This window comes from Quercus robur, chromosome 2, assembly GCF_932294415.1.
Source record: "Quercus robur chromosome 2, dhQueRobu3.1, whole genome shotgun sequence".
Taxonomy (NCBI): Eukaryota; Viridiplantae; Streptophyta; class Magnoliopsida; order Fagales; family Fagaceae; genus Quercus; species Quercus robur.
The window spans coordinates 64,077,802-64,191,088 of record NC_065535.1 but is presented as its reverse complement, the minus strand read 5'-3'; the positions used below and the strand labels follow the sequence as shown (position 1 = coordinate 64,191,088).

At 33.6% G+C, this 113,287-nt stretch overlaps 6 protein-coding genes and 1 long non-coding RNA gene across 9 annotated transcripts; 5 read left to right on the top strand and 2 right to left on the bottom strand.

Annotated features, from left to right (window-relative positions):
• The first annotated feature begins 10,450 nt into the window (after positions 1 to 10,450).
• LOC126706974 (heavy metal-associated isoprenylated plant protein 35-like) lies at positions 10,451 to 11,674 on the top strand. The gene is made up of 3 exons (XM_050406566.1): positions 10,451 to 10,570; positions 10,709 to 10,787; positions 10,882 to 11,674. The coding sequence occupies exons 1-3, from the start codon at positions 10,547 to 10,549 to the stop codon at positions 11,514 to 11,516; spliced, it is 738 nt and encodes a 245-aa protein (XP_050262523.1). The 5' UTR covers positions 10,451 to 10,546; the 3' UTR covers positions 11,517 to 11,674.
• A 3,346-nt stretch (positions 11,675 to 15,020) lies between these two features.
• On the bottom strand, positions 15,021 to 18,612 carry LOC126714456 (WD repeat-containing protein LWD1). 3 transcript variants are annotated; one of them, XR_007651607.1, is made up of 3 exons: positions 17,283 to 18,612; positions 15,765 to 16,459; positions 15,021 to 15,499 (listed from the first exon to the last, which is right to left on the bottom strand). XR_007651607.1 is itself a non-coding variant. In XM_050414611.1 (2 exons), exon 1 carries the CDS (start codon positions 18,334 to 18,336, stop codon positions 17,302 to 17,304), a length of 1,035 nt encoding a protein of 344 aa, XP_050270568.1. In that variant the 5' UTR covers positions 18,337 to 18,612; the 3' UTR covers positions 15,021 to 15,499; positions 17,283 to 17,301. The 3 variants fall into 3 exon arrangements, 2 of the variants coding, with proteins under 2 accessions (XP_050270568.1, XP_050270570.1); XM_050414611.1 differs by lacking the exon at positions 15,765 to 16,459; XM_050414613.1 differs by lacking the exon at positions 15,765 to 16,459 and having other exon boundaries at positions 15,021 to 15,495.
• A 1,254-nt stretch (positions 18,613 to 19,866) lies between these two features.
• Positions 19,867 to 22,269, top strand: LOC126714455 (pentatricopeptide repeat-containing protein At3g26630, chloroplastic). The gene is made up of 2 exons (XM_050414610.1): positions 19,867 to 20,199; positions 20,572 to 22,269. The coding sequence occupies exon 2, from the start codon at positions 20,619 to 20,621 to the stop codon at positions 22,041 to 22,043; it is 1,425 nt and encodes a 474-aa protein (XP_050270567.1). The 5' UTR covers positions 19,867 to 20,199; positions 20,572 to 20,618; the 3' UTR covers positions 22,044 to 22,269.
• A 2,433-nt stretch (positions 22,270 to 24,702) lies between these two features.
• Positions 24,703 to 25,293, top strand: LOC126701851 (uncharacterized). The gene has a single exon (XM_050400258.1). The coding sequence runs from the start codon at positions 24,703 to 24,705 to the stop codon at positions 25,291 to 25,293; it is 591 nt and encodes a 196-aa protein (XP_050256215.1).
• A 6,232-nt stretch (positions 25,294 to 31,525) lies between these two features.
• Positions 31,526 to 42,269, top strand: LOC126714454 (acetyl-coenzyme A synthetase, chloroplastic/glyoxysomal). Its single transcript, XM_050414609.1, has 18 exons — positions 31,526 to 32,688; positions 32,875 to 33,021; positions 33,144 to 33,299; positions 33,506 to 33,628; positions 33,750 to 33,918; positions 34,493 to 34,575; positions 34,940 to 35,041; positions 35,117 to 35,205; positions 35,347 to 35,437; positions 36,171 to 36,284; positions 38,043 to 38,119; positions 38,211 to 38,289; positions 38,470 to 38,538; positions 38,700 to 38,875; positions 39,073 to 39,129; positions 39,846 to 39,936; positions 40,125 to 40,223; positions 41,849 to 42,269. The coding sequence occupies exons 1-18, from the start codon at positions 32,296 to 32,298 to the stop codon at positions 42,032 to 42,034; spliced, it is 2,301 nt and encodes a 766-aa protein (XP_050270566.1). The 5' UTR covers positions 31,526 to 32,295; the 3' UTR covers positions 42,035 to 42,269.
• Positions 42,270 to 61,621: 19,352 nt separating this feature from the next.
• Positions 61,622 to 63,758, top strand: LOC126714453 (UDP-glycosyltransferase 83A1-like). The gene is made up of 2 exons (XM_050414608.1): positions 61,622 to 62,240; positions 62,554 to 63,758. Exons 1-2 carry the CDS (start codon positions 61,733 to 61,735, stop codon positions 63,435 to 63,437), a joined length of 1,392 nt encoding a protein of 463 aa, XP_050270565.1. The 5' UTR covers positions 61,622 to 61,732; the 3' UTR covers positions 63,438 to 63,758.
• Positions 63,759 to 92,950: 29,192 nt separating this feature from the next.
• Positions 92,951 to 94,417, bottom strand: LOC126706967 (uncharacterized). Its single transcript, XR_007648776.1, has 2 exons — positions 94,288 to 94,417; positions 92,951 to 93,173 (listed from the first exon to the last, which is right to left on the bottom strand). It is a non-coding gene; the product is annotated as an uncharacterized LOC126706967 (long non-coding RNA).
• Positions 94,418 to 113,287: the final 18,870 nt, after the last annotated feature.

Genomic DNA, 113,287 nt, shown 5'->3' with positions numbered 1-113,287 from the left:
AAAAAAAAAAAAAAAAAAAAAAGATGGTAATTTAGAAGAATAAATAGGAAGAACAAATGTTGAAGATTACTATCATGTTAGTAAACTTCATTCATAAATGGGTTCTCAATGCTATGAAAAATTCCTAAGGTGTGTTTTATTGGATTTATTGTAGCAATGAATATAGTAAAAAGAATATTAGGCAACAATAATTTTGATTCATTATCCTTTTCTTCATCAACATGTTCTAGCCGTTGTTAGTTTTTTTTTCCCCTTACCACCTGGATTTCAGAATTTGAAATAAAGAATAAAGATTTGCATAACATATACTTCACATTGGGGTGCGTCACACCAAAAAAATGACAAGGCAAATAATATGCTTATATTACAAATAATCTTTATTTTCATTATCCACATCATCTTTGTCTAAACATAATAACTATCAAAAAATTTTGTGACTCTAACGCATAATAATCATCAAATTCCTATCTAAAATGGTTCACCGAATATAGAAGTCATCAAACACTATAAGAATTACTCTTTGTTTGCCTAGGTAATACAAACATATGAATCTATGAGTATGTTCTCTATTTTTTTAATTACTTTAAATTACAATCAATTGTCTTCTACTCCATTATATTAGGAAAAAAAATTTAGGTTTTAATTTTTTTTTTATTACTTAGTATCAATAAATCACAATAATCATTCAAATAATAGTTACATTCTTACTCATCTAGATATATATGAACAAATCAACATACCATAATATGGAGTCCACAAGTATAGGAGTAATATTCAACTGCACAAAAATTTACACTAAAATTTGTCTTCTTTTCATTTTCTACATTTTTTTTTATGTCAATTTAAATTCTTTTTTTTTTTTTTTTTTTTTTTTTGTAAAACCATGTTTACTCTACACTATTTAATTATGAAGTTTCTAGGGCATGTCATATATATGATGGCTGATTTAAATGATTTTTTTTTTTTTTTATGAAGTTTATTAAATCAACCAAGGTCGGTTACAAGAGCATGGTGAAGTTGTGGTGGAACATCCTCCATCCACACTGTAAGAGCATCAATATGTCTAGTGTACTGAGCTAAATTATGAGCTAGAGAATTACCCGACCTACGAGTGTGTGAAAAAAAAATACAAGAAAAAGTTCCAAGACTCTGTTTAATAGAGGAAATCAAATGGCCAAAGGAAGTAAAGGACTCCTCCTCACTTTGTAAGGCTGAAATAATCAATTCTGAATCTCCCTCGACGATAACAGAGGGTAGATTTCTTGACAAATCTTTTTCGAATAATTTAATAAATTAACGTTATATATCTTTGGTTATTTTTTTTAGTAATGGTAGTTTATTAACTTATTTGGTAAGAATTTTCTTTTGGTGATTCACAAAATGATCTTTAACGAATTATTATTAAAAAAAAATTTACTTTAAAATAACTTTAACCATAAAATAATCATTAAAAATATTCTTACGCATTGCATTGATTTATGACTAGTACAAATAAAAGCAAAGGCACCTTCTTGATAGGCATTTCCCCAATATTGTGTTGTCCTCTTCGATACAAGATAAAGTACAATGTATGATATCATAAGTCGTGCTCCGACATCTCCCCGTGAATTTCTCATTAATTCGAAAATGTTCTTGATGGACTCTCCTTGCGAGTCCTACAATATCTAAATAATTAGACAATTAAAGAAAGAGAAGTACATCTGAAGCCATGCTTTTTTTATCAAAGTAAGATATTACTCATTAACATTTTAGTGTCTAGTTTTTAACAAGTTGAAGAATTTTGTAAAGGTAAAGACAACAATAACAAAATAATTCATACCATATACTGATATGCATCTCTACTATATGTAATAACAGAGACTACAATTAAATGTCCACGGATCATTTATTTATTTATTTTTTTCTATTAGATTTTCAATTTCTCTCTTTGTCTTCTCACATTTTTCATTCATTGAATCAATTGTTCATTTATTTTGTATACTTTAAATTGATAAAGTCTCTTGTCATATGTTCGTATATATATCCACAAAAAAAAAAAATTCTTATTCAACCATAAGAGATTTAACGCTTAAGTTAACTGAAACCCACGAAAGAAAGAATTTAATTAAACTAAATTTAGTCTAGTCAAACTTTATTATAAAAATATTAAGGTAAAGAAAATAAAAGGTAGACAAACCTTATCCGTAGGGAGACATTGAAACTAATTCCACAATTTATATCCTAAAAAAAAATTTCCTCAATTTATACGATTGATTGTTAAAATTTAAAGTTGAGGGTGACAATACTTTGAGTAACATCATGGTTTTACAAAGAAAAAAAGAAGGTATTTTTCCCAAAAAGGAATTTCAAAAACTTTAATTCCTATATACCATTACTCTTCATACTAATTCTCTTTTAGAGAAAATTTTATGATCTTACAAATATTTGAGCTAAATTTGATTGGAGATCACTGAAACATTGACTGTTTAAATTCAATGTTGTAGGTGATTCATCGAGTGAAAAAAATTAAGAACTCCAAGTTGAAATAAAATCATTAAGTTTGTCAAAAAAAAAAAAAAAAAACCATCGAGTTAGTAATGTGCCCAATAATAATATGAACAAATTTTAGCTTGGGAATTATTTATATTTTTTTATGAAAGTTACATATCATATTGGAAGGCTAAATATAGGTATAAATATAAAAAATATAAAATGCCGTTGTTTTCATAACCGGACCAACCGCGGTTCAACAGGAATTGAAGGTTAGGTGGGTTTCATGAAAACTTGTACTTGTTTGACGCTTTAATCATTTTTGTACTGTTTGGAGAATAAACAGTGACATTTAGCTTTTACTTATCTACTTTTTCAAATACACTTCTAACAGATTCTCTATCCCATTCTCTATCTTACTTAAATATTATTTATTCATTCATTGTTTATTCTTTTTTTAATCATCATTTATTCTTTTTTTAACAACTATATTTTTCAATGAGAAGTGTTATGTTCACAATATTTTACGCAATACTTTCCTAACAAAATTTATGTGGAAAGTTGTTACTAGTTCTAATTTGAACCCACCATTGAAATTATTTTTTTACTCGCCAATATTAATTAATAACAGTCTGTTACTTAAAATTTATTGTAAAAATATTGTTGTAATATTTTTCAATTAGGATTTTTTTTATATTATTTTTCTTCCAACCATTTCATTTTCATCCACATTTCCTTTCATTTTTTCTTTTTTCTTTTTCTTGTTTTTCTCCTCCACACAAGTGTCCAGCCCCCTTCTTTTTATTTTCTTTTTCACCTCATCAAGAACATTCCACCATCTCTTTGCTTCACATCAGAGAGAGAGAGAGAGAGAGAGAGAGAGAGAGAGAGAGAGAGAGAGAGAGAGAGAGAGAGAGAGAGAGAGAGAGAGAGAGAGAGAGAGAGAGAGAGAGAGAGAGAGAGAGAGGTTTGTCGTCCTCCAGCCGCTCTAGCATCTCCACCGTCGCTGGGTCAGATCGGCTTGTTCTTTCTTTTCTTTTCTTTTTTTCCTTTTTTTTTTTTTTTTTTTCATATTTGCTTGTTCTGATTCAAATTTATTTTAAGAATTGGATTTTATTTTGTGTTTGGATTAATTCTTTTGCTCATGAACAGGTCTCTCTCTTTTCTCTTTTTTTTTTTTTTTTTTTTTTTTTTTTTTTTTTTTTTTTTTTTTTCTGATTTCATTTGGTTTATAGAAAAAAAGAAGCAACGGCAACAGAGTGAATGAGAGAGAAAAAAAAAACAAGCAACGGAGAGAATGAGAGAGAAAAAGAAATCTGGAGGAGAGAGAGAATTAATATAAAAAGTAGTTGGTATAATATTTTATTCAAGAAATTCAATAGCTAATGAATAGTAGCCCATCAGACTTGATGGGCTACTGTTCATAAGTCAAAAAAATTTTGGGTATGAATAATCAACTGGAGTTGGTTTTTTTGCTCACATTCTCTATTATAGCTAATATTTTGGGTATGCATGCACTGCTGGAGATGCTCTAAGGCATGTGGGCTTGTTGAGTCTTAATGTCACAAACTATATATTATAACCATATATATAATTGAATTAAAATTTTTTATTTTATTTTATTTTATTTTATTTTATCATAGTTTGACCTCAGTTAAACCTCGGTCTAATCTCAAAAACCTTAAACTTCTCCATTTTTATAGTTCTTTAAATGGTCCGAGTTTCAAAACTATGTCGTACCTTTCTCTGCAAATGCCACATAGATAAAGAGGACGGCAACATAAAAGTAGCATAGGTAATTTTACCCATACTTCTCCTCACTTGTGCTAAACAGAACTACAAAAGTACAAAAAGGGGCATTTATAGCACAAGTTACTTTGTTTGGAGCCTAGATTATGCAAAGGCTGGCCAACCAGTGGATATTTCGAAGGGTTAATTCGATTTGAGTTTGGAAAATATATATTAAAAAAAAAACTTTATTAGCTTTTTTGAATTACTACATTGACATTAAACGACTCTAAAATGTTTCTTCTTAGATCACATTTCATTCTTTATTATAAGAAATTCAATTCTACGATTAAGCTAAACCTGGCCACAGAAAAACCATACAGGGGAAGCATAAAATGGAGACCTCCTTTGGGTGAATTGTACAAAACAAACTATGATGGGGCTGTGTTTAGTGAATTGAGGGAGGCAAGTATCGGGGTTGTAGTTTGGGATGCAAATGGGGAAGTAATTGCGGCCCTTGCTGAAAAAATCACATATCCGGGTCAGTGGAGATGGTGGAAGCCTTAGCTGCTAGAAGGGCTACAAAATTTGTTGTTGAATTGGGAATCTCCTTGTCTGAATTTGAGGGTGATTCAGAGGTGGTGTGCAGGGCGTTAAGGGCAGCAGATTGGGGCCACCCGTATATCGATCAGATTGTAAAAGACACTTGGTCTATTGTTGGTTCGCTTAGAACCTTTTCTTTCTCTCATACTAGGTGGCAGGGTAATCATGCCCATGCTTTGGCTAAGAGAGTAATAGTTTCATTTCCTTTATTTGTGTGGATGGAGCATGTTCCATATGACATCCTTAAGCTTGCTATTTCTGATTCTTCAACTACTTAATAAAAATGTTCGGTGTTGATTCAAAAAAAAAAAATGGCCAAAACAATATATCAAGGGAGAAAATTAAAACTGAAAATCCACACATAGAAAAGAAATTGGAATATAATAGGCATAAAGTAATGCTTAATTGAATGAAAAATGAATTATGTTTTAATTAAAAAAAAAGGCGTAAATGCACTTTTAGTCCCTATATTTTGACGTTTTTTCATTTTAGTCCCTACATTTTAATTTTTCCACTTTTAGTCCCTGATTCAAATTAACGAGTTCTATTTTGGTCCTTTCCGTTAAGCCACCAACGGAAATTGCCTAGGTGGCAAACTGATACTAACGTGGTCAATTAAAAAACAATAAAAAAATTTAATTAGCATTTAAAAAAGGCCATGTCAGCTTTTTAATATAACAAAATTTATTAATGAATTTTAACAAAATTATAAAACAAAAAACAAAATTAAAAACAATAAAATACATTTTAAACAAGAACACAATCACAAATTTAAACATCAACACAAGAACATGAAGAACAAACCCAGAACGAAACACAAAACACAAACATTACCAAAACACAAACATTAACGCAAGATCACAAACACAAAGAACACAATTAAAAAAAAAAAAAAAAAACATAAACTCCTAAGACCCATAAAACAAGATCACCACCTAAAACTCACCATCAACACCATCACAACGCCATCCAAAACCCACAATCCAAAATCAACCAAAGAACCACACCATAAACCCACGAAATCAACCCACAACCCAGAAACTCAGATCGGTGAGGAGCGAGACTAGTGGCGAGTTGGCGGCATGTAAGGTTGACAGCGGTGAGATCGGCAACTTGTAAGGCAGCAGTGGTGAATGTATTCAACCTCTGATTCATTTCCAAAACTCAACCCAAAATTAAAGTTGAGCAGCACCCAAAACTCCTTGAACAAAATCATCCACCACCACTGCGAACAAAACCCCAGCAACCGAAACTCAAACAAACCCCCAATAACAACCACTGAAACTTAAAGAAACCAACCCAGCAACCACTGAAACTTAAAGCAGCTGGCCGATTTAAACCCAAAACCACCGATTCAAACCTACCCAGCAATCACAAGCAAAACCCAGCCAATCCATTATCGTCGCTAACTCGCCTCCACCACTGCCTATTACCCACCACCACCACCAAACAGCCACAAACACAGCAAATCCAGATTAACAAACATGTCCCACATACAAATCGACGGACAATCTTGGTCCTCGTTGCTCTTCGGGCTTTGGTTTCAGAGAGAGAGAGAGAGAGGGGGGGCGAAGGATGATAGAGGAGATAGAGGTGAGATTTACTGATCGATTGATTGAATCTAGTGACTAGTGGGTTCGGCTCTAATGTGGTTTGCACAACTCTGAAGCCCAGGTATCGAAGTATTGATGAGAAAGTTGTCGCTGGGTGGTTTTGTTCAGATCTGTTGGTGGTGTGGGTGGTCAGTGGAGTGGTGGTGGGTTGGGTTTTGCCAATTTGTTGGTGGTTGCTTGGGTTTGCTGGGATGTGAGATTTGGAGGCTCAGATTTCATTTTACTGGGTTTGAATTTAATTTTTTTGGTTTTAAATTTGCTGGGTTTGTGTTCTTGTTCAAATATATAATGTGTTCATGTTTAATTTATCAATTTTATCTAGGTTTATTTTTTTCATGTGGATTTTATTATTTTTCTGGGTTTGTGGGTTTGATTTGTTGGAGGATTCGGTGGAGGAAAGGGATTTTGATTATTTTAATTTTTTGGGCAACCCCGAAGAACATGAAGAACATGTTACTTTGTTCTTCTGAAAATAATGAAAAGAAAAAAAAGAAAAAAATTTTAATTACTCTTTTTAATTGGTTTATGTTTGTTATTGTGTTTGTGTTTATGATCTTGTGTTAATGTTTAAATTTGTGTTTGTGTTTTTTGTGTTTGGTTCTGGATTTGTGTTGTTTAAATTTGTGATTGTGTTCTTGTGTGTTCTTATTCAAAATGAATTAGATATGAATTGATGGGTTTTATTATTTTTAATTTTGTTTTTTGTTTTTTAATTTTGTTAAAATTCATTAATAAATTTTGTTATATTAAAAAGCTGACATGGCATTTTCTAAATGCTAATTAAATTTTTTTATTATTTTTTTATTGACCACGTTAGTATCAGTTTGCCATCTAAGCAATTTCCGTTGGTGGCTTAACAAAAAAGACTAAAATAGAACGCGTTAATTTGAATCAGGGACTAAAAGTGGAAAAATTAAAATGTAGGGACTAAAATGGAAAAACGTCAAAATGTAGGGACTAAAAATGCATTTACGCCTAAAAAAAATTCAAAGTAATAAAAAAACCTAATAGTTCAATATGTTTGAAATACCTCATCCTCATTCCTCATGCATACAAATTCACAATGAGAGGTTTTGGGGTGGTAGGCATGAAAGTGCCACTTGTCAAGCCATGAAAGAGCCATTTGGCTGCACGAGATATTGGCTTTACTTACCACACCATATAAATTTTTTTTTTTTTTTTATCGGAAAAAATCACCATATTAATTTTATTATTTATTATTATTATTTTACAAATTTTCAAATAGTAAAAATTTGTATTCACTGAAAAGAAAAGACGTAGGATTTCGAACACACGTACCACAACATTCTCATGGTACGAAACTAATGCATTAAAGGCGAGGGTTCAAAACTTCGACCCTCCCTTTGGACTCAGAAAGATACAAGTCAAGCAGTGTTTGTGGCGAAGGGTGAGAGAGATTCTTTTGACAATTTCCTAAACTAAAAATAATCACCCATAGATGGTAGTAGAAAAGCTAAGTATCTTTTGAAACTTTTTAATTTAGAAGCAAATAGTTCTTCTTCTTTTGTAATCAGAAGTAAAAAAAGGCACATGTATGTGGAGGATCCGAACAAGGGCAAAGGAGAGGTGTTCAACCCCAGATGGACATATGGAAAGCATGTAATATCTATTCCATTTATATATATATATATATATATATATATATATATATATATTTTCTGGTCTTTTGTTCCAATTCTAGTGCATATTGTTGAACATAGTGGGCTTAGCTATTCCTACACGTAGCTGTATCGTTGCGGTTCAAAGCTATACCAATCTTAGTCATTGGAGCAGAGCCATGTTCATTGCTTAATAATATGGAATCAATATATGCTTTGCAATCATAATAGTTTATTCACTGTTGCGAGAGTGCAAGTTCAAGGAGGTTGGATCTGTTCTTTAATTTCTTTATTAGTATTATATTTATAACTTAACATTATACATCCATAAATCTAATGTACAATCATTCTCTCTCACAGTTTATAAAAAAATATCATTCTCTCTCACAAGTCACGAACATAGGACTACAGCATATTCCCTTCCTTCTTTTACAGGAAGGTGTTTGATTGATTGAGATGTACATTTTGGTGATTATAAAATAAATAAAGCTAAAGGAAGGAATGATTGTTGTTTCAATGCTAGCAAAAGAAGGGAGGAAAAAAAAAAGATTATGGAATCGTTGTTGTCATTACTTAGGCCACAATCAATTAGAATAAAGAAACAGAGCAAGCTGGTACAAGATTATATGAATATAGTTACCACTTTCATTCATTACGTACTAATATATATAAGACAAACTATTTCATTCTTATTCAGGTTTATGCAAGGAAGGAGCCAGGATTGGAAATTAGGGGGCAGAAGTACAAACAAACAAAAAAAATTTAAAACTTCAAATAAACATTCATTTGATAAACCATCAACAAAGAAAAATACACAAAATTAATGTTTTTTAAGATATTACAATGCAATTATTTATGAAATGAAACTTGCCGTTTTTTTAAAATCTTCGACAAGCACTATGCACACAAGCACTCAATAATTTTTTAAAAGACACTAATAGACAAAAACACTAACAGACAAAACTACAATAAAATGCACAGAACATCACATTGGCATGGGTGTTATGTTACTTAGGTGTTCTTTTTCCTTTTTATTATATGTGTGTCTTGCCGTAAATTGGGTGTTCTCCTACTCTAGGCTAGTTAGATCTCTAGTTAGAATCGGCTTTGATTTTTTTTTTTTTTTTTTTTTTGGCGTGTGTTTGTTTTGGGGGTGATGTTTAAGTTAATGAAGAGATTCAACTTCTTTTTTGGTTGGAGGATGAAAAACTAAGAGGATATAAAATATTGGTAGAATAGAAAATATTTGTGTTTTCTAGCATGCGTGTTTCACAGAGGGATAGAAAAGTAAAATAATAGTTAAGAAAATACTATTATGCCCTTATTATTAAAAGTAAAATAATGAAAAAGTGAGAGTAATTTTATACTTTTTCTTCACAATGTCGTTTTCTTTTTCTTCTTATTCTTCTTCCCCCAATTTAGAAGGAAAGGGAAATAGTGGACTTGGGTGGAAACTGGAAACAATATTTACCGCACTTTCTTTCCTCTCCATTTTCAGTCCAACTAAATAATAGAGAATTGCATTTTCTAAATTTTAATTTCTTCCTTCATTTTCCATCCTCTCCCTTTTCATCCCAACCAAACATAGCATTAACAAGTAAGTTGAAAGAAAAATAACAGAGATACAGGTTTATGGAGTTCCATTCTTCTTGATTATGTAGGGTATTTAAAATAAAGATTCTAATAGTGAAGGCCGGTGGATGCTTCACAATGCAGTCAAGATGGGATTCTAACATCAAGTCACCCTCTTAGGATGGTCGATGATGTGGCCTTAGGGCACCTTCTCTGCTACAGTAAGGGGTGGACTATTGTTGCATTACATTAAATATGAACAACGATATGTGAGCTATAATAAATGTTAATGTGAAGGGAGATGGTCATTTAAATACACTCCTTTTTAGGCTGATAAGGCCGGCAGTTAACATCTGTGTAGGGTTTTAAGGATTCGACCCGATGTAGATTGCCTTAATTTGGGGTTTGGTTGAATGCCTTCAAGTTGGCCAAGGGTTGTAGTTTTGACCATACCTGTCGGGCTGGTTCAACGAGGCTAGGTTTGCTCAAATCGAGTGCCCTGCGCTTGCTCGTGGGCCTTCCCATCCTGAGCCTGTGTGATCTTTTACCCCCTCATGGAAGTAATTACAATAGTTACGGGGAACAATGCACAAAGGGCCAAAGTAAATGGGAGCACTCGTGGACACCCAAAGGGTGAAATTGCATATTTCTTTTGCTTAAGGAAAAAGCTGTCCCTAAAAAAATGCTTTTGCGTTGGAACAACATAATCAGTATATTATAATACAGAAAAAAGCAAAGGCCATTAAACACTGCACTATTGTGACTGTTGACTCCAGTTCCTACGTTCTTTTTGTGCTTATAAATAGAGCTTGCAGATCCAACAGCTAATTGCAAAATCACCTTTTGTTTTCACATTCTTGTTTTCACTTTTCCTCCTTCGTTCTTCTATATATCCAAGACTTGCACCTCTGTCTCCTCCAGAAATCAGGGCAGCGAGGAAACATGGCTAAGGAAGTAGACTTAAAGGTGCTGAAGCATGTTCATGCTCGATATTTATTACAAGTTCTTTGAGTCTCTTTGTTCTTTATTTTTGTTCACTTCTTTTTCTATTCATAACTCTAAATCAGTAAGGTCTGAAACCAAATTACGTTGACTTTATTTCAGAAAGTTGAGTTGAAGGTTTCTGTCAACTGCTGTGATGGTTGCAAGAAGAAAGTAAAGAAGGCGTTACAAGGCATTGAGGGTAATAAGTTCAAGGCCTTTACATTTCTCTTGTTCTCTACACTACCTTGCTTTTCTCCTCCTGCTAATCATTAAAGAAAAACACATATTATCAGGTGTGTTAAAGACAGAAATCGACCCTTTGCAGTCGAAAGTGACAGTCCTAGGGAATGTGGATTCAAAAGTTTTAATCAAGAAGCTTCTGAAAGTTGGAAAACAAGCAGAAATGTGGAATTCCGGGAATCAGAATGCTGGAAAGGCAAAGAAAGAAGCAGAAGTGGCAGTGACAAAAACTGAGTGTCAAAAAGCCGAGTGCCTAGATTCACATGCCACAATAACTGATAAAACTAAGGAGAGTATAGATAGTGAGGATGGAAACAAGAACAAAACATTAAAGAATGATCAGAAGGAAATGGAGAGTGCTGCAAAAATTTCTAGTATTGATGTCATTAAGAATGAAATTCCTCCGAATCCTCAACCATACACGAATAGCACCGATCATCCAATCCTAATAAATGATGGTGGCAATGTCAAGACTCAGACTCAATGTTTTTACATGGTCGGGCCTTCTGCTGTCACCACCATGCCCTATTATGTAATACCTTCTAATATGGCTCCTTTCCCACCAACTTATAATGGTCAGGAATTCTACAACTCATACTCAATATCTCAACCACCATTCCAGACACCAGCAACGGAAGTTGGGGATTATTTCAGCGATGATAATACTGTGGGATGCTTCGTGATGTGACTTGTGAGACCTCCAGCACAATCAATCACTATGGCTCAAATGAGTTGGAAAGGAGATGGTTTTCCTTTTTTTGATTCAAGTATTCATTTTAAGTTGGAAGTTCGCTAGTCATTTTGTAGTCTATAACAATACATTATATGAGACATATGAGTAAGATAGAGGGTGGCAAGTCATTTTTGTGGTCTACTTCATGAGATTTTGCTCCTCCCTTTCATGGGTAATTAGAACCATATAATTATGCAGATTAGTCTATTGGTATACTGAATTCTTGACTGACTAATTCCTTCTTTTCACTGCATTTCTAATCTTAATAAATACAATTTTGGAAGAGGGACTGATTTGAAGAACTAAACTTCAAGTTCATGATAATACCAATTTATATGCCCCCTGAATCAGAGAGAGAGAGAGAGATGGTAGTGTGTGAAAGGGCCTACTAGGCCGGGACCAAAGTCAATGCCATTGGATGCAATTACAACTGTTATGCTACAAGTAATAAGGCAAACTGACCTAAAATATCTGTAGGATAAAGAAAGGGGAATCGCACGTAATTGTAACATGAGTAAAATAAAGTGGATTTCTTGATTCACTGGGTTCAAGTATGCAATACGAATACTTTAGAAGGCACAAGTAAACTGCCACTATCCCTTCAACCTGCATGTGCGTTGTAGATGCCAATACCATTGACAAGCTAATTGTATCAGAGCACTATGACGCATAAGCATACAGTTCAGTGCATGTTTGGTTAGCTAATATTTTGTTAGCCTAAACATTCAGCATCCACTTCATAATAATTACTTTTATCATCAAACTAAGACACAAATTAAGGTTTTTTTTTTTTTTTTTTTTTTTTTTTTTTTTTTTTTTATGAGGTTTGAACTTCAAATCTCTTATTCAACGATAAAGATCTTTACCAATTAAGCTTAGCTTATTTGTTTAAGGGAGTTAACAGATGCCCTAAGAGTATTGGTTTAGAAAATATTTTTAGAAATTTTCTATGAAACAAAAAAAAGGTAATTAATTTTTTAACAACTTTTTATATTTCTCATAAAAATGATGTCTAAATTTTCTTAAAATAATTTATTAACAACTTTAAGAGCACCCGTTAACAAGACTCATTAGTCTTATCAAAAACATACGTATTAAATTAATTTCACTCTTCAGCACCAATTTTTATCGAGATGGTGTCTGGTTCCGGGCCTTATTTAAGATATTCAATGGCACTGAGCATCTTCTTTTAGTTCTGAATTATTATTTAATCACACAAAGCCTAAACTTTTTTTAGCTTGAACACAAAGCCAAAACTATTTTTTTTTAGATACACAAAGCCTAAACTTATCGTGGAAAAAGTTGCACCCGAATATTTCATCTTCGCATTATCTCCCAATTTGGCGCTTTATTAGCTTTTCAATGGGGTTGAACTCAAAATATTGACCGAGCCTTTCGATTCCCAACGGTAGAACTGCTTTTGACTATATATTAAATAAAGATTTTTGGATTGACATATTCTTAATAAGCACCATTGGAGTTATCAAAAAATAAGAACCATTGGATTATAGATAGGTATTGGTAAGCAAGGTTGCAAAAACACAGAACATTCGCAATGATAATGATTACCATTTGTCCTTTAATAAAGCAGTATAGGACTAGAAGAGGGCATATGGACCAAATGCATTTGGGAAGTCCATGTTTTTCCATAGCCTATTCTAGTTTAATTCAAAAGGTTAAAAATAATCCATAATATCACTCTATTCCCAGATATTTTGTGATTTTTTTAGTTTTAAGAAACAAATTCAAACTTTCTGATATAAAAAAGCACAAAGAATTTCAAAAGCACAAATATATGATGTGATTTGTTACCAATGTCTGAGTTAGGCGAGAACTGAGTCGAGCGAGCAGTGTATTCAAGTATAGATTAAAAGAGTGGGAATCACATAAAATCTGAGATATTGTATCAAAATTAGCAGCCAATATAATGATTGCCCTCTACCAATTGAGGTTTTGTTTTTAATAAATAAGAAGAGTATTGACAGAACATAATAATGATCATGCAAGAATAATGACAGAACATAAATATGTCACAAGAATCATATTAATCATTAAATACTCTCATCAGATACTGAAAGGTGATGAGGAGCATGATAAATAAACACAAGAAACTCAAAGACAGCTTGTTTTTTTAAGACAAGTGATAGTTGAATGTGATACAGACAAACATGGCAAACATGATTGTATGACATGAAGAGAGACGCTGCTGAGTTCAGAAAGAGGAAGGAACAAATCCCATCCCTTTTTCGTTTATATATTTAAGAGACCAGAAATCTAAAGAAATATTGCCATCAGCCCTCACAAGGAAGTACAGGTAAAAATATCATTACTCAAAAGCCTGAAGATCCTTGATTGTTTTCATTATCCCCATAGTGGTTTCATAATTGAGAATGCATGTAATTTTGAGAATGAAAATCCAGAGTGAGTGATATCCAACAAAAAATCTAACAGACTGCAGAGTCAGGTCCATTTTGGAGCATTTAGATCACAGGGTGAGCATTGATATTTACCAATGTTACCACTTATCAGGTTCACGTGAATTACAAACCACCCCTAGAAAAGCAGGAGAGTTGAAGGGCATTGTGATAGGTCCAGCCAACCAATATAGCTGAAAACAATGCCTTGGCTCAAAACTGTGATGAGCCCATCCAGACCTCCTTGCCATTTTGCTCTATTGGTTGCGATATTATATACATAAGCAAATTTATCAACATAAATCCTTTTTATCCATATGGGCCCTTCCGGCCTCCAACTTTTCCTAGACTGCCTTACAGGTTATTGCTCACTCATACTGCCACAGTAATTAATCTTCACTTCATATGACAAAACCATTTTGAATTTTCGATTGACTCTACATTTCAGCAATTCCTGTTATCTAATCAGTTACTTAAGACATTGTCCCTTCCTGAATTTCATTAGGTTATTTTCATCTTCCAAGTTTGTCTAGAATTTCCCTGAGCTTACCCTATCATAAACCTTCACTTCATACAATAAAACCATCATAATTGACTCTCATGTAGTCAGCTAATGACACTATCTCTAAGTTTTCTGAAATTTACTTCCCTTACTGCTCATCTATTCTAATACCACCTCAGCAGTGTCACAAAGTGCTAGAAAAAGATAACACTTTGGATTATAAGGGGTAAACACCCGAGGAAAAGAATTAAATAGATCCTAATTCCTAAAACATATAACATTGCAAAACCCTTCCACGTCCTTGTAAGTCCTAAAATTCCTCTAATCCTTGTATCTGAAATAATCCAAATGATAATCTTCGAAGAAACATTCAAACAAAAGTATAGCTATTTATGAGATATAGGAATGTAGAGATTCTTCCGTTGAAAGTTTTCAATTGATGTAAGCTCCTGATTATGTTTTGTTTGGATGCATGTCCAGTGACCAACAGGCAGAAACTTACATTTGGAAGCTTGAAAGACATCATCACAAAAAACATTGGAATAGACAAACTACAATTATTATTGATGTTGAATCTAAAAACGACAAACAGGGACAGTTTTCCAGACAACGCAGAGATGGTTTCATTGCAAACTCACCTCACAATATTATAAATATTATTAAAAAAAGAGTAGACAGACATCATACCCTAAGTATCTGAACTCTGAAGCTTGGTAGAGAAAGCAATGGCAACCCAATCGAGCTGAGACGACAACCACTAATGCTGCTTGATCTCAGCCCTGGCCATGTAAGCGAGAATGGGATCCAAGGCACCCTTCTCAGGCTGTCCCATAGAGGCCAAGTCCCGAATCAAAGCCTGTGAATCTTCCCCAGCTGTAAAGATATGGCAGGAACTATGCGGAGCCCAAGCAATCACATCAACAGAAGCTTGGTGTATGACAAGTAAAGTAGGAAAACGAATGTCAAGGACAACAACCTTGGCACTGTCCATGATGATAGTGGCCATGTACCTAGGATCCTGCCTGTTCCATCCGAGTCAAACCAAAGGTGTGTCCAGTTATGCGACTTATTTAAGATATGCAATGGCACTGAGCATCTTCTTGTAGTTCTTAATTATTATTTAATTACACAGCCTAAGCTTTTTTTGCTTGAACACAAAGCCTAAAGTTATTGTGGAAAATTTGCACCCGAATATTTCATCTTTGCATTACCTCCCAATTTGGTGCTTTATTACAGAATAATATGTAAATCTAATTAAAAGCACAAATATAAGATGTGATTTATTACCAATGTGTGAGTTAAGTGGGTGTAGAGGTGCAGCAGTATTGAACTGAGTCAAACGAGCAGTGTGTTGGAGTAATAGAGTGGGAATGCCATAGAATTTGAGATCTTGTGTCAACATTAGCAGTTGCCAATATAGTTATTGCCCTCTACGAATAGGGTAGTGACAGACATAATGATAAAACAAGTCATTATGCGAGAATCATATTAACCATTAAATACTCTCGTTAGACACTGAAACGTGATGAGGAGCATGATAAATAAAATCAATAAACTCTAAGACGGCTTGTTTTGTAAGACAAGTGATGGTTGAACCTGATACAGACAAACATGGCAAACATGACCGTTCAACATGAAGAGAGCCGCTGCCGAGTAAGGAACAAATTCCCTCCCTTCTTATTTTACATATAATTTTAAGAGACCAGAAATCTAAAGAAATAGTGTCTTCAGCACTCAGAAGGAAGTATGGTTACCCATTATAGTTTTTTAGGTAAAAATAACATTACTCAGAAAACTGAAGATCCTTGATTGTTTTCATGATATTATATATAAGCAAATTGATCAACATAGACCCATTTTATTCATCAGGCCCTTTTCAGCCTCCACCTTTTCCTTGCTCACTCATATCACCACATAAATCAATCTTCACTTCATATGACCAACATTTTGAATTTTCAATTGACTCCCCATTTCAGCAACTCCTGTTATCGAATCAGTTGCTTAAAACATTGTTTCTTCCTTTACTTCATTAGGTTATTTTAACTAACAAGTTGTTCTAGCATTGACCCAAGGTTTCCCAATCATAAATCTTCATATGAGAAAACCATTGTAAATGACTCTCATGTAGTCAGCTAATGACACTATCTCTAAGTTTTCTGAAATTTACATTCTTCTTCATATGCATACAACCAACCCAATACTAGATACTTCCCTTACTGCACATCTATCTAAAATCATCTCAGCAATGCCACAAAGTGCTAGAAAAGGCAAAAGCTTCAGATTCTGAGTAAATACCCAAGAGGAAAACATGCAAATTGATAATAATTCCTAAAACATAAAACATTCCAAAAACCCATCCATGTCTTAAAAAGTCCCAAAATTCCTCCAATCCTTGCCCTGAAATTTTTTTTTTTTTTTTTTGGATAACTCGGGGTGGGGGATTTGAACCCTAGAACCAGTTGAGCTACAATGAACTAGCTCCTTGCATCCGAAATAATCCCAATGATAATCTTCGAGGCAACATTTAAACAAAAGTGTAGCTATTTATGAGTTATGAAAATGTAGAGATTCTTGCTAAGTTTTGAATTGGTGTAAGCTCCTCATTGTGTTTTGTTTGGATAAATGCCCAGTAACCATCAGGCAGGAACTCACATTTGGAAACTTAAAAGACACCATCACAATAGGGGAAAAAAAAACTTTGGAATAGACAAACTACACTCATCATTAATGTTGAATCTAAAAAAGACGAACAGAGACAGTTTTTAAGACAAGGCCAGAGATAGTTTCATTCAAAACTCACCTCACCTCACAATTATCATAAACATCATACCCTAAGTATCTGAAGCTTGGTGGAGAAAGCAATGGCAACCCAATCAGGCTGAGAAGACGACCACTGAAGCTGCTCAATCTCGGCCCCGGCAGTGTAAGCAAGAATGGGATCCAATCCACCCTCGACAGGCTGACCCATAGAGGACAAGTCCCAAATCAAAGCCTGAGAATCATCCCCAGCCGTACAGATGTGGCAAGAACTATGTGGAGCCCAAGCAATCGCATTGACAGAAGCTTGGTGTCTCTGCAATTCCACAACAGGCAACGTAGGAAAGCGAATGTCAAGCACAACAACCTTAGCACTGTCCATGATAATAGTGGCCATGTACCTAGGATCCTGCTTGTTCCATCCTAGTCGAACCAAAGGCGTGTCGGGCTCAGAGCTTTCATAGATGATAGTCGAGTGTTCCTTGTCGCGAAGATCGAAAACACGAACAGACCCATCGGCTGAAACAGAAGCGAAAACCCCAACACCACCCCAAGCAATATCGTACACCTCTTTGTCGTGGGCGATGAGTTGGGTGTCCACAACTTCACGCTCGATGTCCCAGATGGTACACGTGGTGTCAATGCTCGAAGTCCCGATTCGCTTCGGCTCAGCCTCGTTCCAATCGAAGGAGGTCAAAGGCCCGCAGAAATCGCTGTTCTTGTTCCCGTTAAGGAGGCTCTTGAGCTCGACGCGGTCGTCGGAGATCCGCCAAACGCGGAGGAAGTCGCTGGAGGTGGCGAGGAGGTCGGGCTTGGTGCACTCCTTGTCGGGGATGAAGATGGTTTTGGTCGGCGGGTACGGGTGCTCGAAAGAGAGGTTCGGGTCGGATCGGATCTCGCCGTTGGAGTCGTCGAGCTGGACTATCTCGACCCGGTTGGGGAACTGCTCGAGGAGGCTCGCGATGGCTAGACGGTACTTCTTGTCGCGGCGGACGCTCCAGTTCATGGCGTAGACGTGCCACGGCGCCTCGTACGTGTATATCTCTGACCGCTTTTGTTGCTCGTCGGATCCGTCTTGGGTCGGATCGCTACTCGCACCCATTTTTTGTTTTGCGACAACTTGAGTGTTTTTTGGGTAGATGGATATAGGAGAGAGATGGATGGATGGATGGAGGGGTCAAAAGAATCGAAAATTCAAGAAGGTGGGAAAAGGTCAAATGTGGAGGAGGGGAGGAAAGAATGAAGTTGGGTGGTCTGAGCTGAGAATGACCAGTGGGGTTTCACAGTTCACACCTTTCTTCCTTCTTCCCCGAATTTGCGACTTTTCGATTCCAGTCTACTACTGTCCACTGGAATGTCCGCTTCAATCTGGGCCGTCCATTTTGATCCATCCTGATCCATAACTTACAAGTGGATCAATCAACATCCTCCCTCATCAATTAAAGTTATCCAAAAGATACGTACAAAATAAAATTAAATAAATTTCAAATATTTATTACCAAATAAATAAGATGGATAATTCATAAATGGACCATGTTAAATTTTTAGGATAATTGTTAATAAATTATTTTAAAAATATTTTAACATCACTTTTATAAGAAAGATAAAAAACTGATAAGAAAATCAATTATTTTATTATTTTTCCTTAAAAATGTTTTTAAAAATATTTCTTAATCAATTATACCTTTAAAACATTCGTTAAAATTTCCCTTCATAAATACTTTCTCAATCAATTTTTCCTAATTTAACAATAAAATTTTCACCATCACATACTCTTGGCATTATGGTCATCCACAATTACTAAGGGTATATTTGATAGACTGTAATAGGCGCATAGTTATTTCTATGATTTAATTATTCTTTAGTTTGTTTATGTTTTTATTACAAAGAATAGTCATTCATTATGAATATCTGTTCTTCAAAATGGAGAATAATTATTCATCTTTAAAATGTTGTATTAGCTATTCTTTGGTAAGTGCAATAATTTCAAAACTTAATATATTTCCAAATAAACAAACCTTACATATACATCTAACAATTATAAAAATAAAAAATTATAAAAAAAAATAACACATATCTCTCTTAAATTTAAAAATAACAATTTTTAAGGAAAAATAATTGTATAAGTAAAATATTTCCTAAAATAAATGTTATCTTTCATTCTAATGTTATAACTCACAATCAAACTAATGAATATGTTTAGTTATTACATTACAACACATTTTATTCCTAATAATAAAGATTACAATTCCTGTTGTAATCCTCATTCAATGTAGCAAACATACCCTAAGTTCTTATGGGTAGGAGGGCAAGAATTAACGTTCAAGTCTCCGAAAAATCTTTTCAAATACATATACACTTATAGTAGGTTTAATAGACGATAATAAGCACGTTAATGTAATCATATACACAATTTCTATCTAGTAAAAAAAAAAACAATAAAAGAAAACAATAAAATTCCCTATTATATATATATAAATATATATATATATATATATATATATTTTTTTTTTTTGTTGGGTCATGGACGGTTAGGATTAGGGCGTTTAAGTGTGTACTTGCTCTTTCTCAAAAAAAAAAAAAAAAAAGGTGTGTGCTTGCTTCTCAAGCCTGAACCCTTATCTACTTTCTCAAAAAAAAAAAAAGCCTGAACCCTTATCTTCGTTTTTAGCTTTATTTTCCCTTTTCTTTATTCCATTACCAAAGCAGAAGCAGAATTTGAAGAAGAAGCGGAGGAATTAGGCGGGGTTCATAAGCATAATCTCAAAACGGCAACACAAACAGAGAATTAAGCAGAGTTTGGAGGGCTAGCTCAGCTGCCCAATACTTTCATTATAGGGGCTTGAACTTTTCACTCAATCCCATCCCTGTACACCTTACTCTTCAATTCAAGTTATTCCTCTCTTATCTCTCACTCTCCTCAGTGGCTGTGGTATGCTGGTAGTATCAACAGACTAAGTCCGAGGTAAAACCCTTTTCTTTCTTTCTTTTTCCTTTTTTTTTTTTTTTTTTTAATTCGCAGCATCTATCTAAAAAAAGGTGTGGCAGTGACTGTATCTCATCATTTCCATAACAAGTTGTGTCATGTGCTAATGCTAGCAATAAAACAATTATGTGAAGGTTGCCAATTGCTCACAAAGATCTTTACTTTATATCTGAATGTGTTCCTTTCTAGATGCAAAGAGTGGAAAAGTGTTAAGATTAGTTCCATTTCTTCCTGTTTATTATTGTCGATAGGCCTTTTTCCGCTAAAATTAGCACAGTTCTTTAGGTGTTGTACCTTAGTATTTTCTTGTGTTATCACTTATTAACTTGGCATTGGCGATACTGTGGTTAGTTGTTGAAGAACACGCTCAACTTGGTGGAAGCCTGGTTATATATATAATGGTTGCATGCCTTTCATGCACGCCTGATGCATTTCCCAGAACAAACCCATTCCCGTTTTCTAAACCACAATTTGGTTCACAAGAAGCTCTTCTATCACTCCACAAGTGCACCAATTTCAAACATCTTAAGCGAGTCTATGCAAAGATAATTTGCCACGGTCTCTCTCATGATCAGTTACTTATTAGGAGACTTCTTAGTATTTGCTCTTCTTATGGGAAAATGGACTTTGCTACTCTTGTATTCCATCAAATTCAGGGCCCTCTTACCTTTACTTGGAACCTAATGATTAGATCTTATACCATCAATGATTGCTCAAAACAAGCCCTTCTTCTGTTTAACCTTATGATATCCCAAGGCTTTCCACCCGATAAGTTTACCTTTCCATTTGTTATCAAAGCTTGCAGTGCTGCTTCTGCAATTGAGATGGGAGAAGTGGTTCATGGGCTAGCTATCAAAACTGGTTTTGTAGGAGATTTGTTTGTGCTGAACACTTTAATGGATCTTTACTTCAAGTGTGGGAACGTAGATTTTGGGTGTAAGATATTTGAAAAAATGCGTGTCCGCAGTGTGGTTTCGTGGACTACCATGATTTCTGGACTTGTTAGTTGTGCTGAATTGGATGCTGCCCGAGGGGTTTTTGAGAAAATGCCAGGCAAAAATGTTGTTTCATGGACAGCATTGATTAATGGATATGCTAGAAATCAACCCGAAGAAGCTTTTGAATTATTCTGGAGAATGCAGCTTGATAATGTGAGGCCCAATGAATTTACTTTGGTTAGCTTGTTAAAAGCTTGCACTGAGATGGGGAGCCTCAAGTTGGGTAGATGGATTCATGACTTTGCTCACAAGAATGGGTTCAAACTTGGTATTTTTCTTGGGACAGCTCTTATTGACATGTATAGCAAATGTGGTAGTTTAGAGGATGCAAGAAAGGTGTTTGATAAGATGCAAGTAAAGAGTTTGGCTACTTGGAATTCTATGATCACTAGCTTGGGTGTGCATGGGTGCGGAGAGGAAGCTATTTCTGTTTTTACAGAGATGGAGAGGGGCAATGTACGGCCAGATGCTATCACTTTTGTAGGTCTTCTATGTGCTTGTGTACAGACAAATAACTTGGAAGAGGGTCAGAGGTACTTCAAATATATGGGTGAACATTATGGCATCACACCTATTCCAGAACATTTAATCTGCATGACTGAACTCTATAGCCGTGCTGGTATGTTAGATGAGGACTGCAAATTAGTAAATGCCATGCCATCAGAGCCAAATGACAATATACTGCCAGCATTGTTGCACTCAAGTAAAGTCTATGGTATTGTTAATATGGAGAAATTCTTATATGGGAAGTTAGATTTCTCAACAATAGATGCAAACTCTTTGCGGCAAAATTGGCTTCAGGTCTCCAAGTGGGATGCAGGTTGATTTTGTGCTAGGCAGATAAAAGGTATCTGCATGACCATACTTTAAGCCACTAAAAGGGCAAGCTTCATGCCAAGGTGGTTTCATTCTCACTCAAAGGGGTTATATATTTCAATATATGTATATTCAATTTATTACCTCTCAATGAGTTTATAATTTTTTTTAACTGGTACGTATGTGTATAGCTCTAGCTTCCTCTGGTATTAGATCATGGATAGGGTTGAAAGAATCAAGTTTTGGTTATTCAAATCTCTAACCAAGTGGGTCAAAAAAATGCTGGTAATAAACTGAAACAGAATATCCTACGCCATTGTACCCCATATCCATGTTAGTTTTAAATGCAGTAACTTTAAAATAATATAGGGTGAGACATTTTTTTTTATTGAAATGAAATGATCTAGTTCTTATATAAGTGTATTATTGTTATCCGCAAAGAACTCAAGCTCAGTTCTTCTTCAAACTCTGTTCATTGTTGTACCCAGTATGCTTTCACATTATTCATGTATAAGCAGTAACCATGGATCTCACTTTGCTTCTACCTTTTTAACTACTTTTAATCTCTTGTAAAAGATAGTTTCTATCGCTAAACAAATTGGAGCCTAATGAGGAGCTAGAATGGGAAAAAGAATGGAAGAGAACTTTTGGAGTAAATAGGAAATGGAAAATCTAACCGTTGGATTGCATTTTTCTTTATGTTCTTAACATGCATGTCAAATTCGATTAAAATTGGATGTTATTTACTATTTGATCAATAAACTTATTTTTTATACATAATTTTTTACCATTAAAACTTGAAATTTAAATAAGTCATTGGTGACATAACAATTAATATTTAATTTTTTTGAAATTCTGTAAGCATGGAGAATATAATAAGAACATGCAATTTAATAGTTAAATTTTCAAAATTCACATCCAATAAAAGGATATAGGAGAAGTTTAAAGAGTTTTTTTCTAAACTAATTTGAAGGGTAACATTTTCTAGAAAATGAAAGACTTTTTTGTTGATAAAGATGTAAATATATGTCAATAAAAGGGGTTTTTATTTGTCCTAACAATATTGCCTTTGTTTAATTTTCCCAGTTCAATTCAGTGGGATGTTTCATTCACATTTTTTCTTCTCTGTCTCCAACTATGCAAATAAGAAATTTAAGATGTAGAGTATAGGTTTTTGCTTAGCTGTAAGCTCTCTTGTTTGTGGATCATATGTTTAGCTATAGTATTTTGATATTTCTACATTGTATTTTTTATTTTAAGTCTCTTTTAACTATAGCTTATATTTAACTTAAACCATGATAATTTCATATAATTTTTTGTTAGCATAATATTCTATTATACAATTGTGGGGTAATTTCCCGCACAAGTTGTTTGTCCACTTTGGGGAGCCAAACCCGCACGGTTTTGTTCTGCAAGCGACATGGAAAGACTTTGAGTGCAGTCCCACATCGGCAAGAGAAGCGCCCCACTCATGCCTTATAAGTGCTTGGCGCTTCTCTTGCCGATATGGAACTGCACTCAGAGTCTTCCCATATCGCTTGCAAAACAAAACCGTGTGGGCTTGGCTCCCCAAAGCGGACAAACAGCTTGTGTGGGAAATTACCCCACAACAATTTTAAGGGGGGAGTTTTGATCCTAATTAACATGTATATACTTCGAAATTTTGGTCAATAACAAATATTTATCATTTTGTTGGGTACTAAATCAAAATTTATAAGTTGCCCACATATTGCTTCTATCATGCTACATGGTCCATAAACTGCCACATAATATCCGAAGTTCAACTTTAAGGTGGTATTTTTGTTGAATTGTAACAATTTGAAGCAGTTTACTTATATTTATTGACAATATAAAAAAAAAAGTTTCTCTGTAACTAAGAAAGTCCTCCAAACTTCTCTTAGGCAGTAGAATAGCCTACCTTCTACGAATGTTTTTTGTTCTCCATGTTCCAACAGTGTTAGTTCGATGGCTAGTTGGGTTTTCTTCAAGGGAATAGGGAAACACATTGTCTTTCTTTAACTTTCTTACTACTGCCTTGATAATTTTATTTTTGCCAATGGAAGAATTATCACAAAGTTGGATGAAACTATTGCTCTCAAAGAGAGAGGGGCGAGGTTGCTGTTTGGAAGATGAATTCAACTCAAAAAAACATATCATAGCAGCAAAGTTTCTTACGAAACGGGCTCTTAATATTGAGGCCATTGCAAAAAGGTTTACCCCATTATGGCATTCAAGGAGCGGATTTAAGATCAAAAACCTAAGTGATTATGTGATTCTCTTCATTTTTGAAAATGAAAATGAAGTAGAGAAGGTCCTTAGGTTATTTCCTTTTTTTTTTCTTTTTTTTTTTTTTTTTTTTTCACGCGTTTGTGAGACTTGCGGCTACTGTTCATGTACTGTTCAATGAGCAGTAACCGCAAAGTTTGACTTTTCTCACTTCTTTCAGCCAATCAGTGCACATCGTGTACTGTTCACGGACCCACAAATTTCACTTTTCAGCAACTTTTTCATTAAAAATGGGTCCCACGGTACTATTCACACATTTAAAAATTATTTTGCTACAGTGTTTTTCAATTTTCAGTTTTCAGCTGTATCCAAACGGACCCTTAATGCTGAACCATGATGCTTTGATAAGCACTTAGTGATCATGCAAAAATATGATAAAAGCATGGCAATGGAAGAACTGAAATTTGAGAAGACTCGATTTTGGGTTCAAGTTCATGGGCTCCCCTACAAATACATGAATGTTAAGGCAGCCGAAAAAATCTGTGAAGTTATTGGACAAATTGTACACCCTACCGATCCAGCTGAAGCGGAGGGGGGCAATTTTATGAGGATTCGAGTGGAGATGGATGTATCTTTACCCCTTTGCCGTGGTCGAGTTATGTCTATGGAGAAAGGAAAAAAATCTTGGGTCACGTTCAAATATGAGCGTCTACCTAATATTTGTTATTGGTGCGGCAAAATGGACCACTCAGATTGTGATTGTGAGATTTGGCTGGACAGTGAAGGAAGTTTAGTAGAAACACAAAAACAATTTGGGCCTTCATTATGTGCTCCACCATTTTTTCCGTCAAAGCGAAGTGTGGTGGCTGTCCTAGGTTTTTATAGTCAGAAACGCACAGTCCCAAAGTCGCATGCTACTGAAGCTAGACCTGAATATGGCAGTGAGAGCAATGATGAATCAAGAGCTATGGCGGTGCTCATGGTGGTGCATAACCTGGAATCATCAGACAGCTCATTAAAAGCTCATTTATAGGAGAAAACCGACACACCCAATGAGCCTAATTATTCAGGAAGCAGTTACACGAGTAATCAAGTCCAAGGCCCTAATATCTCTCCACATAATCTGGACAAATTTAATGCAAAAAATATAGGGATCAACATGCACGAAAAGTCTGGTGATAGTTGTTTATTATCTCCAACGGAACCAATTGGAATTAATCCAATTAATTTCTCGATTAAATCCTCCAAAAGCAATTAATTCCAAGAGGCAACCCAATTAAACCCTAATGCTAATACTTCCATCCTTAATTCTTTGTCACGTGAGGGGTATGAATTTACTAGGGCAACTAAAAGAATAGGTACGTGGACTAGGTTGGACAGAGGCAAGAACACGCAGCAAGTTGCTCAGGCAAACATCACAGGACCATGTAAACGAAGTTTTTCAACAATTGATGATCACCTCAAATTACCTTGCAGCAAGAAACAGGTTTTGACAAATGATGCTGAATTTTCTTCTCGAATGGTGGAGGTTGATGCTCAGCCCCGCCAGGTTTCATGAATCTCTTAGTATGGAACTGTCATAGGCTTGGGAACCAACGTATAGAGAAGGAGCTTGGAAACATTATCCGGGCAAAAGATCCATCTGTCGTGTTTTTAGCCGAAACATAAGCAGGTGAAGCTAGGCTAGATTGAGTCCTTCACAACATAAGTTTTGATAATAAGTAGGAGGTTTGTAGTGGGAGGAGAGGTGGAGGATTGGTACTGTTCTGGAAAAATGATGTTCATGTAACTATTAAGGATTCATATAGGTACTTTATTGATATAACCCTAGATAAAAATAGGGAAACAGAATGAAGATTTACTGGGTTCTATGGAGAGCCTGAAACTCATCAGAGAATGGAGGCTTGGAATAAATTGAGGGGTTTAAACAATAGGCCAGAAGTACCATGGCTTTATGCAGGGGATTTCAATGAAATCAGTAGACAAGATGAAAAATTGGGGAGAGCACTGTGAAGTCACACCCAAATGCAACAATTCAGAGACGTAATTGATGAATGTGGTTTCATTGATTTGGGATTTGAGGGATCCAAATTTACTTGGATCAAACACTTTACTGATGGTCACTCATTATGGGAACGGTTGGATAGAGGATTAGGGAATAGTGAGTTCCTCATAAGATTTCCAAGCTCAAGGGTGTCCCATCTCAGATGTATGTCATCAAATCATATTCCACTTCTTATCAATCTTTCAAGGTTGGAAGCTCCACCTAGGAAGAAAGTGTTTTGCTTTGAGGAGATGTGGTTATCTGATTCACGCTGTGGTGAAATTGTGGAGGCAATATGGAGGAATGGTGAGGAAGGTGATATCATGAAAAAAAAATTGAAAAATGTAGTAAGGATTTGGGATGGTGGGGAAAAAAAATGTTTTTAGGAATGTTAGGCGAGAATTGAAGGAGAAAAAAAAAGTTGTTAGCCAAGGTTAAGGCTGAGGCAATGAGGAGGGGAGATAATTCTCGGCTTAGAGAATTGAGCTGAAATTCATGTTCTCATGGACAAGGCAACCCGAATGTGGAGCCAAAGATCAAGAGTGTTATGGTTGAAAAATGGGGATAGCAATTCCAAATTTTTTCATAACAAAGCAACTCAAAGATTTAGGAAAACTTTCATTCTTGGAATTAAAGATAAAAGAGGTAATTGGCAAGAGCAATCAGAAGTGATTGGAGACATCATTGTGGAGTATTTTGAAGACTTGTTCACTACAAGGAATTCGGCCATTGAAGAAGGTTCACTTTCCTTTATCCCAAAGCTGGTCACAGATGAGACTAATGAACAGCTAATGGGGGAGTTCATGGAGTGGGAAATTCAGGAAGCACTTGATCAAATGGCACCCCTAAAAGCACCAGGTCTTGATAGGATACCACCCCTATTTTTCCAACACTTTTAGGGGATTATGAATAGAGGGGTGACTTCCACAGTACTGGCTTGGCTAAATTCAGGTAAACTACCTCACCCAATAAATCATACTTTTATCACTTTAATTCCAAAAGTAAAGAATCCTGTTTTAGTCTCTGAATATCGCCCTACTAGCCTATGTAACGTATTTACAAAATCTTCTCCAAAGTCCTTGCAAACAGATTAAAAAAAAATCATGCCAGAACTTATAACTGAGCATCAATTTGCTTTTGAAAAGAATAGGCTTATTTCAGATAATGTTTTAGTAGCTTTGGAGACCTTGCATTGTATGAAAAATCATAATTCTGGACAAACAGGTTTTATGACTCTAAAACTAGACATGAGCAAGGCATATGACATGGTGGAATGGAATTATCTTCAGAAACTGATGGAAAAAATGGGCTTTTGCTCAAGGTGGATTGGTTTGATCATGAAGTTTGTTCGCATTGTCTCATACTCAATTTTGGTGAATGATGATCTGAAGGGGTTAATTAATCCAACACGAGGCATAAGGTAAGGGGACCCACTCTCCCCTTTCCTATTCCTATTATGCACGGAAGGATTACATGGCTTAATCACAAAAACCGTAAAAGCAAAGGAAATCAACGGCTTCTCAATTTGCAAGAGAGGCCCCAAACTAACCCACTTATTTTTTGCAAATGATAACTTGCTTTTTTGTAAGGCAAATTCCCAAGAATGTGGAAATGTGCTCAAAATTTTGGCGGAATATGAAGAGGTGTCGGGCCAAAAAAATCAATAAAAAAAAGACATTTTTTCTTTAGCAAATCCACAAAAGCCGATGTTAAGGAGGAAATTAAAAATGTGTTGGTGTGAATGAAATAAGGTCTTATGAGAGATATTTGGGGCTACCCTCATTGGTGGGAAGGGGTAAAAAAGCAAGCTTTAGCTATATTAAGGAGAGGGTTTGGAGGAAACTACAAGGGTGGGAGGAGAACAATAAGTAGTGTTTCTATAAAAAAATTTAAAAAAAAAAAGGAAAAAAGAAAGAAAGAAAAAGCCATAAAAAGAAGAATGTGTGCCTAGGAATAAATAGGCTAAACAACTATATATATATATATATATATATATATAGAGAGAGAGAGAGAGAGAGAGAGAGAGAGAGAGAGAGAGAGAGAGAGAGAGAGAGAGAGAGAGAGAGAGAGAGAGAGAGAGAGAGAGAGAATTTTTAATTGTAAGAAAGTTAGATTTGTAATCAATTTAGGAATTATAAAAGAAGGAGAATTATTAGGAAAAAAAAAGGATAATTACAGTAAACCCACCTGTGGTTAGGCTCGTTTTTACTTTGTCTACCCGTGGTTCAAAACTTAACACTTTGCCCACCTGGGGTCCGCTCTGTTAGAACTTCGTTACCCACCTCTGTTAAAATCGAGGATAAATATGTATTTTTATTTTTCTTTTATTTCTCTCTCCTCCCAAAACAAAAAATTCATACAAAATTAAATGAAAACAAGATAAAAAAATGTCATTATGTAAAAAAGGTAAAAAGTTGCTTAAGAACTTCAAAAATGCAGAAACTTCAAGAACTGTTTAGGAAGAGGCAATGTAATCATAGGCACACCATAACAAACTCCCTCCAACATATGAAGGTTTTTCCAACAATCCAAACGAATGAATAGTTGGAAGCCTCAATAGCATGAGCAATCTCAATATTGGGTTTGCTTCTAAAGACCCAAAATTGGGATTGCCATGTCCAGATTTGTCTCTCTCTCTCCCGTCCACTAACAGTCACCACAACCACTTTTGAAACCCATAACCCATCGCAAACCACAACACACAACCACCGCCAAAATCAAATTAACCACCTCTACCACAACAAAATTAGATCAACCCACAACCCAAAAAACCACAAAAAAAAAGAGACCCATCAGGCAGAGCGATGTCATCGCGGTGGCTACTCCACCTTTGAAACCCATAACCAATCGTAAACCACAACACACAACCATTGCCAAAATCAAATCAACCACCTCTACCACAACAAAGATAGATCAACCCATAACCCAACCACAGATCAACACAGCTTCGGCAAAGGGCAAGCTTGGCGACACAAATCGACAACCATAAAGATCAGCGATGATTGGAGTCGGAGATCGAAGTCGGAGATCTGATTTGGGAGATCAACGGAGATCGGAGTTGGCAGATCAAAGATTAGTGGTGGATTTGCTTCAAATCTCTCTAGAATTTTTTGATGGTTTGAAAATGAAATTGATTTTTATTTGGTAGTTTTTAAAACTGGTTGGGTTTTTGGATTATCTTTTTTATTTTTTAAATAATGGATTATCTTTTTTAGAACTTTAGAACTATAGCATAGTTGATGTGTGTGCCTTCACTTTATTCTCATAGAAGTTCTTAAGCAATCAAAAATTCTAACTTTTTGATTTTTTTTTAAAATTTTTTATGTTTGTTTTTTTTCCTAAAAATATGTTTTTCTAACGGTAAAGGGAAATGTGGGTAACAGATCCTTAACAGAAGTTACCTCAAGTGGGCAAAGTGTTAAGTTTTGAACCACGGATAGGCAAAGTGAAAACAGGCCTAACCACAGATGGGTTTACTGTAATTATCCAAAAAAAGAAAAAAGAAAAAAGAAAAAAGAAAGAAAACAAACAAACAAGGAAAAAAAAAAACACACACAGAAAAAAAAAAATCTACATTGATTAAAAAACCATACATATACGTTAGTTTAGGATAGGATAGTAGCCAGGCACAGAGCTAGGGTTTGGTTTACCTCCAATACCTTTTTAATTAGAATTTTCTTTTATTTTAATGAGAAACTGTCATATCATCCACAAACAAAATAAAAGGTGGAGATTAAAACCTACTACCACTTGTCATTATATATTTAAAATAAAAAGACATGTGCAGTTAAAAAAGTACTAGAGGTAAGCCAAACCCACAGAGTTATCATTGGATTAGGGGGTAATGGCCCCCCAATATTTTTAAAAAAAATATTATTATATATATGTGTATTAATTTTAGCAATTTTGTTCTATAAAATTACACTTTATTTCATTTAAACAATATCATTGATTCTTTTAAGCATAATGCTATATTTACAAACCTTTTTATAATGTTTTTACAAATTATTTTGGTAGCAAATTCTTATTGGTTCGCATAATGGGCCTACTACTTACATCATTTTTTTACTTACTAGTAACAACTTATTATATCAGTAATTTATAATAATAAATAAAAAAGCTTGTAGCTCTAGCATTTTCCTCATTTTAATAACCATAAAAAGGTTGATAGATCTAAAATCTAAAACAAAATATACAACCCCAAAAAAAAGCTCAACAACAAAAATTACCAATAATAAAACTAAAAAAATTAATCTCAATTAACCAATTTTATCCAAATTAAACAACCCTGCCCTTTAAAAAATCTAAACAAAAACAATTTTGTTCTTACCAACAAAAAAAAGTAAAAAAAATAAAAAAAAATCTCAGCAGCTAAGTAGTAGCAAAGTCAGAGGTTGAAATCATCGCACACAGCCAACAGTAAAGCCGTCTTCCTAATTCAAAGTTTAGCTATTCCATAAAACTTTTATGTTTCATTATCCCACCAAAAAAAAAAATGATAAAGTCGTAGATGGGATATTTATAAGAAAAAAAATTGTTGTTTCTATCCTAAGAATTCTTAAATAATAGATAGATAAAATTATAAATATTTATAAAGGTTTATATAATGGATTTCATGGATTAAAAATTGTTTTTATGACTCATAAGAAAGACCTAAAAAAAAAACACACACAAACAAAGAAGAGTAATACACACGTGGATGGTAGGTTTGACCATGCATTCTATCATGGATTTAACAAAAGTCAAATTACCTTAAGTAATAACAAAAAATAAAATAAAACAAAAGGAGAGTTAGATTTATTATCAACATAGATATTATAAAAGAATGAGAATTATTGATAATGGAGGAGATAAAAAATTGACTAAAACTCCTTGAATTGACCAGAGACTGAAGAATACGAATTTACTTAAAACTCAATACTAATTAATGTTTTGGTCTAAGATGGCTGAAGAGGGCGGATCCTATCAATTTATAAAATAAAATAATAATAAATAAATAAATAAAAGGCAGAGGTTGCGTATTGCTTCTTCTTATAATTATAAAAATAATAAATAATAAATAAATAAATAAAAAGGCAGAGGATGAGTATTGCTTTTTATATTCTGCTAAAAATTGTGCAATTAAAAAACTGGAGGATGAATCGCAGGCAGTTAAAACCAAAATCAGAGAGAGAGAGAGAGAGAGAGCATGAAAACAAAAGCTGATGGATAATGTCGAGAAAATAGATCACCATAATTAACAACTTCAAAAACCATAGCATTCCCCAGACCCACCGCTACTGGGTCTCTCATTCTCATACCGGTACCTCTCTCTTTCTCTCCCTTGTTTCTTTTTGCTCTTTTCTGCTTTTGTTGAAATTTCAAACTCACGGGCGTTATAGTTAGTAGGGTTCTTTCTTGGCGACTCTGACCCTTTGGGTGAGTGGGTTGTTAGCCTGCTGCTTGCGAGGTAGGTAGCTACGTGTATCTTTTCATGGTCAATCAACAATAACAAATGCCGCCATGTTTTTTCATTCGTTCATAATTAAATTAAAAAACACAAAATAGTCCGAATCCTACACCACCTACTTTCACAATTTAAATGTCATTTTCAACATTTTTCAACGAAAACCAAGTCCCCACTGCCATCCTATATAATTCATTATTAAATAGTCACCCCGTTTTCTTAGGATCCTGAAAGGTTTACACGATGGATCAAACCCAGAACTATATTTATTGTAGCCGCCAGCGAAAGCCATCCGTATTCGGATAATGCCATTGACTGTGATGGTAGTATGATACAGTACAAAAGATAAAGTCCTCAAAATCCAAACCCCCAAAACTATCTCTGATCTTTATCTTGCTTACCAAAAAAAAAAAAGAAAACTTATCTCTAATTTTGTACCGTATATTAAACAGATTTCTATTTTTTTTTCTCTTACTAAAAATTTTTAATTTAGTGTATATATATATATATGTTAAAAAAAAAAATTATTAAAGTCAAATCAGAAGATGGGTCCACAAGCACAGTTCTGTTATAATAACGTTTTGAGTGTGGGAGCTTTTTCTCTTCCTCCTCCTACGGTAGCCAGCTCGTTCCACCAAAATTCAGTACCGTTCTCTTGTAAGTCCAATAGCTATTGTTGCGGCAAATATTGGCTGTCCAGATCTGATAGCAACAGCAGATCAAGCGGTGTGAGGAGAATGGCTTCTTCTTCGCCTATAAAGACCTCGCATCACCGTCTGCGGCATGTGGATTCAATGACGATTCTACCGTCGGGTGCTGGCAGGATATCGCATTTGAACGCCGCCATCTTGGGCGAATCCTTGGCTTCTGAAGAGAATGATCTCGTCCTTCCCAATGACCAATTCTCTTCTCAGGCTCTCGTCCCATCCCCCGAAAAGGTAAAGCCCGCCAACCAACCCTCCTACTTGTGATGTCCAGAGATTCGCTTGAATATTGATCGAGTGTGTGTTGCGTGGGATGTGTTAAGTCGAGCATAGCATATACTGGGTAGTAGTCGTTTTGAGGTATAGCGTAGATGTGACTAACGTGGTACGTGGTTGTGTTTGTATGTATTGATTTGTTAGTATGTGGAGATGTATAAGAGATCAATTGAGGACCCTGCTGGATTTTGGTCCGATATTGCGTGGTCAGAGTTTTACTGGAAAGAGAAATGGGGACAGCAAGTGTTTTCTGAGAATCTTGATGTCCGGAAAGGCAATATTAGTATTGAGGTACTTTTGTTTTGTTTTGTTTTATTGTACTTTTTCTTTCGAGTTCTTTTTTTTTTCTTTTAAAAGTTAATTTGGCTCTTTATTCTGAGTCTTTTTTTTTTGGTCTGTGTTTTATTTCTCAGTGGTTCAAAGGTGGTGTAACCAATATTTGCTACAATTGCTTGGATAGAAATGTTGAAGCAGGAAATGGGGACAAAATTGCCATTTACTGGGAAGGCAATGAGCTTGGTGTTGATGGCACTTTGACATACACTCAGCTTCTACAGAGTGTTTGCCAGGTCATTTACTAAGCTCTCTCTAATGCTATCCATGCACACAAACAAACGCACTCATGTATAATAAACTCAAACTCAAGAAATTGAAATTGAGATGTGGGTGTGAGCAAACAACAAAAATTATAAAAGAAGATATTGGGTTTTCAATCTGCAATTAGCAGAATGGCTAAATGAATGTGATTGATTTTATTTTATTTTTCCTTCTACAGCTTGCAAACTACTTAAAGGATGCTGGGGTTAAAAAAGGTGATGCAGTGGTGATTTATTTGCCAATGCTAATGGAACTTCCAATTGCAATGCTCGCATGTGCTCGCATTGGTGCCGTTCACTCGGTATGGCTTACCTTCATTATTTCCACCCACCCTTTTTTCCTCTTCCTTTTATTTTTGTTCCAAATTCCACATTTTTTCATTTGTTTACAAATAAATCTCTGATAGCTTTTGTTATCCTCAGGTTGTATTTGCTGGATTTTCTTCTGAATCTCTTGCCCAAAGAATTGTAGACTGCAAACCTAAAGTTGTGATTACTTGCAATGCTGTTAAAAGGGGTTCTAAGGTTATCCCCCTCAAAGGCATAGTTGACACTGGCCTAACTGAATCAGCCCGAAATGGAATATCTGTAGGTGGGGAAATAACTGCTTATGATTTAAGCACAAAATTGTATAGTCTTCGAAAATATGTCTCTGTAAAGGGTCATACACCTTTTTACTCAACATTTTCTTCTCATGATTGACACAATTTAATGGCAAAAATGAACTTGCATTGCACTTACCTGAAATAGAGCTGCTACTCCTTTAGGACAGTAGTCTGGGTTTCGACAGTCCATTTTTGTTTCCCTGAATTTCTAGTTGTTCTAAGTCTCTTCCATTGTTCTTTCATTTAGTGATACATTAAGTATGTTCGATCTATTGGAGTTGTGACCATGAAATTTCATGGATATTGAGTACCATGTCCAATGGGGACAACATATGCCAAAGGTTCATTGTGCTTTATCTGAGGTAAAACATCTACTGTTGAGGATTGGGATCTATATCAGGCCCCAACCAGCTTAGTTAATCTCAGCATTGGGTTCAGATTGTTCTAAAACCTACTTGACTTGCCAAAATTTTACCCTATGTTCAGTATTGTACAACAAAATATTGGGACAAAATCTTTTTTTCCCTCCACATTGACATATTTGTTTCCTTTTTCTTGCAGATGTGTGCTTAACCTATGAAAACCAATCAGCCATGACGAGGGAAAGTACTAATTGGCAAGAAGGAAGAGATATATGGTGGCAGGTTAGTTTTTGGAACCTCTTCTTATAAATGGATTCTCATGAAAGATATGGTGCTTGTACTTGTAATGTGCATGTTGTATTCCCCTTCCTTCTGGTATCAATTCCTTCGTGATATGCCTAGAAAGAAGAGAATGGCACTATTTTAATGTAGAAGTCTAATTCCTTGTGTATTTTAACTTATCAAAAAATTCCTTGTGTATTTTAAATGCATGCCTGGGCTCTATATCAAGAGCCTTAATGTACAATTTTGTACATGTTGCTGGACGGAATGGGATATTTATGGCATATACTTTATCAATTGATAGTGATTACAGATTTAGGATAGTTAATTTTTGGGTCATTGATGATTTGCAAATCTCTTTCAGGATGTTGTTCCTAAGTATCCAACTACTTGTGAGGTGGAATGGGTTGATGCGGAGGATCCACTTTTTCTGCTCTATACTAGTGGGAGCACCGGAAAGCCAAAGGTAGTTATATAACACGGTCTTATTAATATATGTTCTCCCTTTCCATTTGTTTTGTTCTCACATAAGTTTTTGAAGGGTGTTCTCCATACAACTGGAGGATATATGGTGTATTCCGCAACAACGTTCAAGTATGCATTTGACTACAAACCGTCTGATGTCTACTGGTATACTTGAAATTCATCCTTCATGTCATTACAAATTCCCTCACATAGAAGAAATTCTATACTACTAACATTAGTTTTTTTTTTTTTGATATATACTACTAACATTTGTTGTTTCTTAATTTGTCTTTCTCCCAATTTCAGGTGTACAGCTGACTGTGGTTGGATTACTGGGCACAGCTATGTTACTTACGGACCACTGCTAAATGGAGCGTCAGTTGTAGTCTACGAAGGGGTACTTGAAATGAGAACTTCTATTGTAGTTTCTTGTCATGGTCATGGAATAACATTCAAGATTAGAAAACAACTTACACATTCAAACATTAATTATATTGGTGCATAGAGATCAACCAATACATTCAATTTTGACCACAGGATTGGAAATTTAAGAAGGGCTAGCTTTGGAATACCAAATGGAGACTCCAGAACTTGGCATCTAAACTAAAATTATCTGTTTTTTTTTATCTCTTTTTAAGAACCATATATACATATGTGGGTTTAAATGTCATATATGAATATAATTTGGCTAATTACATCGTACTGTTTTATGAAACTTAATTGTCACTTATAAAAAAAAATATAGTTTGAATAATACAGTTTGATTTGAAACACCAATTGGCTGTATTGTTGTGTGGAAGATGCTCAAGAACCTCTTGAGCAATATATTAGATGGTCCAAGCCAACATTTTTGGATGGGCTGTGCGTTGAGTGCATTCATGATGTTTAGATGTTATTTTGGCCCTCATAACTCATTCTCAAGAAGAAAAGGCAGAAGATTGTATGGGAATTGGAACCATCGAATTTTTTTTATTTTAAATTTGATGTAAATGTTCTAAAGATTCATCTTGATATCATTTTTCTGAAATATTTAGCTTAAGAGGCCATACCTTATGAAATACAATGAGAGGCAATCATACTGTATTTTAAGTTTTCCCATTTATGGCTAAGTGGCTATGTATTACCTGCAGGCTCCAAATTATCCTGATTCTGGACGCTGTTGGGATATTGTTGACAAATACAAGGTGACTATATTCTATACCGCACCCACATTGGTGCGGTCCCTCATGCGTGATGGTGATCAAGTAAGCTATATGTCTGACCTGAGCTATGTCTCTGTGGATGAAATGATTTATATAAATATTTGTTAATCAAGAGTATCATACAACTCAGTTATGCCTTTTCCCAGTTATGTGGAATTGCTTCAACATTGTCATTTGTCATTTTAGTTAATCTAGGTTCATAGTTTCTGATGCAGAAGAGAAGCAGGATTTAAGAGTTTCTCATGTTATGCTTTCTTTAAGTTTATATGCTGCTAGTTTTACTTTCATTAATGATAAACTACCCTTGATCTCAAAAGCTTAAACTATTAGGAGATAGTGAATTTAATCGTTTTTAACTGTTGTTCTAACACTCCCCTCATGTGTGGACCCAAAATACCCTTAATAAATGGGGTGCAACACATGATAAATTACCACATGATACCAAAGGCTTATATTGTTAGGAAATAACGAATTTAATCAGCTAACTATTATTCTAATAAATAAGTTCTATAATTTTAGAAGTCAAAGAAATATGGTATAGTTTAAAGAAATTCTGGAATTGAGGTTGCATTAGCCCAAGACTAGATTTTTTTTTTTTTTTTTTTTGGTTACTACATATATATAAGCTTTTGCCAACTGGCACACGCTGCATGTCCACCCTGAATGATGGGGCACATCCGGGAGTCAAATCCCCTTAAACGTTTACCTAGAAATATATTTATTACTTGTTTGGTAGTCAAGCTTACTACAAATACATTCTTTTCACATTCAGAGACCTAAAAATTTATTGGAAGAAAGATTTGGGATACCTTAGTGTTTGGGATAATACATTCTTTAATTTTCAAATACATTCCTTTCACATCCAGAAGTCATATCTCTTGATAAAAATATTTGGGATACCTTAGTGTTTGATGTGGTGCATTTGGAGAGAGGAATTCTAGAAGCTTAAAGGGGTTTGAAAGACCTATTTTAGATCTAAAATTGTTTTTTCTGAGATTGTTTGAATGGATGATAGTGTCAAGATTATTATCATTTTGAAACTTATTAGATTTGATTGATCATTGTAATTATAGAGCTTAATTGTTGGTGTACCTATTGTATACTTATTGTGTATTTGGGCTATGCCCTTAATCTCTTATTAATAAAATTTTGTTACTTATTCAACCAAAAAAAAAAAAAAAAGGATTTGAACATTTAATACAAAATAAGGATTTTTCCTCCCGATAACCTCTTTAGAAGATTGTGAGGCTTTATATCACGTGTTTTTAGAGGATTTTATTGGATGTGATGACTAAAGAAATTAAATTACACTTCCTTTATTTCCATTTTAAATGTTTTGCCTTCCTTTTTGGGACATCTAAAAATGCATTTCCACTTTTTAAAAGTGGAAGTTCAATTTCCCATGTTATCCTTAAATTTTTTTTTTTTTTTTTTTTTTCCTCTAGAAAAGCAAAAAAGACTATTATTAAGTTGTGCCATCTCTAATATAAAGTAAAGAACATTTTAAGAAGATCTTTATATATTTAGCTTTCTATTCAAAATTGTATCATTTCAAACCATGACATTCAAATTGGGATGGAGGGAGTAATAATTTCAAATCTAAAATTAATTTTGTAAACTGCAAGTTATAATGTTGTTCCCAGCTCACCATTCAGGATTTTTGCTGGTTTATGGAGTTTTGTGTTTATTACATAACAAGGGAAAGAGAGAGAGGGGAGAGAGGGCTCCGAAACTCACATGCTCTGATGTGATTAATTTTCATAATGAATGTACTAATGAGAATTTTTTTCAATTTTGCAGTATGTTACCCGTTACTCGAGGAAATCCTTACGGGTCCTTGGAAGTGTTGGCGAGCCTATTAATCCAAGTGCATGGAGGTTTAGCTATCAGCGCTTGTTTATTGTAGTAATCCAAAATTCTTTTCTTTTTTAATAATAAGACAACTTAAGACATTCCAGTTTCTCTCAGGTGGTTTTACAATGTAGTTGGAGATTCAAGGTGCCCTATATCTGACACCTGGTGGCAGACTGAAACTGGTGGCTTCATGGTATCTTAATTCTTTTCTTTATGTCTTTCTTATTGTGATGCCAGCAGAAAACTCTTATTTCCTATCAAAATGTATATATATGAATGAACTTTGAGATTTTACTTTGACATGTTTATAATTGATATTGCCATCCTTTTCTGTTGAGACTATTATCAATGGTTCACAACTTTTACCTGGCAGATTACTCCATTACCAGGTGCTTGGCCTCAGAAGCCTGGTTCTGCTACTTTTCCTTTCTTTGGGATTCAGGTCTTTCATACTGAACTTTTATATGGATGCAATCATCTAGCATATTAGTTTAATCTTTTTTACTTATAAAAAAAACATATTAATTTAATCTTTCATCGATCTCTATTTTTTTTAAATTTAAATTACTTCTGCATCGAAATCTTATTGGGGTGAAATTGCAGCCTGTCATAGTGGATGAGAAGGGTGTTGAGATTGACGGTGAATGCAGTGGGTATCTATGTGTGAAGGGCTCATGGCCAGGGGCATTCCGTACACTTTATGGTGACCATGAAAGATATGAAACAACATACTTCAAGCCATTCCCTGGCTATTATTTCAGTGGTGATGGCTGCAGTAGGTAAGTTATTACTGTCAGTTGTCATGTTATCAGTCTGCATGATAATATTTTGTGCTAAGGATCTTGATATAGTGTCTTGGACTTGAACTCCAATTTGTATACTTAATGGTGTCTCCAACAAATGACTGTGTAGACCAAGACATAAGACATGCAAAGAGTGGGCTAATTGTGTTAAGCTATCTACATCTATGTTTCAGGGACAAGGATGGATACCACTGGCTTACTGGAAGGGTTGACGATGTTATCAATGTTAGGTATCTTTTAGATTTCATAATCTTTTCCTCTTTTAATCCCCCCACACAGATATATATAGCTTGAAAAAATAAAAAAGAATAGGTCATCAAAATGGTCATATATGGACAATTGCTCCCCATTGTTTAATGTGGTATCTTTGGAGGGAAAGAAATAGTAGGTGTTTTGAAAATAATAAGAGATCCATATCAGACCTCAAGTTATTTTTCTTTAGAACCTTAGTGGATTGGTTGTCTGCCCTGTGAAACCAATCATTCTCTTCTTTTCTTAATTTTCTTGATTTATGTAATTTTTGTACTTGATTTGTTGACCCCTGTACACTTCCTGTGTGCTAGGGCATCTATTTTTTTATATCAATAAATCTTGTTACTTATAAAAAATAAAAAAGAATAAAAAAAGGTGATTAGTCCGTGGAAGGCCCTACCTATGTGTGGCCACAGAAGCATCTACCCACTGATGACCAATGCTTGAGGAGCCTAGACGGTAAGGGAGCTGCAGGTGCTCCCTCAAGCAGGTTCAGCGATAGCCTGAACTCAGCTCCACCAAACTCCCTGTAGCAACACACACAGAGACATGCGTAGCATCATAAATTTATTGATTTTTACACACTTCATTAAAGCTATGCATCTCTGTCTCTCAAAATTTATGGCATTCTGTTGTTAGGAAGAAAATTATACAAGTTTTCTTCATTGCCTTTGATATTTGGAAAATATTGCAGTGGACATCGTATTGGCACAGCAGAAGTTGAATCTGCTCTAGTCTCTCATCACCAATGTGCAGAAGCTGCTGTGGTTGGTGTTGACCATGAGGTATACCTTTGAGCTTGAATGTGCATGTGTGGGTGGTGGTTGATTGGTATTTTTTCCCCTTTTTTTTTGGGGGGGTGGGGGGGGGGGGGGGTGGTGTAGGAGAGGCATCTGATGGGTGATTTCACAACTAAATTGCCCGTACCAAGTATGTCTGACCAAACTAAAAACTACCATATTTGTTGCTGTAGGTTAAAGGACAGGGTATCTATGCATTTGTTACTCTTGTGGAGGGTGTTGAATACAGTGAAGAACTCCGGAAAAGCCTCATACTCACAGTCCGGAATCAGGTCTGTATCTAGTCCAGTGCACTTCTTTCATATGACAACAAAATAGTCAAACATATAATCTTACTCAATACTGCATATATTGCACTCGGTAGATCATGTAAGAAAGAACACAAACCGTGCTGAGAGTCATAAAACTAATTACACCTTCCAATTACTTAGAATAGCATTCAACTATTTGTGATGTAGCAGCTGGATGGCTTCCATTGCATTGAGTGAATCGATCTCAAACATGTGAGGTCAATACACAAATTTTATTATAATTTAAGGGGAATTCTGCTCTCAGATGGCATGATCTGTGGTCATCAAAAAACCAGAAAGGAACTGATGCTAAAAGTGCAAAAAAAAATATTTATTTTAATTTTGGAAGTCAATTGTGTTTTTGTTGGTATTTTAGGTCTTTAGTAATCAATTAGGTTATTTAGTAGTTTTATTTTATTTCCTACTGTCAATTAGAATTAGTGTTTCCTAAGTTAACTAGAATTCAGGTTTAGTTTGAGTAGTTTATATAAACAGACTATTGTGCTCCTGTGGAGAATTGATAATTTGATTGATTAATGAACATTTTTTTTTTTTGGAATTTTCCAATGGTTTGTTGTTGACTCCAACCAACACTAGGTGCTGCCTCCAAAAGGTTTTCTGTTTTGCTTGGTGCTAACTCCAAGCAAGTATAGGTTCTGACTCCTAGGTTGCCTCTCTATTTTTCTGTACTTTAATTTTTGTCTTGCATTTTGCCCTCCATCAGGAAACCGGCTTAAGAGCTCTTGTTTCAGTTAATGGTATAATTTGTCACAGCATGCAAATTATTCAGAAGTATCTCAAGTTCAAACCCAGCTCCCAACATCCTTGTTTGTATTCTTGATATCTTTTAGAGATCTGATTTATGGATTTTCCTCCATTAGTTTTCTGTGCTACTGTGAATGGTAACCAGTTGCATATAGGTTTTGTACTTTCTAGAATCTAGATCACAGAAAATGTTTCCTTGTTGCTTAGCTCGTCAAGTTGAATGCCCCTAGACTACTTAGCAATTGAAACTAGCGATAGGTTCAATTGCCCATAGGTTTAACTGGCTAGAGGCAAGTCCAAATGAATCTTCTTTAGAAAGGCTTCCTACGTTATAATAAATAAATAATTTAAAGAATTTGTTTCCTCGTTATCTATGGACTTCATGCAATTATGTAGTTATTCAGCATTTAGCAGTGAAAGGTAGAAAAAACTAAAATTAGGAACTGATTTTTTTTCCATCTGATCTCAGTACTCTTACATGTAAATTGGGTGATTTAAGGCTGAGATCACAAACCATATAATTAAGTTAATCCCATTTTCCATCAATGACATCCATCTAAGTTACTTACTAGAGGCATTTTTTATGTACCAGAGACAGATGCATTCAAATATATAAATTCCCTTTTTTTTTTTTTTGGATAAATAATGAAAGTTCATTAATCAAAATACCCAGGTACACCGAAGTGTATATGCATAGCATTACATCAAGCTCGTAAATTACAAAGATCAAGAATATCTAAAAAATTAGAACATGAAAACGAATTAAAAACAGAACTCCAGTCCAACAAATTTATAAATTCATAATTATGCTTTCTAAGTTTCATGCTTGTTCAACCTTTCAGATAGGAGCCTTTGCAGCACCTGACAAAATACACTGGGCACCTGGTCTTCCAAAGACAAGGAGTGGAAAGATAATGAGGAGAATTTTGAGAAAGATTGCTTCCAGGCAGTTAGATGAGCTTGGGGACACTAGCACACTTGCAGATCCAAATGTGGTTGATCAGCTTATTGAACTCGCGGATCGCTGAAGCTCCACACTCGGTAATGTGGGAGGTACCCTCATCAGGACTATATTCAGTCATGTTACAGGCTCTCGCGATTTTCCTTTTTTTTTTTTTGATAAGAGGCTCTCACGATAATTTGTTATTTGAGCAATAGAAAGAAGACCCCTTAATAATACGCATTCATATATTTGGATTTTTTTTTTTTTTTCAAACATTTGGGGTGTTAATTTATCTGTCCTCCTTTATCTGGTTGGATACTTGTGTTTGCTCTTTTCTTTTTCACATGAATTATGTCCCGGCATATCCTTGGACCTAGCTTTTAGAGTGAGCAATATTAGGGTCTGTTTGGATATCGTTTATTGCTGAAAACTGAAAACACTATAACAAAATAATTTTTAAATATGAATAGTGCCATGTGGGACCCAGTTTTAAAGTTTTTTTTACTGAATTCTGTACTTGTGGATCCCATGAACAGTACACCGGACCCATGGAAAAACGCACACAGCTGAAATTTGTTTTCAGCTCTATCCAAACTTACACTTAGTCATTCTTTGGTGCTAAAAAAAGAAAAGAAAAAAAGTGAAGGTTAGAAAACAATAGACATTGGTACACTTATTCCTGGAATTAAGGTTTAATTGAGTGCAAAAAATGGCTTAAAATATTTTAGGGCAAATTGCAAAAATACACTTGGGATATGGATCGTTTTCAAACACATCTCCTGCACTATGAATTTTAAATTTTTAGACCTATAAGATATTGTAATTGATCAAATTGACCCTTCGTTTCGCTTTGTGTTCCAGGAAAGTGTTTGGTTAAAAAGAAAATAGATGGAAGTGAATGGTGGGTCTTGGCTTGATTGGTGGTGGCCAGTGAGGATTTATGGGTCTTGGGGTATACTCAATTTATGGTGGCTAGTTGTGTTATGGAGAGAGAGAGAAAGCGAGGGAAGAAGAAGATAACGGCAAGGGAAAGAATTGAAGAGAGGATAGGCAAAAAACAAAAAAAAGGAAAAGGATTTTCTCAAATCCATTATTACCATCAGCATGTAATAAATTACATGACTTTTTTTTTTTTTCAATCAATCATGTGATTTATTAAATCATTTAAACAGGTTACATGATTATTGTATAAATCCTGTGATTAAAAGTATACATATATAATTTTTGAATTGCTACGTAGTGGATTAGAGAAATTATATTTCAATGAAAATTTTGTTGAAATCAAATAACCAAAGTAGGTTATTTCTTTTTCAATTTTTAGATTTTTATTCAATTTTATTTAAAATAAATTGTTTTATAAAAAAGTGGCAATGTGTGTTGCACATGACCATTTTCCTTCAATTATAATCCACAATGAGAAAAAATGAAGGATTTTGTAAATATTCAATTGTGAACAATGTACAAATAAAATAATATAAAAACAAACAAACAAACTTTTCATTAAAGAACGGAATTATATATATATATATATATATATAAATATAAATATATATATATATATATATAATTTTAAAAGTCGTAGCATAACGTTTAATGTTGTTACATTCTTATTAAGCAACATCATTGACCATATTACCATTTTTTTTTTTATTAATTTGTTCATCTCTTTTTTTTTTTTTTAATAATATTAAATATATTAAACCATCCAAGATAAAGATACTCTACCTTAGGGACAGCTTCTATTAATACAACTCACCAACTCAGCTAAAATGATTCAACCCAATCCAAATTAGGCAAGATTCGGTTTAATAGTTTTTTCAATCTAGACTCACCCCCAAAGTCTCCATCTATATATATATATATATATATATATATATATATATATATATATATATATTACTTGTATTTTAATTTTTTACTAGTTTTTTTTTTTTTGATATTTTGAGAATTAATTTTAATGAATTTGAAATATATTCTGTGCATATTATGTGAATTGTAATAATAATTTAATGGAGGAAAAAAGCTCTTAAATAGTTGAATAAATTGCAAATTATACTCTTAAAACTTAGGATATTTATTATTTTACCTCTAAACTTTCAAAATTTTGATCTGGTCCCTAAACTTCGAAATTATGGTTAGAAACAACTCTGTAAAAGTAGCAGACAGGCTTATCTGTAACTCCACATATGACATTGAGCTAGGAGCCTTCATGATAGCTCCAGAGATTATATTAATAGTCCCACATTTGACAAGCATATGGGATTAAAATTCTACAAGATACTTGTGGCTTGAAGACACAAAGTGTTTAAAATGACTCAGTAATATACGTTGACCTTGATAATTTCACAATTTTCGACCAGACAATATTCCAAGAATTGGTTTGGGGTCCCAAACTATCATTTCACACAAAAGGAACAGGTGATGCTTACCCAATAGGATTCTTAGACAGAGTAGGCATTCAGGCAAAGATGTTCAGCTGGGCAACTCAATAGAAAAGTCTGAACAGAGCTCAAAGGTTAAAGCAGAAAAAACAATGTAATTTGGAAGAACATGTTAAAATTGTAACTCATAAAAAAGAAGGTTGCCTCATTTAATTCTTGTACTTCTAGACTTTGCTTACTAGTATCTATTTTAGTTTTTATCAGCAATATTTTAGTTAGATTTTTCCTTTTGTCGAATTCACTTTTAATTAAATTTCAAATGTTTGATAATTGATACACTAAATGAGACCTGTTATATAAACTACTCCTAGAAATATCTACAAAGAAAAAAAAAATTCTTAAAACCTATGTACAGAATCTTTGGTGTATTACATTAGATTTTCCAATTAAATTTAAGCAATTGGTTGCATTAACGAAAAAAAGACAAACAGTATTATAATTTTTAAGGGCAATCAAATTCAATACAATTATGTATTTAAATTTAATTAAGAAAAAAAAATTAGGGAAGCTAATATACTGTCTATGATATTGTAACTAAGTTTACATCATTAAAATTATTTTCTGTTGTATAGTCCCTTTCCTTTTAAGCCACTTTTTAAGAACATGAGAATACCCACAAAAATAATAAAGAGGAAACCTGTATTCAGACAATCATATGGCTATTGAACGCCAAAAAAAAAAAATTATTATTATTATTATTTTTATATCTAAAAAACCAAACAATAATAAAATTTGTTTTTCTTCTCACATTGAGCATTCTACTTGGTTTAGATATAAATAAACAAATGTTCGGGGGCCTTTTTTCGGTTGCTCGACCATGTGTTATCCGCTGGGTTAGTGACCTTGCTAGGCCCGGGTTGTGTTTGGAGAGTTGCATCCTGAACTCAACATTGGGTCACGTGGTCCAATGACTACCAGCGTATTTTTAAGTCTACAAAACATTAAAGCCAAAGTTTAAGAATCATGATAATGTTTGAATAAACATGTTAAATGTGTTTGATATAATGGCTTTGACTAATATTTGTAATAGTAGTTAAAATAAAGTAATATATATTTAAAAGTGAAGTAATCATGTACTCAATGATGTAAATTTAAAGATATGGAAGCAGAGTCCCTTATCTTTGTATGGTTTGTAGCTCCAGTTGTATAGCTCCAGTTGTATAGCACCAGTGAGTTGACAGCATTCCAGCAGAATGACTCCAGCGGTAGAGAGGCAGTTTGCCATGATAAGTTCAAGATTGAAAGGGAAAAATGGGTGCAACTGGAGGGAGAGAGAGCATGTCCAGTTGTGTGTAAAGGCTGGTTAAGTTTGTCCCTTTTATCGTACACTTAAATGAGTTTCTCCTTGACAATGCTCTTTTAGGTGTTGTGATGTTATGAATAGTATTGCCTTCCATGAGAAGAGTTTTTGTATGAAGTATTTGTGCCTTCTAAGAGAAGGGCTTTATGTAAGATGGATTTGTGCCTTCCATAAGAAGGGCTTTGATATGAGATCTTGGTGCCTTCTAGGAAAAGGGCTTTAGCATTAGAAGTTTATGCCTTCTATGAGAAGGGTTTTTAGTGTGAGTGTTTGATATCTCTCGAAAAGTGTGGAGATGGTAAAAGATATAGATGTTTTGTGGGACGTAGTATTTGTAATATGTATGATATATGGAAGTATGAAGGATATGGAGGTTAAAGATAGTAAAAATATAAGATTATAACTACTAGAGAAGTTGTAGAGATTGCTTTCCAAGAGGAAAGATTTTATAAGAGAAGAGTATGAAGATGTGTTTAGGTATTTGGAGATAGGAGCAATAAGATGTATTTTCTGAATATGGAGAATGAGAGAATGAGTATAATTAGAGGGGTAATAGTATTGTAATGTGTTTAGCAATGTTGCTGGGATTTACTGTTGGAGGATTGATAAGGGCTTATGAAGGGCGTTTATGAGCTAAAGGCTGAAGAGTTTAGTTCCTAATTTGGAAACTAAAAACTCCGAAGCTTAGAACTTCATTAAGAGCTTTAGAAGATAATTAAAGGGCGAGAGAAGTTTATGAGAGAGTTCTTCTCCATTAGTGTGTTCCCCTTGAGGTGTTGATGGGGGAGGGGGGGGGGGGTTCTATTTAGAGCTGAGTTTAAGGGGGTATTTTAGCAAAGAATCTCAGCCAAAATCTATCTCAATTAGCAATAAATCTTCAGAAAATCCATATTAAGATTTGGCCAAAAATGGTATGTTTAGCTTTAAAGTATTCTTGTTATTTTGGGTAAGAGATGCTGGGGAAAAAGCAGCAGAAAAAGGAAAGTATTTTAGTAAGAAAGAGATAATTACTTTTGTTGGTTTTGGTTTTTAGCCAAATGTGAAAAAATCAGTGATTTCAAGACTGCTGGGTCAGCGGTTACATTTGTTCTGAAAAAGCTGTCACAACTGTCAGGAAAAGCTATGATAGCTATCATGAGACAGCTGTTGCTTAGGGCAAAAGTAGATGAAGTCAGATGTCAGGCTGATGGGGATTTGAGCATTAAAAGGCTGATGATGTCACCTCCAGCCAAGTGTCAAGTGCTGAACACACTACTGGTGTTCTGCTAGAAATGTTTTCTTTTTTGGATGTTTGTGTTTTTGGTCCAAGATTCTATTACAACACGTTTTTAGTAAGTAATAGAAGGATCGGTTGAAAGTTAATGAAGCTTTAGAGATTTAGTTAAAGTTTCATTGTGTTGTGACTGAATCTTGGTGAGCAAGAAAAGCATTTAATGCTTTACTCTAGCAATTGGCAGAAAAATATATGGTCGAATTGTAGCAGACAGCAGCTGGATATTTAGAGATATCATGAATATTCTATATATTTGGAGATTAAAGATAGCCAATCAGATTAGGCCATGTGTTTGAGTTGGATTTTAGCTGAAAGTAGTAATGAGATTTATGTAGAATAATATAATTAAGTTTCTAAATCTGTAAGAACAGCTGGAGGTTGAATGAATAGCTATTTGTTCAGCATTTAGATGGCTGGAGGTATTGAGTGTTTGTCATATGATGAATATTAAGTTTTAGAAAAAAAGCAATGAGGAATTTTATCATTTTAAGTGCTATGTGATAAGAGATACTTATCATATGTTACCCGTTACACAGACTCGTCAAAGTTCAAGGAGTTGGAGAAGACACGCCAAGCAACATGTTTCTTTTATCAACTTTAAACCATTAGAGCTTTACTGAATATACCTCTTGACCCTCCAAACCACGACACCCAAAGTTTCCTCAAAGAGACTTATGAGCTTGGATCATAAGTCGAAAATGAGATGACATACCTTGGGTTTTGTTGTCATTTTGTGTAAATATGGGTTTTTGTTGAAAAAGTCGTTTGCCATGAGTGTAAGAGACGAATATAGGCCATGAGTTTTGATTCATTGCTTGAACTCGATTTATTTGTTGATGTTGATGATGTCATGGGGTTATGATCCCAATTGATGAAGAGGAATTGTGGACCATGAATCGGCCTCTTGAAGTAAGGATCTTGTAGGCCATGTGAGCCCAATCCATGAGATATAAGCTTTATTTTGAGCTTTAAAGAGATTTATCCAAAAAATTAATAATATGTTGATGTGGCGTGGGTTGCTAATGAAGTAGTGTCATGTGGGGCGAAAAAAGAGTCCTTAACAACAAACAAAACAGTTTGGTGTTTCAACTTAGAGGATATAATTCATACCTATTGCTAATTAGCTTCTACATATAAGGGTCAAGCTTTCTTCAAAAGAAATAAACATTAGATGAACACCATGGGTGCGCAGATCATGAGCACCCACTTCACAAGCATCAATGGTTCCACTTTTGATATCATAAAAAGTCAATTTTCGTTCAAGCCATGGTATCAATTTTCCTTTGCTGAGGCATGTTAAATAGAGAGAAGGTTGTATAGCATAATATGGTAGATCCTCCAAACTGACTCGACATTCTCATTGATGATCCTCTAGCATATCATATACACCAAAATAAATATAAGGCATTAAGTCAACAAAACACAACCTCCCGTCATATTCCTCTAAATGTATCCAAGGTTGTGAAATACTATGACAATGGCCTGTAGGTACGCTGATTGTTCTGAATGTTTCATCACTGACATTAAATGCCGTAATGACCAATTGCATCAGATAAGTACCAACTCCACGTATGGTATTCAAATAGTATATAGTGCCATCCAAATAGAATGTTCCCCAAAAATATATGACATCAGGGCTGTCAATAATGCTCCATGAATTACTAGAGCCAACTGTTATTACTGTAGTCTTGACTATATCATCTAAATCTTTTAAGAGTTTGATCACTTTATATTGATTTGTTAAAGGACAATATCCAAACCCAATTCCATAAAACATCCTAAATGTATGATGACAAAGTGGAAGAGTAACAAATTCACTAGTGATGGGATTACATACATGAACATCTTCAACACCAATGAGGCAGATCACACTGTTGATAGAACTAAACAATTTGAGATTTTTGGACCATCTATGGGGTGTAGACGTAGTAGTACTGGAAGATATAGTTTTTGTCATCAAAGTCTTAAGGCCACCTCCTATTTGTAAAGAACATATTTCAAGGGAAAACATACCTTCAGAATTGCGATCATTGGAACAGGTAACATTCCAAGAGAGGTTTCTTTTGAGCGCTTTAGGTATTCATCTGCAAATTCAGTGATCAGTGCATTCTAGGCCTTGCACACCAACCTTAATCTGAGGACACGATACAGTGGAAGTAGTGAGAATATGCGTAGAGTGATATCTAGTGGGAGAAAATCAAAATTCCTGCCTTGTTCCAATTCCATTATTGTTTTTGGTGTAAGTGATAGAGAGCACTCTTGTTTCGTGCAATATCTGCTCTTTCTTATTCAGACATAAAATTAATATGTACTATATATTAGTATATATAGTACACAAAGATAAGTTTTCCACCTTCGGGCAACATATGTATAACAACACAAAGATAGGTTTTCCTATCAAAAAAAGAAGAAGAAGAAGATAGGTTTTCCACTTTCCGCCAACATATATACAACACAAAGATAGGTTTTCCCATTAATTTCTGCCAAGTCGCCATCCAACAAGTGAAAAACCTATCTTTGTATTGTATATTAAATAATAATAGATTTTTAGTACAAGTAAGATATTTAACTTGCACAAAAAATACAATTGGGCTTAGGGGTGTGTGTGTGTGTATATATATAATAGTATTGTATAAAATTAGGATTAGGAAAAGGGTTTTTGTCCCAAAAAAAAAAAAAAAAAAAAGATTAGGAAAAGGGGTTTATCGTGAGGAGTGAGGACTAGAGGTGGTAAAAAATTAAGCAACAATCTGTTTATAAAGTTTTTAAATATTGAAGCCCATCTGCCCATGTGATCTACCATAGACAGAAACAAAGGTGGATGCGCCAAATTCAACCCAACTATTTTAGCCATCCATTTCCAATACCATTGGGCCTTTGAAACCAACAATCCAATCCTAGACTAGTAGGAGATTTCTAAATTGACTTTGAGGGTGAAGGGGGGAGGGAGTGTGGTAAGTAACTTTAAAAAATATATATAAATATATAAATATTTATATATATATATATATATATATATATATATTTAGACAAATTAGTATTGATTACTATGCTTGGTGATTTTATTAATTTTATTTATTAATGAGTGACAAAGAAGAATATTCATTAACAAAATCAAAACTATTGGATCTTGGATTCTACGCAAAGGTTCTTTTATGAAACTTCCAATCTTTGTCAGCTACTTTCTGTGGAATTTTTGTTCAATGTGAAAATTCCCTACTTTTTTTTTTTTTTTTTGATAATCTAATAGTTACAACAAGTGCGAGAATGAGATTTGAGATTCTTCTTATAAAGTAAACTAGATAATCTGGCTCTTGAAATGGTTATTACTCAATAGCATTAACTACTGCAGATGTGACAAAATTATTGTAATATCAAGCCATCTTTACTATTGGAGGTATCATTTTCACACGCATAAAAAAGTAAGGATATTATATCCTCTACCAAAAATTGAAATAAAAAGACTAACACTTGCAATAAGCTCAAATTTGGGTAAACTCTATTGTAAAGGCTTAGTCATATTGTAAAGGATGATTGTGGATTATTGAGATTCTCTTGCCCGTTTAAGCCTAAGCCAAGCCCCAATCAAGGTTTGTCTAAATGAGGATCATAACAAGACCGAGGAAATATAGTAATCTACTAAGGAGACACATAAAATTATGATCTTGATCTCAACCTGGCTCTAAAAAAACACATCTCCCAAATTTGCAATCATATCTGCAATAAATGTTGATTAATTAGATTGAACAACAACAACAAAGGGCAATAAACCTAAGGATGGATTCATATCCCGTGCAATACCTAGGGTATTGCACGGGGTGCAATAGCACAAATCCCAGCCATCCATTTAATCCAATGACTCCTTATTTTGACACCTCATCAGGACTCGCTGGCAATCTGTGTGCTCACTCAAGATTTCATTTCAGCTTCCCATTTTTGAATTTCACTAAAACTCTCTCTCCTCTCTCTCAATACCTCCAAGCTCTCTCTGTCACTCTCCCTAACGCTCCACTCTCTCAACCCCGACTATGCCTCCACCACTCTCTCAACATCCATGTTTGCTCTCTGCCTCTCCCTCAACCCTGTCGTCACCGTTTCCTGCGTACTCAACTCTGACCCATAAGCAAAAACAACGGCTCACCATCTAAGATCTTGACCCTAAACACTCGCATCCTTTTTAGACCCAGATCAAAGAGAGAGTAAGGGTTGGGGTTAGGAGAGAATCGGGTGTTTAAGTGAGAATTTGATGCTTTTCAGACCCAAATCAGAGAAAGCAAGGGTTAGGGTTTGGAGAGAATCGGGCAAGAGAGAAGTTGATGCCTTTCTAGTTTTGATCTATGGAGGGATATGAGATTGAGAGAGAAAGAAAGAGAGTTTGGTCGAAGGAGAGAAGAAGCCAACATCAGAGGTGGTGTTTGTGATGAGCCAACCTTGTCAATTTGGGCTTGTTTCAGAGAAAGACCACCACTCAGTAAAAGGGTTTTCTTTTATCTCTATTTTTTTTAATAAACTCTGTTTGGTTGCTAGGAAAGGAAGGAAAGTAAATAATAGTGTCACAATTTTGTTGATTGAATTATTGGGGCTGAATTTAATTCTTTTTTCTCTTTTTTTGGTTTTTAGCTTAGGAATTGAAATCAAGTCTTATATTGCTTGCATTTTTGTCAATTGTTTAAAAATGCTTGAATCCTTGTAATTTGTATTCAATGGGCTTATTATTAGGTTCCTAATGATGAAAGTTTGAACCTTTATGAGCTATTTAACCAAAGCATGAATGTTCAATACATTGAAAGGCTTTCACAGAAAAATTTTGACAGAAAAATTTTGACAGTACATTTTCATTTGGAGTTAATTACATAAAATTGAATTTAAGACTTCTTGTAGATGTGATGTTAAAAAGGCATGCTTTTATTATGTTGAATGACTCATATCGAGTGTCACTCCTTAGATATAGAAGAAACTAAATGGGTAGCAAATTCTTAATTATACAAAATTTACTTTTTCAGATTTTCAATTTTCCTGGCATCCCCAAAAACTGCTACAGATGCAGATCATTAGCCATGAAGTTTGTTAGTTATAATTTCTATAATGAAATTGGTTCTTTAATCTTAGTCTTTTTGGATTTAATTTGTAGTCACTTCAGCTACATGTTTTTTTAATAACTTGCATTACTTCCACAACTCAACTGAAAACCATAATAGCTCATTACTATGCTTTGGGTATGGCTGAATATGCTATGATTGAATTTCTGTTTGATGGTGAGCCTATGTGTGTCCTTGGTGTAATGGTTATAGCTTTTGTTTGGATTTGAAACCAATGAATGGAGGTTGGATGGGCTTTGCATGTATTAGTGTAAAAAAGTTGCAATGGGTGAGTGTATTAATCTTCTTGATGTTTTTTTTCCTTTGCTTTGATTTTTGTTATTGCCTTGCTTCTTGTGGTGGTGGTTGTTGTTGTTGTTGTTACTTCTTGAGCAATTTTAGGAGTTTTTTTTTTTCTTTGACTTAAACTAGAAATTCTATTGCTTGGTCATGAGCTATTCTAAAAATCCTTATGGCATTTTTCTTTTCTTATCCTAATTTTTCTTAAGTGTGTGTTATTTTCCTAAATTTGGATTGACCATGCACTATGCAGCAATGTATTATTTTGGTAGGATAATATGTTTGGCCAGTTGTAGTTCATTTTATACATTCAATCTATGGCTCTTGACAGATGAACTTGTGAGGAATTTTTTTGCTGTCTTGAATTGTCACTAGTCATACTTTATAAGTTCAGCTCAAATTTCAGGTAATGAATTACATATTTTTATATGTTTGTTAGTGCATGCCCAAAATATCCTGGGTTCTTGGTTCAAAATCATCTTCCAAAATTTGGTGATTTTATTATTGATTATAATGATTGTAACAAAAAAAAAAAATAGAAATAAAAATTCAATGGTTATTGTACTAATTGAAATTTGTTTTTCAACACTGCAAGATGACATAGAAGCCAAGTGGCTCAAGCCCCTACCATGAAGCCTACTCGACCTACTGTGAAGCTGGCTTTGTTCATGATTTTTATTTTAATTTTTCATATTTTTATTTTATCATCTTTCCATAGTTTTTAGTCTTTTGAGTGAGTTTTAAATGGGGAAAACACTTAGCTGGCTGAGTTTCTTGCTCTATCAATTAGATAATTTTCTTTTTGCTTTGGAGATGGTTCTGTTTCTTAGTGCCTCAAATAATTAGTAGCAAGCTTCATTTTGCCACAGTGATGAAAATGTGGTTTATTGCATGTCATCCCATATTGCTACTCTTTCTATTGTCAAAATTAAAAATCTACCAACGTGATACAAAAACAGTATATTAAAACTGTACATCTTCCAAAAATAGTGATTGTGACTGCTCAACTTAAGAACTCTAGAGGGATTTAGTGTGTATTTTACATAGCTTTATTATGCTTGATGAAAACTGCCATGGATATGTTAAATATTCGAAGGTTAAATGCCTTTTCTCATTCTGGAAGATTCCTTGACTTTACCTTTTGTTCCTCAACTTATTTAGATGGATTAAATCAAATATGTTTACAATAGTAATCTAAACTTGCTTAGCAGTACTTTAATGCCAGAGAAAGCATTCTTGCTAAACAAAATTATATATATCATATATGGCTATAGATAATAAAAATTGAAAATAATAATATAATGTTGTTTTGGTCATCTGCGGATGTTAACCAGCTTTGGCCTTGATAGTCACCAAATCTAATATGAAATTGGAAATCTCTCATTCATTCTACCATGTACTAACAAATTTAGGGAACAAAATTTAGGTATGAAGAGATGTTGCATTCCACTAAGTAAGAGCATGTAAAAGATTAATTACTTGCATTTAAAAAATAAACAAGATTTGGTACATGACATTGCATTTAAAAATATTAATCACTTGCATATATAATTAATGTTTAACTAGAAGTTACTTAAACATGCACTTGTACAATCTAACATATTTAACATGTTTGACTAACTTCTTTAGTTAAAAAATTATCCAAAAAATTTGCTACATGTGCAATCAATTGTCTACATAGTCAGATTTGTTGTCCAAGAAACTGTCCAAGACAAAGTTGTCCAAAAATGTTGTCCAAAAATATTGTCCACTGTGCAATATGCTACCATGTCCACTATGCAATATACTATCAAACAAACTGTCCAAAAAATGTTATCCATCATATTGTAAAATCAATATTAGCCTGAAATTATGTCAAAAAAAGCAAGTTACATTTTAAACTTAAACAAACATGAGAAAATTTCACTATAATTGAACTTACCATTTATTAGTTTTTTACATACCAAAAAAGTGTTGTGTTTGCAAGCAAGCATTTGTATTTTCAACACATGGAGTTAGTCCATAATTGAACCTAACTTCATTTCCCTGTGTATATATATAAACAAATAAGTTTATTCATTTGGTGAGTAGAAAGGATATAAACACATGGATTTATTTTTTAATTTACCAATATTCATTTGGTGAGTAAGAATTAAAACTAAATATTTTAAATTTGAGGGACCAAAACCAAACTTGCCTCAACCAAAAATATAATAAGTCACTCACCAAATTGTTACGGGTGGAACTCACACAAAAGGCCAGTCAGGAATGACCTTTTAATAAAGTCACTCACCACAGGCCATGCCAAAACCCAAATCACCCATTGCCAAGCATGCATAGCCAAGAGACGATCAATAGCCAGCCACACCCAAATCATCCATCACTATCAACCATCAAAAAGCCAACCCAAATCACTAGTCAACAAGACAACACACAACCAAGCCATAACAATATCCCAACCCATCAACCACCTGACTAGCAACCAAGACCTACTTAAATCTTACGCATAAAGCCACTTCAACAGAAACTTCATAATACAAATCAATCAGAAAAATAGACTTCAAATCCACCAATTCAAAAGTTTCTAGATAGTTACTTAAAACGTGAATATACATCACACAAATCTAACAAATTCATGAAAAAAGAAAAGAGAAAAAAAATGGAAGATTGGTTGAGCTCAACTAAGGGAAGATAGTCACTTAAAGCAATGTTTACATTTTACCTAACAAACAGTTGCATCATTTGATACTTGAGACAATGATGGAGTTAATTGAGACAATGATGGAGTTAATGGTGCCTATGTAATCACAATGATTATAAGAGAAATAATTTACGAAATCATCTAATTACTTATAATTGCAAAACAAGTAAACATGTAAGTTTTTTCAAAATTTCATGTATGAAAACATTTATATTTTACCTGACTAACATCCGTAGGATTGGATACTTGAGACAATAATGGAGTTAATGGTGCCTATGTAATCACAATGATTATAAGAGAGAGTTTAAGAAATCATCTAATTACTTATAAGTGCAAAACATGTAAACAAGTATATTTACCCTTAAGAATGACATGAAACTAGTTTGGTAACTATGGATTGGTCCCAATTCAGATGTCATTATTGGCGTGGAAAAAGTGATATGATAAGTCTGCTATATCACAAAAAAGAAAACCTTATTAATAAATTCACAAATGAAAGGCAAGTGTAATACAACCTCCAACTTCACAAATTATTAAGTTATTCCACTACGAATAAAAAAAAAAAAAAAATCTCTTACTTGATGCGAATAATGTTCTCCACATGAGCCATAATTATTGTATTGCATGTTAGGAGCAAAATTAGGTTCCTATATGAGAAAAAAAAAAAAAAATATATATATATATATATATATATTATTGGCCATAACAATATAAAAGTTTACAAACAATGGAAACTTAATAAGGTATAAAAATAAATAAATAAAATTTACTTTGGAAAACTATTGGCTAATCTCATCATTTAATTCAACTCTACCCCCTTTTTTTGTTTGCTTCTCAACCCAACTTTTCTTTCTTTTTCTACCCTTGCGACCTTTTTTCTTAAGACTTTTTGCTCTTTCAACCAAATCTTCCAAATGTTGATTAAGATCAAGATTTTCTGTACTACTACAAAATGGCATTTGATGGGGCAATTGATGACCAACCACATTTTATGTCGCAACATCTTCAACCTTTTTTTTCATATTCCTCTATCATCTTCTCTATTAAAGAAAATGCCTCTTCATTGTCTGCTGCTCGAGAAGTTAATTGAACCAACTTGGGACATAATCTTCTATACCATTGTGTAGCAGTCAAGTTGACATCCTCTTCCACATTTGTTCTCTCCTATTGTCCAAGATACATCCACTTTTTGCCTCTTTTGTCCATCTTTTCAAAATGTACATATCAGGAATTGTCTTTATATCAAGGAAGTCAAAGACTTTCAGAAAATGGCAACATAAAATCCTAACTATTTCAAACTTTCTACAACTACATAAAAATGTCTTATTTGTAGTGTCATAAGATATTATGTACTCATCAGGCTTATGCAGAAACTCAACAGTGTATGTATGCACTAACAAGTCCTCTTGGCGATTTTTTATCCTTGCTGCTGATGCAAGGTCATATTGATCGTGAAGCATTCGAAATATTACAGGTGTGTACATTTGTACTGCCTGCTTCAACAATGGAGAATTTTTCAAGCCCAACTGGGAAATTTTTTGTCTTGCATTAAATTCAACTTGTAACTCTCTTTCTTGTTTTTGCTCAATCACCCAATAAAAATGTTCAAAAAATTCTGCCACATCCAAATTAGATCTCAAGTAGTCTTTCAAATCTCCATTCAAGCTTTCATTGAGTTGGGTACTTCATATTCCCAATTTAAATTCATTCTTCATGTAACACTTTGCCCATTTTCCTTTCAATTTGTAGATAGTATCCAACCAACTATGATCATGTATAGCATATGTGTCAATCATGTCCTCCCAAGTTTTTTCAAATTCAATTTCATCATTAAACTCAAACATACAAGTTTTAAAAACTTGAAGAAAAGAAGAACCATCCTTCATCAAATTCCCCAAATGTTTTATCCCATTTTGCATTATGTGCCAAGTACATAATCCATGGTAAATATTAGGCATTATCTCACTCAATGCCTTTGTCATTCCAGGATCTTGATCCGTAAAAATTGTTTTAGGTCTTTTACCTGCATGTGCAACTAAGAAACTTTCAAACAACCACTTAAATGATTTTTTCGTTTCATCATAAAAGAGCAACTCCAAAAACCATTAACCCTCTATGGTGATTGAAACCGGTAAACACCCCTAAGGGTCTTAGCTCTTTATTAGTAGTGTCAAATGTCACCACATCACCAAAATTAACATAATCAATAATCATTCTAGCATCAGTCCAAAAAATGTTTGTAATCTGCTCAACATTATCTAATTGTACTGCATATTGAAATGATGGATTTGTAGTCAATTGTTCTTGAAAGTATCCTAATATGCACATAGCTTGACCATATATCAAATTTTTTTGCCATCTTGTTCTAAAATAACTATGCTGATCAAGCTCAGTGAATCCAAGATTAGCTCTTCCACCAGCCACTCTACTCATTAACTAATGTGCTGCTTTTAGTTTGATTCCAGAAGAGGATGCTAACTCAATCAATCCTGCATGAACTTCTGAGTTTTTCCGTTGAGATCTCATCATATAAAATTTTCTGATAGATGAAGAGTGTGATTATGTTCTTCAATAAAATCAGTCACTTTATACTTTCCAGTTTCTCGCACTAATGAAACATATAGCTTTATAGGACAATTAGTCCTTGTATCATCTTGGTTACGAGTGCGAATCATATCTTCTTTTTCTAGACCTCGAATGCCCTGCTTTGCACATACAAATCCCATTAATGTTATCTTTCCATCCTTCTTACTTTTATTTATGTAATGTTTTCTAACATCAAAGCTCATTTGCCTTCCATATTTTAGCCAAAATTCCCATGCATCTTCTAATGTATCAAATTTCATACCAACTTTAGGACTCAAATCTTCATTGGCATCCATGTTTTGAGAGAATTCTCTTGCCACACTATGCAGTGAATTAAAGAATACTCCTGTAATTAACAAACAAATGAATCCATTGGACAGTTTCAGTCAAAACACTTTAGAAACAAACAAGACAATCCCAAAAAACAACCAATTATTCAACCAGTGTGTACTACAACAAGATAAATCCTAAAGCCTCCGTATCAATCTAGGATATCAGCTAACTGCTAAGGAGTACAATCAGATCATAAGTATAGCTAACCCAATGGCACTTCACAACTCCCTGTATGAGGGAGTTTGACCATCAGTTCTCACCAGTCTTTCAAATAGATCTACTTTGATCAAATTCAATAAAACTATTTGACTCAATTATTATCGAAGACATTTCAAATTAAAGACATACAAGACAAGCACAAAATAAAAATTTGATCTTTAACCAACTAAAACAAGTTTCAAATCCCATTATTTTGATGAAATAACCGAAACCCAGTTCCAATAATTTCATTTAAAACAAAACCCAGACTTTTTTTTACTTTACAATTTCAAAATAATTGATCTTCAACTAGAAGAAACTAAAGGGTTGAATCTAAATTTCCTTACTTGCTGACTACCGCAATTCAATCCACAGCCACACTAAGGACACTTGTAGAAATTATCGATAGGAAAAGAAGTAGAAGCAATCCCAACAGAGAAGTAAAGGTCATCACCATCCCTGCCCACCTCGATGATGTTGAGCCACAAGAACAAGATCTTGACGCTGATCCCAGTGAGGCTGGTGACAATGGATTGAAGGAGAGGCAGAGAATGGGTTGAAGGAGAGGCAGAGAGTGGCAGTTGCACAGGGGAGAGAAAGAGAAAAAAATTTGATTTTATGAAAGTTTACTCAGACTTACCAGAAACAGTGGGCGGGCTATGAAATTTTTTAAAGGTAAAATAGTCTTTTTCTTATTTGGTGAGGTGTCAAAAATTTAAGCCATTAGATTAAATCTATGGCTGAGAATTTAGGTATTGCACCGGATATGAATCCACCTAGGGACACCCTTTTAGTATGGATGGTGACAAGGGGGATGGGACTTGTTTCATCATTGCATCCCCTAGGTTCATGGGGGAGAGAGCCCAACCCTCTCTATAAATAGAAGCTATTCTTGCAATTAGAAAGAGAACATGAGTGCAACAATTCCCCAATCGAGCATTCACAAGAAAAGTAACATTGAATTATCACATTCTGCTTGAACTATAACACTGAGTCTCATTTGTGATATTCACAAAAGTAAATAATAAATCCATTGTATTGAGAAAGGATTTTCTCCATTTCACTTTAAAATGGATTATAAAATGGATATAATCCATTTTATGGTTAGGATTTATTTGAACAAATCTAAAACTAGGATGTGCCACCTCATTAAAAGACAATAATTAATACTAACAAGATTTAACGAGATCCTTGACCCTTCTAAACTAAACAACTTAACCACCGTGCACCTTTGGCGTGATAGTCACTTCACAAGTACAAAGTTTTTGTAGAGTGGGGAGGACAATGGCCAGAATTTAAGTTTTCCAAGAGAGAGTTTCACACACATATATACTTAGATTAAGTTAGAGTAAAATTTCTATTTTGTATAAAAATAAAAATAAATAATAAATAAACTAAACAACTTAAAACAAAACAAGCAGATGAGGACATGGAGGTTGGGCTCTCCAATGTCTCCAAATAGTGCATGTGACAGGTTTTGGCCAATATTTTTAGGGTTTTGAAAGGCAGCTCAGGTTTTATAAATTAAACAAAAATCTGTTTATAAATAAATATTGAAGCCCATCAGCCCATGGGCTACGTCACCGAGCATAGACAGAAGAACTACAAACGAAAATACATGGGCCGAAGGAGATTAATAGTATTGAGTACTGACGATCAAGGATGCTTAGTGATTTTTTTTTTTTTTTTTTTTTGTAAAAAAAAAAATTATTTACTAATAAGTAGTAAATAAGGATATTCACCGATAAAAAGTCATAACTATTGTGAACATGAATTTTACACGAGGATTCTTTTACGATATCTCTAATGTTTTGTAGGTACTATTATTGTTCAATGTACCATGAGATATTAACGAATGTGATTGCACTGTCATGTGTGACTGTCCAAAATGATTTAACAACAACAATTAAAGCCTTTATTCCAAACTTTTAAAGGTCAGTTATAAATCTTCAATAGAGTAATTAGTGTAAACTAGCCTATCCAAAATAATAATAAAAAATTAGATCCAAAAAGAAGAAGGAAACTAGTTATCAAGTGACATGGCATAATTTACCATCGGGTTTTCATGTAGACCACTATCTTATTTACCCCTATTAATATTATAGGGAAACAACTTAGGTCTAGTGTCTTATGCACTGGACCTACGCCTCTCCCATTATATTCTAACACTAAAATAAAATAAACTAAACTAAAAATATTTTTAAAATGTGTAGTTACTTCATAGTACGATGCTACTTATAAGCGGATGTAACAAAATTACTGTTATACCTAATCATATGAATAGTGTAGATTTCATACCCACACAAAAACCAAAACAAAACAAAAAGTCTGTGTACTGTAGAATTTCCTCTACGCAAAGTCGCCATAAAAAAAAAAGGACTATAGTAATTTGCTCAAATTTGTGTACAAGTCTACCTTACCAATGAAAGTCGAGACACAGCATCAACAAAAACTAGGTGAACCTACATAGACCATGCAACATAGAAGTACGCAATCTACATCATGTTCTAAAATTTGCAGCAATCAAGTTGTAAAATCGGTTGCATTTCTGGTAGTTACATGGACACAATCTCCCTCCAGTCCATATCCATTTTGTTTGTAGGCTATGCTGGTTCTTCCAAACTCCTAACACTTGCTCTATATCTATAATATTTCAAATTTAGAGCTGTACTATTTTTACTTAAATGTTCTCTCTCTCTCTTATTTTTGCCAACTTTCACTAGACTATCAACTTTGCACCCCAAATAAAATAAATAAAATAAAAATCATAGTTAATGACAAAAATGGAAGAGGGCAAATCCCACAGGCATGCTTGCAAAGGGACCATTTAAATTACATGAATTTGTCAATATCAGGTGTTCTTAATAATAGTTTCATTCCTAATCAAGGCCGCCATTGTTTTGGCCTCTTTAGGCACTAAAAAATATCCACATGATTCTTAATATATATATATATATATATATATATATAACGTACAGTCGTACACAAGTTTTAGTAATTTACAAAAGCATTAACTTTCATATATCGTACAATTGAAAAATCATTTGTTGCTGAATAAGACAATAAGTTCATATATCGTACAAGTAAAAAATAAAACGAATTGATGTTTTGGCGATGAGAAAGAGCAACCATCATGATGCCACCTTCCCACATGTTCCTTACTGAGGACATCTGAATCATCTGATTGGGAACTGCATTTCCTACAAATTATCAGGTTTAGATTGTAATAGCAAATTTAAGCCTAAATAATCAACAATATTCACATACAAGGCCTTTCACACCAGCAAACTCTTATCTAATATTGTTTATTGAGCAATCAAGCCTCAAAGATGACGTCCTTCCCTGAAATGATTGATAATTTAATAGAGCAAACACAAAAATCAACTGCAATAGAAATTGCAAAAATATGTAAAGAGTAAGCAGTAGACATAATAAGTGAAGACAACTAAAATAAAATAGTAATGAGTCAGCAATATTCCCAGTTTGAGATTCCAGCAAAATCATTGAACATGAAGACAAAACAATGAGCACCTGCCCCTTACTCCTTACAACCCATAAAAGTGTCATGAACTTGAGTGTAATTGTAAACAACACATGAATCTGCAAAGCAAAAGAAGAACCAAAATGAGCAATCCACATATCCTGGTTATACCATATCCAGCACAAGGCCATATAATTCCTCTACTAGAGCTATCACAGTGCTTAGCCGAGCATGGCTTGAGAATAACATTTGTAAACACAGAGTACAATCACAACCGAATCATGAATGCAATGGCAATGAAGGATAAAATAGGGGATCAAATCCATATGGTTTCTATTTCTGATGGATTAGAACCGTTGGACAGAAATAAGCCAGGGAAGTTATCAGAAGCAGTCTTGAGGGTCCTGCCTGGAAAGCTGGAGGAGCTCATTGAACAGATTAATGGGTCCATTGGTGAAGAAATCACATGTATCCTTGCTGATCAGAGCATTGGATGGGCCCTAGAAATTGCAGAGAAGAAGAAAATACGAAGAGCTGCCTTCTGTCCTGCAGCAGCTGCACAATTGGTCTTAGTATTTAGCATCCCAAATTTGATTGAAGATGGAATTATCACCGATGATGGTGAGTTCCTATGTTACCAACTATTAACTTTTTTATTTTTTTATTTTTTATTTTTTATGAAATACTGTTAAATTACTAATTGTCTCAAAAGTTTAAGTTATTAGGATATGGTAAACTTAATAATTTAACCACATACTTCTAACGAATACCAAGAATGCTGAAAACAAGTTAGAGTAGGGACCATTTTCAGTGGTAACCCCTCATTTATCAAGTTAGTCATAAAAAAAACTACTAAGCAACAGTAGTAGTGAAACGTACCAATGTTAACGGTAGGTCATATGGTCTCAACCTTCAGTTGAAATTCTCCTCGCAGGAACTCCCATGAAAAAACAGATAATTCATCTCTCACCAGGAATGCCTGCCATGAGCCCAGAAAACTTTGTGTGGACCAGCGTTGGCAATCTGACCATGCAGAAATCTATTTTTGAACTCCTGGTAAGAAATAACCAGTCTGTGAAGGTGATTCAGTGGCTGCTATGCAACTCTACTTATGATCTTGAGCCTGCTGCATTTACCTTGGCTCCAAATATTCTACCCATAGGTCCACTTTTGGCAAACAACAGGCTAGGAGACTCAGGAGGAAACTTCTGGCCGGAGGATGCAACTTGTTTGAAATGGCTGAATCAACAGCCACCACGCTCAGTGATATATGTTGCATTTGGAAGCTACACAATTTTTGACCAAACTCAGTTCCAAGAATTGGCTTTGGGGCTTGAACTCTGCAACAGACCATTCCTGTGGGTTGTGCGGCCAGATATCGCAGATGGAACAAATAATGCATACCCAAAAGAATTTCTAGACAGAGTAGCAACTCGTGGGAGGATGGTGGGTTGGGCACCGCAACAGCAGGTTCTGAGACATCCATCAGTTGCTTGCTTCCTCAGCCATTGTGGTTGGAACTCCACCATGGAAGGTGTAAGCAATGGGATACCCTTCTTGTGCTGGCCATACTTTGCTGACCAGTTCCTTAACCGGAGCTATATTTGTGATGTTTGGAAGGTTGGGTTGGGTTTAGACAGAAATGAAAGTGGCATCATAACACAAGGAGAAATCAAAAGTAAGGTGGAGCAACTTCTAGGCAATGAAAAATTAAAAGCAAGCGCATTGGACCTCAAGAATAAAGTCATGGCTAGTATCAAAGAAGGTGGTGGCTCTCATAAAAATTTCAAGAATTTCATAGAATGGATGAAAGCATAGAAAAGTTTGCATTGAGCGTTTGTTTTTTCCTTCCCTTTTCTTGAGATCTTGCTTGAATAATCTTGACGCGGGAGACGTAAGAAGATTATTATTTAGTACTATTTATATTTGCAAGTCAATTGTAATTTTATGTTTTAGGTCCTAGTAATTTATTAGGCTATTAGTATTTTAATTTGGAAGCAATGTTATTTTTGTAATAAGGCAATTAGGGTTTCCTAGCCAATTAAAACTAAGGTTTAACAATCCTTTATAAGCAATCTATTGTACTCTTTGAGGAGATAGTTGATATTTTGATGAATGAAAAAATGGTTGTTTGGTCTCTCTTTGGTTTGGTGTTGACTCCAGGTCTACCCTAGGTGCCGACTTCTAGTGGTTTTCCCACTTGTTGCTGACTCCAAGTAAGGCTAGGTGTTGACTCCTAGGTCATATCCCTTTATTTTATTGTTGTCTCCTAGGTCATATCCCTTTATTTTATTGTTGTTTCAGTTTTGTTATAGTTGTCATGTGTCAAATCTACTTCAAAAGAGATGGGGAGCAGGAATGCAAAGAAATCATGTAAGGAATATTTATATCAATATCTATATAATATCTAAAAGTTAAAACGTAACATCGCTAGACTTCTATTAAGCTACATCAACATAACATTTAGGTCCACTAGTCCTTGGTCTATTTTGGTCCATTTGGTCTATTTTGGACTAATTAGGCCTTAAATTAATTCTTTTGTAAGTTGCCTTTTCATTTTTGGGCTAAAAAATTCAATTTTTTTTTCTTACTTTTTAGGTCCAAACTCTTTGGTTTTTGGGATTTTCTTTTTTTTGCTCAAAAAAAAAAAAAAAAAAAAAAACTCTTTGGTTTTTGGCTAAAAATATAAACAAAATAGGCATTATAAATTAGAGATATGGACTCTGAAAAAATAATAAAAATGATAAATACTCATAAAATTACCTTAAAGTTCAAGTTTTAATAATATAGGCATTTATATTTATACTTCGAAAGAAAAAAAAAAGGTTACAATTCTATACTTATCTAATAATTTAAACTTTATGTAACATGTTACATGTGTTCTAGGAAATTGGGGTTTACAGTTTTTTTTTTTTTTTTTAAATATTCTTGAATATGTTCAAATTTGTCAACCAATTATGGTATATTTAAACAAAGTAATTTTAATAACATCTTTTCTAGTTATACAAACAATATTATACTTATGTAATTTAAATCTTTTTATTAAATTAAGTTTTTCATATATCCCTATGTATTGTTGTTGAATGCAAAATACATTATATGTTCTATTACATAAAACTTTTAAAAAAAATTAAATAACACCTACACTATTTAACCTACAAATTTTATATTCTTATATAAAATAATTATATTATATTTTCCCACGTATTGTGTGGGATTACAGCTAGTTGAACTAATATCACTAACAAGTAAAAATGTTTTCACTGTTGCAATATGCTAAGATTTGGATTATGGTCTGCACAACAATTTTTCAGATATAAAATTCAGATCTCAGCCATTTCTGTTGAGCTCAATATTTGGCCATTTCACTTTCTTATAATGATATAGAATAACAATTTGATATTTTGAAATAATTTCATATTTTGACATAGCTAACAAACAGAAGGCATTATCCAAGTAAAGCTCTTTTTTCTGCATACCCAGATTTATAGCAAATAATACACGACATCATTGGCAACATTATTTTCATATTATCCGCAAACTTACACCCCACAAAACTTGGGTGTATGCCATGCCCTTTCTAATCCAGCTTTTTGAATGAATTGACAATTAAAATTTGTGAAGAGAACAGATGGTAGATATATTGCATACCTTTCAATCAACTAATTGTGTTCAGTTTTTATCCAAAGATTAACAGAATTTGCCGCCAACACCAACGCCCACCACAATTTACCACTGTCTAATATCTTTTCTTCACAAATAACCCTCTAAACACCCCATGACCCTATTGTTGGATATACACATGTGAATAAAATGAGAGGTTAATATAATATAGTTGAGCCCAACTCATTGGCTTAAGTTTTTAGATTAAGTGGTGTCCCTATATGTTGTATTAAGTTAATTAACTACTCAATTCAGTTTTCTTTTTTTCTACTTTTGCTGGTAAGTACTACTCCATTAGATTCTCCTCAAGGTATTTTCTCCCCAACACATACATGGCTAAAGGCTAATTTTACAACCACTTCACAGACCACTGCTTGGGCAGTTCCAGTTCAGTAATGGTTGACCCCAAAGCCTTGCCCAAAGCAGTTGAAATTAAAGCCAGTGAGCCCGCCAGTGTAAGAATTTTGTTTACAGTCCACAAGGTGCTACCATTTAGGAGATAACAGGAGTACATATTTGAAAGCAGGAGGTATGCATGAAACTGCTATCATTGATTTGCTGCCATTTAGTCCTACTATAATGCTGATTCACTAAGATAGAATGAAGCCTTTTAATACAATACAGGTTGAAAGGAATGAAAAAGAGGCAGGTTAAGACAGAACCTTATCCTAAGACGGAGATTTTTATACCGAAGCCCATACAGTCAGCTCTACTCTGACAAGTAATATGTGTGAAGGTGCATTCTGTTCACTTTAACTATATATGCTATGAATATAAAGCTAAGAAAAGTAACTCCAAAGACAGCATTATACTATAAATCTAGGCTGTGTTTGATGAAAAAATCTACTGTGACAGTGAAGCCACGTTCAAAGATAACCATTATCACTGCCTCACATGCTGGTGCTAGCCAGCCTAGCCTCAATTCTCAAGCATTAACATTGCTCTTTGGATCCATGATGGCAACAGCAGTCATCATTTGGCTAACTCTCCTTTAATGAGTCACTACACAATTTGGTTCGGTAAAATAGTATAAGCCTAGCCACATCAAATTCAAAGAATAATGATAAACCAAATGATGGGTCAAATCTAATATTAAGCTATATCTGAGGATTTCAGATACCTAATGTCAATCAAAACCTGAAATCATCAAATGCCTATTGTTTCTTATGTTTGATTGACATTAGGTATCTGACATTATCAAAAACAATAAATTAGTATAGCCAATTAGCCATATCAATTTCAAAGAATAATGATAAACCAAATGATGGATCAAATCTAATTCAGCTGTATTTGATGATTTCAGATACTTTATTTACTGAATGACAAAACCTGTATGCTTTGAATCAATATCTGTGTTTGATTGACATTAGGTATCTGAAATCATCAAATACAATAAATTGATATGTCTTGGGGTCTAGGGGGAAAAGGCTTTGAGATGCAGGATTACTGGATTAGTAGTATGTTATAATTATCTCTAAAAAAAATTCAGTTCATATAGCTTAATTCTACACCTACCGGTACTCCTTAAAATCAGCAAATAATGTTGAACTTCATATAGTTATATCTATCTCCACAACATTGATGAGGTTATCAGCCAATAAAACTCAACTACATAGAGTTATATATATCCTTTTTTTCTTTTTCTTTATTTGAGAAACAGAGTTTTTTTTTTTTTTTTTTTTTTTTTGAGAAAAGAAACAGTTATATATATATATATATATATCATATTATATATAATAAAAGTTGGGCTTAGACGCCGTAGTTGCGCCACGTGGTTTCACCGAATTGCAGAAATTTTATTAAAATTTTAGATTTTTAAAGAACTAAAAATGAATAGTATACTACCTGGACTCTAATTTATGTTTAAAAAAAAAAACTGCAGATTAATATTAGATTAATCAGGATTCTAATTCATTCTTATCTCTAATTCAAAAGATTAAGACTCTAATTCTTTTTTATCTCTAAAAAAAAAAAAATATTGCTTCACATAAGTTGATGAGAAATCCAAAGAATTGAAATCAAAGAAAGAGAATATAGCGGCGAAGGAAAAAGTCATTCAAGAAAAGTTAGATAGCATCGCGTCGTTGCAGAGTGAGGTTGCTTCTCTCCCGGTGAGGCATTAGCATTTAGCATTGGACTTCCCAAAACCAATAACTTAACTTTGTGTCAACAAGATTTCTATGTTATTACTTATTGTATATATATTTTTATTTTCAGAGAAAAGGAACGATAGATGTTGAGGAGCGGATCGGAGAGGCTCATGCACGTGCAGGTGAATTAGAGAAGCAGGTAAGATATAGGCAAGCAAACAATTTACACTGTTGAAAACCATGGCTGCTATATGATCTGTCATATTTTATACAGGCTGACAAACTGAAAAGGGACGAAGGCCTTAATCTCGGGTAAATGAAGCTGAGAAGAAAGTTCAAGAATTGAGTTTGAAACTAGAGAATGTGAGTATTTATTTGGCCAAATTATATATGAAGGCCTATGTTAATTGATATAGATGACACCTTTTTATCTAAAAAATTTTAGATTAGGTGCTTGAAATATTTTTAAAAAAAATTGTAAATAAATCATCTTTAGATCATTTTAAAAAATATGTTACATTGAGTTTACTTCTTCTTCTTCTTTAGATGTCATATTTTTTCTAATAATAAAGTAAATAAAAAAAAAAGTATTTGAGTTTCACCTAAACTACTTCCTTTTGTTCATATCATCTTCTTCACAACCTAAAATTTCCACTATATATACACAGAGTTTTTTGGTGTTTAATTATTTGCTATATTCTTCATTTCTCCTTTGTGCCCTACCTACAACCTCGCAAGTAGTTTTTTTTTTTTTTTTTTTTTTCCATCAAATTGAATAGATTTTGTTTATTTGTTGCCTTTTTATTATATATAATATGATTTTTATCAACAAATTTTATAGATAGGTTGAAATTCTATGTTTGATCACACCTTTTAGTGTTTTTTTTAGAAGTCAATAGAGCAAGGAATATATTTGTATTTTTTTAATTTCTCATTACTTGATTATTTGTTGTTGACATCAATATTTTAAAATGGATTTAATTTGTTATGGTTTTTGTTTGGTGCTTTGTTCCATGTAATCTATATTTTTTAATTAAAAGCAAAATTTGCCGTTAAACATGAAATTGATACGAGAGAATCCATCCGTCCAAATTTCTATGTAAGTCTATCTTTACTTAACTCAGTTTTTTTTTTTTTTTTTTTTTTTTTTAGCTCAAAAATTTGGATATTTCTTCATTAATGAATTGAGGTTTTGGCTTAATTTTGTTTTCAACCATTTCAATTATTGAATTCATTATTTTTTCATGTGTAATATTAATATCTGTTTTTTTTTATAATAAAAAAAGATAATATATGTGTTCTTAAAGGCTAAAACACAATACAATTACAAACATTACTTTAAGTTAGGGTGCTATATTTATTTATAAGTAAATTAGAATGTTACATTAAATTAGAGTATTATGTTTTTATTTATTATTAATTTAGAATGTTACATATGGATACATATGTTGGTTTAGGGTTGATATAATTTATAATTATTTGAATGAAATCAACACTAAAACAAATTATTTAAATATCAAAATAAGAAATAAAAATTAAATTTCTTTTAAGTGTACAAGTACAATTTATTTTTTAATCTTAAATTTTGAATTAATTCTTTTTTTTCATTTTATTTGTTATTAAATTTAATTATATTATCAAAATATTTTTCTATTTTTTATTATTATCTGTTTTTCCGTGTATTCTTATATATTCTTAGGCATAACAATTTCTTCTTCTTTGCTCTCCCCCATTATTATTAATAATTCTCATTCTTTTATAATTTATATGTTGTTTAGAAATCTAACTCTCCTTTGTTTTTTTTTTTTTCCTTATTACTTAGGCAATTTGATGTCTGTTAAATCCATAGTAAAAGTTTTTATCAAACCTACCATCCAAAGTATTACAGGTATGTATTTCTATTCTTTGTTTTTGTGTTTTTTTCTAGCAATGGTGGATAAGTATGTATCTCATGCAAGCACACATGAATTTAAATTGCCTTTCAATATTTTGAATGCTTTATTATTTGCTAGATGTGATTAGGCACAAAAGTATATGCTTTATTATTATTTTTTTGAATCATTTAAATACACCACTATTAAGTTAATAGGATTTTTTATATAATTTTTTTTTAAAAAATGAAATTATTTTTTTAAATTGGATTTATTCATGTTATTCCCTTTTTCTTTTCTTTTTTTATATTTATATTTTGAATATTATCACTTAATACTTATTTATGTAAAGTATGCATAGTATTGTGTATTGGTTTGCAACACTAATTAATATTTTTTTCTAATTATTAGTATAATTTTTTATTCCCAACAAATTTTCATTAATCATTTTTTTTTTGGTTTTTAATTGCAAAATTTTGGAACTTTAATTCCTGAATTTTCATAATCTTTAAAAAGTCATCATTCTTCCAATATCAATTTTTTTGTGCATTGATTACTCTTGAGCCATCACTATAAAATAGGGTTTTTTTTTCCTTTGCAATTTTCGAATTTATTTGACTAAACTTATTTGACTAAAATAGTAAAATCAAAGTTGAAATGATAGCTATTTTTTTAAATTTTATTTTAAAGCGGTCATAGACTCATATGCAACTTTACAATCTATATGGTTCTATTTTTTTATTTAATTCAATTTAATTTTCTTCTTGATTTTTTTTCCAGGTTTGTTATAAAAGATTTCAATCATATCCTAAGAAAGGTTTGTAATCATATGTAGATTCATTAAATGCAGAATTCATATGCAAATAGTTTGATACATGTAACTAAAAATAATATTATAACACAACTAATAAGAATTATTTATTTATTCATAAGAATTATTTATTTTTTTATGATAATTATTAAAATATAATAATTATTTTTACATATATTCTATAAATTTTATCATCAAGCCATGCAACGCACGGGCCTTTAACTAGTATATATATATAAAATACACTAACGTAAGGTTTTAATCTAATATAAAACATTGCCTACAATTATATTACTAACGTAATCCAATCATGATAATCTGTACAAAGTTTATCTCTAAATCTAAGGGTCATGCTTGTGGAGTTGTGTTATAAATATCTAGAGGTTATACACATTGAGCTGGTTATTATCTATGATGCATGGACGTGGCAAAATTGGCGCCGCACCCATGTTCGACACGCGAGCAATAACGTTGCCTGTGCGTTGGTGCCGTGTCCATTTTTTTTTTTTTCGTTTCCCGATACGCGCCGATTAGCGCCGACTCGGGCCGAATGAATCTATATCAGCCGAAACACATCGATTCAGGCCGTATCGGCGCTAAACAGGCCGAAATTCAAAAAAAAAAAAAAAAAAGGTGCAAAACGCACCGTTTGAACTTAATAACAAAACCCTAAACTATCTCAGTTCTCAACCCAATTCATTCTTCAATCTTCAGCTCTTTCTCACTCTCTGTGCTCCCTAGTCCCCCTCGACTCTCTGCTCTCCGTCTCCCCTCTCTCACAAACGCACTCAGTCACTCCCTAAGACACATTCTCAGTCTCCTATTCTTTGCATGACGCTCGGTCTCAAGCTCATCTCACCTCACCTCCCCACTCTCAACTCAGGTATCAAACTAATTAAAGCTTTCAATCTCAGTTTTTCAATCTCAAGCTCATTATACTCTCACATGCTCTTACTATTACTCATTGTGAATCTGTGATCTCATACTAAAACTTGTGAGTTGTATTCTAATTTCCGAACATCGTGGAATGTTTTTGTTTCAAACTTGTGGGTTGTATTTAATTTATAAATATCATGTTTTAGTTATTATCTACTATTGCTCTTAAATTTGGTATATGTTTATATAATGTGAAAAAGTATGCTTAGCAATATATTAAAAATATAAATAAAAATATTTTTAGAAATTTTTTAATCGCCTCACCCGCACCCTACTTTTTCAAAAATTGCCGAGTTCTGTACCGGCACCTGAATCTAGAAACGCACCCGTGCTTCATAGGTTATTACAAGCATAGGCAAATATAATTTAAAATTCCTGAGTGTAGAAGAGGAAGTCTATTAAATGTTCAACTATATACCCCATCTAGGATAGGTAGCTAGAATAATTAACAAATATGAACCATAATTACATCCCTTACACATGAAATCCAATGAGAATCAGATCGGCAGAGCAATCCCAACATCTTAAAAAATGTTCCTTAAGATAAAGGAATATAACACACAAATATCTGGCAATTACATAACAAAGGTGCGTATTCCTACTATTTATATGTTATCTCTTTTTCTAGTAAGTTTTAGTTAGCTGAATTGATAAAGTCTTTTGTGATTGAATAAAATATCTGAAATTTAAATCATTGAAAATTGGAAGGAAAATAGGAAGAATATATCCAATGAAAATCAGTAGAGCAAATCCAGCATCTTAAAAATGTCTCATTTTAGTAACAGAATTTGTTACTCTCTCCAAGATAAACATGAATTTTCCTTAGAAATATGACACAGATTTCCGGGCAATTACATAACATAGGTGAATATTTATTCCAAAAAAAAAAAAAGACCCTCCATATTGCAAGCTTTGTTTCAAGTGTTAATTCATTGATGCTGCCCAAACACATGCTCTGTAAGTAGAAATGTTCATAAGCCTATTACCAACAAAAATGGGAAGGGTTCCAGTAATTAATTGAGAGCTTACACTTAATCACACAGTAATTATATATAAAGAAAAGAAATGGGCAATGGCTGGATCTAAATATCAAGCACTACAGCGCCACCCACCTAGATAAATACATAAAGAGAATTTTTTTTTTTTTTTTTTTAATTCTGAAATATCCCATAGGAAAAGCAAACCATTTTATACAATTTTTTAAAAAAATATAAATATTGCTACTAGATGCAAAAGAAAGGGAAAAACTTAGGTTGGGTTGCTTAATTAGCCATTCATCACTTCCTATAAAGTAGTATTAAAATATATATGTGTGTGTGAACATTTCTAAATAAAATTTCAGATATTAATTTGATAATTGATCAACTTAATGAGACAAATTACTTCGTAAAAATAACTACAAGTAACTAATTCATGAAAAAAATTTGCTTTTAAACTACTTTTTGAGAAGATAAGAACACCCACAAAATGAATTATTTAAAAAAAAAATTGTATATATATATACCTGAGCAACGATAACATGGTTACATGGCCATGATATAAAGAGGCCATTTTTCACACTGATCATTATATGTCTCGGGAGTCAGATGTTCTACTTGGATTCAAACCCCTATAATTTCTTTCAAACCAGAATTATACAACTCCTCAGCATGCATGGTTAATCCCTAGATCTAATCTTATAATCTTTACCTGTTCTGTTTTTTAAGGGTGGGTTGGGTGCGAGATGAAAGTAGTTAATTGTAAATTAAACGAAAAGTGAGAATGTGAGATCACTTGTTATTGAAATTATTGGCTTCTCCTGTGAAGTGATTTATCTTTGAATTCACAAAATTTCTAGTTGTACAGTATTATAAAAGCATTTTCATAATCTTTTTTTTTTTTTTTTTTTTTTGATAATTCGATAGTTGCAATAAGAGAGAGTCAGTACCGGCTGAATGGTAGAGGCAATAGATGCGGTTGACTAAGGCCCCAAGTAAAAAAAAAAAGGACCCCAAATTTTAACCAATAGGGTTATCTATAATCAATAAGTAAAATAATATTTTTTTTACCAAATGAAAAACAAACAAAAAAGAGAAAAAAAATGCTACATCCACAATATTTTTCACAACATTTTTACAACAAATACTAAGTAGTAGGTTGTTATAGGTTGTTATTAATGACAAAAGAATAATTATAGTGTTGTTTTCAAATAGAGAATAAGAAGCAACTTAAAACCTAGAATTTGTTGTGAAAAATATTGTGAATGTCGCACTTCTAAAAAAAATAAGAATTATAATAAGAGTTGAATTAGCAAACTTTTATTAGTTCTCATCTAGGTCTAACACTAACACCACTATTTTACTTACTACTATCAATCTACCACATCAACAAGTGTGAAAAGTTTTGTCAAATTATTTGTGTCTATAAAATTTCTAAATTAAAAAAGAAAAAATTCTATGTAGTTTATATTAATTAGTAGTAACTTTGCATCTAAAACAAAATAATCAATTTTTACCTTAAACCCCCAAATGCATCAAGCCGCCCCTGGAGCAAGTGGATTTGAAGTTTTGAATATGGATGTTTAATTAGAAACACCAAACAGTATAATTGATCTATAGAACTCTTGGCTTGTACTTAATGTTACAAAATGTTAGTTTTCATAACAATAACTGTGTTTCAGTATCAAATGGCAACTAAAAAATAATTACAAAAATTAATGGAAGAAAAATAACATTAGTAATAATAATAACGAGAATATATGTTGTCGAAAGAGTTGAATATTCAATTTCCATTCCATACCTGAAAATTAGAAAGGAAAATGTCAATTAATGACCAGAATCAAATCATTCTTATTTATATACTAAATTTAAAATTTAAAAAAAAAAATCAAAATCAAAACCTCTGTAATATTAGAACTCCATCCATGTTTTTAAAGCAAATAAAGACAAAAATCAGAAAATTTATAATCAAACAAAGAAAGATTTAGGCGAAACTACAATATTGGTCTCTCAAGTTTACCATGTGTGCACAATTGGTCCCTCAAGTTTGAAGCGAGCACAATTAGTCTCTTTAGTTTTAAAACTAAGTTATATTGGTCATTTTACTAACTGCTATTAACGATGTTAATTACATGACTAACAGAACAATGACTTGGCATTTTTTTTTAATGATGTGGCATGTTTTTTGTAGGGTCTCGATTTACAGTCCAAGCCCAAAATGTTTGGGATGTTGGCCCACTGAGCCTAGTATAATAAATTTGTAGAGAGTGGGTTGAAAAACTAGGCCCTAATGAATTGAACAATGGATAGGTTTAATTTGAACAACTGTCAAACACAAATAAAAGATTTGATCTTAATATATTTTTAGTCCAAGGAGGTCCTTCTTGTATAAATTAATCACAAATGAATACAAAGATAATTTAGATTGCTACAATCTTTTCTCTCTATTTTTTCCGATCCCTTTTCCATGAAGAGTCTTTCACATTATATATCCTCCTTTGGACCATCTTTATCCTACACTTGTTGATCATCCAAGCCCTTACTTGAATATTTGTCCCATCAAACACCCTCTCTGGTTTTCTATGAGTTGTGGTAGCTAAGATAGCACTGTTCAGAGGTCTTCTCCACATAAATGTGGCCAGAAAAGTAGCTGTAGTGCATTTAATGCGGTGGTGGCAGCTTTTCCTTAAATATTTTTAGGTTTCCTTCCTTCTTGTATGTTCATGAGGCATGTCCCTATCATTGGAGCTTCTTGGAGAATCACTCTAATTGCTGGAGTACATACTTTGAACTATATTCATCATATCCGAGGAGGAGTTCCTCCTCAGACAACCGTTCGTTTGTTCCCTACTTATGAGACTTTAACTGGGAACATCTAACAACTATTTACTCCTCCTCGGACCTATCAATATCCTCGAGCAAAGCCCAAGGCCCAATATACGATCTTAGGCCCTCACCCCTACATTTTTAATTAAAAAATTACAAACTAAATTTATATGTGAGAAAAAATATTCATAACCGGTACCAAATTAAAAAAAATTATTTTCTACCTATTGTAAAAACCCACAACAAGAGAGAAGGGGAGAGAGAGGAAAGAAACCAATCCCTAGCCGTTGCTTGAAATCCCATGCCCTAGCCGCTGCTGACAATAGCCCAAGTCATAGCTGCCGCTAATGACAACCACTACCCTAGTAGCTGCCAGCAACAGCCACCGACATGGCTCCCTCCTCCTCTTGCACAACCACTAACTTGCCTTCGTCCTCCCATCTCAGATATTACACTTTTTCCTATGGTATCTCACCTCAATTTAGGTCCATGTAAGATTTTTTTTCCCCTTATGTTTATATATCAGGTATTACACTTTTTCTTATGGTATCTCCGGTATTACATTTTTTTGCTTATTGGTTTCATTTTAAGTGTCTACTAAAATATTATAGGGCATGTTTGCAGTTATTCTTGATGTTTTTGTTTATTTATTTCTGTTTTGGCTAAGAATATGTTTATGATCCGAGTACTTCTATGTGTTTCCCAAAATAATTTGTGGGTATACACTGGATTTTGGTTATGATGGAGAATGCATAAATTTATTTGCAAATTGTAGGCAATTTGTAGTGAACAATATTTAAAAAGAGACCTACATATGAAGTTGTTGATTAAGCAAATTGTAAGCGTGACTTTTAATATGAATACATCAAGTGATTTAATGAAATGAGATTTTTCTTTTTTCTAATGCTAAATATTATGTTAAATAGATGAATGAAGATTTAGGAAATCATTCCATTTGTTTTTAGCTTGGATCACTTCCTTGTATTTTTTTAGTTATCTAAACATATTGATCACATGCTGGCATGACAAATTTCTATTGATATGCTGATAACTTCTTGGTTTTGAAATTATGTATCACATTCTTTGTTTTCCTCATGTTTTCTAGAAAATTCTTAGCTAGTGTTCTGGAAAATTTGATCTTTTTTTATTGTTATTAGTTTCTCCCATTTATCATAAAATTCTTAGTTGGTGTTCTAGATTTTGGCAGCTAGTTGTGTTTATGTAAATTCAGAAGTCAAGGCTTTGATCTAAAGAGAAAACATGGCTTCAGAAGTCACGTCCACATGCGATCCTTTAATAGCTTACCTTTATGATCCTTACTAAAGTTATTATATAGATGTCGAACACAAAATCGATAGTCCACACCTGGCATGAGCTCATCAAACATTTGTGTTAATCCCTACAACAAAGACATAAAATACAAAATTATTGGATGTATTAGAATATAATTAATTTGGTGTGAATTTATAGCAAGGTACATTATCCAAATTTAAAGAATAAAATAAAATGAAAGTTCAGTTCACCTTTTGATTGTCAGATATGAAGGCCCACCCTTCATTAAACTTCCAATATCATCAAGCAACCTTTTCATGGACCATGTCCATGAGTCCTTTGTTTCTAACTCAACCACGGCAAATGCAATTGTGTAAACACCATTATTGCCATCCTTGCCAACTGCTGTCAAGGTCTGTCCTGGATACTCACCCTTCAAATGGCATCCGTCAACACCAATGAAAGGCCTACAAGTAGCTAAAAAACCTCTCTTACAAGCATCCAAACGTACATATAATCTCTCAAATTTTGGTTGCAAGTGTGGCTGAGGTCTATGGGTAGAGATTAGTATAGTAGACCTAAGGTTGCTTCTCAACAATTCTTCACAGTAATCCCCCAACTGGGCATATTGTTTTGTGAAAGTTCCGTGCACTAATTCTTTAGCTCTACCTTTTGCTCTAGGCTTGATACCTACTAATATGAACCCTAAACTTATTTACAACTCGGTCTTTGATAACGAACACCTTCACATTTGGGTCACTTCTCACTTCATCCACTAGATGCTTCCCAAGACAATTTGAAGATGCAAATCTATTCCTAAATCGCCTCCCACAATTATGTTCTAGATTCAATTTCTTCACTATCCAAGTATCTTCATCTTTCATCTTTCCACAATACAACTCAAAAGGACATCTATCTGTGCATTTTACTCTTACCCTCACTTTGTCATTTTTTAAAAAATTTACTGGAACCCCTTTGAAAATAGAGTAGAGTTTGATAGCATCCATAACGTCCTTTGGTGGCAAACTGCATCTCAAGTTCAAATTGCACCTTAGAGAAGGATTCTGGTGGATTTTATTAAGGATACCTGGGCCTAGTTTCATCATCAGATGAACTAACTAGACTTGCAAATGTCTCTGACTCCCATTTATCTTCATCCCTATCAGCTCCAAATGCAACAAGATTAACCCCACTTGCATCAACCCATGTAGGATCAACACCTCTTGCACCAACCTCACTTTGACTAACACCACTAGGATCAACCCCACTGCCACCAACCCTACTAGGACTAACCCCACATGCACCAGCCTTTCCCTTTCTCCCCTCTTTGAGTTTCACCTGCTTATCTTTTCTAAGACACAAGGTCTCATCAGGTAAGCCTTTTACTTTGGAGGCTATTTCACCACTGCTAATATATTGTGCAAACATATCATCGTCATCACTTTTACTGCATCCAAAATGAACCCTATGAGCACTATCCTCTTCACTAACAGCTCCATCTACTTTATCTCCCTCATCAAGATTACCCCTCTCATTATCACCATCTTCCCCATCTCCCTTATTACCAATAGCATTCTCATAATCATCTAGGAACATAACGTACACTTCCACTTCATTATAACCCCTAGTACACTTCACCATGTTCATTACATCAATATCATTCTCCAAAGGTTTTAAACCACCTGCAAATGGCATAGTAGGCACTCTATACATAAATACATCATTTTCACCATACCCAAAATTTTTGGCCTTATTCCATATCTCAACAAGTGACATTTCATTAGAATTATTATCTTCATATATCTTTACCTCCCCTCCTTCGTATCTGTAAGAATTATTCCTAATCTTCCCCCAATAGTAAAGGATGATTGTGAAGTCAAAGTCATCCATCCCTACAACAAGAGTAAGGAATTTACCATTAAAAATAGATAGCAAAGGGCTAGATTATTTTTAAAAAGTTACTCTATAATTTGAATACAAATTAAACAATAAAATAAAGAATCATCATTTGAGCTATAAAGTTATTTTTTATGTATGCAGGCCATTTTGGTGGATACTAATAGGACAAAAATGAATTGACCCATTGTGATGAATTAATTGATTAATTAGTCAAGTTTATTAATTAATCAAATTAACATGCAAACGCATGGTAGCACAAACAAATCACCAATAAACTAAAGTATGCAACGGAAAATAAATTGACACGGTGATTTGTTTACGAATGGGGAAAACCTACATGGCAAAAACCCCACTGGGTGATATTAACGTCACCACTCCCGAGAATCCACTATTATCACAACAAGCGGTTACAAGTAAAGGAATCCCAGTACCTTATACCAACCTACAGCTGAACCCTTACCCCAATACCCAATTGGACTTGTTCTATAGTGACAATCTCTCCTTGTAATGCAAGGCTCCCAGTACGTGACTAACCAATTACACGGATCCTAGTACGCAACTTCAATCACCAACTAAAGAAGCTTGTTGGCTACAAAATTATTCAGTTCATCACATGATGAAGATCGAGAAGCTCCTTGGTTACAAAACCCTACGATGCACAAACACAGCAGCTTCTTCCCAAGAAAGATGAACTAGGACAAATTCTGTCTTCGGTCACAATTTATTTGAACAAACTTTGCTCAACACTTGTGCAACTTGCTCCACCTTTGACAACCCTTAAAATAATCATTTTATATGTCTAGGGTTGTGAGAAAAGAAAGCCCAAACATACAATCACGGATTGAAGTCAAAACAGAACTGAAACTCTGTTTTTCATAAACCTTGACAGATGCCTATCTGTCGAGCTGCTGTCGAGCCACGGGCTAGAACAGCTCTTCAAGGCTTGATAGATGGCTAGCTGTCGAGCTAGCTATTGAGCTTTTATTAACAACACTTTATGCACTGGAATCTTGGATAAAGTTGCGTAGTTTTAACACTTTAACTTGAAACAAGGTTTCTTTAACAATTGTGTTTTATCAATGGATTAACCAATTACATAAAATAGTGACATATGTTCCTAACAAGTGAATCACATATGTCCTAATAGATACTTTAAGGGATAAAAATTGAACCAAAATAAAATTTGCCTCCTAAGTCCTAATATTCACAACTGGTAACACTTAGACAAAACCAAATTAGATTTGCCAAGTTATACAGATATTACTCAAACAAAACCAACAGGTAATATTCTTCTATTAAATTTAACAAGTAAAAATTTGTCTCACATGCGCAATACATTTATACTCAGACAAAACCTGTGTTAACATTCACAACTAGTAACATTTAAATAATTATACACAAATAACACATTTACACAATAAAATTGATTCTGCTAGACAGAAAGTTTCAACATTTCAGCACAATACAAAAAAAGCAACAAAGCTGCAAAACCTCACACACTTCCTCAAAACAGTTGATTATCATACCCTATTTAGTAGTATTTAAGAAACCAAAAACCATTGAATTCTAACTAATACTTTGCATGAATACAGCATTTAAACAATAAACAATATGTGGTCCTTCTCCTTGTGTGATATTATTTGACTTACAGACACAAATGTGTCCACCATTACTGAGATGTAGTACTGATATGTATATATTTATTCAAAAATAAACTTTGTTGACCTACACAACACATATAATCACATAAAATAATCTAACACTTTATAATTTCAAAATAAAGAGGAAATATATAAAATTGTATGCGCTTGGTGATAATTTTGTTTGACCTAAAATAGACAAACACGTGAAGTTTCATATATGGCCTAAATGGGTTGCACAACCACATTTACAAATGGCCTAAATGGGTTGCACAACCACATTTACAAACACATGAAGTTTTATAATTTGGTGATAATTATGCATCCTACATCATAACCAAATTTGTTTCTCATACCATATAATTTCATATTTTGAATCTAACACACAAATACAAACACAATGGGAAAAAAAAAAAATCTTACATGGACCTAAATTGAGGTGAGATACTGTAGGAAAAAGTGTAATACCTGAGATGGGAGGATAAAGGCAGGTCAGTGGTTGTGCGAGAGGAGAAGGGAGATGGGTCAGTGGCTATTGCTAGCAACGGCTAGGGTAGTGGCTATCGCCGGCGATTGCTAGGGCTTGTGTTGTCGCCAATGGCAACTACAACTTGGGCTATTGCCGGCGGTGGCTAGGGCATGGGATTTCAGGCAGCGTCTAGGGCTTGGTTTCTTCCCTCTCTCCCCTTCTCTCTCATTGTGGGTTTTTACAATAGGTAGAAAATATATTTTTTAATTTGGTACTGGTTGTGAATATTTTTTTCTCACGTGTAAATTTAGTTTGTAATTTTTTAATTAAAAACATGGCATATCATTAAGAAAAATGTCAAGTCATTGTTCCGTTAGCCACGTGAGTAACACCGTTAACAACAATTAGTAAAAAGACCAATACAACTCAGTTTTAAAATTTAAGAGACTAATTGTGCTCACTTCAAACTTGAGGGACCAATTGCACACACTTGGTAAACTTGAGGGATCAATATTGTAGTTTTGCCAAAGATTTAACTAAAGATGAAAATCGTTTAAAAGAAAAGAATGTTTGTTTTTGTTTATTTTTTAGCTTTTATAATTTCTTAGTAGCTTTTATTTCTTAGACCAATATTCACCATGTAATTATCTTAGACCACGATATTCTAATTCGCAAAAGAGAATTATTGATAAGGACGGAGAAATAAGAGAGACGCATACAAATAGGGAATCATAACAAATGAGTAGTATGAAAAAGTCGTTTATGGTGACTGCAACTGGCAAGTATTCAATTCAATAAGCTCTAGGCTAACTATATTTTCTCTTCTCATCTCATGCATAAGATTTCTTTCATGGTGCATGTGTATGTTTGAGCATGAATAAGAGTGAGGGAGAGTTTTGTTTTTGGAAATCAAATTCCTGGTGTGAATATTGTGTAATTTTATGATAATCATGTCACTAACTTGTTATTAGTTTCCTCCAATATTTCAATAATTTTTTTTGTAAAAAATTGTAATATTTTGTATTCTATTTTATAGATAAAATAGAAAGACAATAAGAATGATGTAGTTTGATCATATTATATGTATTTACAAATTAAATTACATGATATAGGGCCCGTTTGGATGGAGTAGAAGTGGAGGGGAGTATAGTAGAGTTGACTAAAATTAAGTTAATTTTTGGCCAAATTTACTCTACTCTACTCTACTCCCTCTCCTTTCACCTCAATCTAAACGGACCAATAGTGACTGATATAAAGGCATGTTTCATGCCTATTTAAGAACGCATGTATTATTTTAAGATAAATAAAAATGTAATATCCTTCAATTATTTATTTTATATATAGTCTTTTTTTTTTGAGAAATAATTATAATATACTGCTAACCCCGCAGCTTGAACCATTTCCTCCCTAGACCCCCAAACACTTTGTGCATGGGGAGATGCCAATTCAGTTACAAGGCCTTTGGCTTTTTATATATAGTCTTGATTGTGTATTATTAAATTTAATTATTTTTCTTTTGTTGGACTTTATTTTACTCGTTGCAAAAGCAACTAAATTTGAGCAAAATAGCATCCATATAAATCTTAGAAAAATGACATGAAAAAATTTATTATACTTATATAATTAATACGCCACTTGAAATAATTCAAATAACAAAATAAATGTATTTAACTACATCGAAATGGTTAAGATTAAGTTTAGTGAATTCACAAATATATTTAATTTTTATGGCTTTTATGTCAATTGTTGTCAAAGCAACTAAACATGAGAGGAATTGCCATATTATTATTATTATTATTATTATTATTCCAAATAAAATAGTTTCTTACATAAAATTTATAAAATTAATCATATAAATAATTAATGCATAACTATAAATAATAAATATATGCATTTACTCCATTAGCTAATTCAATGAACTAACGCTTTGATATGAATGCAAACTTTATTGAGGTGGAAGTCTAAATAAAGAAAATCTTAAGAAATGCCCCACCTAGCAAAAATTCATGCTCTCTCACATGATTCATGCAAATTTTAATTGCGATTGTGTACTTCATAGTCTATTGTAGAGCCAAAATGTTTTACAAGCAACTGAGTCATGCAAATTTTTAGTCACATAAAATATTGTGGTTGTATTTGATGAGTGAGATAATTTTTGCACCCCTAACTTATGGATAGGTTCGACTTTTTTTTTTCCTTGCAGAAGAAAACAAAAATTAATCCTAGACTTAGAAAGGCATTTCAAAGTATACCTTTTGAAGCCAAGAGGCTTTTGACTCAATAGCAATTATCAAATCCTCCCTCCTCATTGTTAGAACTATCAAATTATATATGCGCATCCTTTTACAATTGCAATTTTACATGAGCAACAGATCTAAAATATAGGTTTCACCATCCAAAACAAAGGATCAACCCTGGCAATTCAACATTTTTTGTTGCATTGTAGAACAAGCATAAGAAAATATAATTTAAAATTCCTGTGTAGCAGAGAAGTCTATTATCCATCCAACCATATACCATTTAGCACAGATAGAATAATTAACAAATATGAACCACAACGGCATCCCTTACTCCTTAGTCAACATGAAATCCAATGAGAATCAAATCGCCAGAGCAAACCCAAAATCTTTAAAAAAATGTAAAAATGTCTCATCTTTTAACAAAATTCATTACTTTCTCTAAGATAAACAAGAATTTTTCAACAACTTAATTGATAGGCTAAGAATATATTGACCCCTATGATAACTTAATCAATTAATCTAGCCAAGTGAAATTAATTAGATTCAATTACGTGTAATAAGCGTGGTAGCACAAACAAATCATCAATTAAGATAAATGCAACGGAAAATAAATTTTACACAGGTAATTTGTTTACAAATGGGGAAAACTATCGAAGTAAAACCTCACCGGGTAAATTTAAGGTCATCACTCCCAAGAATACACTATTATCAAAATAATCAGTTACAAGTAGAATGAATCCTAGTATCTAATACCAACCTACAGTTGAATTCTTACCCCAATACCTAATTGGACTTGTAATGTAATGACAATCTCTCCTTTTAATACACGGCTCCCAATACGTGACTAACTAATTGATGCATAGATCCAAGTACGTGACTGACACACTAACTTGAGGAAGATGTTGGCTGCAAAGTTCTTTAATTCATCCAACAATGAAGATCAAGAAGTTTCTTGGTTACAAAACCCTTGGCGCAAAGACGCAGCAGCTTCTACAAGGAATATGATGAATTAGGGCAAATTCTATCTCCGGTCACAATTTGCATTGAGTTAAATCACTTTGCATCTCCTTTGATGACCCATAAAATAATCCTTATATATGTCTAGGGTTGTGAGAAAAGAAACCTTACACACATACAATTGAATATGCGTGAAATCATATCTGGAAATCTGAATTTCGTAAATCTCGACAGATACAGCTTCTGTCGAGCGCATCAGCATTAAACCTCGATGAATATGGATTTGTCGAGCTATAATAAACAGTACTTCTTCACTTGTTTCTTGGACAGATTTGCATGGCTTTAATACTAACCTTGAACTCTTATTCTTTGAAGTACTAAATACATCCTAGATCTACCCAAATACAAGTAAAGCGCGTTTTGTCAAAGGATTAACCAATTTACATAACATATGTCTCTAACAATATCCACACATGTCCTAACATTAATTATTATAAGCTAGCTTGTATGCACGTACATAATAAAATATTTTTACCGAATAAGTAATAAAATATACACATTTATAGTATTATGTAAAAGTATAATAAGTTTAGATTTTTTTAATATATTTATTATTTTTTCCAAGTTAGATGCCAAAAAAAAAAAAAAAAAAAAAATCAATCAATTCTCAAGGAGAAAGAAACTGTAAAACATAATCTAGTCTTAGATGATGACATGGTTTTTTTAATTTATTTAATCTCATTCGTTACAATGGCAAAAAATATTAACTCCATGGATTTTTTTTATTTTTTTTTATTTTTAATACAAGATAGAATTCTACTCTAACCTAATCTAAGAATATATATGTGTGAAGTTCTCTCTTGGAGACTTGAACCTTAACGCTTACCCCCCATATCCCACAAGCATTTATACTTATGAAGTGACCATCTTGTAAAGATTTAATTTACAACTATGTGTTTTGTTGGTTTTTATTTCGTGCCAAATTTGATTGTAATTTTATTCAATCTTTTATACCCTGTATTTATTGTGGGATTTAATTGTAAGGGTTGTGTGATAGAGAGAGAGTGTGAAGACTCAAGCAATTGAAAACAGAAGAGTTTTCGCGGGTAGCTCGCGACTAAGCATCCCGCAAAATGATGCATGTGCCCTGCACATGACTGGAATGTGAAGAGTTAGGACAGATGAAGACAACTGTGTTTTGCAAGTAGCTCGCGGGTAAAGCCTTCCCGCGAGACACTCGCGAAACATTCTGTTTTGCTAGACTGTGCTATCTGATACACACTTTCTGTACTCACACTATATATACCCACATTACCCACAAAAGTTGAGAAGTGCTTCAGAAAGAAAACCCTAACCACAAACCTTGAGAGTTAGAGATTATTATACCCACAATCCTCTACACAATTGCTTGTGGATTTTCCTCAACTTCTACCTCTTCATTTCTATATCATTGAGAGATTGATAGCCCAAACACTTACCACACCCTTTCAGAGTGTCAAGTGAGGTTTTGGTGCTGCTGGGAAGTATTGGAAAAAGCAAAGGATGGCAGATGCAATATAGTGCTTGTTGCGGGATCCGAAGAGCCAAACAAGACACGGTTCTGAGAAGCCTTGTTAGAGTAAGAGCTTGGAGGGCTTAGGTACATCGGGTAGATTAGGCTTGGAGAGTCTCTTGCTAACCCATGTATCCCAATTGATTGTCTAGTGGATCGATTACCGCTTGGAGAGCGGCAGAGAGGTTTTTCGTCGAGTTCTTCAGTTTCCTCTTCAATAACACATTAGCGTGTTATCTTGTGTTTGCATTCTTTTTCCCTACTTTTTTACCTTTCATTTTACTGCTGTGTTATAATGTTTATGGGTTAGAGTAGCTTGTTTGTTTATCCGCTTGCATTTACTCTATTTCACACTTAGTATTAAGTTAAAGTAAAATAAACCGAGTCGTAACTTTAATTTGGGGGTCTAAATAGCTCTTGTGTTTTCACACTTTTTCAAGCATTCACATCTCACCAAGGGTGTGCGATGGTTCCATGGATCTTTAACATCATAAATTTATTTACAAATCATGTTGTAGATATGTGGCTTTAGTAAATATTCTTGTAAGGATATTCATGGATAAAATTAACAAACTAATAAAATTCTCATAGTAATAGAAATGTCTCGTTTCATCCTTAGGAGGTCCACAAAACCACTTGCCTCTTTGAAATTACAAAACACACATATCAATTTTCATATGCTTTTTAATTCTAGAACTTATGAAATGAAAAATAGAGGACATTTTGTTAAGGCCAAATTAGTACAAACCTTAGACTTTGATTGAAATTTTGGATGAGAATTTTCAGTTGAACCAAATAGAGGCAAACCATTCATATATGATGAAATGAAATGTAAGCATATGCTATATATCAGAAGGCATACAAACTTGTTCACGCAACACAACATCCTGAATGGCAGTTTCAATGTCACTGGCATATTTAACATAAGTATCAATTGGCTAGAAGATGCATCCAGAACATGTGCTGCACTTTTGTACTCTTCATGCAAAATATTGGCCTCAGATCCTTAGTAAAACTGGGTCAAAGACTCAAAGTGCTTATGTTCATTTTCATCAATGTCATAGTATCAAATCTTCCTGCCCAAAAATAAAATAAAATGATAGATGATCGAAACAAAAATGCCACAAGAGATGGAAGTCAAAGAAGTGTATATGACCAAAGTCTAGCCAAATCAGGCAAGATTGTTTAGCGCACTTTTGTAAAAAATTAGCAATTCTCACAGAAGGATATCAAGTTCCTGGCTTGAGAGTTTATAAGCCAACATGATTCCAAATTAATACAAATCAACAAAAAACGTTAGAGATGATATACGCCCTTTTTTTTAGTGTTTCTAGAAATTTCGGGAGAACTATTTAAGTATTTTTTTAATATGCAATACAAAGAACTTGTATATATAGCAGAGCCATGCATTATGAAACCTTGCTTTAGAACCCAAGAAGTGGTACCAATATATGATGGAATAAAAAAAACCTTGAACAATATTAGAATAAACTGAATTATGATTTGAGCTAAATAAAAATAAGTTGAAAAATAAATGACAGTTTCTACAATTCAATTAAAGTCATGAAATCTAATTTAATTCCAAAATAGCATATTGCCTAAAGATGATGTGCACAACTGCTAAAAAATAGAAAACAAAAGGATTGACAATAAAAATATGCATAGATTGGTTAAGAATTTAAGCTTATAATCTAGAATTAATTCAGATAAGCCAAAACATTTAGAAGGTGGTCATCTCCAAGGGAATTGCGTATAAAGAATTCTTCATCCTTGATCACATATATCCATTTATAACTTATTTAGTTGGGTGGTGCACATGTTTCAAATGTATTGAAGTTGTCTCCAAACACGCAGTGCCACTTCGTCAAATCCCATTCAAACGGTAGTTAAACTGGGCAAGGCTCTCGTGGTGGTGGCCCTTAGATTTCTCACTCTCTGTCAATCTAAGTTTTTTTATTTTTTATTTTATTTGTGTGTGTGTTAATCTAGCATTACAGAGTGGGATGGTGTTTTGCTTTTAACTTATTTTTCACGAGACTCCTCGATTTTATCCTTGTTGTAAATAATTGCAGCAAAATTAAGAAAATTGATTCCTCGTCTTTTGCAATAAATAACTCTTTTGGCATAAAAATTTTAAAAATTAAATAGAAAAAGTGATGCAAAATTAAGAATCTAATTGAAATCTAGTTATATTTTCTCTCAGTTTTGGCCATTAACATATATATAAATTATAAATGTTTCATCTTAAGGTACGCTATTTTCTACAATCCAATTTATCTTCCTTCCATTTATAAATTACCTCTTTCTCTCTTTATTTTATTTTATTTGAATTTATTTATTATCTCTTTGTTATTAAGAAGATATTAGGAAGAGAAAACTCACGAAATAGAAAAGGAAAAAGTTTAATTCCAAACTTCTTCCAACTGGCCATGTGTTAGTTGAAGGATCATTCAAGTGAACTTTTAGTCATGTGGCTCACATGAACTTTTTAATGAGTCATGTGACTTGTTATGATACAAGTACATAGTTTTATAAATTATTATTGGATGAGATTTATCCAAACTGGTTTGAAGGAAAATTATGTTCAATGGATTAATCCATTGAACATAATTATTGCTCTAACCAAATTACCAAATAGGTTAGAGCAATATTGCTCTAACCTATTTGGTAATTGAAAATTGGAAGGAAAATAGGAAGAAAATATCCAATGAGAATCCGCAGAGCAAATCTAACATCTTAAAAAATGGGATTTGGCTTACCTCTTGACATCTCCTTTTGTTTTAAATAACAATGACAAGTGGTAGTGGGTTTTAAACTCGACATTTTATTTAGTTAATGAGTAATGTGGCAATTTCTTATTAAAACGAAATGAGATTTCAATTAAAAAAGTATCAGAGATAAGTCAAACCCTAAAAAATGTTGACAAAGTTTGTTACTTTCTCCAAGATAAACAAATTTTCCTTAACATAATGGAATATTACACAGTGTAAAGGAATATTACAAATTTGCATATTTATTCCAAATGGAATATTTATTCCAAATGTGGAACCATATTGCAAGTGTTCACACTATAGAAATGTTCATAAGGCTATTACCAACAAAAATGGAAATGGTTCCATAGCTTATACTTGATTACGTTATATATAGAGAAAAGAAATGGGCAATGAGAGGATTTTTTTTTTTTTTTTTTTTTTTTTTGGAGAAAAAAAATGAGAGTATCTAAATATCAAGAACAGTCTCCATGCACTTCGTCAATGCACTCACCTAGATAAATATAAAAAGGGAATTTTTTTATATAAAAAATAAAAAATAAAAAAAAATCTGCAATTTCCCATAGGAAAAGCAAACCATTTTATTCAAATTTTTCTAAAAATATAAATATTACTACTAGAGGAAAAAGAATGGGAAAAACTTAGGCCCATGGGTTGCTTAATTAGTGTTGATGATCATTTTCGAAAGCCCAATAGAAAGAAGAAGCCAACAACATGGGCAGGAAAAGAGTTAGTAAGTGGATAAAAAAAAACCATTAAGCCCAAATGAAAGGAATAATAGATTGCAGACCCATGAAATAAACAAATGGGCCTTGAGGAAGTAGACGGGCCTAAAGGAGCCCGAAAGAGAGAAGAAGCAAACTCATGGGCAGTATATGATGTAGAAAAGTGAGAATGGGCCACAGCGGCCCGAAGTAATGAAAGTAAAGAAAGTAAGGGATTGATGGCAAGCCCATAAGCCCCAGAGATGAGGGATAAGGTAATTGAGCCGAAGAAGCCCAAAGAAGTTAGTAAAAACCCATGGGAATGCAGAGTTGGGAAAAGAGCCAAGAAAACCCAGAGAAAGCAAATGGGCCAAGAATGCCCAAAAGGAAGCAAATGGGACACTGGAGCCCGCAAGTAATGTAATAAAAGAACCAATGGTCATACTGAGCCATTAGGGGAAGAATAAACGACAGGTCCAAAGAGGCCCAGCAGGATTAAGTCAAGTAACGTCACGGCAAGAATGACAGAATGGTGTGACAGGAAATGATAGTAGTAAAAGAGTAGGCTGAAAGAAGGCAAAGCCCACCATCAAATAAAGCCCAGCCCCTAAGGGGAGCAAGCTATAAAAGAATGGGAAATCAAAAAACAGCTCACGTCATAAAAAGTTAAGGACGGATGGTAGACTGTGCAGATGAGCCTCCAGACCATGGTGAACGCATGAGCAGCAAGCAAATTTTTGACATACATAGAAGTGAGGCACGCACAAGGCCCAGACATCATTAGCCTATACTTAGCCAATACAGGACACCGTGAGGTCATGGGTCAAAGGTAAAAAGGCATAGTCTGGCGGTGGGGAGAGGGGAAAATCTATTCTGAGGTTCTTGCTCAAGCTCTTTTGGGAGAAATGTCTTACTGGAATGACATACCGCCCAAAAGAAGTAAGGATGAGTTGGAACCACTAGGTGCATGCCATAAGGGATAGAGAGAGAGCACCCACACCGTAGCAAGTAAGGGTGTCACGACGACAAACAAATAAAATAATCTCCTTTGTCTGGTAATGGGGAGTGGCACAGCCAACGAAGACGGACCAATGGTGGTCAGCAAGTACACCCAGACCAAACAAAGACGGTTAAATGCTAAAATAGTAAAATCTGGTCACAACAGGCACTATAAAAAGGGGCCTTTGCCGTGCACCAAAAAAAAAAAAAAAAAAGGAGTAAGTACTAAGAAAAGAAGAAAAACAACAAAGGAAAATGAGAGAACTTAGAACAGCAAGCATGCACCAATAGGTTGATTCCCTCTCTCCCTCTCAAAGTCTTGCTCTCTATCAAAAGCAAAAGGTTCTCTTAGGCACCAACCATTCAGGTCCGGTTCCCTCAAAGTGATTAATTTCCACGACAGGATTTCTCCGGGAGATTATTCGCGTTGAGGAAAATCGTTCTTCCCTCTTTGGTTTTGGTCCTGTAGCACAGTTTGATACATCAGATTGGTCCTATTTCTTTCTTCTGTTAACTCGTGTCTTACCCACTTATTTCCACTGTTTTCTTTACAAAACTGCTTGTGATTATCATTTTTTATTGATGACTATTTATTCACTTTGATTAAAAGCCAAAGTACTTTCTTTTATTATTATTATATGTCTACTTGCCACAACTCATCTAAAGTAACTATGCCTGCCATAAGCATGCTCCTGGCAAACGAGGTATAGTTTGTGCACAATCCAGACCAAATTGAGTTGCAATTAGACCGATCTCAACTCCCTTACTCAGAACACTTGGCCCTAGTACCACAGAAGGCAGCCCAGCCCAACATTGTAAAAAAGGCCCACAACTATTAGCTATTCCTCAACTCCCTTACTCAGAACACTTGGCCCTAGTACCGCAGAAGGCAGCCCAGCCCAACATTGTAAAAAAGGTCCACAACTATTAGCTATTCATCACATCCAATAAGTGTGTGTCAACCTTCTCAAAAAAAAAAATGTGTCAAGATTTCTAAATAAATTTTCAGATATTTAATAATTAATCTACTTAATGAGACAAATTAAGTCGTAAAAATAACTACAAGTAACTAATTCATGAAAACAATTTGCTTATAAACTACTTTTTGAGAAGATAAAAACACGCACAAAAATAAATAAAGAGGAGGATTGTATTCGAACTATCATATGATTATTAAACCAAAAATAAAAATAAACTCATATGATACAAAACAAATTATCATATGAGTATTTCAGCCGATTTTTATACACCTAAACAAACAAACTAATTTGGTTTTTTAACGTGAGCATATATATACATACTCGATCGTACGAGGCACTGATTTAACCCCTAGGTATAGGGACCAAGCTTTCCTCAAAAGGACAACATACTACAGTAAAACCTGGGGTATTTAGACCATTGTTACCAATTTCTACAGCTTCAAGGACTTTACTTTTGATGTCATAAAAAACCCATTCTCCTCCTCCAATCTGCCGAAGCATTAATTTCCCTTGGTTGAGGCATGAGAATCTAATACAATACGAGCCTGCAAAATCATACGGTTGAACATCAAACGGTTGAAGATCCTCCAAGAGGACTCTATGCCGAAATACCCATCGATGATCTCGTAGCATGATATATATGTCTAAACACTTCCTAGGGTGCTGGATGAAGCCAACTAGACACAACCTACCTTCATATATTTCTAAACACTTCCATGATACAAATTGATCACAAAGGTTTGAAGGAAGATTGATTCTTCGAAATGTTTCATCACTAACATCAAATGCCATAATGATAACCGATTCAAACTCGTAGAAATTCAACCAATATATAGTGCCATCCAAATAAATTGTATTTCTCCAAATAGTAGATTTGTCATATACAGTCCCATACAAAAATATTGTGTCTCTCCAAATAGATTTGTCATTGTTGATTGGAGTTTCAACAATCCTCCATGAATTAGAAGATCCCACTGTTATTACTGCTGCTTTAACTTTAGGAAATACCTTCCCTTTATAAGACTCTCCAAAGAGTTTGATTACTTTATATTGCTTTGTTACAGAAGCATATCCAAATCCAGTTACGTAAGTGACCCTCCTTCGACCAACAGGACCAGAATCACAACGTGGGAGAGTAACAATCTCTCCAATGAAGGGATTACATACGTGAACATTCTCTTTGGCATCACATAAACCGATCAAACCGTTTATGGATTCGAGCAAGTAGAGTCTTGTATCCAATGAAGTGGTATTGGTATTTATGGATTTTGTCATCAAAGTCTTAAAACCACCTCCAATTTGTAAGGAATTTATGCGAAGGAAAAACTTAATTACCACGACGTCCATCAACACCAAAATAGTTATCATAACAATAGCAATAACTCATGATCCCAAGAGAGGTTTCCCTTGAGAGCTTCAAGTATGCCTCCGCTGATTCAGTGATTAGCACATACCAGGACTTGCACACGAACCTTAATCTGAGCAAACTATGAAGTGGAAGCGTGAGGAGTGTCAGTGAGAATATGTAGAGGATGATCTCACGTGGGATAGAATCAAAATTGCTGCCTCTTAGACCTACTAGTCCTCCATCCATTATCGCTGCTTTTTTTTTTTCTTTTTTTTTTTTTCTTTCTTTCAGTTTGTGCATGAGACTAGATCTAATACGTGCGTGCACCATCTGTTCTTATTGATGCATATATATGTACATACAGAGATTATTTTTAGGGTTACAAGGCAGACGAGGGAAAGTCGGTAATGGTTTTTTTTTTTTTTTTTTTTTAATACATAAAAATATATATTAAGTAGAGGGGAGTGGGGAAGGTCGGTAAAGCTTCTTGAAGCCCAATCAGTTTTTAAAAAAGAAATATTGAAGCCCATGGGCTATGTGACCCATCGTAGACAAAACTTCTAAGTTTTAACCCAACAATCCTTTGCGAGCAGGAAAATCTAAATTGACTTGGGCCTCCTAACCTTTTTCTTTTTTTCTTTTTTTACTGAATATTTAGAAAAAACTAGAAGTTTAATGGCTTTTTTTTGTTGCTTTCACTACAAGAAATTTGGTCTTTAGCGATGGCATATAGTCGTCGCTAATGCTTTAAATATCGTCGCTAATTATATTGGCGACGAAAAATGTCGTCGCTAACTTTCGTTAAACGAATTTGGTTACAAAAAAGTTTTTTAGTGATGATATTAATGTCGTCGCAAATACAATACTATTAACGATGACAAAGTCATTGCTAATAGTGACAATTGTCGTCATAAATAACTCAAGAACCCAAGACGAAATGCCGTCGCTACTAGCTCATTAGTAGTGACGAATTTTTTTGTCATCGCTAGTAGATTATTATTAACAACGACATTTTTGTTGTCGCTTATATGTCATTACTAGCGACAACGCTTGTTGTCGTCATAGATAATAATATATTACTAACCACAAACGTGTCATCACTAAAATTTGCATGTTAGTGATGATATTGTTTGTCGTCACTGATGATATGATAAAATATTAGCGACGACAATGTCGTCACTAATAACATTTTACATTTTTTTGAATTTTTCTATAAAATTTACATTTTGAATTTTACTATAAAATTTACATTTTGAATTTTACATGGGTACCTGATGGAAAATAATAAATCACAACATCACAAATTTTAAATCACAAATACTCATATAAGCATAATAATTGCTCAATCAATAACTACTAATAAGGGAAAACATACCCAAGTTCAATATCATTACATAATTTAAGTTCCAATTTATTCTCTCAAATACTAATCAAATAATAACATATTGCTCATGAAGATATGCTGCCAAGCTAAAACTTGTTGCAATGAAATGTATCTCCCCTCGACATCATATGTAAGATTGTAACCCAAGGCACGAGACATTTTAACCTGAAATAATGAGCATAAACCAATGTAAAGGTCAACTAAAATAGATGACAAAAATACTTACTAAATAGTTTTAACATTCAAGTAAAATTTTTACATTTATATTTTTTAAAAATATCATAGATGAAAAGATATGAAAGCTTTATGTATTTAACAAAACTTAATCTGAATCAAGACTCATTCTACAAAAGAAATAAGTCCAAATTAACAGTCATAACAAGGAACATATCAAAAGATATTAGGCAAAATATGATATTATGGTCAGTAACATTTTGATAAAGTAATTTATTCAAAGTCTATACAATGATAAAGATAACTATATAAAAGATTATACTAACTACTACAAAAGTGGACTATGGGGACGAAACATATTCCCACCATATGCAAGAAACATAGTTATCCAGACTAAGCACCTTGAACTTTTTTTGTGATGGAAGTTTTGCAACTTGGATAGCTTCAATTAGCTTATGAGAAATAGAATAGATTCACAATATATCAATTATGTATACAAGCTGACTCACAAAGCCATTTTCACTATTAGAGCTTCTCTGCCCCTAAGTTGAATGTTTAAAAGTCAAAATCTACCATTATTGGAGATTCTTCCTATGATTTGTTACTTACAGTCCATTAGTCCTACTATTGCAGTGCCTTGTAGCTAGCTATTAAATGACATGCAAAAAATTTCACTCACTTTTATTTTAAAGAAGCGAAGATTCCGTAAGAACACAACACTTCCCTTCCCATTATTTTGCTAAATTCATATCTAATAAAATAAGCAATAGAAGTCATCTTCCTCACCATGTTTCGTAATAATAATAATAATAATAATAATATATTATATTATAAGGACCCACAATATAAAATCTAAAACTATGGTGCACATGTTCTTTCAAATCCAAATAACAGAGTGTACGAATAGCTTACTGTGCCCATGGCTTCCAACCCAAAAACTCACAATATCAAAATTAAAAAAAATTAAAAAAAAAAAAAAACTGAAATAAAGAAAAGAAAGAGCTTTTAATCACAGGGTTAGTTCATGCTTTCTTAACATGAAAGTATAGATCATTGAAAATTTAAAATTTAAAAAAAAAATCAAAATCAAAATCTCTAAAATTACCTTTGAGAGAGAACAGCAAAGAGGGAACAATGAAAGTATAGATCCAATTAATCTTTTAGAACTGAAAAGAAAAGCTTTTGTTATAGATGAACATTCAGAATTGGAAAAAAAAAAATCAATCACAATTTTCATTATGAAATTCTAGAACTACACAAGAAAGAGAGAAAATAGAATTAGGGAATGGAGAAGAAACAAATACTGACAGTGAGACAGAGAGAGAGCTTACCGATTTGTGGAGGTTGAGTCATGAGGAAAGGAGAGAAAGAACGTGAAAAAACAAAAAAGAAACTGTACATTTGGGTTTGTTTACAGGTTCCAAAAAAAGGGGGGTCTGTTTACATTTTTTTTTAATTTGGGTACTTTAAAAAATTTCAATTCGCGCCTAATAAGTAAAAACTATAAGAAGAACTGAATAATTAAAAAGGAAAATGTTAGATACACACAAAATTTCACAATTATTGTAACAATTTGTCACATGGCAAGTTGTGAATGGTGAAGGTCAAATGGTGGGTCCAAACCTCTACCACTTATAACTCACCACATGACAAATTGTGACAAAAATTGTGAAATTTTTTGTGTCCCTAACATTGCTCTAAGTAAAAACTGAGAAGCTATTAACGTGTCTGAGTGGAAAACTTAAAAAGTGGTTGGGAGAAGTGAAAAAACAGTAAAAGTAGGTTGTCATTTTTTGGGTTTTATCACCCTCTTTGACTAGGTTTTTTTTTTTTTTTTTTTTTTTTTTTAGCTGAAACCCTCTTTGACTAATTAGTTTTAAAATATATATATATATATATATATTTAATACTATTTTGCTAACCAAGGCAAATCCCAACGTCCCTACTAACTATCTCATTTACTAATTTTAATTGATATTTTGTGGTTTTGTTTAACTTTTTAATAAAAGTTACAAGTCCTTTACTTTATTTATTTTTTTTATTTTTTTATTTTTAACTTATAAACTTGTAAGTGTTGTAACATGTATTTGTAAAGATCCATAATAAAATATACGGTTTCTATCAAATAATTAAATCTGTAAATATGAAAGTGTGTGTATATATACATATATACACACACTTTCAAATTTATGAATATATATACACACACTTTCAAATTTATGAATATATAATTTTTTTTTTAAATAGCGGTAATTCTGAAATGGTACACTGATATTGACTAGTACCAAAATATTTTGTTTCTTTGACTAAACCTTAACGGCCATGGATAATGAATTAAACTCGATGAAGAATAAGTAAAAGTGTGATTAGTAAAAGTGTGTTCTCACATGATCCACAGACACACTTTTGTCAATCACAATTCATTATATAGTAAATTGTGGTACAAAATTATGCCTATTTATGTGGTCTTAGCATAATTCCAAAATAAAATCAAATGTCTAAATGGATAAATTATAAAGAGAGAAGTGGAAGAATCCCAAAACATGTGGAGGAGAAACAACTAGAGAAAGAGTTTTTGGATTTCCATCCACAAATTTCTAATTTTTTTAATCATTTTTTTACTCCCAACGTGTCCATCAATGTATCATTTACCATTTCTTTTTAATGTTGTCATGTCTTGTCTCATGGTCTTTTCTTTCACTTTTTTTTTTTTTTTAAATTATATATATAACTTATAAGCCCGTTGGGTTAGATATAAACTAACTAGTTACTTTTTTTGCAAAATATAAACTAACTTGTTACTTTTATCATTTATAAAGATGCATAACATATTACATGGATTGTTACCAACAATTAAATTTATAAACATTCAAATATATATATATATATATATATACTATTAGATTCATTAATATTATAATTATATAATTTTTTTTGTTTAAAAATAGTGGCAATTCTAAAATGGTACACCGGTATACATGTGTGGAGGAGAAAAAATAAGAAAAAAAAAAAACGTATGGATGAAAGAAAGGAAAAATAATATAAAGAATAAGAAATCACAATTGAGAAATGCTACAACAATATATGGAAAATAATTAATTTATTCTAAATCCAGTATGTATTTCAAGTTTTCAAAGACAATAAAAACACACATTTTTATTATGAGAAGTGCTACATATAGAAACTAAATTAATTTATTCTAAACCTAGAATGTATTTCAAGTTTTCAAAGACAATTTAAAAAAAAAAAAAAAAAACACACACACACACACATTTTTTTATGACAAGTGTTACATTCACAACATTTTCGCAACAAATCATAGGTGATTTGTTGTTATTGGTTTAAATTTGAACCTAACGCTAACATTACTTTTTTGCCCTAACAATAACAATCAGTAACAACCTATCACTTAAAATTTGTTGTAAAAATGTTAATAAAATTTGAGAACAATTGATGGTCAGATTGAGAGAACATTGCCATAAGGGTACACAACACACGTCCATCACATGCCATCCTTAGATTTGAAATCTAACCGTTGGATTCAAAGAGTATAAAGAAAGGTTAATTTTAGTAAATTATGGTCACAATCAAATGGTTGGATTTAGAGAAATGCGAGGTTAAAGTTTAGTTAAAATTGGTCAAACCCGGTCAAACTTAATAGATGGTCCCAAGACCACTAGACTTTGTGAAATTCATATTCGAATCTTGATCACTAGGATTGAAAAGTATGTGACATATTGGTGTTTGTGAAATTTGAGACCAATTAGATGGTCAGATTGAGAGAACATAGCCATACAGATACACAACACATGTCCATCTCACACCATACTTAGATTTGAAATTTAACCATTGGATTTCAAGAGGGTAATGAAAGGTTAATTCTAGTAAATTATGGTCACAATCAAATGGTTGGATTTAGAGAAAGGTGCAGTCAAAGTTTAGTTAAAGTTGGTCAAACCCGATCAAACTTAATAGATGGTCCTGAGACCACTAGATTTTATGAAATTCATATTCGAATCTGGATCATTGGGATTGAAAAATATGGTGACATATTGGTGTTGGTGAAATTTTAGAACAATTAGATGGCCAGATTGAGAGAACATTGCTATGAAGGTACACAACACACATCCATCATACGCCAACCTGAGATTTGAAATCTAACCGTTGGATTTAAAAAGTGTAATGAAAGGTTAATTCTAGTAAATTATGGTTACAATCAAATGGTTGGATTTACAAAAAGGCGCGGTCAAAGTTTAGTTAAAATTGGTCAAACCCGGTCAAACCCGATCAAACTTAATAGATGGTCTCGAGACCACTAGACTATGTGGAATTCATATTTGAATTTGGATCATTGGGATTGAAAAATATGGTGACATATTGGTGTTGGTGAAATTTGAGAACAATTGGATGGTCAGATTGAGAGAACATTGCCGTAAAAGTACACAGCACACGTCCATCACGCACCATCCTTAGATTTGAAATCTAACCGCTGGATTCAAAAAGTGTAATGAAAGGTTAATTCTAGTAAATTATGGTTACAATCAAATGGTTGGATTTAGAGAAAGGCACCGTCAAATTTAGTTAAAATTGTTCAAATCCGGTTAAACTTAATATATGGTCTCAAGACCACAAGAATTTGTGAAATACATATTCGAATCTTGATCATTGGGATTGAAAATTATGGTGACATATTGGTGTTGGTGAAATATGAGAACAATTGGATGGTCAGATTGAGAGAACATTGTCATAAAGGTACACAACACACGTCCATCACGCGCCGTCCGTATATTTGAAATCCACCCATTGGATTCAAAGAATGTAATGAAATGTTAATTCTAGTAAATTATGGTCACAATCAAATAGTTGGATTTAGAGAAAGGCGCGGTCAAAATTTAGTTAAAGTTGGTCAAACTCGGTCAAATCTAGTCAAACTTAATAAATGGTCCTAATACCACTAGACTTTTTGAAATTCATATTCGAATCTGGATCATTGGGATTTAAAAGTATGGTGACATATTGGTGTTGGTGAAATTTGAGAACAATTAGATGGTCAGATTGAGAGAACATTGTCGTAAAGGTACACAACACACGTCAATCATGCGCCATCCTTAGATTTGAAATCTAACCGTTGGATTCAAAGAGTGTAATGAAAGGTTAATTTTAGTAAATTATGGTTACAATCAAATGGTTGGATTTAGAGAAAGGCGCGGTCAAAGTTTAGTTAAAATTGGTCAAATCTGGTCAAACTTAATAGATGATCCCGAGACCACTAGACTTTGTGAAATTCATATTCGAATGTTAATCATTGGGATTGAAAAGTATGGTGACATATTGGTGTTGGTGAAATTTGAGAACAGTTGGATGGTTAGATTGAGAGAACATTGCCATAAAGATACACAACACACGTCCATCACGTGCCATCCTTAGATTTGAAATTTAACCGTTGGATTCAAAGAGTGCAATGAAAAGTTAATTCTAGTAAATTATGGTCACAATCAATGGTTGGATTTAAAGAAATGCATGGTCAAAGTTTAGTTAAAGTTGGTCAAACCCGGTCAAACTTAATAGATGGTTCTGAGACCACTAGATTTTATGAAATTCATATTCGAATCTGGATCATTGTGATTGAAAAGTATGGTGACATATTGGTGTTGGTGAAATTTGAGAACAATTAGATGGTCAGATTAAAAGAACATTGCTATGAAGGTATACAACACACGTCCATTATGCGCCACCCTTAGATCTGAAATCTAACCGTTGAATTCAAAGAGTGTAATGAAAAGTTAATTCTAGTAAATTATGGTTACAATCAAATGGTTGGATTTAGAGAAAGGCGTGGTCAAAGTTTAGTTAAAATTGGTCAAACCCGGTCAAACTTAATAAATGGTCTCGAGACCACTAGACTTTGTGAAATTCATATTCGAATCTTGATCATTGGGATTGAAAAGTATGGTGATATATTGGTGTTTGTGAAATTTGAGAACAACTGGATGATCAGATTGAGTAAACATAGCCATAAAAGTAAACAACATATGTCCATCACGCGCCATCCTTATATTTGAATTCTAACCATTGGATTCGAAGAGTGTAATGAAAGGATAATTCCAATAAATTATGGTCACAATGAAATGGTTGGATTTAGGGAAGGGCACGGTCAAAGTATAGTTAATGTTGGTCAAACTTAATAGATGGTCCCGAGACCACTAGACTTTGTTAAATTCATATTTGAATCTTAATTAGTGGGATTGAAAAGTATGGTGACATATTGGTGTTGGTGAAATTTGAGAACAATTGGATGGTTAGATTGAGAGAACATTTCCGTAAAGGTACACAACACACATCCATCATGCACCATCTTTAGATTTGAAATCTAACCGTTGGATTCAAAGAGTGTAATGAAAGGTTAATTCTAGTAAATTATGGTCACAATCAAATGGGCGGATTTAGGGAAATGCGCTGTCAAAGTTTAGTTAAAGTTGGTCAAACTCGGTCAAACTTAATAGACGGTACCGAGAACAGTAGACTTTGTGAAATTCATATTCGAATCTTGATCATTGGGATTGAAAAGTATGGTGACATATTGGTTTTGGTGAAATTTGTGACCAATTGGATGGTTAGATTAAGAGAACATAGTCATATAGATACACAACACATGTCCATCTCACACCATACTTAGATTTGAAATCTAACAGTTGGATTTGAAGAGTGTAATGAAATGTTATTTCTAGTAAATTATGGTCACAATCCAACTTTTAGAAATAGAGAAAGTCACAGTCAAAGTTGGTCATGCCTGGTCAAACTTAATAGATGGTTTCGAGACTACTAGACTTTGTGAAATTAGGTTCAGTGGGAAGGTTTTCAGTGGATTATTGGGTATTGGAGTAGTTGTTAGAAAAATTTAATAAAGAAATAATTTTGAAAGATGATGAACGTCATGTTATCATTGACTTAGATAAAGTTGATTAGGCAAAATGATGAAAATTTTTATTATTTTCGCTCATACATCATGTATTATCACCTCTGATTTTAATTAATTTGAATATGTATGTTATAAATATATTTTAATTTGATTTATTTACTTACTTTTGGTAAATATTATTACATAATTGATGATTGAATTGGTTATTAATTGAATATATTATGAATTTATAATGAATGTACCTTTCATATTGACTAATACCTTTCTTATGACACATGATACAGAAAAATAAAAAATTGATTCGCGATACGATTCACATTTTGATAACTATGAGAATTAGTCAGTATTTTGAGTGGAATCAGAACTTTCTCAATTTTTATTATTTTATTGATTTCAAGTTTCAAATGGGTAATGTAAGGACACGATTTGCAACGAACCACAACAGTGTTGGGTTCGCACGTAAAAAGGCCCAGACAATATCATTTGTAGAGAATGGGTTTGAAAGGCTAGGCCTTGGTTACCCGGCGGTGGGTTTTTTGTGGTGTACATACACGGTTAAGGTGTTTACACCCCTTCAGTCTTTCTCCTGGAGGTGGGCTGGAAAAAATGGCCTTCCCAGCCCACCTCCAGGAGAAAGACTGAAGGGGTGTAAACACCTTAACCGTGTATGTACACCACAAAAAACCCACCGCCAGGTAACCAAGGCCTAGCCTTTCAAACCCATTCTCTACAAATGATATTGTCTGGGCCTTTTTACGTGCGAACCCAACACTGTTGTGGTTCGTTGCGAATCGTGTCCTTATAGGTAACATTATGATTTGAGAGTATTTTGAAGCAACAAGCCCTCCGTTGTCTCATATATATATATATATATATTTTAACGGATTTGAAAGTTTTATGTTACTTTGGAGGTTTCAAGTTTATTTTGGTCATTCGATAAGTTTGGGGGTATTTTGGTCATTTTGACGAGGTTAATGGTATTTTAATCATTTCAAATATTTTAAAGGAATTTATGTGGTTTTAAATATTTTAAGAGGCATTTGGAGGATTTGATAAAAAAAAAAAAAATCATATTTTATCAAAATTGTTTTAGCCACATATTAGTGACGACAATCTTTGTCTTCATTAAAAGATCCCTTATAGCGACGACCGAATTCGTTGCTAATATATAATCTGCTTCCCTCCAATAATTCCCATCACTTTTTGAGAGTGAAAATTTTACCCTCCATTATATTTAGGTAGATATATTTGCGACGACATGTTGTGTCATCGCTAATAGCCTTCTAATAGCGACCACTAATGTGTCATCGCTAATAAATAAAGCATATATATAATATACTTACTATATATTTTTGGCCACATATCTGTGATGAAACATAAGGTCGTCACTAAAGATGATTATTAGCGACGACAGATGTCGTTGTTAAAATAAACCTTATTTTAGCGACGTAAATGTCGTCGCAACAAAATTTATTGTCGTTGCTAAAAGTTTCCCTCCATTTTCCAAAAGTAAATAAAATTCCCTCCATGGCGTTAGTGACGACTTTTTAGCGACTACCTTAGTGTTGTCGCTACAATACATTTATTAGCGATGACCATTTATTATCGTCGCTAATGTATGCCTAATAGTGATGACTTTTTAGTCGTCGCTAAAACATTGGTCGCAAAAGACCAAAATTCTTGTAGTGTTTATAGTAATTATCTCGTTTTTGATAATTAGTAATTACAATAGTGGAGAAGAGGATTTGAACTTTAATTCTTCTAATTAATCTATAACCAATGAAATTCACGAGAAAGTTTCACATAATTTTTTTTCTTTTTCTTTTTTTGTCTAATATTAAAAATTGATAATTATGGTAGTTATTAATAGACATGTTTTTAAGAAGAAGTGTGCATCTGGATTGGGATGGAAAATTAAAATTATTTTACTATTCAGCTTATTTTTGCTACTATTCATGGGCCCCTCTGTACTTTTTGGTACTATTCATGAGCCCCACTGTACTATTTCAATTAACTTTTATCTTTATCTACAGTACTTTCAATAATAAGTTTTCAGTTTCAGTAAAATAAGCGATATCTAAACACACCCGAAATAAGAATTTATTACAATTGTTTTTGTATATGGAATTTTAATGGAGGTTTCAAAAATGAAATAGACTTGTGCATTCCAGTTAACTCAACTATTAAAATCTATGATAGTTGAATAAGAAATCCGAAGTTCAATCCTTGCCTACACGCAAAAACCGATTAGTGTCTCGGTTTTATGATAGAGAACAAAAATCACAAAAACAGATGCCACAGATTGAAAATCTATCAAAAAAAAATGAAATTAACTTTAAATACACACACACACACAAGATTTTTATACAACCCACTGCGTAGTGGTTAAAAAAACATCAACTTGTATTATTTAAGTAAGTTACATGACTCATTGAGAATGTCATGTGACTATAAGTACATGTAGGTGTTTTTTTTAATTGCAACTATGGAAGTGACGGATCAACCTTGGTTGAGTTAGACTAATGTCACAATTAATTTTTATGTGAGAATGAAGGGATAGCTCACAATGGGAAGCCCAAGAGGACCAAACTCAGAAACAAGATGGTTGAGTTGATATAGGACCCAAAAACACTCACCTATGAGACTACCTAAGTTAGTTTCTTCCTCAAGCACCTACATGCAACAATGGAGAACTGGTAGGTTTCTCTCTAGTCTCCAATTTCTCTCCCTCAACCTAATTTTTCTTGACCCCATCTCCTCTTTATCCAAATGTAATAAGTAGTGGGCTTGTAATGATAGGAGCCTTGCCCTACTAGACATCATATTCCATTTTTGGAATCATGATGGGAGTACATGTCTAGCTTACTGCTCATACTGGTCACTTTAGCAATTAATGCATAGAACCCCATTGTCTCTCTCTGACACCACCATTGCGGTCGTTTCTCGTAATTAGTGTCATATCTTGAGGAATGTGCTTGGTCATGAAGCATTCCTGAGCATTGTAGTTCCTCGGCCATATACTTCGGTCAAGTTCTCCTTGACAAGACAATTTTGGATGAAATTCTCCTTGGCAAGTGACGTTGGGCCAAGTGAAGCTCTTGGTATAATATGGGTTGGGCCCCAAGTGGGCCCCCTTCATCAACTGGGCCTCATCTCTCTTTCACTAGGCTATGGCTTAATGGCCCTATACATATGCAATTGTGAGACCTAAAAAGATTATGTGCCACGATATCATGAGGTCAACCTATCAAATATCTTTTGCTTTATGTATATTATAGATTATAAATAAATAAAAGCAATAATAGAATTCATTTTCACATTCAATGATGATGGTAGGTTAATCTTATAAGGTAAGACTTGGCTCCAGTGCACTAGAGCTAACACTATATGAACATAAAGGCAAAAATTGGACATGTGTTTGCATCATGTTAGCTCTAGTAAATTGGAGGTAAGTCGTGTCTAATTATATAATGGTGTTCAAGAGTTTGGAACCAATTTGACATTAGGAGTTTCTCCACAAAAAAAAAAATTGACATTAGGAGGTACAATTCATGCTTCCATGTATTCGATGGAAAACATTAATATTTTTTTAATATAAAAGAATACTAAAATTAATAAAACAAATGATGAAAAATTTTGTTGAGGTGAAACACTAAATGAAAAAGTATTCCTCTTTAAAAAAGGAATATTTTATTTCATTCTCAAGGAATGTGCCATGTGTCAAAAGCTTTTTTGTTTTTGTTCCTTTTTTTTATGAAACAAATACGCACATGTGGCAACAACCTTAGGTTATTGAAATTTGGAGCAAAATTAGTAGTGGGAACTCGGAATAGCTCATATTGGACAACTTATATCTTGAAGATTTATCAGCCAACATGTTACTTTATATACTAGGCATTTACATATTGGCAAGTCATTTATGTTGCACAATAACATTATTTATTTTGGAAATTTTTGAAACAAAAGTGTGCATGTCTGTGTATATATATATTCAAAATTATATCTTAAAAGTTGTGATTACACCGAGTGGCTCTACATTTGTATTATATGTCATGCAATTGGTTTTGATCATGTGACTTATTAATTATTAAGATAATTCTCAATAAAAAAATATTAGACTTATAAAAAATGGATAATAGACATAGCTTAACTATGATAAAAAATAATTAATTAATTAAATTACGGTACGCTATTTTCTATTGTCCAATTTATCTTACTTCCATCTATATGTTATTTCTTTTCCTTTTTAATTTATACATTATCTCTTTGCTATTAAAGAATAGAAAACTCATGAAATAGAAAACTTCCTCCAACTGACCACACAATAGTTGAAAGATCATTCACATGTACTTTTAATCACATGACCTTTTTTTTTTCTTTTTTTTTTGAGAATTAATTACAACATGCAGGGTTGGCTTAACAACTCTGGGGGCCTTAGGCGAAAATTTTAAGTGGGGCCTTTTTATATTCAAATATTAATCAAATAATATATATATTGAATTTTTTTACTTAATGAGAAAATATTTATAGATAAATAAAACAAAATTTATAATTAAAAATGATAATTTAACTAAAAATAAAATTTAAAGTATAGAACAATAGAACCTAGTTATTGCAATTTTTTTAAAGCCGTGACCACTTTAAAGTCTAAACCTGCACAAATAAAAATTAATTTAATATATGGTTTAATAAATTAGTGTCACCATAATACAAATGAGTTTTTTTTTTTTTTTTGAGAAAGTATAATACAAATGAGTTAATATGATACATATCAAATCAATGACGGCTCCAGGATTTTTGTTTAGGGGGGTCAATAAGAAATATAAATTATACAAAATCTAGTAAAAAAACACTATAAATTTATTTGATATATTTTTTTCTAATACAATAACATATTAATTATTGTTGCAAGTGTATTTTAATTATTATTATTACTTAGAATACTTTAGTTTATTAGTTTATTTTTTTTACTCTACTGATTTTTTATGAATTTGCAAGACATTTTGATAAATTAATTTATATTTTCTTTACAACTCTCCATTTAAGGTACTAACCCACCCACGTAGCAACAACCACTCCCACACACTTCGGTCAAACACTTAAAAGTGCAAAAGACAAAACTCATAACTCAATACTTTATATCAAACACTACAAAAACTTAATAGTACAGATGCATAGAAGGAGACGGTCAACTAGTCAAAGACTCAAAACTCAAAAATAAAGTATCAAAACACTATTAAACCCCCCCCCCCCCCCCCCCCGATTCAGTGAAATAAGTCTATCAAAACACTGTAAACGCACACTCTTACCGTGAATGAAAGAGAGATGAAAATACTAGATCAAGCAATGGTGATGGCAATGCGGCGGCAGATCTGAGTAAGATGGCGGCAGGTTGTTTGTGGGTGAAGTGGCTACCTTTTTTCTTTGGGTTTGGAGAGTGAAGAGGGATAGTGGGAGAGGACTACGTTTTTCTCTCTTAGGTTTGGTTTGACCCTTTTTTTTATTAATGATTTTTTAAAATTTGATTTAAGGGCTTTTTTTTTCTAAGATTAAAGACCAAAAATTTTCTAAGATTTATGGGCTCTATTTTAGCATTTCAAGACAATTACATTGAATTATTAATGAATTTTTCTGTTATTAATTTTGATTTTAGCATATTTCAAGAATGAGTTAATAAATTTGTATCCTGAAATTTAATTTTGTTAGCTGAAGTTTTGACTATTTTTGTTTTTTTTTTTCTTTTTAATCTTCTGCATTTTAAGATACAATGGGGCCTTCTTAATGCATTTTATTGACCAATAAAAGTGCTTAAATTTTTTTAATAAAAATATATAGATAAATATATTATATATATATATATATAAATTTTTTTTTTACAAGTGGGGCCTTCTTTTATTTGGGGGTCTTAGGCGATTGTATCAATTGCATCACCTATTGAGCCAACCCTGACCACATGCTACTAACCCCGCAGCTCGAACCCTTTCCCCCCCTAAACCTCCAAATACTTTGTGCATGGAGAAGTGCCAATTCAGCTACAAAGCCTTTGGCACATGACCTTTATGATTAGTCATGTGACTTATTAAATAATACACGTGCATAGTTTTATAAATTATCATTGGAGGAGATTTCTCAAAACTAATTTGGAGGAAAACTTTTTTCAATTAATTACACCAAATCTCCAACCTATTTGGTCATTGAAAACTGGAAGGAAGTATTCTCCTCTCTCCCATCTCCCTCCATTTAAACATAGGGTTAATTTCTAAGTTCTAAATATTCTCTAGCACAATTATTTCAAACTAGTGTGTAGTCTCGTACATATGCACGGGTACAGTTAAAAACAATCATAATTATACATTCCTTTTAGAAGAGTTTCAAATTATACATAGTATTAGCTTATATTTTTTTTTAAACCATACATTTTTAAAATATGTAATGGTTTCTCATTTATATAAATAAATAAATATATATATATATATATATTTGTTTTTTCACCCAATAATTTACTTGCCACAAATATTAAAAAAATAAATAAACAAACACATGGAAAAAAAATTGGACACCAATGGAAATATAATTTAGAATCTAATTAGATTTGGACTCTTCAATTTTTACACTCAAAAATTCACTTGGAACAAATTTGAAAATTAAATGGGACACGTGTCTCATATAAGTTTTTGAATTTTTGTGCTAAGTGAGTTATTGTATCAAGATTCACGAAACCAATTCCCAAGGAAAAAAATCAATAAAATATATGATAGTAACAACAATAGGAAAATTCAAATAAAATTTCAGATTAAATTGTAACAATCTGAATCAAAAGTTCCAGTAGAAAGACAAGGTGGAGTGATCCACTCCAAGAAGGCGACCAAACTTGCATAAATATAGAATAATAAATCTCTCTCCAGAAAATTTACGTTGTTCACAACCTTAACCTTCATTGGAGATTTTAAAAACATAGTGACTCGCATCTGCCATCCAGACATCTACAACCAGGTCCTCTCCAATTCACATGAGATATCCATTAATCACTAAGTTTCTTTGCAGCCTGCAAAAAGTTATCATCCATCGGTCCACAACAATGCTTTCTTCATTGTTATGAGTGCCAAACCTGAACAAAAAGCCAAATATAAGGGTAGTGAATTTTAGGCATAATGTGCATCTAATCACATATTATCAATTTATAACAAATGTAAAGATGCAAACTTTGTAAGTGAATAGTAAACTAAGCTCAGTGCCAGAACCAAGAAGAAAGCACTTTAATCCAAAACTCAGTGCAAATGTAAAGATGCAAACTTTGTAAGCAATTTATAACAAAGATGCAAACTTTGGCTCTACTATCTTTTTAGAAATTCCTTGCGTTCACCTTTTTCTTTTCCTTTTTTTACTGAATGGTAAACCTAGTGCATTTCATCCCTATAAAAATAGTCATGTGTTACCATCTTAATGGTTGGATGCAATGTACCCAAACCAAGTTCTTATTGTAATCTCTTTAGTTTTCACGTTTAGCAGCAAAATTAAGAAAACTTAATTGATACAATAACTCACTTAGCACAAAAATTCAAAAACCAATAAGAGACACGTGGCATAAAATTGGAATTCTAATTTGATTTTCTCTCAATTTCACCTATTATTATTATATATAGATAAGTGAAGCAGGTTAGCCATCAATTTTGGTTCATTAGAGAAATAATGAAGGAGGGGAGATTAGTAGAGGAGAGAAAAGGGGGGGTTCAAGGGAAAGGAAACAAGTGAAAGAAATGAGAGAAAAGAAAAGACTCAAAAGGGTTTTGTTAAGACCGTAAATTTTTTTAGTTGCTAAATGTGTGTGGTGGGCCTTTCTGAGATTATGGGCTAGGCTGCCTCTTGCCACACTACAGCCCAAAGGTTTTGGGTAGGAGAGTCAGGACCGGTCCAATTGCAACTCACCTCAGATCGGCTTGTGTGCAAACTAAAGCCCCTTTGTTGAAACTTTGTTCATATGCCCATGGCAGATGAGACTGTTGCAAAAGAATTATGGTAGGCAAATACAATATGACAACAATAAAGGAAATATACTTGCTATTAGATAGAATAAGTAAAGGATTCTCAATCAAAATAAAGAAAAAGGATGGCACAACACCAAGAAATACATTATAAATGAAATGGCGAAGGCAAAAAAGAAATAATACTGGTACTTAATCAATAAAAGCAAAGAAAGAATGGTTCGTATGTCATGCTCAGTTGCATTACGGAACTAAGACCAAAGGGGGAACCGCTCCTTCAATGTGAATAACCTTACAGGAAGATCCTGCTGTAGAAATTACCCACTTTAAGAGAACGGACCTAAATGGTTTATGCCCAGAAAATCCTTAATCCTTAACAGAGGGTAGGCTTTTAGAGGGAGAGAAGGGGTTAGCATATTGGTGCATGCTTACCATTCTATTCTCTCTCTGTTTTTCTTCCTAACTTTCTCTTTCTTTTTTCTCCATTTTGTTACTCTGTTTTTCCACTATTTTTTCTCTAGTTCTTACTCGTGTGTTATACTGGTGACTGTTGTTGTTGTTGTTGTAGTGTTGTGAATCTCTCGTTATGATTGTTGCTTTGTGTTGGTACCCCTACTGTGCACGGAAGAGACTCCTTATATACTACCTGTCGCGACTGGTTTTTTACCATTTTACCCCTTAACCACTTTTATCTGGGTGTGGGTGTCCTTCCAGACCACCCACTAGTTTGTCAGTTGTCCAGCCACTACCACTTACCTGTGTTGGCCGTGCCACTCCCCATTACCAAATAAATAAAACTTTTTTGTTTGCTTATTCACCATGGCATTCTCATCTGGAACAAGGTGGGCATCCTCTCTCATTATCCCTCACGACATGCACCTAGCGGTTCCAACTCACCCTTTCCTCTTTTGGGTGGTATGTCATCCCAGCAGGACATTTCCTCTGAAAGAGTTTGAGTAGGAACCCCAAAATAAGCTCCCCCTTCTCCCCACCGCCAGATCATACCTTCACTTACCTTTGACCCATGATCCACCACTCCTATATTGGCTAGGTACAAGTTGGTTGTGCTTGGGCCTTGCACGTGCTCCACTTCCGTGTATGTCTAAAACTTGTTTGCTTCTCATGTGTTGCCATGGTCTGAAGGCTCATCTGTGCATTCTACCACTCATCCTTGACCTCTTGTAGCATGAACTGTTTTCTAATCTTCCATTCTTTATGGCTTGCTTCCTTCAAGGGCTAGGCCTTGCTTAATTGTGGGATTTTTTCTCTTTATCCCACTACCACTTACCTGTGCTGGCCGTGCCACTCTCCATTACCAAATAAATAAAAAAATTTTGTTTGCTTATTCACCATGGCATTCTCATCTGGAACAAGGTGGGCATCCTCTCTCATTATCCCTCATGGCATGCACCTAGCGGTTCCAACTCACCATTTCTCTTTTGGGTGGTATGTCATCCCAGCAGGACATTTCCTCTAAAAGAGTTTGAGTAGGAACCCCAAAATAAGCTCCCCCTTCTCCCCACCGCTAGATCATACCTTCACTTGCCTTTGACCCATGATCCACCACTCCTATATTGGCTGGGTACAAGTTGGTTGTGCTTGAGCCTTGCACGTGCTCCACCTCCGTGTATGTCTAAAACTTGTTTGCTTCTCATGTGTTGCCATGGTCTGAAGGCTCATCTGTGCATTCTACCACTCATCCTTGACCTCTTGTAGCGTGAACTGTTTTCTAATCTTCCATTCTTTATGGCTTGCTTCCTTCAAGGGCTAGGCCTTGCTTGATTGTGGGATTTTCTCTCTTTATCCCACTCTTTGCTCCTTCCGTAAACTTGCTAGCATTCCTGTCATGTCACTCTATTATTCCTACTGTGGTGTTATTTGACCTGTGGTGTTATTTGACCCGTGCTTGCTGGGCCTCTCTTGGGCCTGCTACATACTTTTTTTTTCACTTGATTACAGTGACCTAGCATTGTCATTGGGTCTGCATTCATGGTACTTGGGCTTCCTTGACCCATTCCATTGCTTACGGGCTTCCTTGACCTATTTCTACCATATCCTTTACCCTTGGAGTTCATGGGCTTTTCATCAACCTCTTACTCACTCACTTCATTACTTCGAGCCTGTCTTACTTTTCTACTGCCCATGGGTTTACTACTTCTTTCTCCGGGCTCCTTTAGGCCCGCTTGCTTCCTTCGAGACCCATTTATCATTTTATGGGTTTATGATCCATCATTCTTGCCATTCAAGTTTAATGGTTTTTCTCTTAATTTACTAACTATTTTCTGCCCATGTTGTTGGACTTCTTCCTGCTACTAGGCTTTTCCAAAATGAGCATCAACAACGTGGCATACATTTAATATTTAATTGTTAAAATCTTGTAATGGTCAATTAACACACTCACCACCGCGCACCCTTGGTGCAGTAGTCACTCTACAAGTATAAATACTTGTGGGGTGTGGGGGGCAAAGGTCAGAGTTCAAGTCTCTAGGAAGGAGCTTCACATACATATACACTTAGATTAGGTTAGAGTATAAATTCTATCTTGTAAAACTAAAAAATAAAATAAAAAATAAAACAGACTCACTTTTGTGTGTTTCGCTTTATGCTTCACAAATCATAACTTCACATATATTAATTTGAATTTCCTTATAAAATAAAATGAAAAAAATCAAACACAGAATAAGTTGTGATTAACAAAGTATAAAGTGGAATAAAATAAAAATAAAAAAGACAGAATTTTTATTCCATAAACAACATCGCATATTGAGTAAAATTGATGGAGAAGACACGGATCCTATCATGGTAAAATAGTAACTACACTTTAATACCCCACACTTGTTTTGAGGGGGTGAGCAAGGATAAATATGAGCTATATATGGTGCATGCACCGCACATGCACATGACAAGTGGTAATACCACAGTTCACAAAGTATTATTCCTAGCGTGACCATTTCGCATCAATGAGCTGTGAACCATATGAGTCATGAGAGAGAGAAGAAGTTTCAGAGGAGGCAACCAACGGCAACTACATTTGTGTGCTCAATGAAAATTGAAAATTACATATATCTTTTTTCGAATTTTAGCGGCTTTAAATGAAACACGCTACTACCATACTACTATAACTTCGTATTGGATGAGTGTATTACATAATAATGACTTTAGAAGAGAAAGTCCACAGACTCCATGATCCTACACAGCCAAACACCCCTTAAAAATTGGCTTTTGCACATGCCTGCTGCTCTTCAGTCTTCTTGGCCGACGTCACAGTAAAAAACTAAATTAATTGTCACTGTCTGTCATTGCAATCACAGCATGCCACTGCTTTAGGAAGACATGGGTTTTCTGCTGTCTATTTCATTCAGATATTATCGGAAAATTTCAGAATGCCCACAATTCTTTTGCTGTTCCAATGACTGTCACGACCACCCCCCATGCTTCACAGTGATATTGTCTCTGATAAATTCTTGTCTTGGTTTCCACAAATTCTTTCTCAACCAAAACTACTAAAATATATATTTAAAAAATCTTAAAAACAGCAGATAATTTAAGCGAAAAATTTTAGCTTTTAATTGGTTACTAAATGCACTCCAACACAACTTAATTGCCTGAATTAAGTAAAGAGCAATGCTACTACACATGCATAAACATTATACAACAGTTGTTTAGCCAATTCCCCTGCTGCTTGGGCCCCCTTTTGTAATTGTTCTGGTGCCATCTATATTTCCTCTCTCTCCAACCCCAGGTCTTTTTCTTTAATAAATTTTTGTATTATTCAAAGAAAAAACATATAATTATAAAACTGTTGATTTGTTAAGCTATTATAATTCTTATTTGGGCAAAATTATTGTGATAAAAAAAAATTGTGGTTATAGACTTATTGATAAGTAATTACCTCACTTTCGTTGAAATCAAAAATTAACTAGTAGAGAGCTATGACTCATGTTTCAAAAATAAATAAAAAAATTATAATTATAATCTTCTGCGAGTACTGTATAGAAGTTTTTCATTCTTCTCATTCTAGAAGTAATTAAAGTCAGCCAAAAACTGAAAAGAAAAATAACACATTTGGATGCCATGAAGAAAGAGAGAGAGTTAAAGAAGACTGCAATAACTTAAACCTGAGAATCTGAGATGTTTCTATAAAATTAAAATTCCAAGCATTTACTGCCCTATCTGCTTTTTCCACTTTCTCACCCACACAAACAGAACATGCAAAATCTAATAATACCAAAATACTCTCTTCTCTTTTTCTCTTTTTCTCTTTTTCTTTTTTTGATTTCCATTAACAAGAAAGTAAACTATGATACAACATTGTCCCTATCACTATCAGTACTAGATCCATAAAACTGAAGGAGTCTCTGCAAAACCAAGACCTGGGTCTTTAAGAGAACGATGTAGTCTGCGGTTTCTTGAAACAGCTGGTCGGGTTTCACTGTTTCGTCAGTGTAGGCTGGAATGATGCTCTTAAGGGCCTCCAACTTGTCTGAGACCACCTTGGACTTGGAGCACGTAGTGCGCCCACCATTTTTGATGTTGATGAAGCTTCTCCGAGCTCTACAAGAAGTACTACGTGCTTGAAATCGTCTTCTTGAGCTGGGTTTTCTTGTTAATCCTCTTCTCATTTTTCTCACGAAGGCTTTGGGCTTCGCTGGGGTTGAGCTCATTGTGTCAGTATGTGCGTGAGAGACAGAGAGAGAGAGATAGAAAGAGAGTGTCTCTGTGTGTTTTGTTAATACGGTGGAAGAGGACGGGTCTTGGGATTATAAGTAATGGCGGATTAAGACAATGCCACTTGGTTTGGTCATTTTTACGGAAATGCCAAGCTTGCTTTTCTTTTCTCTTTTACCACTTTCATATTTTAATTTGGAAATTTCATAACATTTTTATAACAAATCCTAAGTGGCAGGTTGTTGTTACTGGTTATTATTATTATGGCAAAAAGTAATCTTAGTATTATGTTCAAATTTGAACCAATAACAACTAACTACTTATAATTTGTTGAAAAATTATTGTGGACGTAACACCTCTCTTTTAATTTTGTTAGCAAACTATGTTTCTAAAGTTTAGAGGTGTTTGGATTTTATATTTTGAATTTTTAGAATTTAGATTTTATCTTTTAAAATTTGAGGGTATTTGAATTTTACATCATGAAGTTTCAAAATTTGAGTTTCACTTTCTAACATTTGAGGTGTTTGGATTTTACA

Excerpts from the sequence above, each read along its gene's own strand:
- LOC126706974 (XM_050406566.1), top strand. The coding sequence starts at position 10,547 with ATGGCTAAGGAAGTAGACTTAAAG. Across the intron at positions 10,571-10,708 it reads CTAAGGAAGTAGACTTAAAG|AAAGTTGAGTTGAAGGTTTC; the intron begins GTGCTGAAGCAT and ends ACTTTATTTCAG. Across the intron at positions 10,788-10,881 it reads GGCGTTACAAGGCATTGAGG|GTGTGTTAAAGACAGAAATC; the intron begins GTAATAAGTTCA and ends ACATATTATCAG.
- LOC126714456 (XM_050414611.1), bottom strand. The coding sequence starts at position 18,336 with ATGGGTGCGAGTAGCGATCCGACCCAAGACGGATCCGACGAGCAACAA.
- LOC126714455 (XM_050414610.1), top strand. The coding sequence starts at position 20,619 with ATGGTTGCATGCCTTTCATGCACGCCTGATGCATTTCCCAGAACAAAC.
- LOC126701851 (XM_050400258.1), top strand. The coding sequence starts at position 24,703 with ATGGCAATGGAAGAACTGAAATTTGAGAAGACTCGATTTTGGGTTCAA.
- LOC126714454 (XM_050414609.1), top strand. The coding sequence starts at position 32,296 with ATGGGTCCACAAGCACAGTTCTGTTATAATAACGTTTTGAGTGTGGGA. Across the intron at positions 35,042-35,116 it reads GGAGCACCGGAAAGCCAAAG|GGTGTTCTCCATACAACTGG; the intron begins GTAGTTATATAA and ends AAGTTTTTGAAG. Across the intron at positions 35,438-36,170 it reads CAGTTGTAGTCTACGAAGGG|GCTCCAAATTATCCTGATTC; the intron begins GTACTTGAAATG and ends TATTACCTGCAG.
- LOC126714453 (XM_050414608.1), top strand. The coding sequence starts at position 61,733 with ATGAATCTGCAAAGCAAAAGAAGAACCAAAATGAGCAATCCACATATC. Across the intron at positions 62,241-62,553 it reads TGGAATTATCACCGATGATG|GAACTCCCATGAAAAAACAG; the intron begins GTGAGTTCCTAT and ends TTCTCCTCGCAG.